Source organism: Rhinoderma darwinii, chromosome 7, assembly GCF_050947455.1.
Source record: "Rhinoderma darwinii isolate aRhiDar2 chromosome 7, aRhiDar2.hap1, whole genome shotgun sequence".
Classification (NCBI taxonomy): domain Eukaryota; kingdom Metazoa; phylum Chordata; class Amphibia; order Anura; family Rhinodermatidae; genus Rhinoderma; species Rhinoderma darwinii.
Window position 1 is genome coordinate 26,843,808 of NC_134693.1, and position 144,179 is coordinate 26,987,986.

Genomic DNA, 144,179 nt, shown 5'->3' on the forward strand with positions numbered 1-144,179 from the left:
TTTCCATTCCTTCAACTGGGTTGGGACCCTATTCTGAGCACCGGAGAAAAACTAGTGCTATCTGAACATCTCCACAAGGGCCTAATAGTGTTTTATTTTTCTTGCACCTTTAGCCTATGTTCACACGGAGTATTTTGCCGAGTTTTTTGACGCGGAAACCGCGTCGCAAAACTCGGCAAAAACGGCCCGAGAACGTCTCCCATTGATTTCAATGGGAGGCGTCGGCGTCTTTTTGCCGCGAGCAGTAAAACTGCCTCGCGGGAAAAAGAAGCGACATGCCCTATCTTCGGGCGCTTCTGCCTCTGACCTCCCATTGACTTCAATGGGAGGCAGAGAAAGCGTATTTTGCGCTGTTTTATTCCCGCGGCGCTCAATGGCCACGGGCGAAAAACGGCGCGAAAATCGGCGTGCAGGGAGAGGAAAATCTGTCTCAAAGTTCCAAACGGAATTTTGAGGCAGATATTCCTCCCTCAAAATACTCCGTGTGAACATAGCCTTACAGGGGAAAATAAGTTTTAATTTCTCTTTGGTTGGTGCTCTGCCCTTTCTATAGAGGGCTGAACACCTCTCATGTTTATACGTAGTAATTTTATCAAGACAGCAGGAAACTCTTGTAGCAATAATCGTGGGATTGACTTGCAAAGTCTGCAGAGAAACACTTGGGTGAGGAGGGAATTCTTTACAGCCTCTCCCTGTCTAAACTCCTCCCAAGCTACAGGTGACTCAAACCAGACATACAAGTATACAGATCAGGTAAGACAAGAGGAACGTTGCCCTACTGACCATGGAGGAAGAACCTGGCATGGACATAGAAACGCTCATAGATGAGTTTGAATATATTCCTGGTCATTTCCACTTGGAGATGAACCTCAACTTTGAGTCCTGCACTCCTGCGCACCTCAGGAGAAGAGACATTAAACTGAAGCGAGAGGCTCTTCAGTTCCAGCTAGAGTTTGATTCAAGTTTCCAGCACTTCGGAATCTGGAATTTATTGGGTGTTTTTTCCTTCTACCTGGATGAGGTTGACAAAGCCAAGGAGATTTTTATTAACATTTGCAACCAGGACCCAAATAATTTAAATGCTTGGGCCAACTTGGCTTGCGTATATGACAGGCTGAATATGGAAGAAGAGACCACCCAATGTACAGATAAGATATCTCATCTTATGGATCTGGATAAAGATGGGGACAGTAATGAGCCGAGACTTATGGCGGCGCACTGCCTGGCAGAACAGGGGTACGCTCACGTATTTGATGTGGGCCAGACAACCGAGGAAGACAACATGGAGAAACTGATATCAGGAATAAGTCTTTATGATAAAGCCGTGGTCTATGGGAAACACAAGGTCAGTTTAACGACAGGAAATACAGTAGCTTCACCTGGGTAACCCGCAGGTCAGGCATGTGCTATCTGCTTATTAGGGGGGCCATTAACATAAAGATTTTGGGGAAAATGTATTAACTATTCTATGCTAGTTTTATGGCAAATGGCACAAAAGTCACAATTTGTAGTAATTATTTCAACTTTTGTGCCGTTTTCGCCACTCGTGACACCTTTCTCAAAATAAATTGGCGTATCTTATAGTGCAAATCTACTCTAGGTCATAGCTGCCATAGATTTGACTGTGGCGCATGGACGGCCAGAGATGCACCTAATTTATTTAGATGTATAAAACGCCAGTCTTAATAAATTTCCCCTTTGTCTTTCCCATGCTGAATTGTAATTATAATTAGTTGTGTTAATAATGACGTTTAACTAATTGTCTTGCTATAAGATAGCGATCTACCAAAAAACCTCACAGTGAGCACTGCAGTCACAGAGAAAACAACATGCTTTCTTTGACATTTCCACTTTCAAAGTCATTTCCGCAATCCAGTGGTGGGACAAACCTTCTCGGTGCCAAAGTGCAAATCCCACCACCAATGTCTCTCAAGTTCAGCATGATCAATGTCGGATGAAAAATAGTTATTTTAATTGCCCCATGTCCCCCCTCCTCACCAATTCCTAGTAATCTTATTTGTGATACATCCTCCACTCAAATCCCATCAACACATGTGCAATTCTCTTTAGTGGGGTCCACTGGCTCCTGTAGCTCATCTCTTGGCTCCGTCCTTCATCTCTCTCATATATTATACTGCATTATCAGCAGCTCCAATGCAGCAGTTGATTGGTTGTACAAATACATTTTAAGGTAGGGCATTGTTTTTTTTTGTTTATAAAAAACAAACCAACCCCTTCAATGGCACCCAAGGCAGCCAAATACCCCTTGTTCTGGCCCTTCCGCACGTTACATTCAATGATTGTGTCTAGTTTTAGTTATTACTGGCAGTACTGCAAAAAGATTTTTGATGCATTTTTCTTTTAAATTAGTTGACATGTACTCAGGATACCATTGAGGGAGCCATTTTTGGGCTAGACTAAGGCCGGGCTCACACCTGAATTGGTGTTTTCCGTCGTTCTCATCCAGCATGGCGTTATGCCACAATTTTATTCTTTCCAGGCTAATAGGGTAATATTGGTGAGGCTGTTATAAATGCGGTCACGGACGACTGCCGCTCAACCCCGGCGAACGGCCGTGACCGCAACTTCCCTGCTGTCTGCCGGCGTCTCCCTCCTCGGGGACGCCAGCTGGCACAGCCTCCCCGTCCTCGGCCTTCCTAAAAGTTCCCTACCCTATCCCCAGTGTACTCGGGACTATAAAAAGGGCTCCGCCCTCTCACCCCTTGCCTGAGCGTTGTTAGTAATCCCATGTTAGTCTTTACAAATGGTCCCTTAGTGTTGTCCTGTTCCCGTTGTTTCCCGTGCCCTGCTACCTGTATCCCGTGCCAAGTTATTGTTCCTAAGCCTGTTCTGTGATTGGAGTCATATTCTGCTACACCCGTTGTCTACCGCCACGTCTGGCGCAACCTGATGCACCTACTACCATCCGTGCCAGAGCCCCTGCCACCATCTGGACTATTTCAGGTACCCTTGTGCTACGAACCTGTATAGACTCTTGCATAAACTGTGACTTGGCCAGCTGCCTCTCCGCTATGGAGGAGCGGCATAGTGGGTCCACATACCCCGTGATCGTGAGGGAGGCGTGCGATGTTAGCCGGTATTGATGATGTTGCTCCTGCGTCGGTCAGTCTGGAGTGCAGTCGTTTCTTTGGTAAGTTTTGAAAATAACTCGCAGCAGGAAGTTGTTCCGGCTTACTTAAAGGGGTTTTCTCATCAGCGACATTTATGACATATCCACGGGATATCTCATAAATGTCAGATAGATGCGGGTCCCAACTCTGGGATCCTCACCTATCTCTAGAACGGGGCCCCCTAAACCCAGTTCTACCTCTGTGTTCCTGCTGATTTCTGACCGTGAAGAAGAAAACAGTGTAACTCGCTGAGCTGCGCTGTTTCCATAACTCCCATAGTAGTGAATGGCAGTTATGGAACCACCGCAGCATGCGAGCTACGCTGTTTCTGTAACTACTATCCAGTTCTATGGGACTCAGCGAGCTACGTTGTTTCCTTCTTTATCGTCGGAAATCACACACTTCAACACAAAGAGGTAGAACAGTGTTTAAGGGGCCCCGTTCTAGAGATAGGTGCAGGTCGCACCTCTAGGTTCCAGATCTATCGGACATTTATGACATATCCTGTGGATATATCAGAAATGTCCTTGATGGGAAAAAACAACAACTTTAAGTCACTTGGAATTCACTTTGAAAAAGTAGGGCGCCAAGGAGGGAATGACACGGCGGCAGCGGCAGTCAGAGTGAGGTCGGGGCATGCTGTGATGGGAGTGGGCCAGTCCAGTAACCTGACCTCACATTACTGACTCAGGTCAGGTGACCGGACTGGTCCACTCTTGGGCCGGTAGGCACCGACCTCACTCAGACCGCCGCCGCCATACTTGGCTCCCTTCTCCTGCTCCTAAATGTGAGTGAGTAGGACGGACGGAGCCATGGAGGGAATGATGCAGCAGCGGTCAGAGTGAGGTCAGGGTGTGCTGTGGCAGGAGTGCAAGTGGCCTGACGTGAGGTCCGGTGACTTGACTGTTCCGGTCCGGTAGTGGACCAGTCCAGTCACCTGACCTCACGTCACTGACTGAAGTCAGATGATCGGACTGATCCACTCTTGGGCATGCGCACACCAACCTCACTCAAACCGCCGCTGATGGAGCCAAGTAGCGAATGACGCGGCGGCAGCGTAGTCTGACTAAGGCCAGGCCGGACCAAATGATCCCGTGGGCTTTATACGGCCCGTGGGTCAGACGTTCCTCACCCATGCTGCAAAGGGTGGTACAATAGCTCTGTTGCTTGATGGGGCCCCTCTGCCATATAAGTAGAGAAGAGCAGTATTATAAATGGTATGTTATGGTTGGGGGGGCACAGATATAAATTTTGCACTAGGGCACAACAACATCAAGCTACACCTCTGATCTTGTAGAAATATAGTGGTCTACTGTGATGGGCACAGTTCTGCATTTCTAGGTGCTACAACAAACCAGATGTTTCCCCCTTTCTAAATAATTGTATATATAGAGTAGCAATATGATTATTATATACCTAGGGACACCCTTCAGGGTGGGTAGCTCGTCACTAATGCAAAAGGAAGCAAATGGTGACACTGTGTCGATAGAAATATTAATAGAACGACAATCATTTTAATAGAATGATTGTCATAGCCGGCAAAAATCTTACATCCATCAGTGTACCAATATTGTGTTGGCCGTGATCAATACAAATTTGTTGGTCCTTATTAATAATAATAATCATTATGTCTATGGTAATGAATCAATGGTGGAATTCTGCTTTATCTGTTGGAAGGAACGCTTATTATACATCCAATATCCCGTGGGGAACTACAGAAACTTTTACTAGTGGGATAGAGGAATGTTTATGGATTTTGCACCAAATACATTTTTAACAATATTAGGACAAACCTGTAGCCTTACCCATTATCTTAGGGTAGGAAAACACACAGCGTGTTCAGGGTGGATATGCTGGGTCAAGCTGCACAGCGTATCCACCCTGGGCCCTGCAGGGAATGCCGTCTGATAAACCGCACCACATTGTGGTGTGGTTTTTCGGGCGGAATTTCCGCTGTGGAAAGCAAAAGTGGAAAAAAATAAAATAAAGCATTTATACTTACCCCCTCCCTCTCTTCTGTGCATAGTCCGACCTCCTAAGATGACGTTACAGGCCATGTGATCGCTGCAGCCTGCAACTTCATCTTGCCGAAAATGTCGTCTTGCCGCAAATGTCACAACACACACCACTTTGTGTCGGGTTTAAGCACCCCATTGAATTCAATGGGGAAGACCCGCGACATAAGCAGCAATTCTGCAACTAAATTTACATGCTGCGGCTGAAAAAAAAAAAAACGCACCGATGGTCAATTCATTTTTCCGCTGTGTGGGGATGAGATTTGTTCAAGTCTCAACCACACTGCTGCTATTGTATTACGCTGCGGATTTTCCGGAATGAAATCCGTTTCGGAAAATCCGCAGTGTTTACGTTGTGTGTGTTCCTTCGCTTAAGAAGATTTTCTTGGGTTGTCTGACTTAGAAAACCAATTTTCAGATACACCATGATTTAAATAATACAGACTACATAGTGGTTAAAAAAAGAGTGTCTCTCTCTCTGGAGGACCTGTCATATCCGTGGATGGATGTAGACAGCCCATTATTTCAATGGGTAAAATGTAATACTTAATTTCCCCTGCAGTAGTGCTGCAGGGGAATCAAGACCTTGCTGCCAGGTTCCTCTACAGACTACAGCTAATTTATAGGTTTTTTAGCATCAGGACATCTTGTGACCAGTTTTTGGTTGGTAGACCTTAGCAAAAAGGGATTGTACATAGTAGACAACCAATTGTAGATAACTGTGGTCAACTATATGGTTGCAAAGCTTTAAGGCCTGATGTTGTAAATCATTATAACTTCATGTAAATTCTATTGACCTTGAACGTTATCTATAGCAAACTTTTCTGCTTTGCTGACAGAAACCAAGTTCTTATTGACTATATATACTTTATTACTGCAGCTCATGTGAAACAATAGGTCTATTATAGTATTGTGTATTCCTTTCAACAAAAACAATAGGATCATTATAGGCCATGTAATCTGAACATGAACCTCAATGACCTTTGCAGTTCTCAATGATACTGAAAATGTAGCTATTTGCTACAAGTGATCGGAAAGCCTGCACTGACCAATCTTGCCACTGAGCTGGGTGGTCATAGTGGACGTTAAAGGGGTTATCTGCTTAGAAACCCATTACCAAATACCATATTAGGGAAATTCTGAGTTAATAAGAGGGGGATCTCCTATTCAGGGCCCTCGTGTATTAGCCAAAGTGGAGAATGGCTACACAGAGTGACTTTCTTCCCAGGACCCAGCATTACATGGAGAAATATGTAATGCTTAATTTCTCCTGTGGTGGCACTGCAGAGGAATTAAATACTTGCTACCTAGTTCCTGCACAGGTTGCAGCCGATCGCTGGGGGTTCCACCAGCGGGACGACTTATCAGCTTGTTGTCGGGGGACCGTTTTAACAAAAAGGATTGACTAAAGTGGACAACAACTTTAATGTTTTTCGACTGTGTCCTTCCCAAGGAGTAGGATGGGCTAAACATAAAAAGGTGTCGGTTAAAACATGCACATTGGGGGTCAGCAATGTATGTATGTTTACTGCTATAGGGAAAGTCAAAGTCGGGGATAGGAGGCTGCCAGACACATCTTCACTGCTTATCTCTAGAGGAACAAAAGATTGGCCAAACTCTTGTTGGGCTGTCCCTATACACATTATTGTATGGTCAGGTTTAGGTGCTACAGCATGGGCTAGACGAAGACTTCCTTTTACAGATGTTGCTTGACTTTGGAGTAGCACGGCTAATGCCCTTTACACATCCACATGCAACACTTTTGCAACCTTGGCATGACTCACAAAGGTCATGCAACCAGCGTAATCCCATAAAAGTGAATGGGGACCAAGGAAGTTAGACGACTATTCAGCAATTTTTTTTCATTCGCTTCTATCGTAAAGTGGCTCAACAAATGTGACAAATCTAATTTGATCCGCATCATGTTATTTAAGCTGCGTAGCACATCTCTGCCTGTGATCACTGGCCTACCTCTAAGAGGCGACTGCATATTTGAGGACTCGGAAATAAAAAGTTCAGATATTGATGTAGCTGGTTTTAGCAGTAGAATGAAAGGTGTGTATTTTTATTATCAGTCCAGATCAGAGTTTCAATCCCTGACCCAGCGTCAGTTAGTTGTTGTTTTTTTTATCGTGTATTTTATGATTGAGGAAATCTCCTGTGTGAAACTTCTGCCATTCCTGGCGTACATGCTTAAATAAAGGAGTGTCCCTGGGCAAATAGTGCTCATGCAAATCAGCTTGTGCGCTATACTGTGTCATATAAGTCAGCACGGAACATTGTTTAACCAATTGTTTCTTCATCCACAATTTCCCTAAAGTCCATCATGAATTTGTAGCTCCATATGAAAAAACAACCATAAAATGTACATCAAAGAGGATCTGTCACCTCTCCTGACATGTCTGTTTTAGTAAATACTTGTATTCTCCCATTAAATCAAAATTCTGGAGCATCTTTTCTTAGAACTTTGCATTCTGCCGTTCCCCTGTTATTCCTCCTAGAAATGTATGAATACATTGACAACTAGGTGTTACCATTACCTTTGTCAAAGGAGTGTGCTAATTAATTCAAAAAATTCTGCGCTAATTAATTTAGTAAAATATTGTTATAGGGACTAAAGCTCTGTTTTTCTCATACTGTGTTCCAAATCTCCTGCATAGATAGTTAAATGATAGAATTCTGACTGATGGCGCTGCCACTAGAGGGAGCCTATTTTATACTATGTTATTATTGAGTTCAATGTATAAACAGTATGCAGTAAGCTCCTAAGCTCCCTCTAGTGGTGGTTGCAGCTCTGACTCAAAATATATATTTTTTAAATTAATAAACACAGAATTTTGGACCTATTTATATTTTTTAAAAAACACTGCTCAAGGCTGGACATTTACTTTAAGGCTAGACTACGTAGTGATATTACGTCACCTGCAAAGCCAAGTAAAATTGTGATTGTGCTGCAACTTCAATGTCTGAAAAAAGTTGTAAGCTATAGGGTCCTATTTTTAACAATGGTCACAAGGTTTTCTTCCCATAGGGAACTATTGAATTTGCATTGCGTCTGTGATTTTGCCGTAAAGTAGCCTACACTTTCTTGATGCAAAGGACGTAAAATTGCATAAAATTAAATATTTTAAACATTGACTAGAGCTGTTTTTGTGATCTGATATGTTATGTATGGAGTATATATGTATGTTAATATTTAATGCCTTCTTGTATAGATCTCCATAGAAGAGAAAATAAGCTGGTTTTTCACAATGGCGTCTCTCTGTATGAGGTATGTCTTCATCACGATTCTGGTTTCACCACACATTGATTAGTTATAGTCCCCTTTGTCGAACCAATAATAGTTACTGACACATTAGTCAGGACCAGGCACAATTCACCCATTTCAGGATAGGAGAATGTGGCTTTTCCCTTGTCTGGCATGAGGAGACCCATTCGCTCTTTAGTTATTCACAATATACATCAGTCATCCAGTTGAACATGAATGGTTATTACACTGTTCACCTTCTGTATGTAATATTCTATAAATATAATAACTGGTTGCTAGTGTTTTCTAATATAGTAATTGTGTAGAAGTCCAGCCTATGGTTATGTCAGTGTTAATGCAGTCTAACCCAATGGACATATATCTAGTCCCTCCATCTAGTGAGAGGATGATGAATTAAAATGGAAAACATTAGTCAACCACTAGGGCCCCTTTTACACGGGTCAATTATCGGACAAACGAGCGTTCACAGAACGCTTGTTCTCGATCATTGACCTGTGTAAACGGGGCAACGATCAGCCGATGAAAGAGCAAATGCTTGTTCAACGGCTCATCCTATCGTTTCTGCAGCAGAACATATTATCGTTGTTGGCAGCACATCTCCCTGTGTAAACAGGGAGACGTCCTTTCGACATGATAGGAATGTATGGGGATGAGTGATCGTTGTAATGAGCGCATGTCCCCATACATTACTGATGATTGCTCCTTGGTAAAGGAGCAACTGAGCACTGATCAAAAAGCTGTCTATTTGATCGGCGCTTATTGTTACAGCAAAAATTGGGACTCTAAAGGCCCTTTTATACCGGCTGATAAGCAACCGGTGTAGCGATCACCGATCAACGAGACATCGTTGATCAGCGCTTCCTTGCTCCTGTTACACGGAGCTATGGATGGGAACGAGCGGTGGTTACTACGATCGCTCGTCCCCATCCATTATTATCTTCTCAGCAGCACGTCTCCCTGTTTACACATAATCTTTTACTTTTTTAAAACGATACGATCAGCAGATGATCGAGGGTTTGTTCGTTCATCTGCTGATTGTTCCTGTTTACACAGGACGATTATCCGCAACGAGAGTTATATTAATGCTCATCTGACCGATAATCATCCTGTGTAAAACCCCCTTAAGGCTAGGACTCCACTTGCACGGTTATCTCACTGATGCGATCTCATGAAATTGCTTATGTACATATAATGTTTGCGTTTTTCTTGTGAATATCCGGCCTTGTGACCCACATTGAATAGTAGTGGCACCAGCAACTTTAGCCTTGGCTGTCAGGTTTAGGAACATGGAGGCCAGGACCCAACACACAGGATTTTTAGGCTTAATTCACACGATACGTATTACGTATAGTTTTGCCGCGCATATTTGCGTGCGGCAAATTCGCAGCGTAATATAGTACTAGCTTAGTCAATGAGATTCCAGGAAATCTGATGTACATGCTACAGTATTTTTTGGCACATAAATTGACCTGCGGTGCGTGTTTTAAAATCCGCAGCAAGTCAATTTATCTTGCCTTTTCACTTGCGAATTGTAGCTGCCTAATACTAAGGAAAAACGCACCAAAACTCGCAGCATAAAAACGCACCGATTTACGCATCAAAACGTAAAAACTGCGCCAAAAAATGCATCGAAAAACACTTGATCTGGTGCGATTTTCCTGTGTTTTGGTGCGTATTTTCCGCAGCAAAATACACGTGTGCATGTAGCCTTAGGGTGGAGAGTAACCACAAAAGCGGGACTTGGAGCTCCTGGGCCCCAGTGCAAAATCTCAATGCAAAATGTAACAGAACCCCCCCACCTACCACATGCCATTTATAATACTGGTGTCCTCTTTTGTGGCTGAGGGGCCTTGGGGCCCCCCTCACACACCTGAGGCGGTTGCGGCTGCTGCCTCTGCACCCCCCATAGCTTCGTCCTATCAGATGTTTTTGTTTTTTTTAGCAATGTATTAGCTGGTTGACACCATGTATACTTACACTTCACAGCAACCGACACCTTGTCCTTACAAGCTATAACATTGCTATTACAACACAATTGGTTGTTTGAAATCCAGGAATAATATATAATTTTCTTCCTGTGATTACAGGTTAGATGAAATATTAATAAAAAAGGAAAATGTAGAAAAAAAACGTCTGCTGTTTTATAACAAAACGCTAAAGCTGCTGCGGGAAGCTTCAAAGTCGTCCAACAATCATTACAAAGGTAGTGTATGCTGTGTTACAATAGGCAGGGTGTGTTTTATTACAGGCTCAGTTTACAAATCCTTTGTTGCATTAAGTTATTTGACGTTACAGTTTGTATCGATAATAAAAGACTTTGCGCTAATATGACACTTTTAGTCTTGTTTTCTGATATTAGAACGGAAACTTTTTGATATATAGTTTATAATCTGTATTGAGTTGAGTGACTTTGTTAATAAATTGCATTACTTATCCTGTACTGACTGAGTTACAGCCTGTAGTACACTCCAGAGCTGTATTTACAATTCTGCTGATCATATTTGGAAACTGACAATAAGCTTGTTGTAAAATATACCCCTAAGGCCCCATACACACGAACGTGCTTTTGCGGCCGCAATTCCCCCGAAAATCCACTGGAGAATTGTGGCCCCATTAATTTCTATGGGGTCATACACACGACCGTGGTTTTCACGGTTCGTGCATGGCCCAGGAGCCTGGACCGCAGAAAGAACGGACATGCCTTATTACGGCCGTGTTCTGTGGTCCAGGCTCATTGAAAATAATGGCCGCGGCCATGTGCACGGCCCGAATTGCAGGCGGCTCGCGGCTGACACTCCGCTGCCAGCCGACGCGAAAATCACGGCCGTGCACATGGCTACGGTCGCGTGCATGAGGCCAAACAGTTTAGCTGAGCTCCTATCATGCAGATTACTGCACAAAACTGGTGGACACTTCCCAGAATGCAAATCACCAGAGCAAGATCTGTGCAGACATTGAGTTGGCAAGGACTATTGGGAGATTTCAGTTCTGAAGCCTGCAGAAGTGTGAATGCAGCTCTGGGTTATAAATATAGGCTCTAACTCAGGATCTATGCATTTACAAAATTAATCATTAATAAAATGGTCTAATTTACATAAACCACACCCTTGTGAGGTCTAATTCCTGGAACAGTCCAAAGAAAAATGGGACTGTTGGCAGGTATGGTAGTCCCATTGACCAAAACTAAAATATACTGTATATAGGGTTTGGATGCCAACAATCTCAGATATGCAAAATACCTTTCCTCCTAATAGAACAAAACTGTCTCTCTAGAGCCACTTATAAGTGTCTGACCTTTTTAAAAGGCCTTGAAACATGACTTGGGTTATCACTCAATCCAGAGACAACACCGATGTGTAGCTAGTGCAGTTTCAGAGTTGTTTGTTCCTTGTCAGGCCCTGAATCATGGGTCGGCATTGACTTACAGGGTAGCCGCCTATAGGTGGCACATAAAGAGACAGTTTTCTTCCCCCTGTGAAGAGCTCTTTTGAATACTTTTTCCTCATAAAGCATTGCCCTAGAGCAGGGACCTCACTAGAGAGTTCTTGGCCCCATTTCAACCTTTTGAATGGGCCTCCCTAAGCATGTAAACCCCCCAGTTCAGACCCCTGACCTCTAAATTAAATCCCAGATTAGACACCACTCCTCATCTCTTGTCTTCAGGATTTGGCACACAAGGCCCCCATGCCACATGAGGCCCAAGCACACAAGGTCTGTATGCCACGCAGCACAAAACATCATCATCTTGTATGTACAGACCTTCTGTGCTGCAGTCTGATTTGGCAGGGGGCACGGAAAAAGGTGCATTGACGGGCGGGAAGAGCCATCAACTGGATCGAGGATCCAGTTGAATGCTGCGTTTGCCCAGGGATCCAGACGTGCAGCCTCTTTAGGCCTGATCATTACGCCAATGCCCTACAGAGTCCCTACCAGCTAGATCTCCAAGAAACAATCTTAGGTGAAATGTTGACGGCTTTCTCTTCAGAAAGAATGATCAGTGTTTACTTAGCAAGCAAAGGAGGATCCATGTTCTTTCACAGATGACTGGCACAGGTAAATGATAGGATTAAGGTCACACAAACACACAGAGTACCGGCAGCTTACAACTTTCCCATTCTTAAAGTGAACATAACTCAACGCAAGTGTTTTCTGACGTGGAGATAACCAACTTTGCAATGTAGTTGTTGTTTGGTGGCAGAGATTGATAGATGGTGACAATGCCCAACTGTATGATGTATGTCATCTGCAGAAACATTACAGGTCATAGGACGTGGCTGGACATCCATTATGCAATGTCATGGCTTTCTTATTAACTCTTTCACTGGTTGTATCCATTCCCCCCATAAAATGAGTAGTTCTTAGAAAATATGTCATATGAAGTCGATTCGTGTCCTTTCTCACGTATGTTATTACCTATCTTATAGCTTTGTCCTGGTGCTACATTGGGATGATACTGGAAAAACAACACTCGTTTTCTACCACACCAATGGGAATTCATGACTATGGATTCTCAGGAACAGACCCTTTGGACTGCTTTGGCACGGTTCGTCCAGCAAAATCCTGTTTTCTAGATGCTTATATGATTACTATTTGTGTGGTACAAGTTGTATGTGATTCCTAAGCTGTTTAATACCAGGGACATCCTATGCAAAGTAGAGTAGAATGTTAGGATTATACTGTAGTAGACATGCTCACGTCTGTATGTAAACACCTTTTTAACATAACAACCTATAAAATTTTGCATGTGTACAAAATTTTCCTCTGCTGAGCATAATGTTTGTTAAAGCAGTTGCCCACTTTGAATAATCCCTTTTATGTTTGAAAAGCCCCCCAACAATAAGCGAACAACAAGGTGTCTCCCTGCCAGAACCCCCACAGATAAGCTGTGATCTGCAGGGGAAGATGGCAGCAAGTGTTCAAATCCGCTGCAGCACCACCACAGGAGAAATTAAGTATTACACGGTGCCTAATTAAATCAAATGGGCTGTCTATGTAATGCACGTACATGCTACTTTTTGTAGCTGCTCTCCACTTTGGCTAATAAATGAGGGTCCTGAATACTGGAACCCCTGTATTAATGGAAATACTAGCGCAGATGTGAACAGAGCCTTAATCGCATACCTTTTTGAAGGTTTCTTCAAACCAAAGTAAGCCGATCGGCACTAAAAGAAAGTAAGTTCCTTACCATTCCCTTCCCTTTCTTTGATATAATCTCCGTTTTAGACAGGTAATCACATGGTGTGAATTAACCCTGAAAAATGTTTTTATTCTGTTGGGAACCATGTAGACATACAGGACCATAGCAGAAGTAGCAGTCACACCCGACTCCTGGTATCAGAGGGGCCCAAAGGCCCCTCAACCACATAAGACACCATTTTTATACATGGCACATGGTGGGTAGGGAAACTGTTGTCTTGAGGACCAGGAGCTTCATATTATGCCTCTGTAGATACTAATATGCTAATAACTTGTCTTTCTTTGTCACAAACAGGGTATAGAAATAGCAAAAGGCGACCCTCTGATCCTAAACCGTCTGGCCAAAATATTTCATTTCTTGGGAAAGCAAGAAATGGCTACTGGAATCTGTAACATGGCCCTAAGTGCTCTTCCAGACCCCAAGCTGAACTGGCAGGCTTACTGCACGCGCTCCCAGGTAATAACATATTTAATATTTTTCTACTGGAGTTTTTTGTCACTTGGTATTTTGCTACTTTTGCACTGTATTGTTTCTTATTGAATATCTTAATTTTTTACATTTGCTTTTGTTTAGATTTTTACCAGGATGTACGTGCGGGACTTGGAGCGGGCCAAGTTAGGGTTAGGAGGATTGCCCGATAGAAATCATCTTACCAATGCCAAATCTGACCTGGAAAGTATTATAGATGTATACCCCTGCCTTAAAACATATCTGGAAATGGGGCAAGTGAGTACTGATAAACCATGATTGATGTATGTACATACAGTCCTTGTTGTCCGGTACATGGAAAAACTCCACCAAACCTGGAGTTTGGGGTGCTGATTACTGCTCTCGGGTGCTTTCGAATGGTATACGAAGACAGTCCGTGCCACAAAAACACTCAATAGCACTTACTGGAGTAGAGCCGGTGGCAATGTGTGGGTTTTTTAAATCTATATCGATTCCCTACATATTCCAACATGCCCAATCCCAACATCAGGCATGAGGTGACTATCAGCATGTCCTCATATACATTAGATTAGTGGTTCCAAACCTTACTACTATGCGGAAACACCCTCTCTGGGAACCCCAAGTTCAATCCCTACCTCACAGGAGCTTTGGTGAAGTGTAATTTATTTTATATTTTGGCTAAGATTTGTTGACAGCCCCAAGCCAAGTATCTACGAGCAGGCTGAAATCAGTTTGCTATCTCTACTGTAAAAGTGACCGCTCTTGTTGGTGCTGTCTTCTGGAAGGACCTCTGACTCCAAAGAACCCCTGACATTCCAGGGAACCCTTGTTGGAAAACAGTGCATTAGGGTGTATGTATGATTTAAAGGGGTGTCTCATGAGGACAACCCATGTCCACATATGGACGTCACGTCAGAGCAGATCCAGCTCTGGTGGACCTGGCATATCCATACATTGTCTGCCATAGATTTGAAGCAACTGCAAGGGAAATGTATTACCAGATGGTTATTCAATCCCCTGACAATAACAGCTAATCGCCGAGAGTTAGACCGACCGCGATCAGGCCAGCTTCTATTTAAGGCCTAGATCATATTGCATTTTTTTGCTCTACTTTTAGCTTGTACATTGGGAAAGCTCCCGACATATAAGGACAGTGATGTTAGCAGCTTCCCAATGCCGGAGTCCCCGGCAAGAACATCGGAAGTGCTATGCCTGCAGAATTTGGCTCTGGGGAAGCTCCTGACATCCCTCTCCATATATAGACAGTGAAATCACAGTCTATATATGGACATTGTGGTCAGGAGCTCCTCCGGGCACAGCGCTTCAGGTAGCACTCTGCCCGCGGGGGTCGTGGAGACGTTTATAGGCATACAGTGGGATACATTGCAGCCCCTTGACGTATACCTCCGACAATCTGCAAAAACACGACGTCAACTAGGATGAAGAAGGAGTTGTCTTCGTGAGACAACACCTTTAAGTCTATACTTTATGCTTCTGCTTTTGACTAAACAAAAATGCATGCAAAATCTGCACCACAATTTCTATAGAATCCGTTCTAGATCCATTTCCATTCACTTCTGTATAACGCAGTGTTTATGATGTGGTAGTGTTAAAGCTTCCTGTCGTGCCTCTACTGCCCCATGTGCCCACACCCTAATACTCATTAGTACCAACCATTGTTCTTACAACCACTGTTTATCTTCATCTAAGGTCTGCTATTACATGGGTGTGGACGCTGTGCAGGAGCTCATGTTAATCGATGAAGATTCCATAAATCATGCTTTAGTTTGCATTGCCAAAGCCATGGAGTACGACCTGGGTAATACCCTGCCTGAACTGCAGCTACTAAAGGGAAAGTGCCTAAGAGTTAAAGGTGAGGAACGGAATGCAATTGAGTGTTTCAAGCAAGCCATAGAGCTGGAGAATAAAGGTTCTCTGGCCACGGAGACCTTCAGACACTTAATGGAAGTATTACTCAGCCTCTATGGTCAAACTAAAATGGATGCCGAGACGCTGATCCAGGAGGTGGAAGTGTGGGTAAAAGAAGCTCAGAAGAAATATGAAGAAGAAAGTGTAAGTCAAGAGTTGCAGACGGTATGCAGAAATAACACAACGGACATTGTCAATCTATCTAAAGCAATGATTGCGGCCGGTAAAATGGACTTGGTAAAGCTTTTATTTCAGTCTATGATGGTAGGCAGCAAGAAACCCAGAATGAAACTTAGCAGCCGCTCATCTTCCTTCTAATTTTTTGGCATCATTCATGCCACGTCACGATACAGAAAGACTTGTGAAGTTATTGGCAACTACATCGATATGGGGTTTGTAGGTTCTTCCCATGTTGATGTGGATTTTCTCAACACATTTGTTCCCTCCTATGTTCCCAAAACACGAAGATGCATACACATAATGTGATTAGCATAGCAACCCCTTAAAGATTTAAAGGTGACAACCAGTATGGCCGCACTTCCTTGTCACGACTGCAAAAATGGCCACTAAAATTCTATTAAAAAATGTGCTAATATCTCTGTAAGTAAAAGAAACCTAATGATCAAACTTTGGCTGCCGCTCTAACTTCTGATTTACTAATATATGGCAATGTGAATGCTTTGGGTAAAAATTTGCTTAAGGGTATGTTCACACAGGGCGGATACGGTAAGTAAAAGTACACAGCGTACCCGCCCTAGTCCTCGCAGGGGATTCCGGGTGAAAAACGGCCCCAAATTTTGCAGAAAACCAGCAGGTAAAAAAAAAAAAAAAAGCCTATACTTACCCGTAGTCATCCCTCTGATGTCCTGTAGCCCGGCCTCCTGGCATCCCATGTGACCATGGCAGCCTGTCATTGGCTGCAGGAGTCACATGGGATGAAACATCATCCTTGGTGGCTGGGCTGGACGCAGAGAGATCTGGGTAAATATAATCCCTTTTTCTGAGTTGCGATTTTTGCGGTGGAATCGCAACTTTAGCGCCACAAAAAAACGCAACATCTGCTGTTTGTTTATCTCCCTAATGAATTGAATAGGGAATATCCACTACAGAAAAGCAGCGATTCTGAAGAATAACTTGACAAGCTGCGGATCATAAAAATCTGCACCGCAAGAAAATGTATGAACTGTTTTTCGGCGTATTTTTTTTACGCAGCGTGTGAATGAGCTTTGTTCAAATCTCATCCACTCTCCTGCTAATGTATTAGGCTCCGTTTCATTGGACTAATATTGCTAAGATTTTTTCGTTTCTGAACGACTATTAATAATTGGCCAATGTAAATGATCAAAACTGTTAAAACTATGGTTTATTCTTCATCTCAATCTATTGTACGTGCATAAAAAAGTCACTTTAGGCAGCAGTATCCGTCAATGTAAACGTTGCTTATAACACAGCTCCGTAGGGAGCACCATACAGCGGCACACAGGGCGCCAAAGGGACTGAGCGTGCCTCCGTCTACACAGCTCTCCAGTATATATGAGGCCAAAACCAGATTTGACACAAACACATAGGCAATATTAAAAAGAAAAAATTAAGGCCACAACCTGTGATTTATTTACAGAAACTTTATTTTTTTTACATATAATGGACTATTGTGCCAATTGCGGAGTATCCAGTTGCTTTGGTCATTATAATGTTCTTTCAAGTATTTGTATTCACTTTTTCATGTGAAAATAAACGGAAAATACAGTGATTTAATAAAAAAATGTAAAACCGTAAGAATGATTGTGAATGTGATAATGTGTATTTCAGAATTACGACATTGGTCTGAAAGTCAATGGTGGATCACACACTTTACTAGTGTGATCTTCCCAAATATATCTGAAATATCATTTTGACTGGATTGCCCGAGTTGGTCTACGTAGAGATTTCTTCCAGCCTCAACAATAGTTAATAAACTTGTAGAATCAATGTAAAGCCTCATGCACACGGTCATGCTCGTAATCACGGTCCGCGATTACGGGCACGGTCGGATGCATTTTTTGCCTGTGCGCCCATACAAAGTATTGGAGCACAGTCTGTAAAAAACAAAAGATAGGACATGTCCTATCTTTTGCGGAAGCGTTCTACGACCAGGACACCTTCCCGTAAGTATATGGAAAGGTGACCGTGGCTAATAGAAATGAATGGGTCCGTAATTACGAACGAGTTGTACGGTCGTGTGCATGGGGCCTGATGCAGTGAAATAGACATTACAAACAAGGGGCATTATGATGTATTGATAGGGACATCACAATCAAGAGCCCTTTGGGGTCGTTTCATAAGTTCTACTTCTTCTGGATCGTTTCTGTTGCGATACCACATCGGACCAAGTAAAAATTGACAAGAAACCAATGACAAAGTTCTTCATCTGCTTCTGGAAACACTGTGTACCTGGACCAGGATATTTTATTTCAGTTTTTTGCTCCACTCCTATGTGTTGCCCTTGACCGAAGTCGGAATCCAAAAAGCCGAGAACGACGTCAAAATCCTGAGGTGCTTTTCTGGGCAACTGGTCTATCTGGCAGCTAGTACGATAGTCCACCATACTCATCACCACAGCAGCACAGAGGACGGCCATCTTTCTCTTTTGTACAGGGGCGCATTACATGACAACATCTCAGAAGTGGCCAAGTGGCTGGCATCATCTCTCTTTGTATTTGTGCACATCTCATAAGGCCCTTTTACACTGGGCGATTATCGGGCAGACAAGCGTTCATAGAACGCTCATTGCCAATATTTGCCCTGTGTAAACAGGGCAGCGATCAGCAGATGAATGAGCGAACACTCGTTCATCTGCTGATCGTATCGTTTTATAAAAGTAAAATATATATCGTTGTCGGCAGCACATCTCCCTGGGATGTGCGGCCGACATGATAATAATGTATGGGGATGAGCGATCGCAGTAACGACCACTCGTCCCCATACATAGCTAGGATAGGAGCAAACGAGCGCCGATCAACGACCTGTCTCGTTGATAGGCGTGCGTTGCACCTACGTAAATTTCTCTGGATATCTCAGAGGGGGTGGGGGGACCCTCTAGGTGACTACATGGCAGAGAAATTAGCTCCATGAAAGATAATATGGCTAACAGGAGGCTGAAGGAACAAGTTTGGAGCACACATGGCCTAAAAGGGAAAGACCGTGCCCAGTTCCCGCACATAAACATTCATCAGGAGTGCAGTCACGTTTTTCAGTTCACCGAAGAATCACTGGTAATTTTATTAAAACCAAAGCAACATCAGACTTAAAGGCTATGTACAATTTTAAAGGCAACTTTTTTTTTTTATAAATCTATTTTTTATTTGATTTTGAACAACTTTTTAATTCGTTTTTATTTAAAAAAAATAAATATATACTTTTTGAGAAACCGCTTCTATGTATCCCGTATACATAGAGGCTGTTATCTTGCTGTCAAAACCGAATCCGTCAGGTGTCAACAGGACTGACTGCTTCTGCATGTTTCGGATACAGCTCTTATCGATTACACCTAAGTTTGTGAGCCTAGATGTGATCGATAACAGTTGGATCCGACCAAAGCCGTCAGTCCTGCTGACCTGACAGATTCGGCTTTGATAGCAAAATACAGCTTCTATGTATACAGGATACATAGAAGCTGTATCTAAAAATAAGTTACTTAAAATGAATTTAAAAGTTGTTCAAAATCAAATGTAACATTGATTTATTTTAAAAAAAACATTGCCCTTAAAAATGTAATATAGCCTTTAAGTTTCCCAATGCTTCCTATCCCCCTGTGGGTTTACTTATATTCACCAGGGCCAGGCTTAGTTTAGTTCACCACTTATGGAACTTGCCAGAACATGTAGGTGCTTGAGATACAGAAATGAGGTTGTGAGCCCCACTGAGGACCGATTCTAAGATCAGCACCACAAGATATCAATCCTACTTCCCTGCCATATGATCCACTCCCATTTTTGTCAAGAAATATACAGATACAACACAGTCTGAAAATACGGCTGCATGAGCACATTCATCATTGGTTTTCAAGCTGTAAAATCTGGAATGATAAAACTGCAGACACAGCGCTATCAAATATTTGAGCGTATGTTTATTGTCTAATAAAAATAAATATGGAGAATATGAAATACATTTTGTAGGGAAAATAAGACATAGTATCGCTCTAAGAGCATAAAGGGGGCCAGATTATGCAAAGAGTGCTTAAAAGGGTTGTCCTGTCTAGAAATCCCATTTTCAAATACCTTATAAAGGAATCCAGATATAAAGCGACCCTCTGGTCCCGCAACATTATAAATATGAAAGTGTATATGGAGTTATATTATCTGGTGCCCTCCAGTTGCGCCCATCTGCTGTGGATCTGCCATTTTGGGGTCCCCTCAGAGCTCTCCCCTCTTAGACTACGAGTCGGGGACACTCCCACTGTTCTCGGATTGACCCGAACTGCTCACGTGTGCAGTTCTGGTCAATCCGAGAACAGAACGAGTGTCTTAGACTCAGTCTGAGAAGCTCTAAGGATATTTTCGGACAGCACAGAGGGGACCCCAAAGCGGCGCATCCACGGTAGAGTGGTGCAACCGGAGGGCACCAGGTAATATTACTCCATATACTCCATCAAATTTATAATTTTGTCCTGGGACCGGAGGGTTGCTTTAACAGAGGGGAAACCCACATTCAGAATCCTCATCTATTAGAGCAGAGAGTGACAACAAAGAGCGTTTCCATTTCCCTGGAGGAGCCAACAAGTTCATACATTTCAATGGGAATTGTGCAATGCTTTACTTCCCCTGTGGGGGTGCTGTAGAGATATTGAACATGTGCTGCCGGGTTCCCCCACAGTTTACAACTGATAGATTCAGCGTGCAGTCAATTATACAGCTTATACAATTGTTTTACACATGTAATTACAAAATCTTCTAGATTACCCGAACGTCTTGTACAAATCTTAACACTCCTTCTTTCGAAAGAAATTGCACTTCACCAGTTCTGTGATTCCGCAATTCAAACAACGGGGGGCTCTCTAAAGCTTTTTTACCAATTACAATAACATAAGGATAACCCATCATGTGAGCTTCCTTAACCCTTTTTCCGATAGTTAAGTGATCTCTATCATCTAAAACGGCCTCATTACTCATATGAGGAATTGTGCATATAGCGTCATATAGTTCTTCTGAGAATGATGATGCAGCCATTTCCTTGCTCCCCTTTTTAGGGGGAATGAGACACATTTGGTATGGGGCGATCAGACTTGGCCAGTGAATATCCTCCTCAGTAGAGAGAACTTCTATAGATGCTGCCAACAGCCTCGAAACGCCAATGCCATAGCAACCCATTTCTGCCACGACAGGTTTGTTCTGGACATCATGACATACGGCATTAAAAACATGGGAGTACTTGGTCCCGAGGTAGAATGTGTGTCCTATCTCAATGCCCTTGCTTTCTGCCAATTCTCCTTTACAGCTAGGACAATTCTTCTCATCTGGGTGCAAAGTCTCCACATTGGCAGCAAAATCACAGCTGCCACACACCAACAGTTTGTCCTCACCAATACCGGCAGGGAGGTGAAACTCATGTGACATTTTCCCCCCTATATTACCTGTATCTGCTTGGACTTTCACGTGCTTCAGGCCAAGGGTGCGGAATATGTTAGAGTAGGCATCGCACACATTGTTATACGTTTGATAGGCAGCTTCCTCCGTTATATCAAAAGTGTACATGTCTTTCATGTAAAACTCCCTGCCACGCAGCAAACCAAAGCAGGGCCGCTTTTCATCTCTGAATTTCCGTGTGATCTGGTAGAGCAGAAGAGGAAGCTGCTTGTAGCTGATGCCACCTTCTGTGCCAACCAAATTAGTAACAGACTCTTCATGTGTAGGCCCCAAGCAGTATTCCTGATTGTGTCTGTCCATCAAACAGAGCAGTTCTTTTCCCACTAAATCCCAGCGTCCACTTTGCCTCCACAAAGCTGCTGAGCAAAGTGTGGCCATGTCAATTTTCTGCCCTCCAATCTCTTGCATATCCCGGTCAATTAGTCGAATGAGCTTCTCCATTGAGCGCACAGTATGGGGAAGATAGTGGAAACATCCAGGACTGGTGGGCCGGATTAATCCCGCTTTAAACATAAGTCTCTGACTCTTGCTGGAGGGCTCATTGGATTTGGCTTGAATTTCTGGAGTGTTTTCCTTCCATAGATTTCCTGGTTGGTAAATCCTGGACAGCAGGTGGCGTTTAAATCTGGAGGTATCATTGTAATGAGCTCTGCTGGCCACTAGATGGGGTACTGATGATCTCAGCAGCCGCCTCATCACAAACGCTGTTAAATACAAAATCACGAGGTCATTACCCCATTATAACAATCATGTATTACAGGGGTCAGCAACCTTCGGCACTTCAGATGTTACGAAACTACAACTCCCAGCATAGGAGCCAAAAGCTTCATTATTTCAGCAAACGGCTGTCAGGGCATGCTGAGAATTGTAGTTTCACAACAGCTGGAGAGCCGAAGGTTGCTGACCCCTGTATGAAATTTTAAAAAATCAGCGCCTCTCTTGTCTACAGGCTGTGTCTCGAATTGCAACTCAGCCCTGAATAGTTGTTGAAGAGTCAGATTCACCTCAGAACCCCACAAACACTTGCCCAATTTAGCCTTAAAGCATACCTCCCAACCATCCCAGATTCAGCGGGACAGTCACAGATTCCTCAGGACACAGATACAGTTGAACCCGATTCCGAAGCAGGGAACCCTTAGCTCCCTGCTTTAAAATTAGTTCAGAGCGGAGGAGCAGAGGGAGCTTCTCCGCTCGCAGAGGAATCCTCAGGCACAGTGCTACCATATATGGACATTAACGTCAGGGGCGCCTCCTGGAGTGGAATCCCCAGCAGAGTCGGCAACGGGGATTCCGCTAATAGCCACTGACGTCAGTGTCCATATATGGACAGTAACATCAGGGCTTCCCTCTAGGAGCGGAATCCCCAACCTATGCTCTGGCTGGGGATTCTGCTCCTAGAGGGAGTCCCAATGGCGCGATCTACAGGGGGATTGGGGCTATCTTCAAGGGGGTGTGGCACTATCTTCTTGGACACTGTGGCACTATATAGGGGCGCTATCTACAGGGGACACCTGTGCTATCTACATGGGCACTGTGTCACTATCTACACGGTCACTGCTACTCGGGAAACTAAGGGGCATTATACTGTATAAGAGCAGCTAGGGGGCATACTGTATGGGGGCAGCTATGGGGGCATTATGCTGCACTGCATGCGGCAGCTACAGGGAATTATGCTGTATGGGCGAATTTGTTTGGGCATCATACTGCATGGGAGAATCTGTGTTGGCTTTATACTGTATGGGGGCATCTATGGGGCATTATACTGTATGGTGGCGGCTATGGGGGCATTATACTGTATGGTGGCGGCTATGGGGGCATTATACTGCATGGTGGCGGATATGGGGGCATTATACTGCATGGTGGCGGCTATGGGGGCATTATACTGCATGGTGGCGGCTACGGGGGCATTATACTGTATGGTGGTGGTATTATACTGCATGGGGGCAGCTATAGGAGCATGATACTATGTGGGGGCTGCTATTTGGTACTATACTGTGTGGGAGGCACTACGGGAGCATGATACTGAGTGGGCTGAATCGGGTGTGTATCGGCGGGGATTGGGTGGGATTAGAGGCGTGGCTTCAAATAAAAATATTTGCCGCTGCGCACGCCACATCGTTTGTCCCTTTTTGGGATACTTGAAAGCTGGGAGGTATGCTTAAATGGAAAACGTGTATAGGAAGGCTTTAGATTTGGTGGTCCTATAAAGGCAACCGGTCAACATGGAAGGCCGCCTTTAGATTAGAGCTTTTGCGTTAAACCAAATTCCTGATAATACATAACCCTTAACATTTCTCATGATCGGGGGTGGTCCCAGGGGTGGGGCCCCCAGAAAACATAAAATGATCACCTATCCTGTGTATTGGTGATCATTTATGATTTTGGGAATACCCCTTTAAAATAGTCCATTGAAAGGAATGACCCATTGTACATAGTGGTCAGCTGCGACCTGTCAGTCACGTGATCAGTAGCCATAAGTGGCCGCATAACTCTATGTCCCCACATTCCCTGCACCAGTCACACTTACCGTACACTATACTTTTCAACGGTATAAATCCAAGGGTAAACGAACCCGGAAGACACACACCGGAAACATGTGGGGGAATGGAAAGCACGGTGCACACCAAGAAACACGTGAGAACCATAGAGTAAACCGGAAGTGTGTGCAAGACGGGAGGGCCACTCAGAGCATGCTGGAGGACTAGACACAAGTGGAGGCAGCTTACGTACAAGGTAGGCTTCCTGGGAAAGTTATCACACTGAGAAGCGGCTCGTAGTTATAACGCGTTCAGGAAAATCAGTGCCCGTCACATGGAGGGGAACTACACGTACCAGCATGTCACCCCTCCGGTTTGCAGCCTGTCTGTGACTTGTAGTGCTACAGTTGGGGGAGAACAGAGTTTACTGACAGTACAATTTCCATTTCTTCCAAGTGTATTTGTTATGGACCCAGCTCCTTCTTTCCTCTTATGTCTGCATTATACATTTATTGTATCTGCTAGTTAAAGGGGTGCCCCATGACAACTTTTTCCTGCTCCCCATCCTATAACCGGTCAATAAATCGTCACTGTTAATGCACAGGGTGAAATCCGTAACAAAACCACCACGCAACATATCCTTAATGGGGTTTTCCCATAATCGATGTTTATCACCTATCCACAGGATAGGGGATAAATACTGAATCGGTGGGGGTTCAACCGCTGGAACCCGCACGAGAATGGGCTTGCCTCGCCATTCCTAAGAGCTCCATAGGAATGATGCTTTAGTTTGCATTCTCGGCCGCAACATTTCTATGGGGCTCCTAGGTACGGCAAGGTAAGCCCGTTCTCGAGATGGGTGAGGGTTCCTATATGAAGTCATAGCATGATGGGATACGCCATCGCTTCCTCATTGGTGGGTGTCCAACTGCTAGGAACCCTAACAATCCTTAAAGGGGTTGTCTGAGATGCATGAAATTTATAAATGTAAATACATTTGTAATATACTTACATTTTCCAAAGTGGCCCCGTTTCCAGATCCTGCCGTGGGGAACTTGACTGGTGACGTCACTCTCTGCACTGGCTCTGCCGCTTTGTTGATCTTGAATTCTTTTCCATGTATACGACATGTCACTTGTCACGTGGTGTATATCGGCTTGTTCTGCTTCACAGCCCGTAACGCGCATGTGCTGTCACTGCTGTTCTCGCGGTCCCTGCTGTTCTCGAGATAACAGCAGGGGCCGCGCATGCGCGTTACAACAGAACAAGCCGATATACACCACGTCACAAGTGACGTGTCGTATACCCGGCAAAGAATTCAAGATCAACAAAGCGGCAACACTCGTTCATCGGCTGATCGTGTCGCTTATGCAGCAGAAAATATTATCGTTGTCGGCAGAACATCTCCCTGTGTAAACAAGATGGTAATGCATGGGGACGAATGATCCTAGTAACCGTCACTCGTTCCCATACATAGCTCCTTGTGAAGGAAGCAAACGAGTACCGATCAATGAGCTGTCTCGTTGATCGGCGCTCGTTTACACGGCCCATCTGCATCGGCTGAGTGTACTGTAAGGGTTCCATACTGAGTAGTGTTAGGTTCAGATTACTGGTTATGAGTAGAAAAGTCGATTGTTAGTTTTTGTATACCTGATAATATGATAAGGATCCACAGTTATGACTATTTATCTGTTTCATTTATAGAAACAAATCAATACAAATTGAACTTGGGGGAAAAAAAACACAGCGAGTGTAATAAATTCCTCCAGATCTTCTTTATTCGGGCAATGTGTCCGTGAATATTTATTCCTTTTGTGTTTTATAAGCAACCGAAATAAATAAAAAGATAAAAGATTGAGGTTGTTGTGTTTTAGAGCAGATCCTACGCTGTCATGGATCCGAAGCAGCCAGAGGAAGATGAGGTCATGGACCAGTTTATGGAAAAATTCCAAACACAGAAGTACGAAGGAGCATTAAAGGAGGAGAATTGGGAGGAGGTAAGAATCTGCCTGGTAGGAAATTGTATCATATACCACGAAAGAAACCAGTGTCTCAAATACAAACAAACTGCATGTGCGATCCCGGCCGTAATAAAATGACTGCAACATCCATGGGCTCTCACAAAGTACACACCTACATTTCCACTGAAGCCTCTGCGCATGCATAGATGCCCGTACAGAGTGACAGACCATGGACAGTACAGTCATTTGTTTCCACTGTGAAGGTGGCCATACACTTTAGTATCTGTCTACCGAATGCTCGTTCCGCCAATAGCTAATTCTCCCGACCTCACCATACACGTGCATGCTGTGTTTAGCCGAGCGTGGGGAGACGGTAAAAAGCCGCTGCCAGACACCTATGGTGTCTGCTCATTTTTCTTGAATACAAAGAATCGGGGATGTTGAAATTCAACATGCTCATAGCCTTTTTTTCTCCGAAGTCAGTCTGTTGTGTATGGCCGCCTTTTACTCACCGTGATAACTGAGGGACTACAGTCGAGGTCTCTTCAGTCAAGTGACTGATAATGTGAACTAATAGCATGCACACGTCATAAGGGGAGTGGTCCTAGTCAAGTGAGGCCTCGTTCAAATCTGCGTTGGAGGCTCCATCAGGGACCTCTGTCGCAGATCTGTCTGACCTTACCAGAAACCATAGCGGAAAGTGTTCTGTCTGCTGCCGGTGGTGTCTGATGGAGCAGAACTACGGAAAGCTGAACACAGGTGTCAACCCAGCCTTAGGTTATGTTCACACGGACTGTTTTAAGACGTTTTTTGGGCCGTAAACGACCCGAAAAACGGCTGGAAAATCGGAAGCAGAACGCCTACAAACATCTGCCCATTGATTTCAATGGAAAAAGCGGCGTTCTGGTCCAATGGGGCGTTTTTTTACACGGCCGTTTTTCAAAACGGCCACGTAAAAAACCGCCCCGTCGGAACAGAACGCCGTTTTCCCCATTGAAATCAATGGACAGCTGTTTGGAGGTGTTCTGCTTCTGACTTTTCGGCCGGTTATGGCCCGAAAAACGGCCGACTATAAGCCGTGTGAACATAACCTCATACTTTTCCCTACAGAAGGGCCGTGTGTAACTTGGTAACAATATCTGTCTTCCATAAGTGATCCAGCTATAGTACATTCTTGCAATAAAGTACATGTTATATGACCCTGTGTGTGTGTGTGTTTTCCTTTGCTGTAACATACTTTTTCGTATTACACCTTAGGAGTTTGACAAGATTCCCATGTTTATGAAGAAAGCTCCAAAGGAAATTGACCCGGAGAAAACCCCAGAACTGGCCTGCCTACAGTCTATGCTCTTTGACAGTGATTGCTCCCCTGAAGGTATAATAATCACTGATCATTAGCCGAATAAAAAATGCATACAACTTTCTATTACACTTTGTGCTTTAATTCCCCACCATTTCCAAGATCACTGTTTGCTGTCAGTGAATTAGAACATTCTTATTTACATCCAGAGGCTGTGGATTCTGCTCCTGTCCAGCCATCTTTGAGTATATATTTTTGCAGCGTCCTCCAAATGCTGACAGGCCTTTTTTTATTAGTTCTCATTCACTGCTAAATAAGTTTACAAGTTTCAACCCATAGACTCGTTTAGAAGACAGACGATGAAACAGTAAAATATAAGAGATATTAATCAACTTTTAAGGGAATGTATTATAAGTTAATGGGGTTGTATGAGATCAGAAATACATAACTGCTTTCTTCCAGAAACAGCGCCACTTTTGTACATGGGCTGTGTCTAGTATTGCAGCTCATCCCCATTCCCGTAAATAACGCTAAGTTGGAATACCAAACAGCCTGTGGACTAGAGTGGCGCTGTTTATGGAAGAAAGCTCCAATGATTATCAAGTCTCCTACAACCGCTTTAACATTGATTATAACTCATGAGACGAGGAGAGATGCTCTTCAATCCAAGTCTGCCTGTCACGTAACACAATGTAATTGCTCAATGCTTATGGTCTGTTAACAGAACATGCCAAATCCTACAAAGAAGAGGGAAATGACTACTTTAAAGAAAAGGATTACAAGAAAGCCATTACTGCTTATACAGAGGGCATCAAGAAGAATTGCAAGGATGCAGAGCTGAACGCAGTGCTGTACACGAACAGGGCAGCGGCTCAGTTTTATTTAGGTGGGTGCACGTTACTGCGTATTAATGGAAGTTTGTTAACGTTTTTCTCGTTCTCCCAAATGTATATTTTAATTCAAATGAAAACAAGATATTCTCATAATAAGTAACATGGCTGCTTTCTCCCCAAAACCGCACCACGCCTGTTCATGGTTTGTCTGGTATTGCAGCTCATCTCTGTTGAATTTGAGCCGCAATAACACCCACAATGAGTGGACAGGTGTGATGCTGTTTCTGGATGAAAGCCGCCGTCTTTTTCTAATACTGGACAACCCCCTCAATGGTAAATCCAATGGGTTTTGCCATAAAAGTCTTTGGCTTTGACTACTATCTTGTGGATTTAGGTTATAACACCGTTTGTGATTTGAAACCCCTAAATAATTTATTCTGCTCCTAGGCAACTATCGTTCCTCTCTTAATGATACAATTGCTGCAAGAAAGCAGAAGCCAGACCACTTAAAGGCAGTGATTCGAGGTAACGTGCATTATGTATTCTGGAAATTAGCGTTTTTGGATGCAGATCATACTAACCATCATCTTAATCATCATTGTCATTTACTTTTCTTTTGGAGAATGTTTGTTTCTTTAGTTTGTGGCAATTTATTAGGTAGGTGATTGAGATTTATCAGTTGAAATTTACTCGAGTCTTAAGGTTGCCATAGGTGCTCAGTTAACAAGTCAAGTACAATCGATAACCAGAGCTTGTACTTATTTGTGCTTCTCTGATCAGACCATTGGGGGAGAGCTCCTGCTGCAGCCAGTTGCCTCACAGCCAGAGACGGGTCTGATGGAAACTCCCTTTTTCCTGTTTTAGGTGCTCAGTGCTATATGGAAATAAAGAACTACTTGGATGCATTGAAGTGGTGCGATGAAGGTTTACAGATCAGTCCGACTGAAAAGAAACTTTTGGAAATGAGGGCGAAAGCAGATAAACTTCATGTAAGGAAAACCCTGGCTGGTCTTACTGCTGGGCTGTTATGTACATGGTTATCAAATATCTATACAAATAAGAATGTGTCCCAATATATAGAATTTAATTCTTTCAAGTGAATGTGAAGCTTCTTCTTGTATCATTTCGGAGTTTGATCACTTCTCTTCTGTTCACAAAGGTCCTCAGACTTTTTTTTAGAGCCACATTCATACAATAGATGGTGGGTGAGCCTCACTAGGTATTAAAAGGGAAAAAGCCTATTCGTGATATGTGCCATCGATATTGCTTTTGCCAGTTAATTACCATTAATATGGATTTTAGACCCTGGTGCCAAGTTGTAGTATTGCTATGACCTCCCTGGTGCCGCTAGTACACAATACTCAGCCACTACCAACATCTGAGGAGCCACATGCAGGATGCCTGTGAGACACTGGTTGTGAAACACAACTTTAGGGAATATATTGGCATTAGAAGTGAGCAAGCAGATCTACCAGGGAGTGGATCACCACAGATAAATCTATTTGCCATCTCCACAATACTTTCAGATCTGTACTGCAATGTATACTAATGGTGGGCAGATCACAAATCTTATGGAAAATCCCGGGGGGGTTTATTCGCTCATTTCCAAATGGTATTTTGAAACTTGCCGTATACTTTTATTCTTAAAGGGGTATTACAGGCTTTAGCATTTTTCACCTATCCACTGGAAACAGCTGAGTATTGTATGGATGATCTAGAATAAAATGCTTTTTCTTGTACAGAGAGCTGCAGAGCGAGATGCCAGGAAGTTGAGACAGGTGGAAAAAAAGAAGCAGGTAGAAAAGGGCTCTCTTCTCCGTGCAATTAAGGCAAGTATATCAGACCAGATGTACGGCAGATGATGGGTTGATGTCTTAAAGTGAGGCCTTATTCACACGAGCGTGTCCGTTTTGCGTGCGTAAAAAAAAAAATGCAGCGTTTTTCCTGCAATGTAGTTCCATGTGGCATCCGTCTATGGCGCGCGTCCGTGTTTTTTACGCGCGTATGTCAGCCATATGTCACGCAATTTTTTTCGTCAGCAAAAAAAACTGCAGAAGGTGTTTTATTTTCTCCTCATCATTTCTTTAGCAACTGGTGCGTGAAAAACACGGACAGCACACGGATGACGTCCGTGTGCTGTCTGTGATATTCACACACCCATTGACTTTAATGAGTGCGTGATACACAAGTATAGGACATGCAGTGAGTTTCTTGCTGCGTGAAAAACACTCAATGGCCCCATTGAACTGCATAGGTCCGTGTGACGTGAAATACGCTCGTCCTCTAGTAATTGAGTTGTTCCCAGAGGCTGAAACATGCAGACATTAGAGGGGGGGGGGGTGAGCTACTTGATCACTTTACTCTTCTCTTATCCTTAACTTAGTGTTCCATGTACTGATCACATTATTGAACCTTTATTACAGGATCGAGGTATAACATTACTTGAACAAAGTAACAAGGAAGAAGATGACGAAGAGGAGACATCGGGAATGTTGCAGAATGGGATCTCCAGCTCTGAAAATGTAACTGGAGCACAAGTCTCTCTAGATGAGAATGGCCGACTTCGTTGGCCTGTGCTGTTCTTCTACCCAGAACACAGCCAGACAGACTTCATCTCTGCGTTTCATGAAGACTCCAGGTAGATGCCTTTTTAGTATTACAGGTCGGGTTGACTAATAAAAAAAAATAATAAAGAGGTCAAAATACATCAATGTGTCAGGGATCTGCAGGACAAGCTTTTGGATATTGAAATGAATTGCTGGTTATTTTAAGAACATTCCTGAGATTAAAGGGAAGTTCTAAAATTATATGAATGAATTGGGGGAATTTAAAGAGACTCCTCAGATTGAACTGGCATATATTACGGATATAACACCATTAAATGTGACAACATATCGGACTTGCAGCAAGTGGCTCACACAATCAATACCAGGTTTTTGAAATTGGGGGTTCTGATGTGAAATAGACTGCCTGCTCATCATATTCCTGCGTTTTATTATATCTTTTTTATTTTTTATTTTAGGTTTATAGATCATCTGAATGAAATGTTCTCACAGGATTTGCCCCCATGGGATACAGACAGAAAATACTTGTCTCACAATCTAGAGGTCAGTATTGTCAAGATAGTCAATCCACCAGTTACTTCTGTAGTTGACTAGTGGTGATTACTTCACTCTCATATAAAGGTTTAATAATAATATATAGTGAGGTTTAGAATCTACAGGGATGTGAAAACCCGATATCAAAGTCTAAAAAAGGTTTGGTTGCAATTATTACTGATAAAGGGGTTGAATAGTTAAGGTTTCCCCATTCAGGAAGCTCATCTATGAGTATCTCTTGCTTAGGGGACTCAACATATTCATTCCACAGACTCCATAGTTTTCTTTTGGAACTGTGTAATGCTTCACTTTCCCTGTGGTGGCGCTGCAGGGGAATTAAGCACTTGTTGCAAGGTTCTATCGCAGTTTACAGCTGATCGCTGGAGGCTTTAGCAGTGGGGAACACTCCGTGATCAGCTTATCATCAGGGGACACTTCTACCAAAAAGGAATTGTCCAAAGTGGAAATTATTAAACTAATAGATGTGTGGGGGGAATGCTCTGGATCTCCCTCCATTAGCTAAAGCTGAGGGACATGCATATCCAGCACAACTTGCAACACTGGGGACTACATGTACATCCATTAGTGTTGTTGTTCTCTTCGATATGTTTGCTTCTGGAAATAGGGATCCACGATCGTCCTCATTTAATAAAATACATGGTTAAGCTTTTTATTTTTGGTCTAATGCAGTGGTCTCCATCCTCTGGCTCTCCAGCTGTTGCAAAACCACAACTCCCAGCTAGCCCTGATTGCCGAATGCTGTCAGGGCATGCTGGGAGTTGTAGTTTGGAGACCACTGGTCTAATGTATATTGCCCCATTGACAGAAAAGATTTGCTTCCTGCAGTCTATTTATCTGTGCTTAATCTCTTGCCTGGTTTTGCAGATGTTCTTTGAGGATGAAAAATCTCAGTCGTTTTACCAGGTGAATCCAGGCAGCACATTACTCCAGGTCATGAAGCACAGCAGGTGAGAGAAAAAAACATATTTTATTTGGGATGGGATGATGTGCGTTATTGTTTAACAATGGAAAGTTGTTCACAAGCTATAATACACTTCTATATCTGTAAGTAAGTATGCTATTCCTGCAGATCTGATTTGAACTGACTTAAGTTAACCATTGATATACTGTAACAATTTACCTTTTTGTCTTTACTTAGGTTTTGTGTGAAATCCGGGACGCCATCCTTACTCATTTTTGTGAAGCAATCCCCTTTCTGCAAAAAGTTTTTTTCTGACAAAAAAGTTCACAGGATGCGTTGATATGTTAATGACATAAGAACTTTGCACTTTGTCACGGCAAGCGAACAGTTAAATATGCTGCAGTCTCTTTGTATATTGTCATAGGAGGCCTCGGCAGGATATTTCCTCCTATCTCTGCATTGTTACAATTCGTGGAAGAATCACCAAACCTGAAGCATGCATTAAAATCACCACAAAACCGCAGTAGTAGATAGTGCTGATTGCCGTGGGTCCGGCTTCTGTAAACCCCAGTGTTGACAGGTGTGGCCAGCCATACATTTGTAGTATTACATGACGGCCATTCAAATGGGCCGGGTCAGCCAGAGTGAGACCCCTCTGCTTTGGCTTATAGAGTAAGGGTAGGGATGGTTTTTGTGCCAATAATGTGTGACTCGGCGCATTGTCATGATGGAGGATCCACGTTTTGGCAATGTCAGTGGGCATTCGCAAACTCCAAAAAAGTCTGTCCCGATATAGAGTAGCATTGGTAATGGTCACATTTTCATCGGTTCTTGACGTTGAAGGTCGCCGTGAGCGCTGTTCATCCTCAACGGCTTCCTTTCCATCCTTGCAGGCCTTGTGCCGTCTGAAAACTTGGTCTGATGACAGCAGCTTCCCCATATGCGGTCTTCAGCATCTCTAAAGTGTCGGTTTTTCAAGTTTCACGCAGAATTTTATTGCGTAACGCTGCTCGATGCGCCTCTGCGTTTTCGTCCGTCACGAGAGTCTAAAACAAGGGTGCGCATTTGTAACGTACCGACGCTTCGAAAAGGCTCATGCTTCACTGGGAATGTTCTGCCCGTATAATTGAGATACAACCTCCATCTCCACTTTCCTCACGCAGCCCTCGTGGGGAGCGTAAAAAATAAATAAAAATAACGCATTACTTCTGGGACGCACCTCGTATGAGCAGAAAATCAACAAAAACAGATTGTGGGTTTCTTTTACATAATGAGGATTATTTGTCCGTGCCAGCTGAACAATGCAGCACATATATAGTTTGTGAGGTTGAATAAGAGTAAGTCATAGCCCTGTCCCTATTTACTAATATCATTGATTAGTAATATGATCTCATTTACACCCCATACAATTCTCTGGTTGGCTTTGAATGCCTTTGACAAAAGAGATTTTGCCAGACCATTATTATACAGCAGCAAAGGAAAGGTATTCTACTCCTCAACCTACACGAAACATATACCTGCAGACTTTTACAGCTGGTGAGCGTTTGTTTTGGGTGTTTTCTCAAGAAGCCCGTCCATTAAGTTGAAAAAGTGGATGGCACTTGACCGATCAGTCTTACGTCGGATTATATGTATAAACGATCATCCCAGAAACATTTATTGTACAGTCCTAACGTGTACTAACATTTCAAAAAGGTGATGTAGAAAAGTGGTTGGCCAATATGACCGACCGTCATTGTGACTTTTTTATCTAAGATGTTTAGAGATCCCTGTTTCTGAGATCAGGTGGAGTTAGACCAAGTGTTAGGGTATGTGCACACACACTAATTACGTCCGTATTTGACGGACGTATTTCGGCCGCAGGTACCGGACTGAACACAGTGCAGGGAGCCGGGCTCCTAGCATCATAGTTATGTACGATTCTAGGAGTCCCTGCCTCTCCGTGGAACTACTGTCCCGTACTGAAAACATGATTACAGTACGGGACAGTTGTCCTGCAGCGAGGCAGGGACTCCTAGCGTCGTACATAACTATGATGCTAGGAGCCCGGCTCCCTGCACTGTGTTCGGTCCGGCACTTGCGGCCGAAATACGTCCGTAATTAGTGTGCGTGCACATACCCTTATTGTGCAGGCCATTAAAGTAAGTATTTCTTTCGAGATCAACACACTTATCATCATTGGTACCCTGGACCCATATGCAAAGGCTCTTACAACAATAAGAGACTGCTTTTCTATAGAAAATCCTTCCCGAGCGTGCAAATGTTTATATGTCCTCACTGCATATGTATGTATTTATTAATTTTTTTAAAGTGCTATGATCCGTAATGAGAAAAGCAATTGAAACAGAACACAGTAAAACGTTTGAACCAATTGTTTTAAGTACCTTAGACATAAAGATTATCATTAGGAATTGTTTTTTACTTTGGGATTGTTAATTATTATACTTGCATAGGAGGAGGTGGTTTTTGGCAGCACCGCCTCCTATCAGTGTCTTGATGTAAAGGCCATCCGGTCCTCCTCCAGCCACAAGAAATGGCCTTAAAGATCCCCAACATATTTTTGGAGGGAAATAATATCCTGTAAGAACCAGTTACACTTGACCATTTACATGGTAAATGACATAAACATACTAAATCCAATTTTACATTAATAAACCGTTCCCCCTTATTGAGTATATTTTGGCAGTAACCAGTTACAATGTTATAGAGCAGTCCCAGCCTATACCTCATGAGTTCTCTAGATGTCAAGTTTGCATAATCGATACGGAAGGACCACAGTTTATCAAATTTACTAATCGCTCCCCTCTTCATATAAGTCCCCCTTCTCCAACAGCAAATTTATTTTATTAATACATTCCTGTATGGTCGGGGCATTCTCATCTCTTCAATTTAGTTCTATTCATTGCTGCACAGTGTACAGCATGCGGCCTACCACCACTTTTTCTGGTTCATTAAGTCTTCTATATAGTCCAGTATACAACCAGATGGGAAAAGGTTTAATTATATCCACCACTCCCTTCCAAAATTCCTCTAAATTTGGACAGATCAACATCATATATAGACTACCCTTCTCAAAACACCTCGCCAATGAACAGCCTTAATAGGACCGATATTTCCTTCCCATCTTCCTTTACTATGTATGGGATATTTCATCAAAATAACATCTAGATCCATTTCAATATCTATAAGATTGGTCTGAGGTGGCCATTATACACTGATATTTCAAGTAAATAGAAGAAGAGCTGCAGTAACCCAGCACCACCTCTGCAGTGTACAGAGTCATCTGCTTCCGGTTCCGAACACTTTATAACTCCCGGTGTTGGAGGCAGCTGGAACAGCTGATCGGTGCAGGGTCTAGGCGTCGGACCCCCACCGATGATATACTGATGACCTTACCTACCCATCAGAATAAAAAAAACGTTGCGTGCCCAGACAACCCCTTTGAGATACTCCTTATTGTGAACCAATTGACCACAGACTACGTTATGGCACGTTTACACATCTGTATCTTGCGGTCTCTGTTATATATTTTTATGTTTTGCCAAAAACTGCAGTGGATCCCATGAAAGGAAAGTATAAAAATCCTACTTCTCTCTGTATGTGGTTTATCAAATTCGTATATTTTCTTTTGTGTTGTACTTTTAAAATCCCTAAAACAAAAAATTATTCCTCTTCCAAAATTTTTTATGGCAGGGGGACATGTACAAGCTGTAATGACCCTCAGTTTGTTATTAACAATGTTAACAGAGTTACTGAGCTGTGATTTTGCTTAGTCAGAAACTTGTGTAAAACCTGTGAAATTGGATATGTCGTGGGGATAAAAAGGAACCCATCTGTTGGGTGTCCTAAGGTTAGGTGTAATAATACTTATTGAAACTTGCTTAGTAGATATGATCCTTAGACCGGAACTCAAGCTATTGTCATTAATAGCTTTGGATTCCTTTCCTCTTGCGTGAAAGTATTTCAGCGGCACAAGTGCAGAGTTCTAGCAGTGCGTCACGTAATTTGAGCCGGAAAAAAAGGGGTATCTGGGGCCTTCTCTGTAACGTGAGAAGACGTCGTCTTACTAAAAAAAAGGCAGAACCGCTTTTGTGGGCTCGGATAAATGATGTGGAGCTGAGAAGAGGCCACTCACAACTAGGGGGAGCAGAAGCACTCGCCAGTCTCGGAGGAGTTTAAGGGCCATCTTCTATGTTCCAGTTGGTTACACTTGTTGACAACTTTGGGGTGACAGGATGAAGCGCTGCTCGTTGTCTGACCTGAGGACTGTAGCTGGTGTCTGTGTATTTCTGGGGGTATGTGTCGCCATTGCTGCACTCTGTCTGACGCTTGGACAACCTCTGAAAAAAGGTATGAAATCGGCCGCCCTGTTGGGTAACCTGTCAAATAATTGTCTCATGACATGTCAGGTCTAATCTAAACCGAATGTCATCAAGTTGTTTAATTTTGCTAAAAAAAAAATAGACGGAAAGTTTTACAACCAATCAGACAAGTGATGTATTTTCATTAATATCCTTTGTGATATGATACTAGAATCTGAGCACAAATCTGTAGAACTGAAAGTTTACATTGTCCATATGGGAAATTTTTTGTAAACTGACTGAAAAATGTTGAAATTTATCCAAAAAGTTTCTGAACAATTAAACAGATTTCCATAGCACTATTCCACTAGTATATATGCGTACTTAGGAATATGTTCCTAGAAGGCTGTATGGCTTGCAGTTAAAATCGTAATAATATGGCTTATACATTTTTTTTTCCCCGTTTTAGTCCGGTGTTTTGGTCTATTCACACAACTATATTTTTGGGCCATGTGATTGCATCATTAAAATGTTAGTTATTAATTTTTCCTGATTTAGTTTTACATCTCAAGCCATATTACGGATCTGTGTTTCCGGATTCCATATGAACCGACACACACAGGTTTCTTCTTATCGATTCATACGGAACCATTACATGCCATATTATGCAGTTCTTCCCCCCCCCCCCTAAATGTATTGCTTCTAGAGGACAATACTATGTTTATCAGTTGTGGCACACAATGTACCTACTAGTTTGTAATACAGATCATAGTGGCTCCGGGGGCTACTGTACAGGGCTTCGTCATGTGAATGAGCTCTATGTAAAATTATAGGTTTGCACTATTTTCCGTTTTACAAGACGAGCTGTTGCAGGGATCATGTAAACTTAGTGGATCTGGAAAAATCTATCAAATAGTTCATAGAAGAGAAATGTAGTTAACAAAGATTAAATGCAAAGTTGGCCAACATTCATATCATGTCTATTCTGGTGCATTTATATGGAACTACCGATGCCATAGAGCGCCGCATGTAATTCTGTACACTCGGGCATATTAAAAATATCATTTTTTCTTATTGATATAGTTAACTTTAAAAGAAAATATAATAGAAAAAATATTGTCAAATAAAAATTGGGGGGGCATTTTTTTTTTCATTTTTTTTTATAAGAGGATTCTTTTCAAATGTCTATCTCCTGATTTTTTTTTCACTACAATTATGACCCATCCTGTACATCTGAATTACTCATATAGGGGAAGAGTAAAATAGATTATGGCTCAAAATACCAAGAAAAGACATCTCTGTGGGGGGACTGTGCATATTTGTCAAGAAAAGATACCATCCCAACAGGCATGAAAAAGTATTTTAAATCATAGCCAATAGTAATAGGCCTGTGTCTGGTCAGGTTAGTGCATTATCAATTCCCTTTTAAAGTGCTCTCTTTTTGAGTGGAAGCAATTTGGGTAACAGAGCAATTGCCCTCCCATCCTATAAGCGGCCTAGAGGTGCTGTTCATAGCAGTCTGTATTCTCTGAATGCAGTGAGCAGAGAAAAGTTGAGATGGGCTGACAGCAAGTGTATACAGGCTGCTCTAAATGGTGGCCCAAGCAGAGTAGAATCCCTCTCCTGCTTTATTAAAAGTGTTTTTCTATTAAAGATCCTAACATGGCTGTTTTAGTATATTCCCCTTGAAATAATTCTGGAGCATCTTTTCTTATAACCCTACGTTGTGCCTTTCCTCTGTTATTCCTCCTAGAAATAAATTGACAACTGTGTGTTACAAGTTGGGGGTGTGTCCCTACACAGACTGACAATGTCCAATCAGTGCTGACAGTGAGACTGTAGGGACACACCCGTTTTGACAAAGGGAATGGTAACACCCAGTTGTCAATATATTCATTAATTTCTAGGATGAATAACAGAGGAACGGCACCGCCCAGAGTTCTAAGAAAATTGTTATTTCACAAGAAATAAAAGTATTTACTATAAAAGAAATGTGAGGTCCTCTTTAACTCTCATTCAGCAGTTTCTGTATCTTCCATAGACTTTAATGTACAGTGGCCATGGCCAGCTCTCTGCCAGTAATAGGTTTCGCTGAGTGTAGTCCAAGTGGGAAGACTGCACTGACCATATTGATCTGTTCTATACAAAACTGTGAAAAATGTTTAGGCGGTTCTGGAAAAATGCTGCAAAGTAAGAATGCTTTCAAAAATAGAAGTGTTCGTTTTTTGTTTTTTTTAATCAATTAACGAAATGCAAAATGAATGAACTGAAGAGAAATCTAAATCCTATCAATATTTGGTGTGACCACCTATTGCCTTCAAAACAGCATCAATTCTTCTAGGTCCACTTGCACAAAGACATGGATTTTGTAGGATTCTAGTCAGGTGTATGATTAACCAATTATACCAAGTAGGTGATAATGATCATCATTTTCATATGTAGGTTAAAACACAGTCATGAACTGTAACAGAAACAGCTGTGTAGAAGGCTTAAAACTGGGTGATGAACAGCCAAACTCTGCTACCAAGGTGAGGTTGCAGAAGACAGTTTCAAGTCACAAGTCCACCATGGCAAGACTGAGCACAGCAACAAGACACAAGGTAGTTCTCCTTCATCAGCAAGGTCTCTCCTGGGCAAAGATTTCAAAGCAGACTGGGGTTTCAAGATGTGATGTTCAAGCTCTTTTGAAGAAGCACAAAGAAACAGGCAACGTTGAGGACTGTAGACGCAGTGGTCGGCCAAGGAAACTTTGTGCAACAGACCCCTGATCTCAACATTATAGAGTCTGCCTGGGATCACATGAAGAGACAGAAGGATTTGAGGAAGCCTCCATCCACAGAGTTAGTTCTCCAAGATATTTGGGACAACCTCCCTGCCGAGTTCCTTCAAAAACTGTGTGCAAGTGTACTTAGAATTGATTTTATTTTAAAGACAAAGGGTGGTTACACCAAATATTGGTTTTAGATTTCTGTTCATTCACTTTGCATTTTGTTAATTGATAAAAAAAAAATATTAACACTTCTATTTTTGAAAGCATTCTTACTTTGAAGAATTTTTCCACAACTGCCTGAAGCTTTTGCACAGTACTGTGTCTGCAGTGGGACAAGCCATTTATTTGAATGGTTCTCAATTGTAGTGATAAGTATTTTTTAGGTTCCCCTTCTTCTGGAGGGTTGGTTGGTTGGTTGGTTGGTTGGTTGTTTAAATGATTGATTGACAGAAGAGACAAGGAAAAAAATTTGTAAAATCTTTTTTTACTCCTGTAAATCCCATCTGTCCTTATTACCAAACATGATACTGTTCGCTTTAGATTCAAAGGCTGAATTTCACACTGGAGGAGATATGTTGGACTATCTTTTATCACAAGGAGAAATTGCTACTCGCGATGGACTACTTGTCACCTGGTATCATGCAGCAAACAGCAAGAGTCAGATGCAGGAAGCGCTAAACAGTAAAGATTTCTTCGATTACTTATATTGTTTATTAAACTAATCAGAACTGTGTTGAGTATATACAGTCACATTTTATTTAATCCAGCATTAATAAGGACCTGATGGGTACTGAACTGTCATGTATTCCGAATTACAAGATACTTCTAGGAGAGTACATCCTACCTGCTTGTAAAGTAGAGCATCTCCTGGGGAAAAAACAAACCCCAAATCCTAACAATATATGCTACCATTTTAAATCTGAAGCGTTTCAATTAGTCAGAGGGGACTAAAGTAAATATTTCGATTCCCTATGAAATAATAGTGGAGCATCTTTTTAGAGAACTCTGCATTGTTATTCCTCTGTTATCCTTCCTGGAAATATATGAATAAGTTGACATTACCATTTCACTTGTCAATGCGGAGTGTCCCTACACAGTCTGACACAATCAGCACTGATTGGACATCGCCTGTCTGTAAGGACACCCCCACAACTGTTGACACCCAGATGTCAATTTATTTATGTTTCTAGGAGGAATAAAAGAGGAACTTTCTGAAAGTGGTCACATAGGAGGATAATGCGTGACATGAACGTTGTACAGTTTATTCTTTTCTCCAGGTTTCACTGTAACAGAATAACAATGGGAACCGCAGCAAAAAATAAAAAGTTGTTGAAAGGCGATTGAGGAAAGGTCATCATTGGGATGTTATATAATATATGCTTATCCTGCTATGGATCAGGTGACCTAGTTTTGCCTTTCCATTAATTTTAACCCTTCAATTACATTAGCCTTTAACAGGTGTCTTAGATACTATTGTAAACCCCAGTGCACTGTAGTTCATGTGCATCGAGCTCTTTATCTTGTCCACAAGAGAATTTATTGGGCATGAAATCTCCATTGTAATCTGCGGTAATATGATCCTTCGTTGCACACACGCAGTTCTGTCCTGCAGAAAACATTCATCGCCTCCATGATATTCTACTGTTGAATCTTAACGGAGCAAAAAAAATAAAATAATAAAATAAAACAATAATATATATATACTGTATTTCTATAAGACAGTGTTTATATTTCTACATTTCAACTAAATCAGTAAAGATTAAAGGCTGAGGGTGTACTTACATTTAAAGGATATGTTCAGCTCTGCTTTTCACAATTTATATGTAGATATACAGTATTCTACATAAAATGTTTAGAAACTTTGTAAATACATTGCTTTATTTAACATCTACTGATCCGGAGTTACAACCTGTATTTCTAGGCCAGAGCTGCAGTGAATGGTGCAGAGCTGCAATACCACACACAACCTGAGGTCAAGTGTGGTGTTGCTTTTGGAAGAGCGCAGCTATGTTTTTCTAATCCTGGACAACACCTTTAAGTTATCTAGGAATGCAGGGAGATTTCTACTGTGAAGTCTGCAGAATTGTGAATGCAGCTCTGGACTATAATATAGGGTGTCACTCAAAATCAGTACCAGATAAATGATGTTATTTGTAGTGTTTAAAGGGAAACCAAACATATAAAAAACTTTTGACATGTCATAATGACATGTCAGAAATTTTGATTGGTGGGGGTCCGAGCAATGAGACCTCCACCGATTGCTAAAACTAAATGGCAGAAGCGCTCGGGTGAGCACTGTGCCACTTTGTTACCGAGGAAAGCCGAGCGAGCGGAGAACAAATCTATAGACTTTCTATTGAGCCCATATACCACTTTAAGGAAAGCCGATCCGAAAACGAAGCCGTACAGTGCTCACCTGAGCGCTTCTGCAGCTTTGTTTTAGCGACAGGTGGGGTCTCCGTTCACGGACACGATGACATGTCCAAAGGTTTTTCGTAAGTTTACTTACACATTAAAGGATTATTACATGACTGTATGTGTTCACAGGTGGTATCATGATCTTAGAAGCAGATGTCAATGTGGAAGGACATGCAACCCCAAATGAGACAAATATTCCGATTATGGCTCATCCACCTGCTGTATATAGTGACAACACCCTACAAGAATGGCTGGATAGCGTCCTTCATTCTTCAAAAGGTACTAATAAATTCTTTCTACAAAAAGATCATATAAAAAGCTTCCGGAGTTAACCTAGGGTTTCCATAATACAAGTTGTTGAATCAGGTAGAGGTAAAATACAGTGCAAACTGTTTAATATAATACTGATGTATGTGTTGCAGGGTTAAAGAAAGATCTTATTAGAGTGTAATATATTTGCATTTATTAAATAAGAGCGAGAAGTGCACTCAGAGCATTATACTTCATGACAGATATTACATTAAAGGGGTTGTCCATTTTTTTAAATTCCTTTTTGTTAGGAGGGTTTTCTGATGCTACGCTGAACAATGGGTGTCCCACTGCAGGGATCCCTAGTGATTATATGCAATCTGTGGGAAACCTGGAAGAAAGTGTTCAAATTCTCTGCAGTGCCACCACAGGCTAAATTAAGCATTACACAGTGCTTGAATAGGCTGTCTATATAATGCACATACATGCTGGGTCTAGAGCGACCGACGTTCTCTGTAGCAGCTCTCCGCTGATGGTAATTGATGGTGGTCCCAAATTACTAATATGCCCTGATAAAGTATTTGTAAAAAAGGTTTCCTAAATGTTCAGTAAATGATTGTGTCTTTAAACCAATGGGGTTGTATGAAATTTTAAAAACATGGCTGCTTTCTTCCAGAAAAAAACGCAACTCTTGTCCATTGGCTGTGTCTAGTATTACAGCTTTACCCTAGTCACTTGAATGGGGCAGAGCGGCCATATGACAGACAGCCCATGGGCGTGAGTGGCGCTGTTTCTACAAGAAAGAAATCGTGTTTTTATAGTTTCACATCCTCTTCAACTTTAGGGTATGTTCAAACGGACTATTTTCGGCCATTTTTCGGGTCAAAAACAGCCAAAAAAACGGAAGCAGAACTCCTCCAAACATCTGCCCATTGATTTTGATGGAAAAACTGCGTTCTGCTCCGACGGGCCGGTTGGAAAAACGGGCGCGTAAAAAAACGGCCGCGAAAAAGAAGTGCATGTCACTTCTTGAGACGTTTTTGGAGCCGTTTTTCATTGACTATAGAAAAACAGCTCCAAAAACGGCCGTGAAAAACGCAGCGAAAAACACAAGTTGCTTAAAAAACTTCTGAAAATCAGTAGCTGTTTTCCCTTGAAAACAGCTCCGTATTTTCAGGCGTTTTTGGTTAAGCGTGTGAACAAAGCCTTAGTCGACCAAAGGCAAAGATATCAAATATCACAGAAAAAAACCCTAGATGGACATTTGGACATCATTGAAGTGAATGGAAGAATTTAGCTGTTTTTGCAAAATACAAACCCATTTTTTTTCTCCGATAAACTCCCTTTAATTTTTATCTAAAGGAATATGAGCTAATGGAGGAGATAATATCAGAGAATAAGGAGATTGCTGCGTAGGACACACATGACTCCACCAAAAACACTCAAAAAAACATTACTGCAAATAAATTTACTATCCAATTTTGTATATTTATTTACAGTAATGTGTTTTTGGTGGAGTCATGTGTCTTCTACACAGGGATCTCCTTATCCTCTGTGCATATGCCAAGAAGCAGCCATTATACCTCTCAGAAGAATATAATGGAAGTGTAAGCAGTCATTGAAACTGTTGGGTTCCAGCGTCCATATTAAGACCCACTTTTTATGTTGTTGTCTTATACATATCTATTTTATCTGTTTCCTGTGTAGGTATCAAGTTGGACTTCAAAAGTATCAAAGCTGTTGGGCCATCACTTGACATATTACTTGCGAAGTCTTCCCAGAGACCCATTAACCGTCCCGTATGGCTAAATGCAGATATCGTGGCTGGTCCCAACGTCAATCATGAAATAGGAGTAAATGCAACACAGTTAGTATCTGGTGATATATTTTTAATAATCTTTGTGGTAATATTGTCTGTCATAGCAGATACAAGAACTTAAAGGGGTTCTCCAGTCCGAAGAAATTGATGGCCTATCCTCAGGATAGCCCCATCAATATCTCATCGGTCAGGATCCGACTCCCAGCACCCCTGTAAATCAGTTGTTTTGAAGGTGCCACAGCGCTTCTACGTGCGCTGCTTCCCCTTAATTTCTTTACTGTTCACCCTGTGAATCGCCGACACACTTGTAGAAGCGGGTCACAGGATTACAGCCTTCTTCCATTGAAAATGAGTAAAAGAGGCTGAAATACTGTGAACCGCCACTACTAGTGTGTCAGCGATTCACAGAGTGAGCAGTAAAGGAAAAAAGGGGAAGCAGTGCTCGTACGAGCGCTGCGGGCCCTTCAAAACAGATCGTCAGGGGTGCCAGGAGTCAGACCCCGACAGATGAGATATCGATGGCCTTTCCTGAGGATAGGCCATCAATTTCTTTGGACTGGAAAACCTCTTTAAGGCCATGTTCACACAACATATTTTCAGGTGTATTTCAGAGCATACAACCCTCGTATTACGGTACAAAATACACTTGAAATACGCCTGCAAACAGATTCCTATTGATTTCAATGGAAAATACACTGTAGTTCATATGAGGCGTATTGTAAAAATACGCTCCATATAAAAGAAGGGACGTTTCTCATTGACACTTAAAAAACCGCTTTGAAAATACGCCTGAAAAACGCTTCAATATATAATTGAATATCAGCTCCATAAACGCCTGGATTCAGATGCTTTTCTCTCATGAAATTAGCCCTGTGTTTTTCAGCCTGAACATATGGCATGTGAACATGGCCTACACGGGACGTATGTGATTTAAAAACATAGCTCATTTTTTTTTGTGCAGAAACAGCACCACTTCTGTCAATGGGCAGTAACTGATTTTGCAAATTCAAATGAATGGGGCTGAGCTGCAATACCAGGCACAACCCATGGACAAGAGTGGTGCTGTTACTAGTAAAAAAACAGCTATGTTTTTCTATTCTCATACAAACTTGTATGTGCTATGCCAGATATCTTCTTTATCTAATCTTAATCACTTTAACTGAAGTTTATAAATTAACTAACTGAAATCTCTTTTTGTAGATTCCTAAACCTAATCCAAGAGAGGTTCCCAGACATCACCATCTCTCCAGGCTGGGTGACATTATACTTACCGCCTATCATCACCAATAGAACTTACACAAGAGAAATGATTGTGAAGATGTACAATCTAGTGAAAGATTTGCCCCAAAAAATTACTTTCCCAGCTCGGGGTGTTCTGACCCGCTCAGCATGGGAGCATTTCTACTGGCTCCTAAAGCAATCTGACCGGTAAGAACCCCCATATATTGAGGCAGACATAGAAAGGGAGGTGTCCTGTTTTTTCGCTCATCGAAACTAAACAATACAAAGAGCGGATTCATTGTCCACTATTAGTCACATTGAGGTCTTTCTACTGAAAATCTGTGATTCATTGAGCCCTTTGGTTACATAAACTAGGGGACATTTGCTTTAAAGGGTTGGCATTATCAAAATTCAAGGGCCACTGCTACTTTGACCCTGCTGCGTAGCATGTTAGTATACATATCTCCCAGAGAGCTATATTCTATATTATTATAGAGGTGACACACTTTGGCGACAGGTTGGCAAATATGGATTATTTTTGGGGTCAGAAAGTGTGGATGGGCTCCGGATATTGGGAATTGGAGTGCCCTTTTTGGGGCAATCCTCCAGCATTTGTAATTTAGGGATGTTTGTGGTGGCTCAAAGAGAAGGTTGTAACAGGGAGAGTTGCTTTATCTTGTGCCCTTGTCCCAAAAAGATCTTATTATATTCCCTAAAAAATTGTGAGAAATGTGAAGGTACTAATTAAAGGGTTATTATGGTTTTAGAAAATAAAGGTAATTATTTGTATAACAAAACGTTATACAATTTTCCAATATACTTTCTGTATCAATTTCTCATGTATTTCAAGACCTCTGATTGCTGTCATTCAGTGTTTACTTCCTGGGGATAAAAATATGTCCTGGTCATGGGATGATCAGACAGGTGCTCGGCTCATTGAAATACACAGCTCTGATAAATGCAACGAGCCATGCACCGGTATCTCCAGCACATGACCATGACACATTTTTATCCCCAGGATGTAAACAATAAATGTTCCTATTAAGCAAGCTGAGATCTTGAAAAAGAAGTGAGGAATTGATACGGAAAGTATTTTGAAAAATTGTATAACTTGTCCTAGGATGGCATTTCATTTTTATTTCAGGGCCAGAATTTTTTTTATCCCGACAACAAAATGGTTTATTTAGTGGGTGTGTATAATGTTCCTTCTCAGCAAGCTGTGATCACATTGCACTGTATATGAGTTACACATCTGTGCTCGGTGATATCAGTGTGTTCTATTATCTGCACAGGTACAGCCTCACCTTATGGCAGGGGAGTTCAGACCCGCTACAACTGGACGACCTTTTGTTCATCCGAGATAACAGTCGCCCTGAGGAGATCTATTATGATATTTATGATCCTTTGCTATCAGAATTTAAGCAAATAGCTTGTAAGTAATCAGTCCAGTATGTAAAGTGACAAGATTAACCACTTCACGTGCCCGGCAGCTCATATATGTTCAGAATTGCGCCAGGGTGCCCTGTTGTTTTGGTTGACCAGGGATATAGTAACACTCAGTTACCAATTTATTCATAAAATTCTAGGAGGAATAACAGAGGAACGGCACAATGCAGTTATAAGAAAAAAATGCTCCAGAATTTTTATTTAATAGGAAATACAAGTATCGACTTAAATATACATCTCTGGAGAGGTGGCAGGTCCCCTTTAATCATTTGTTTTGTGACCTCTTGCCCATCCCCATACATTGCAATGTCTGGCATTGTCTTCTACGTTGATAGGCTGAGATCTGACTTGATTCCTGATTCAGATGATCTATTATGTGTTTTTTGCTCATCTAGTGGCCTGTACAAGTTTACAAACCTCTGCGCAGCGCCCGCATCCTATAGATATTCGCCAGCTCCAGCATTGTGTTCAGTCCATGTTTTTGTTGTTCCACTCTCTGAAAACCTGCAATAATCGAGTGTTTCACTCACAATCATTCCACATTTAATGTCTGTGAGAATATATTCCTACGTTGTGGCTCCTCTCTTTTTGTATATATAGCAAGTGTAGGTACTGCCTTTATAGTATGCGTGCGCTGACCGCTGTTGTCTCTGTGAGCATTGCCTACAGCTTAAATTTGGTTAACAGCATAGCCGACAGTGACATGTACGTGATTCTGACGTGTATTTCTTTTCTTAGTAAATCCAATCAGAAAGAAACTCTTCTATTCCGGGGGCAATCTTCAGATGTACTTTCACCTTGATGATGATGATGGAATTTCGGTGAAATGGTTTGATGCTGAGGAAAATGTCTCCACTGTACAGAATCTTTTAGCAAGTAAGAGAAGTATCTCATGGAGTAGTACAATATCCAGATTGACCCCCTCAGCTGTAATATCAATATTCTAATAGGAACTAAAGGCTGTAGTGTTGCCCGGGTCATGAAATAAGTTGATTATTGCAACATATTAATGTCTGTTATTAGCTGGTACATGTCCGTAAACAAGCTCCTGTCCATTAGGCTAGCAGAAAGAAGCTTGCTGAAGAAAAAAAAATTCAAGCCCTTTCAGGGTTTTTCTTTAAAGAGGAACTGTCACCTCTCCTAACATGTCCGTTTTAGTAAATACTTGTGTTCAGCGGTGGATTAAGTAGACCATAGGGCCTAGGCTGTTACCCAAACTTAGCCGCCCCCCTTCTCCACCACGCCGTAACCATTGTTAACACTACCTTTTTATGCAAGCATTAACAAATGGCTGCTACGATTACCCTTGTCAAAGGGCTGTGCCCCTCATTGCTGACAGTATCACACTGTGCAGGGACACATCCTCCTGACAAGGGGAATGGTAACGCCCATTTGTCTATCAGTCCTGGACTGCACAAAGACTTTTTGTGAAATACAAAGATTTCATATAACAGACATGTCAAGAGAGGTGACAGACCCTCTATAAATCCAGTGACTCACAGGTGACGTCTTCTCAGATTCTAGTAGTTTTTTTCCTCTTCTCCATCTGGTCTAGACCTCAGGACAACCTCTCCCGGCCACGACCAATTTCTGCAGAATTTGCCACTCAGATGTGTTAAGCTCCTCACTTTTTCAACATTTCCACACCTATAAACGAAGATAAAATTCTCATGGTGTCCACTCTGTGCCCCTAAATATAATAACCATACACTGCACCACTGAATAAAATAGTACTATTCACTGTGCCCTTAAATATAATTGAGTCAAACACTGTAAAGTAAAGCACCACATACGCAGTGCCCTCTGTAGATAGCACCACAGGCAGCCCCCCGTATAGATCGTATCACGCGCACATCCCCCTGTAGATAGTGCCACACAGCCCTCCCTATCGATAACGCCACACACACACACACCCTGTAGATTGTGCCACACAGACCCCCCTGGAGATAACACCACACAGCCACCCCTGTGCAGGGGTGTGTCCCTGCACAGTGTGGCACTGTCCAATCCGTGCCGGCAGTGCTAGACTGTGTAGGGACATGCCACTTTGACAAAGGGAATGGTAACACCAAGTTGTCAATTTATTCATACATTTCCAGGAGGAATATCAGAGGAGCGGCTCAATGCAGAGCTCTAAGAAAAGATGCTCCACCTTTGCTATTCCATGTGGAATACGAGTATTTACTAAAACAGCATGTCCGCAGAGCTAACATATCCTCTAACCCCCAAACGATTATCGTACAAACTTTTGTATAATCGTTCGAATGTAAGAGATAATCGCCACATGCAATAATCAAACAACAAATCGTTGGGTTTCTGTGCATCGGCCACATCTACCGGAGTGAAAGATTATAATTCATCGCCACCACATCCCCCTCGTCTAATCAGAAATCCTCCAGTTATTAGCAGTTCAGAGATGGTGTGTGTGAACAAGCAACGATCGTAGTAATGACTGAACAGTGTAAATCTTTAGCGATTATTGTGCGTGACAATTTTTCTAACGGAAACGGCTCACTAAATCATCACTTGTCACTCTAGAAAGAATATCTGCCTAATAGGACCCGTAAGTGTAGATTGAAATCTAGCTGCCTAACAAAAACATACAGCAAGATGCTCCACCTAATAACTGCCCCATCTAATGGGTTCATACGAATATTGGCTGATACCTAAAAAACGTATCGTTCTAAAATCTGTGATCAGTAAATAAGGAGCGCACATGCTACCTCCCCTAGCCCTTTGACCAACCCCCACCCAACAGTAAATACACCACACATCATCTTTGGAAAAAACATTGGCTATCAGCCCATTTTATTACAACAATGTACAGTGAGGGAGCACGACCAATCACAACACCACTCTCTATGAGCACGCCTGCCCCTGGCTCCTCCTACTGTAAGACTGACCATGCCCATCTGCACTCGGTCGGTCCTCCGGGCAGCCACAAGCGACCCTGCTGACCTTCGTAGCTACCCGGGCCATGATCTTACCTGGAACCTGCCATACGGCTCGCGTTCCCCCACTAACAAGGTCGCCCTGCCGTACGGCTCGTGGCTTGCTCGCTGTGGCCAACCAAATCAATCCGCCCTTCTTAGTGCATGTAGTGTTTTGATCCGCCTTACACAATATTGCAACACTTAACCTAACATTTCAACAGGGAGGGAGGGTGGGTATCCTTGCTCTCCAACAAAGAACTGGCCAGCCCCTTACCTGGCCAGCCCTTATCTACCCCTATCCACCCACCCACTTTACCTGACTGACCAATCGTTCGGCCGAAGTGGCCCCTTTTTCACCCCAGGTGGGCTACCTGCCCAACCCACCTCAACCATTCGGCCGCAGCCATTTTAACCTTAATGGTGGCTAAGGGACACGCATAATGTCCCTTATGCCTCCTTGCTCAGACTTGGCCCCGAGCTCGTCGTTCCTTATACTGACAATTTTTTTCCCTCTGTTTCTCTCTGCTATAGGTAGTTTTGGAATGCTCACTCTTCAAGTAGAAGTCCAAACAAAAAGTTCTCTTACCCCAATGGTGATCTTTGCCAAGTCATCCGCAGCTGTTCCACTGGAAGAACTTGTAAAATTGATCACTGTTAATGTTAATCCATGGGGAATTTTCCTTAAACCAAAAGACCATGTCTCCCTCAACGAGACACTCCATGTCCTGAAGCGACTCAATGACCAGAAACTTCTATATCTTCCAGTCTGGATTGGCATGGATGTGTCTTATGAGAGTTTCAGTACTCCTGGGTATATCTATGGAAAAGATTTCTTTAGTAGCATCAGTGCCATTTTCTCGGCTGTAACAGTTGCCCCTGGTTGGCCCAAAGAACAGTTGGATACGGGTTACAAGGAGCTGATGGTGCAGGATATGCTTAAACTTTGCAAAGGAGTCTGGCAGGAGGTTTCGTTCCAGCTACAGGCAGTTTCCTTGGGTAAGATCTGGCTGAATACGTTGAATCTGATTAAGGTCTCCCCCATGTATACTCTTACTGTGGAACACACCACGGAGCAAGGAGAATTCATGGATGGATACCATGGACTGATGGCCATCAGAACCCACACACAAAATAGTGTCTATTACAAACTACCACCAGATTATCGGCAATCACTCATGACAAGTATCTACAGCACGTAGAGTGAAATCTCTCATTGACCCTCACCATCACACTGGGACCAACTTGAATCAGATAAACCTCTTTGGTTAATTTAATTACAAATAACTTCCAACATCCAGTAGTTGATGATGAGGGTACTTATTTTTAGGTCTGTTCTCCATCAATACTTTGTTGAAGTTCTATACTGGACTGCGGGGTGATTATGGTATGACAGGTTGGCATGCACTGAAGCTCCTGGCTGGATTTAAAGGCAAAAAGGTGGCCATAGACATTAGGGGGAATTTTACACGTAGTGTAAATACTGCAGATTTTCCGCAACAGATTTTGTTGCGGAAAATCTGCAGCATAATACAGTAGCAGCCGAGTGGAGGAGATTTGAAGAAACCTCATCCACAAGAAGCGTAAACGTTTTGTGGAAAAAACGTTGGGAAATTGACCTGCGGTGCGGTTTTTAAAAAAAATCCGCAACATGTCGATTGCGCAAATACAATCGCTGCTTATTTATTGCGGGATATCCCCCTTGAATTCAATGGGGAGTTAAATCCCGCAATAAATAGATGTTTCGTTTTTTGCGGCGGAAATGCAGCGATTCCGCCACAAAAAAACGCAAATCAGAAAAAAAAAGTGTTTGAACTTACCCAGAATTCGGTGTTTCTTCGTCCAGGCCGGCCTCCTGGGAGAACGTTTCTCCCATGTGACTGTTGGAATTGAACATGCCCGATCCCTTGTTCCCACAAGGGATAAGCTGCTGATAATTACGTCAGGTAGTATCTTATTCTCCTCTCCCTATTATATATAGATATAAGCATGCATGCTCGGATGAGACTTCATGTTTATTCGGAAATAAAGTTATTTCATGTGTATGGCCAACTTAAAGGGGTTTTGCAGCCACTAGTTTAGGGAGAAGGTCCCGTGTTACCGGACATTGCATTTGGAAATATTGGCAAGTATGTTTATAAAATGGGTCTATGAAAAATATAGTTATCCAAATGCTGTCATCTTAATGCATTCATTTACAAATATATACAATAAAATTTGTCTTAGTCCTAAAATGATTGACTTCTTACAATACCCTGTGCAATGCGAATATCGTAAGTCTAAATATTCCCATTTTCTGGAAACAAGCAAAAGATGATATTTTGTGCTGAACTCATCAAGAAAATATATTGTGTATTCTGTTTTGTATTGATTTTTTAGGCTTTTTGTTTGTATTTTTTCACAGTGTGATCAGGTGACCAGTTCCTTTTAGATCATTAGATTCCTGTACAAAGAAAGTCATTAAAAAAAAGGTTAATCTGATAGAGATGAAGAATTACCTAATGGATTATTTTACTTTCCTTTAAAAGGTATAATTATTTAAATATTTAGGGAATTCTGAGTTAACCCCTTAACGACCAGGCATATTTTGGCCTTAATGATTAAGCTATTATTCGTTTTTTCATCGCCGCATTCCAAGAGTCATAAGTTTATTTTTCCGCAAATATAGCCGTATGAGGACATGATTTTTGCGGGACGAGTTATATTTTTCAATAGCACCATTTTTGGATGCATACATTATATTGATTTAACTTTCAGAAACTTTTTTTTTTGGGAGGGAATTGTAAAAAACAACAAACAGCTATTCCAGCATTGTTTTTCACGTTTTAATTTTCCACCGTTCACTATGCAGCGTATATAACATGGTTACCTTTATTCCATGGGTTCGTACGATTATGGGGATACCAAATATGTAAAGTTTTTTTATATTTTACTACTTTTGCACAATAAAAACCCTTTAGAAAAAAAAAAAAAAAAAAATGTTTTTGCATCGCCACATTCCAAGAGTCCTAACTTTATTCTTCTGTCGATATGGCCATACGTGGGCTTGTTGTAGGTTTAGTTTTTATTGGTACTATTTTGGGGACTTATGGATTAACTTATTTTTTGGGGGAGAATGGGGAAAAAAGGAATTCTGCCGTTGTTTTTTTCGGACACCGTTTACCCAGTTTAACTAATGTATTAACGTCATTGTTCAAGTCCATACGATCGCGGCAAAACCATATATGTGTATTTTTTTTTATACTTTTACTAAATAACTTTTATGGAAGTGATTTTATTTTTACTGTAATCTTATTTTTTTTGTCCTTTTTTCATAAACTTAAAAATAAATTAAAAACAGTTAAAGTCCCACTAGGGGTCTTCACAATACGATCTTCTAAACACAGATATAATGCTTTGGTATAGTTAGTATACTAAAGCATTATTGCCTGTCAGTGTAAAACCGACAGGCAATCTTAGGCATTGCCTAATAAGCACTCACGGATGACAGATCCTGGGGGCCTTTCTTAGAACCCCAGCTCCCATGGTAACCCATCGGTGCCCCACGATTGCATCACAGGTGTGCTTATGTGGTAACAGAGGGACCTCCCTCTTTGTCAAACTCTTTAGATGCTGCGGTCGGTATTGACCGAGGAATCTAAGGAGTTAGGCCTTATTCACATGGACGTGTCCGTTTTGCGCGCGCAAAAAATGCTGTGTTTTGCGTGCGCAAAAGGTCCGTGTGTCATCAGCATATGGTGCGCGGCTGCGTGATTTTCGCGCAGCCGGCATCATTATGACACTCTGGTTTTATGTTTACAAACAGAAAAGCACGTGGTGCTTTTCTGTTTTCATTCATTGCTTTTACTACTGTTGCGCGAATCACGCGCGGCACCCGGGAGTGCTTCCGTGTGCCGAGCGCGATATGAACGCACCTATTGACTTCAATGGGTGCGTGCTGCGCGAAACACGGGCAAGTATAGGACATGTCATGAGTTTCACGCAGCGCACATATGCTGCGTGAAATTCACTGACAGTCTGAACGGCCCCATTCATTAACATAGATACGTTAGACGCGCGTGAAAATCACGCACGTACGTATAACATGTTCGTGTGAATAAGGCCTTAAACTGACATAATTGGAGTTCTCTCCAATTGCGGCAGGACTCTGGCTGTGTATAACCGCCACTGATATCGTGGCTGTGTTCCTGCCGCTAATCTCCTGGGTACAGTGACCGTATCCACGAGATGCGAGTGATGGATATATTCGTCACAATGCGGAAACTAGCACCTGTTTGTGACGGACATATGTCACTCTGTTAAGGGGTTAATAGAGTGGGGTCCCACGTTCACGGCCCCCCATCTATCAGCTAGAGAGGAGTGTGGCGCAGCTACAAAAAGCATCTCTTGCTCTGGAGGACTTGGCATCCCATTGATTTTTAATGAGAACTGAACATTTCCTCTGTGGTGGCGCTGCAGAGATTACAGCTGATTGCTGGAGGTCTCCGCAGCAGGACACCCTGTGATCATCTTATTGTGTGGGGTTGTCGGGGGAATTGGCCAAAGCACTTTAACATGGTTCGCTCCTGACAGGTTAAAGAGGCTCAGCACCACATTATAAGTGCCCGATCTCCTACATAAGGAGATCGGCGCTGTAATGTAGGTGACAGTAATGCTTTTTATTTTAAAAAACTATCTATTTTCACCACTTTATTAGCGATTTTAGATTTATGCTAATGAGTTGCTTAATGCCCAAGTGGGCGTATTTTTACTTTAGACCAAGTGGGCGTTGTACAGGAGTGTATGACGCTGACCAATCAGTGACCAATCAGCGTCATGCACTTCACTCCATTCATTTAGGCAGCGCATAGTGATCCGGTTAGATCACTATGTGCTGTCTTATACTAAGGCCTCATTTACACGAGCGTATTATACGCGCGTGCGACGCGCGTGCTTTTCACGCGTGTCGTACGCACCTATAATAGTCTATGGGGCTGTTTAGACGATGCGTGTATTTTGCGCTGCGTGAGTGCGTTGCGTAAAACTCACGACATGTTCTATATTCTTGCGTTTTTCACGCAACACGCACCCATTGACTTCAATGGGTGCGTGAAAACAACGCATGCCACACGGACGGTCCTGCGTTGCATGCGCGAAAAACACGCAAGAGCTGTTATGTCCATTCTAATTAGTCTATAAAGCTACACAAAGCTTCTCCAAACCAGGAAGTGCCTGCCTTTCAAGTGCGAGGGGGCAAGTCTAGCCAGTGCCAGGAGAGTTGTCTGCGGATATTTTGGAGTGTTTCACAGCCACATACTACAGCCATGCCGCGCGGGATGGATGTGGAGCGCCTCATACTTTTTGTCCAGGAGCATCCAGCGATATGGGATAACAGATGTGAGGAGTATCACAACAGGACGGTGAAGGAGGACGCATGGGAGTTGGTGGCCAAAAACCTCTTTGGGCAAGAGTGGGAGACAGGCCGAACCCGTGACCGCACTCGGTTGGGTGAGTACCTGGCATTTTCTGTCAATGCCTGTCATGCCTATCGAAAACCTGGGCCCTGTATGTGTATTGCGCACATGAGCACGAGAAACTTTGGTGGAGCAGGTGCTTCCCCACGTCCCACCGCATTGCCATTGCAGGGCCCTTCATTTTGTAGTGAGAGGTGATAGTTCTGATGGCGTGTTTTGTTTTTGTTACATACACCAGTCCAAGATATCAAGACACGGTGGCGGAGCTGCCGTGATCAATTCAGGCGAGAGATGGGTGACAAGGGACGCAGCGGAGATGGGGCATCTCGCAAACGGCCCTACATTTATACGAAACAGCTGATGTTCCTGAAGGACATCATGGATATGCGCACGTAAGCATTTATGTCGTTGCATGAGTGTACTGTGTGTTTGGCCAGGTCCTGTCTGTCAACGTGTTATTGTGGGCATTGTTAGATTTTGTACTCATAATTTTTTGCCTCCTTGTAGAACCACCGACAATTTGGAGGATACAGCAGAGGACACTGACGTGGGGGAGTCTGTGGCCGAAGCCCCTGCTCCCAATATCCTGCCACCCAGCCCCGAGCCGACACCCCAGGAGCCCGCACCAGGCCAGTCCGAACGGCCGGTTGGCTCTCCAGCCCAGGAGCGGCCCGTGCGAGCCCGCAGTCAGCGTGTTCGTGCCCCACAGCCCTCCACATCTGCCCAGGTGGATACGGGGGTACTGGACTATTTGAGGCGAGCCGCAGAGGAGGATGGCAATGATGCCTTTGGCCGCAGCATTGTGCCCCTCCTACGCCTGGTGCCGATGGACCTTATGGGCCGTCTGCAGGCGTCGATCGTCACATTGATCGACGCTTGCAGACCGCCACACAATCCCCATCCGTGTTTCACGGCAATAGAGCAGTGGCGAAATACTTACATGCCGCCACCCACGGCCCAGGTGCCTGGCCAATTTCACCCTGTTCCCCAGATGGCCCGTCCGCATCCATACATGCGCCCTATGGCTCCCCACTTCGCAGGGCCCACATTCCAGCCACCACATCAGCACCACTATGCTGGCCAGGAACAACCTACCCAGCTCCAGGTCCAGCATAGTGGTGCTGAAATGCAGGCATATGCCTCCCCAGCCCAACTATACCAACACCTCTGAGTGTGTTGGTGCCAATATATTTGGACGGCACTGTTGTGTGTGGTGCAGGCCTGGCCACGTATATTGTGGGATCATGTTTTTATTTTGGATTTCGTTACACCATGTTGGTGTCTAATTTTTTGGCCACAAATTTTGGGATTGGTCCGAATCCCTAAATAAAAAAAAAAAACGTTAATGGTTTGATTTCGTTTTATTATTCATTTAGACCACCCAACAGAAGGTTTGCCACACATTTCCTTAGCCTACACTCTCACACACTTCTGGCCTTTTGGACCAATGCATGGACATGTGATATGAGGTTTTAGTTAATCTCTCGTGGTTTGACATGGCTTGAAAGGGATTGCAAAGTTTAGGTCCTGCCATGGGCCCTGAAGCAAAATAAGTACACTTGCAATTGGACTTCCCTAACTGGAGTCCGCACAACAGGATATATGGGCAAAGTAAGTCGGCAACTGTGTAAAGTCCTGCTCAAACCCCGAGAGATATAAGCTCGCAACCCGCGTCAAGGGTCCTCATGTTTTGCGAGTCCCTACCCCAACCCCAACACACAAAAGAAACAAAACAAAAAATGCCCACATCTCAGGTGGGTAGTGAAGCGTCAAAAGAACATTCACCCCTTCACAGGTCATCAGCCCCCCACGGTGCTGGTCCAGATGGGCACTCAAAATATGCCGCCAAAGTATCACGAACTCGAAGGCCGGAGGAGACAGATCGCCCGAGAGGAATCACCGGGACATTGTCAGTGGTGTCTGCGTGTGTTATGATATAGTCAGCATCAAAGTTTGCATCATTAATGCGGCAGAAGTTATGCAGAACTACACCCGCTTGGATAACACGTGTGACATTATGCATGGACAATTGCATTGTTGACAGAAAGACACGCCACCTGTTCGACATAATGCCAAAGGCACATTCGACACATCGCCGAGCTCTGCCCAGGCGGAGATTGAACATGCGCCTACGGTCATCCAAGCCCCTTCTTGCAAAGGGACGCATGACTTGCCTTGTGAGTGCAAACCCCTCATCTGCCACGATTACATACGGGATTGGGGGCCCGCTGGAGCCTGGGAGGATGGAGGGTTCCGGCAACCCCAGTCGCCTATTCACGAGTCGCTTCCCCATTCTTGATGTACGGAATATGCGGGCATCTGCCGAGCTTCCATACGAGCCAATGTCAACAATAGTGAAACAATAATTAGTGTCCGCCAAGGCTAACAATACCATCGAAAAATACTGCTTGTAGTTATAGTATTGCGAGCCACTGCGTGGGGGCTTTCTCACACGAATGTGTTTGCCGTCAAGGGCACCAATGCAATTTGGAAATTCAGTAGCTCTAAGAAATCCCTCTGATATACTTAGCCACTGTTCTGTCGTGGGCTGAGGCATGACCGTGCTCTTTAAACTCTGCCACAACACGACACAGGTGGATGTGACAATGAACGAAATGGTGGTCACTCCCAAAAGAAATTCAAAATGCAACGAATGATAACTATTGCCTGTGGCCAGAAATCTAGAAAATAAAGAGAAAGAAAAAGAAAGGAAGAACACGTTAGTGGGGGGCTGGTAAAGCAGACAGCGGCATGGACTAAGTTATAGCAGCTTCATACATACCTCAAGGTCACAAGCAGACGTTCCTCGGGCGAAATGCAGCGTCTCATGTTCGTATTCTGGAAGGTGAGACCAGAGCGAGTTTGCTCAAGCAGAAGGTCAAATGTGGCCACAGACATGCGGCAGAAGGATCGAAATTTGTCGGGATGCCGGCGTAAGTCCTCAAACAGGGTATGGAAATGCCCTTTTATTGTACGTTGGGCCACAAGTGGATGAACCCAAATGCGACTTCTTCCAGGCGTGTGGTGCTGCAGCATGTGTCGGCGCTGGCCAAACCGACGTGAGATCATCCAGAGAAGAAGCACACGCGCCAGTGCTGGCGAAGCCATAATAGTTGGGTGTCAAAGCGATTCCAATTTGAAGGGAAAAACAAACACTGTGGTTTCTGCAGAGGCGGAAATAACCTTGCAAACAGATTTCTACCAGCAAGCAGGGGTTGGGCCAGCTGGCCTATTTGTAGGCGGGCGTCCCACTAATCCCCTCTGCGTTTTTTCCGCGCGATGCAAACGCTAGTCGTGCGCGCGTTTAAAACGCAACAAGGCTGCGTATACGCAGTGCATACGCCATACAAACGCGCGCAAAACGCAGCGTTTTTTGCGCGCGCAAAACGCACACGCTCGTGTAAATGAGGCCTAACACATTAACAATACTGAAGTGTTTAGACAGTGAATAGAGATTCCACGGGATGTTTATTCACAATCTCTGCACTTCGTTACTCTGTCTGTGGTAGTTACAGCAGAGGAAGCGTAATCTCGCGAAATGACACGGTAAATGACAGGTTACAGCGAGATTACGCTTTGCTCTGCTGTAACTACCACAAAAACAGTAACGAAGTGCACAGATTGTGAATAGACATCCCGTGGAATCTAAAATCGCTAATAAAGTGGTGAAAATAGATCGTTTTATTAAATAAAAAGCATTACTGTCCCCTACATTATAGCGCCGATCTCCTTATATAGGAGATAGGGCACTTATAATTTGGTGACAGAGCCTCTTTAAAGCCGTTCACCTGTAACCATTGTCATTCTCAAAGTTCATTTATCCAGAGCGGTAATAGCAACATATACAGTAAAATACAACACATGACATATATAATGTTATGTCACTTTAATATGCATCTACATGAAAAAACACACACTGCATGCTCAAACATTGACCGAGTATTTCATACCATGATTTCATGCAATATCTCAACAACAGTCAAAATCCCATTAATATCACAAAAAACAAAAAAAGTGCTTAATGTGCAAAGTATCTAGTTGAACTTGAGAACGTCAGACAGTTGTGATAAACTTTTGCTGTCCATCTGTCCTTAAGCTGCACTCCTCATCTAACGCCATTCCTGGCTTATGATTTAGGCTGCAGTCTGACGGATGATGGACATATTGTGTACTCAATCTAAGAATGGGTCTATCACGGCACTATACGCTTTGCAGCTGCTCAGAGTCCTTTGTATTCTCAATAAGAAATTCCTCGCAGGCTTGGTAAGTGTTGGCGAAATCTGATGATAGTCCAGCGATGTTGGTAGTTACACGTGAGACAATTCCTGGGGTGAACTGATTGTAATAGGAGATCTGTAGAAAAAATAATTGGAATATTATATTAAATATTATTTTATAACTCGGATCGGGGGCCAGGACTATTTGAGCCGGATAATTCAAATGGTAGCCCTGAGTAGCATCAAGGTGGACAGGGAGATATCAAGCGTTTCACAGCTGGTTGGAAGATCTGAAACCATTTTTCCGATTTCCCCAGGTAAAGCTTAACCCCTTAATGACGCAGCCAATTTTAGTTTTTTCATTTTTGTTCTTTTCTCCCTGCCTTCCAAAAGCCATAACTCTTATTTTTTCGTTGACATAGCTGTATGAGTGCTTGTTTTTTTGCGAGACAACTTGTAGTTTTTCATGGCACCATTGACACCGTATAACGTACTAGGAAACAAAAAAAAAATTTGTGGGGTGAAATGAGCAAAAAAAAAAAAAACTGCGATACCGCCATTTTAGGTTTTTACGGCCTTAAGCGTGCGGTCAAAACAACGTGAACTTAAAAAAAAAAAATGCTTTGTGTGGCCATATTCTGAGTCGTAACTTTTTCATTTTTCTGTCGATTGAGCAGGTACCATTTTTTATGTACATGCAACTTTTTGATCACTTTTTATTCCATTTTTTGCAGCAGCTAAGGTGACCAAAAATGTGTAATTCGGGCATTTTTAATTGGCTTTTCTTTTTTACGGCATTCACCATGCGGGTTAAATAACTTTATATTGTAGTAGTTTGGACTTCAACAGATGCAGCGATACTAGTTATATAAACTTTTTTTTAACATTACTTTAGGGGAAGAATAAAAAAAGGGAAAATATTGTTTTTTGTATATTAAAAAAAATGTCAAAAAGTTTTTTTTAAAGTCCTCCTATGGAACTTGTACCAGCAATTGCTTGCACACGAATGTATTAAGCCCTGCCTCTAGCACTAAGATTGCAGACCTGGGGGCCTTAATTAGGCCCCCAGGCTGCACCACCCAACCCTGTCGCTGGGGGGACGACGGGCTGTTGAAGGGGGCCGCCCCCTCTTTTTAACGCCTTAGATGCTGTGGTTGCCATTGACCGCTGCATCTAAGGGGTTAAACTGGTGGAATCAAAGTGATCTGTGATTCCATGCAATGAGGTGTTGGCTGTATTACACAACCGACACCTGCTCCATACTTCCCCTTAACGGCTACCATGCATGTCAGTTAGGGGTTAAAATCAAGCTTCAGTGGAGCCAAAACACAACAGGGGGTATAGAGTAGGAAGATATCTCACCAACTATGGATGTCAGCGTGATATCTTGATCGTGTGACTGGCTTAACTCCAAGTTGAAACTCTCAAATGGGTGATAATTTATCAACTATCACTAAATACATGGTTAAAATTACAGCCGACAACAGTTTATGGGGCCCGGCGACTGAAGAGGCAACTCAGGTGCAGGAACAACATTACTTGGAGAAAAACAAGGTAGTGACTTATCTGCCACTTTTATGTAGATTCTCCACCTGATATCTGACACTACTTGACGATGGTCAAGAACCTGAAACACTGCCATAGAGACTTTGCATTTCATTTGACAGTAAAAGCAAAGTAAAATAATGTGTCAGCATGTTTTCCCTTCTGCGGTGACCGATGTAATAAAATTAGTGACATACATAAGAGAACAAATAGCTTAGCTCAAAATAATGCCACGTTTTGCCACCCAGGACAGAAGCGACTGGATGTTCGTTTATCCCTCCATGCCATTTCCATGACCCTTAGGGCCTGTTCACATCAGCGTCGAGCTTCAGTTCATCGGATCAGTTAGTCCTTTCCGTCGGAGGAACCGATGAACGGAGAGCCGAACAGACACCATAACTTCCATTTGCATTACCATCGACTTCAATGGTAATGCTTCCGTTGCAGTTGGTTTCGGTTTGTTTCCGTTCCGTAAAGTTTCCGGTTTTTCTCGGAAACAATAGTGTAGTCGACTAAGCTTTGGTTTCAGTTAAAAAAAGGAAACATTACAGAACAGAAGCCAACTGCATTGAAATCAATGGTAATGCAAACGGAAGCTATGGTTTCCGTTCATCAGTTCCTCCGACAGAAAGGTCGAACAGAACCAATGAACGGAAGCCCAACGCTGATGTGAGCAAGCACTTACCCCCATTCTCCATCCACTCTGGTGAAGGGAGTTCTCCAAGGTTCCCCTGATGCAATAGCAAAGGAGATGGGATAAACCTAGGCTAGGCTCCCTCCTATGTTATATATGCCCCTTTGGAAGAACAAAAAAAAAAACACTTTTTGGGCCAATCGTATGGCACATGGTATGCAAAACGTAACCAAAGAGGGGCATTGATAACCTGCAAATCTATAAGCAGACTACAGGTTGTTTTTTTATAGTCTGCGGATATCACGATATAATGATTTTCTTTTTGAGCAATTCTCTTATATATTCATTTAGGTTCAACAAAGGTAAAACCCTAGCTGTCACTAACCAGAGGCGTAACATGAAGCTCCTGGGTTCTAATGCAAAATCTGTAAGCGGATCCCCCCCGACTATCATTTGTTATTCTTAGCATTTCTGCCATTGGGCCACCTCAGGCACCAGGGCCAGGGTACGACTTTAACCTCTGCACCGGTTAGTGCCCCTGGCACTAACATTACTAAATCCTATCTACCCAAATAGTGCTCCCTGATCGCTCGTACAGGCAGGAATACTATAAACAATACCTTTGTCATAGGTCCTTCTGACCAGATACAGAATCCGGAGCATAGAGTTTCTCCTCTGGTGTAATCGTGACATGGGGGATGTGCAGGGAGGGAAACAGAGCGAAATGCCACGACATAAGGGTCTCTGTAAAAGAAAATATGCGGTGATTGTACAATATTGTGGGATCTACTGTAGTAAGGTAAGTGGTTTAAAATCCAAACTCTCTTTCCTCACCCAACATCACAGGGTGGTCGCCGAGAAGCCAGGATGATGAAATCTTGAAGTTTGCCTTCTGCGCTACTCACGGTGCTGACTACATGATAAATAGCATCGTCTTCATTCACTTGTTGCAAGAGCTGGCATTCCCTACAGAGAGAACATAGTATATAAAGACGCAGGAGAAGATCACAAATATTATATATTTATCGTGTTTCTGCTCTCACTTGTAATAACTGTCCCATTCAGTGCGACGGCTCAGATCAGAAAGCAGGTTAAAGGTTTGTCTTGCATCAATGGACACTTTCATTGCAACCTTGAAGGACAGAAATTTTCCATCCTCCAGCGTGTACAGCTGAACCTGTGTGGAGGAGAGGACTGGACGGTTATACAATATGTCACTGAAGCAGCACACAAGCCGCATGCATTATGTTCTAAGTTCTTATTATTCTGGGAATGTCCCTATTTATTTTTATTTTTTTAAATAAATAAAAAAGAAAATATTTTTATAGATATAAATAACAATAAAGACATTATAATGTAACAAAGTGTAACATAAGTTGTGATACGCACTGTATCCTCTGTATGGTCAAATATTCACAACATTTTATGAAAAGTTTGTCACATTTATAAAGTAATAAGTAATGTTATATCGCTAGGATATGCTTTCGCTTTATGATCGGTGGGGGTCCATCTTCTTCGACACTCACCGATCCTGAGATTCTTCTTCTTTTTTTTTTTTTTTTTCTGTACAGCGGCCCCTCAGCTGGGAGCATCAATGTGCCGAAAAACTCAAAAGAGGGCGCAGGGCTAAATCTGCACTATGGCCCCTTGATTCTCATTATCAGTCAGACCCCCACAAATCATCAAGTAATGGCGTATCATAGCAAAATATCACTTTATAAGATAGGGATCACTCAAGACAATAAAATGTCGTAAATTTAAATGTATATCTGTATGTAAGCTGGTTTTACAGTGATGATGGCTGTGTGATCTCCCTGCACAGGACAGTGACATAACAAGACTAAGTAACTTTGGAGCAGAGCTGTCAATCATACTGTAATCCCGCTCGCGTTCATCTGTTTAGCTGTGTAAACAATGAAGACAACCTGGTCAATCGGGTCAGAACAACATTTTTTTTTCCTGTTCTTTCAAATGAACATTTGCGCTTCTTTTACTACAGTATGGCAAAATACAACATCATTTTATAGAAAAAGAATGACAAATATGGGTTAATCCTCATAAGAGCAAGCGGGCAGAATCCCTACTGTCCCATCCTTAAAGGGGTTGTCCGCTACCAGACAATTCATGAACTATCCACCAGGCAGGTCATCAGTATAACATCGGTGCAGGTCCGACGACCGGGCCCCGAACCAATCAGCTGCTCCGGCTGTCTGCGGGCACCGGATGTTATTGCACAGTATGCAATGTACAGAGCCGGAAACAGTTGGCTCCGTATATTGCATAGTGGCCGAACTGCAGCTCTGCTCCTATTCACTAGAATTGGAGCAGAATTGCAGTACTGCAGCTCAGCCGCTATTCTGTGACCAGAGCTATTTGCTTCCAGCATGTACGTCCGGTGTCCGGAGGCAGCCGTAGCTGTAGATCGGTGTGGGGTCCCGGTGTCAGACCTGCACCGATCATATACTGATGACCTGTTCGGTGGATAGGTTATCAGTTGTCTGGTAGTGGACAACCCCTTTAAAGGAGTAAGTTTGTTTTTGTGAATATGTAATGGTTTGTCTATAAGGTGGAATCGTGACACTACACACGCTCTGAGGAGGTGGTTCATGGGCCACGGTAAAGATACCACAGGCTTAACAATAGGGTTGCTCGTCGGTGGGAGGATACAACCTGTGCAGCAGGTCCCTGGTTTGGTTGGGCATGGGTAGTCACGAAGGCTAGTCTGGGCAGCCAACGGCTATTTTGGGGATGGGGGCAGCTGTGTGCAGGCGTGTGCAGCTAGCCCTCTAGATAAAAAAAAACATTAACATCTAGTACCTTATTAATTTCTGAGGCCAGGACCCAGTCAGTCTTAGACACCAACATTTTCAAGGCAGAAACATTGTTGTAGCTGAGGTAAACCTGTGTTGGGCAGATAACCATTGAAGTAAAAGTAGTCATTACACAAAGCATTACATAGCTTACAGTATAATAAGGTCCTCAAATCAGGCCTATAATCCATGTCTACATGGTCAGGACAGATCAGTTTACACTGAAAGAGTCTACCCTTTTATCAACAGAGAACTGCAATATTACTCAGTCTGGCCCACTGAAATCACCCAGCGGCCGAATGGAGAATATGGGGTCATGCAGGGATCCTAGTTGGGTGCAATTCTTCTATAATTTGCCATTAAATACATATGCGAAACTTGAGATTGGGGCTGTCCCTTGTGCACCAATACATGATGCCCCTGAGCTTCATATGGTACATACACCATGCAAGTAGTAAACTCAGTGCGGGTTTCCTTGATCTGAAGAACCTACAATGTAATCAGATACCATGACACAAATACAAGTAATGGGTGAAATGTTAAGAATTGGTTTTAATTATAAAAGAACTAATACATGGGAAGATGCAGATGCCAGGTCAATAGGTTTTTATGGCGGAGGATCCTTTACTTCCTCAAACAAAACCGACAGAATGAAACAGGAGGAAGACCCGCTGAGCCGTGTAATTTACATAAGGTTTCATTACAACTTTAGACTATGCTAAAAAATTATCCAGAAACTTGGGCATAGCTATAGGGAGTGCAGAGGTAGAAATCGCATAAGGGCACTGCTGTCTGAGGAAGCCCAAAGGCTTTTCTGCCCTATTAGAAGACACCAGATTTCTAAATGGCAGGTGGGGGGGGGGCCCTGTTGCAGATTTCACATTGGGGCCCAAGACCTTCAAGTTCCACATCGGTCCATACATTTCATTTGGTACTCATACATTGACAGACAGGAAACATTTGATCCTAGTAAATTACCTGATTACATGGGTCCCATGGGACTGACAGAGGCACCTCTGACTGTTTAAGGGAGGTGACATATTTCCTATTAACGCAAAGAAAACGGTGTCACTATGGTAAAGAAGTACATGTGAACATAGTAAAACTATTTTATTATTATACTTTTCCCACAAAAACTAGTAGAAGGATTATTCTGTTCATACATGACCACATTTTAGGGCCTGATGCAACGACTGGGCAGAGAATTGGGACGTGTAGAGGGAAGATAAATATCACTTAAAATGAGTGGAAGTGCTTGATAAAGGACAGAACATTTTTCCAACATTTTTAAGGTGAGACAAACTACCGAGATTACAACATCAAGGGACCCCAGGGTATACATACTATATTGAAAGCCCAGGCTGCTGGGCTTTAGGGCCTGGTAAAAGAGGCCCAGATCACAATAGCTTCCTCTCCGTATGCCATGGGCAGTGTGTGCCCCCTAAAGTTCATGTTCTCTATAAAGGTTACAATGAGTTAAAACGCAAATATATGCCACTGTCCCTATACTGGACAAAAACTGATTGGCTGTAGGCTGATGGGCCACTTCTCTACTTTTTCCTTGCACCAGTTTTGATAAATCTCCCCTATATCTTATTATTTAGAACAGAATACATAGCAACGAGTCTTGATATTGCTTTACCGGTCCAGTCTAATTTTCCTACGAGCAATTGCTTCACGATACCGCCTTTCTCCATCCTATAAAGAAAGAAAAAAGTTCATATAAACACAACATAAAAGTCTTCTAAATAAACTGCAAAAAAAGTCAGCGACATTATTAAGTGGAATTAAATGATCTACGGAAAAAAAAAAATACTTGTGAAAATGAAATATACATTTTGTTTATGGATTGCAGGATGAGAAAATATAAAAATAACAAATCAAGAACTCAGGGGATAAGAGGTGCGATGGTCTTAACATGTTTGCAGCAAAAAACAGCAGTAATGGTATATGTAAACATAGTTTTATGTTGAGATTGCAGATTAATCATGGAACCGCGGGGAGAATCACTTACCCCTGGCTCAGGTTTGATGTGAGGAAGAATACATGGGTGATTGTTTTCATCGAGAACCACGAAAGTCATGAAAGCGCTGTTTATATGTCTTCGGGGTACACTGACATCGTGGGAAAATGCCTCTGCGCAGACCCCAACCTCCATACTGCAACACAAAGATGATTCCACAATGACACTATCACAGTGACCATAGATATTCTACAATAGTAATCCTTGTAGTTCTACACCAGCTGGAAAGTCACACGTTTCATGATGCTGCAATATTGAAAAATTTAACTTGTTATTTTACATACAGTGTTTGCCGACTTTATAGCCCCCTAATTAGAAGGTTTGGGGCGCTGTCCAGTAAGTGCTATTGCACCCACTAGAATAGTAGATGTTCTAATAGAGTCCCTCATTTAAACGGGTTCTAACTAAGGACTTGATAAGTCCCAGGAACCAGGTCACGATTACGCCTACAAAAGTGCTATTAGTATTAGTCATTTTTTAAGGTTGCTTTCTATGGAAGATCTTGTTACCTGGCTAACAGAAAAATCTAGTTTCTCCATCACTGTTCTCATTTTAGAGTATTTTTTTTTATATTGGTGAATGTTACTCGGAGTAATTTAATAACCGTTCTACGCCAGTTATCTGGCATAGAAAAGTTGCAATGGGCCCAAAAGTCACCATTTGCAGTTAAAATTTAGACTTTTGGGCATTTTACGCCGCCCTCACCACTTTTGAAAAAAAAGAGCTTAATAAGAGGGAAGGGGCCACAGCGGCCGACAGATTTACTATCATTTAAGTAAGAGCCTGAGAGTACCCGGTGGGGAAAAGCGAAGCAGCAAACATACACATTTTTTATTTTATGTCCAATCTAGAGGGGAAAGGGGGAAGCAGTCAAACTCCCTACGGCCAGCCGAAAGATGTGTAACATTTATTAGGAGTCATTTGCCTCCTAATAAATGTGTTGTATCTTACTCCAGTGATCTGTTTATGAAGTCTGGCGTATGAAACGTCAGTCTTTATAAACTTCCCATAAAATTACAATTCTGGAGCATCTTTTCTTAGAACTCTATGTTGTACCGTTCTTCCCTTATTCCTCCTGGAAATGTATGAATTAATTGACAATTGGGCGTTACCATTCTCCTTGTCAATAAGGTATGTCCCAACACAATCTGACACTGTAATCAATGATTGGAGAATGAGTATGTAGGGACACGCCCCATTGACAAGGGCAATGGTAACTGCCAGTTGTCAATTTGTTCATACATTTCCAGGAGGAATAACAGAGAGACGACACAACACGGAGTTCTAAGTAAAGATGCATAAGATGCTCCATTTGTAAGACTCAAATCCGCGAAAACAAATCACTAATCTGTAATCTTCAGTTCACAAAAGAGATATGAAAATGGAGGAAAAATGTGATAGTAAAGCAATTAAATCAATTATCTCAATAGTATCTCAGTATACATGTGATAATAGGTTGAGAAAACACTCAACATAGCCTAGAACCAATATATATGTTATTACGGTTCTTCAGATGTATCTGATATTCAAAAGCGGCACAATAAACCCATAAATGTTCTCTTCTCCACAGCTTTATCTTTAGCAAATGACCTTGGTCTTTGCACAAGCTTCAGGTGTAAAAGGCAAATCTACTGCAAGACAAAGTTCACCCGCAGTCTCCACAGTTTATGTCAAGGGCAAAATAATCCAATAAATTCCAGGTCAAAAGAAAAAATAATTAATTGTAACCCATTTTGGAAACTTCAAATCCACATTACATGGACATTATACAGTTGACGCCAAAAATCATGTGACAAATTACACAACCTGAGCTATGACTCACGCCTGGTTTATGCTGAAATTTCAGCTGGTCTATTTTGTTGTCAATTTAAATACCGGCGGATCAGGTTCCATAATGTTTTGTTTGTGATGGACAAGAGAGAGTGGTTCTTCAGGTTTTAGAGAAGAATATATCTAATTGTATAGCTATTGTGGACATGACAATCATGAGAGAATGCTCTTATAATTGCATATAGGCACCAGCAATGTGGAACGCTTAACAAGGCGGCCTTGATGTTACAAAATTATAAATTAAATATACACATTATATATATATATATATATATATACACACACACACACACACTGTAACAAATATACACACACATACCCAGATACATACAGTACTTTCACACACATACAATACACACTGTGACACGTACACATATAATACACACTGTCACCCACATACCCTCAGTATATATATATATATATATATATATATATATATATATATATATATATATATATATAAAAAAAAAAGAGACAGCACTCCAAGGTAGTGGATGAAAAAATGTGATGTGTTTTAATCACCCCACGGGCAGGCAACGTTTCGATCCAACTCAATAGGTAAATTTTTGTCTAATATATATACACACATACACACACACACACACACACACACATATATATTCACACTCCCATGTATACACTGACATACTTTCCTTCTCTGATAGATTTCTTTCATGGTTACTAGGACACAGGGTAGTGGGCACAGCAGGACAGGACTGCTCCAGCCAGCAGTGATTTGGAAATGTTGGAGCCAGGTTACAGAGGAGTGCGGAACATGATGGCCACACACACTGCCACTAGACTAACAGGAGCGACATCCCATAAAGGCAGAACATCCAAAAAGATGCCATGACCAACGAACGTGAAGTGCCGTTCTAGCCAACTCAACCTAATGGCTGGCTGTACAAACATTCCTGGTATTTGTTGTGCAAGTCATGCTAATCGAGAGGGGGTCCAGCAATGGCTACAGTATTGTCTATTGATGATTACATGTTCTGTTAGAAATATGTTGTTTTTTTTTTATCATTAATAAGATAAGATGTACATATATCCACAGGATATGCCATAAATGTCCCCGGAACCCTGTTTAGCCAGGTGAAATGGACACCAGCTTTCTTTGCACACATGCGTTTAGACCTCTTCATTCACTCTTCGGCACCTCACCTGGTGGAAATAGAGGGAACCCCTATTCTCCTGATCAATGAGGGTTTCAGAGGTGGGTCACCCACCTATCAGACATTTATGGTGCTTTATATCCTCCATCTAAGGACATGTCTGTAGACGATTATCTTTGTATGTTGACATGTATTAGATATTTAGAAAGCTCTCTACCATTGCTGGACTGTCGGTTGCCAAAATGTGAGAATTTTATTGTATATTATAGAGCAGGCTAGCCGCTTGAAATGAGTACATCATGTTACTAACCTGTCTTTAAAGGCATTGTTGACGATGGCCTTTAGGATCAACCGGTCCCCGACTTGTGAAGGTCCCCGAAAATGGAACATTTCAATTACCTTTAAAGTTGGGTGAGCATGACAAAGCCGGCTGTGTAAATCAGAAAAGCAATTTATTACCAAGAGAGCAAAATGATAAAAACTAGTACTTGATGGATTACATAATTTAGGAGTGTCTATCATACATTCATGTGGCCAATCATATAGAATCTATCAAGGTCTTGCATATATGTAGAATATTCAATCCATATCTGGTTGCAATGTACCATCATCTTAAATTTCTGGATTGTCAAAGTGGACAGAGGGTGGAGTTTACTTTCCGAATCCACAACATAATATTTAGAAGGTCAATTAACCCCTTCCCTCTTTAGCCACTTTTGACCTTCCTGACCGGGCCTCATTTTTCAAATCTGACATGTGTCACTTTATGTGGTAATAACTCCGGAATGCTTTCACCTATCCAAACGATTCTGAGATTGTTTTCTCGTGACACATTGGACTTTAAGTTACTGGCAAAATTTGCTCGATATGTTCAGTATTTAATTGTGAAAAACACCAACATTTAGCGAAAAATTGCAAAAATTTGCATTTTTCCCAATTTAAATGTATCTGCTTGTAAGACAGGCAGTTATACCACACAAAATTGTTGCTAATTAACATCCCCCATATGTCTACTTTAGATTGGCATCGTTTTTTGAACATCCTTTTATTTTTCTATGACCTCACAAGGCTTAGAACTTTAGCAGCAATTTCTCACATTTTCAAGAAAATTTCAAAAGGCCATTTTTACAGGGGCCAGTTCAGTTGTGAAGTGGCTTTGAGGGCCTTATATATTAGAAACCCCCAAAAAGTCACCCCATTTTAAAAACTTCACCCCTCAAAGTATTCAAAACAGCATTTAGAAAATGTCTTAACCCTTTACACATGTCACAGGAATTAAAGCAAAGTAGAGGTGAAATTTACAAATTTCATATTTTTTTGCAGAAATAAATTTTTAGTACAATTTTTTTTATAACACAGAAGTTTTTACCAGAGAAATGCAACTCAATATTTGTTGCCCAGTTTCTGCAATTTTAGGAAATATCCAACATGTGGCCCTAGTGCGCTACTGGACTGAAGCACCGGCCTCAGAAGCAAAGAAACACCTAGTGGATTTTGGGGCCTTATTTTTGTTAGAATAAATTTTAGGCACCATGTCAGGTTTGAAGGGCTCTTGCAGTGCCAAAACAGTCAAAATCCCCCAAAAGTGACCCCATCTGGGAAACTACACCCATTGAGGAAATTATCTAGGGGTACAGTGAGCATTTTGACCGCACAGTTTTTTTACAGAAATTATTGGAAGTAGGCCGTGAAAATTAAAATCAGGTTTAAATGTAGGTTTAGCGATTTTTTTTCTCATTTCCACAAGGACTAAAGGTGAAAAAGCACCGTAAAATTTGTAAAGCAATTTCTCCCGAGTAAAACAATACCCCACATGTGGTAATAAACGGTTGTTTGGAGACACGGCAGGGCTGAGAAGGGAAAGAGCGCTATTTGGCTTTTGGAGCTCAAGTTTAGCAGGAATGGTTTGCGGAGGCCATGTCACATTTACAAAGCCCCTGAGGGGACAAAACAGTGGAAACCCCCCACAAGTGACCCCATTTTGGAAACTACACCCATTGAGGAAATTATCTAGGGGTATAGTGAGCGATTTGACTCCACAGGTTTTTTGCAGAAATTATTGGAAGTAGGCCCTGAAAATAAAAATCAACATTTTTTCAAAGAAAATGTAGGTTTAGCTTATTTTTACTCATTTCCACAAGGACTGAAGGAGAAAAAGCACCACAAAATTTGTAAAGCAATTTCTCCCGAGTAAAACAATGCCCCACATGTGGTAATAAACGGCTGTTTGGAGACATGGCTTGGCTTAGAAGGGAAAGAGCGCTATTTGGCTTTTTGAGATCACATTGAGCAGGAATGGTTTGCGGAGGACATGTCACATTTGCAAAGCCCCTGAGGGGAAAAAACAATGAAAACGCCCAAGTGACACCATTTAGGAAACTACACCTCTTGAGGAATTCATCTAGGGGCGTAGTGAGCATTTTGACCCCACAGATGTTTCATAGAATTTATTAGAATTGGGCAGTGAAAATAAAAACAATCCTTTTTCTTCAATAAGACGTAGCTTTAGCGCAAATTTTTTCATTTTCGCAACAAATAAAGGAAAAAAAAAGAACCCAACATTTGTAAAGCAATTTCTACGTGGTCATAATCTGCTGTTTGGGCACACGGCAGGGCTCAGAAGGGAAGGACCGCCATTTGGAGTGCAGATGTTGCTGGATTGGTTTCTGGGCGCCTGTGGGCCCAAAACAGTGGAAACCCCCCAGAAGTGACCCAATTTTGGAAACTACACCCCTCAATGCATTTACCTAGGGGTGTAGTGAGCATGTTAACCCTGCAGGTGTTTTGTAGAAATTAGTGTGAACTCGATGTTGCAGAGTGAAAATGGGATTTTTTCCACAGATATGTGGACAATATGTGGTGCCCGGCTTGTGCCACCATAACAAGACAGCTCTCTAATTATTATGCTGGGTTTTCTGGTTTTAGAAACACCCTACATGTGGCCCTAATCTCTTGCCTGGACAGTCGACCAGGCTCAGGAGTGAAAGCGTACCATGTCAAATTGAGGCCTAATTTGGCGATTTACAAAGTATTGGTTCACAACTGCAGAGGCTCAGATGTGAAATAATAAAAATAAACCCCTGAGAAGTGACCCTATTATGGAAACTGCACCCCTCAAGGCATTTATTAAGGGGTGTAGTGAGCATTTTCACCCCACAGGTCTTTTCCATAAATGAATGCGCTGTGGATGGTGCAAATTAAAAATTTATATTTTTCCCTAGATATGCCATTCAGTGGCAAATATGTCATGCCAAGCTTATGCCACTGGAGACACACACCCCAAAAATTGCTAAAAGGGTTCTCCCGGGTATGACGGTGCCATATATGTGGAAGGAAACTGCTGTTTGCGGACGCTGTAGGGTTCAGATGGGAGGAAACGCCATTTGGCTTTTGGAGCGTGGATTTTGCTTGGTAGTAGTTTTGTTTGGAGTCTTACTGGTGTTTCCGTTTATAATGTGGGGGTACATGTAAGCCGGGCGGAGTATATAAGGGGCATAGTCAGGTGGTATAATAATGGGGTAAAAAAAAACAATAAAATGATCCATAGATGTGTGTTACGCTGTGAAGCAATCCTTTCCGCACAGGCCGGTGTCGCACTGATAAATGGTGTAATTTCTTATCCCCCTTTTGGTCCACACTCCGCACCTTTGTAGTTTGGGGAATTTTGCTAGGAAGTGTTGTCCTGGTATAATACGGGCACCGTCGCTTCCAGCGGATATGTTTGGGCCCTCCCTTTCCTGGTTCCCTAATTTTAGGTCCTTGATAAATCGCCTCTTCAAACAGAAGAAATGTTCCCCTCGGGCACAACTGCATATTTTTTTATTTCCTGACTTATTGGAGCCTTAACTAATTTTATTTTTCATAGACGTAGCGGTATGAGGGCTGGTTTGTTGCGGGACGAGCTGTAGTTATTATTGGTACCATTTTGGGGTACATGCAACTTTTTGATCACCTTTTATCCTATTTTTTGGGATGCCAGGTAAACAAAAAAACGCAATTCTGGCACAGCTTTTTTTGTTTTTTTTTATACAGCGTTCACCACGCGTTATAAACTACATGTTAACTTTATTCTGCGGGTGAGTACGATTCCGGCGATACCTAATTTATAGCACTTTTTTATGTTTTACAACTTTTTGCACAATAAAATTACTTTTGTAAAAAGAATGTATTTTTTCTGTCGCCAAGTTGTGAGAACCATAACTTTTTAATTTTTTTGTCGACGGAGGTGTATGAGGGCTTGTTTTTTGCGGGACGAGCTATAGTTTTTCTAGGCACCATTTTTGGATACATGCGACTTTTTGATCACTTTTTATTCTAACATTTGTAGGGCAAAGTGACTAAAAAACAGAAACCCTGGTAACGTTTTTTAAGTTTTTTTTACGCTGTTCACCGCGTGCAATAAATAATATAATATTTTGATACCTCAGGTCGTTACGGTCGCGGCGATACCAAATACATATGGTTTATTATTATTTTTCAATAATAAAGTACTTGATAAGAGTAAAAGGGGGATTGTGTTTTATTTGATTACTTGAAACTTTTATTGTTTTCAAACTTTCATTATTTGCACTTTTTTATACTTTTTTTACACTTTTTCTCAAGTCCCACTAGGGGACTTGAAGGTCCAACGGTCAGATTTATTTTTTTCTAATACATTGCACTACCTATGTAGTGCAATGTATTAGATCTGTCAGTCATTCACTGACAGCAAGCCGATTAGGCTTTGCCTCCCGGCGGGGCCTAAATCGGCTTCCGTAATGGCAGAGCAGGAGACCATTGTGTCTCCTGTTGCCATAACAGCAGTCGCCAGTCCTGATTGCCTGTCAGGGCTGGCGATCTGCTAGTAACCGCTACGATGCAGCAATCGCTTTCGATTGCTGCATCGAAGGGGTTAATGGCAGGGATCGGAGCTAGCTCCGGTTCCTGCCGTTACAGGTGGATGTCAGCTGTACAGTACAGCTGACTTCCACCGCTGATGACGCCGGATCAGCTCCTGACCCGGCGCCATCTTGCCGGCAGCTACGGAAGCCGATCAGGCTCCGCCGCCGGGCGGATCTTGACCGGCTTCGGTGCTAGGCAGACCGGGAGGCCAGTATTAGGCCTCCGGTTGCCATTGCAGCCACCGGAACCCCGGCAATTTCATTACTGGGGTTCCGATGAGCTGCGTTAATGGCGGGGATCGAAGCTAATTTCGGTCCCCGCCGTTACAGCCGGATGTCAGCTGTAAGATACAGCTGAGATCCGGTGATGATGGGACCGGCTCAGCTTCTGAGCCGGTCCCAAACATTCGGCGTACATGTACGGCAAGATGCGGGAAGTCAATGCTTTCCATGACGTACATGTACGGCAAATGTCGGGAAGGGGTTAAAACATTACTTTTACTTATTTATTCCGCTTATCGCCATTATGTACTTCACAATACACAAAGCAGAATCTTACGGCATTTTGAAAATAACATAACACAGTGGAGACGCCGGTGCGGCTGTTCCTTCATTATTTTATGATCTATGAATATGGAGATCACTTCTTTGGGTAGCACTGTGTCCCAGGTATTGGAGTTTTCTTGTACTGCGCCGTTCAATAAATTTTGTTAATTGAAATAGAATATAAGTCCCTGGTTAATACAAACCTGGCAGCTATTGTGGCAATATTCTCCATCCAGGCCATTATCTGCCCACCAAACGTATTGCTTTGATGGTTGGCATGTGGAGGAAGCACCAGTTCAACACTCTCCACAAGAGTCTTCTGAGCAAGTACTTCTCCATTCATCCCTCCTTCTCGACTCCTTTCTTCAGTACATATATTAAAAACATAATACTTTAAAAAAGTATTGTATACATATGCATATTACACTTTATAAGCTTCTGCCTGCTCTGTTATGTTTTCAGAACCATTAATTATTTAAGGGGCATCTTATATTTCCGTAGATAACCACAAACACGTGGCGGTTATGCTGGCCACACAACGAAAAGTCAATATAGCAGCCTTAAATTTATGACTTATTCGTAATAAAGGAGGAAACATGGACCGTACATCCACAATATACACATTGATGTATAGCTACTAAGCCCAAAAAGTTTTCCATGTTTTCTTCTTTATTATGAATATATTATACAGTCTGTTTTTCCAATTTTTTTGTTTTATTTGCTTTTCTTGGTACCAGCAATCCACACATTTGACCCAGGTGATTTAAATTAAGAAATGACCTCATAGGTGTTTCTGCTCTTGTGATCTCAGGTGGCCACTAGGGGCGCATGTAAAGGTGAGCTCATTCTATCTGTTCACATATTGTGGTGCATTGTGGTTGTATCTGTTCTTGTGGGGGATGTGACCTAGAGCCAATGTGACTTGGCCTGGCAGCATGGGTGCTTTTGGGCCTCTGGGTTGTTTCCTCTGCAGGTGTGATGTAGGGGATGCCGCCATGCGGTGCTGCAAATAATAGAGTAGGAACCAACTTTAAAGTGGTCGCCGTAAAGTGGCAAGTGGGCTTCTACAATTTGTTCAAAATTTTAACAAAGAACCACGTTTATAATTATTTTATTTTTTTTTACGAAAATTCGGTCCAGGTTTCCTTCTTTATTACGTATATATTAAACTTTTGACTGCCTACATGAATCATAGATTGTAAGCTCCTTTGAGCAGGGTCCTCACTCCTCTTGTTTGAATTGTTAATTCGTTTTGTCACTGTGTAATGTCTGATATTGTCTGTACATGTTCCCTCTGAATTGTAAAGTACTGCGGAATATGTTGGCACTTTATAAATAAAGACTATTATTATTTTGAACAGATTCACCCTAAAAAGTTGTTTTTTTTAGGAAGGCGGACATGCTCATTTTAATGCATGATCAGGGCTGGGGTGACGGGTAGGTGGAGTAGGCGGCCTTCTAGGGCATCTTAAGGGGGGCACAATCTTTGCCTTTCTAAGAATTATTTGCATGACCCATTGGGGAAGGCGGACATAGGGCAATTAAACAAATGATTATCTATCCGACAGCCATCATGATGATCTTCAGAAATTGACATGGGGCGTACTAAGTCCCCTGCCTTGGGCATCAAAAGATATGCACAATCAATTGTCATCGGTCGGGAAGTCCAAGAACAGCCAACAATCTCCAACAAACAAAAACTGTGGAAATAGTCTGTCTATGGGACTGTAATGCGTACCATCCTGCTGGGTACTCCGGGTTAACAGGTCCTTTATATTATCAGTATGGACTAATCTCATACGACGTCTTTCAGCAGCAATACTGTGCTCCAGGTTCTCTTCTTCAGTGACTGGTGTCAGTGGTTTGAGCTTTACCTGCAGACATTTAACAAATCAAAGAAGAAGGATATTTGGCTAGAACCGAGCGAAGACTCTTGCATGGAGAATCAAACAATAGAAGTCATTTTTAATAATCGTAATTATTATTATAATTAATATGAAGCTTATTATTAATCTTACTTTTTTATTGCCTTGTGGTTGTGCAACAAAAGTTGCAAATGCCTGACAGACTTTCCACTCTTTTCCATTACACAAGTCTTCTGAGGTGACATGGATCCCAACCTAAAGAGAGAATAACATTGAATGACATAGTAGCTAAAGGGAACCTGTCACCAGCATTTCACCTATTAAACCAGCAATACCTGGTGGTAGTGGGTGAAAATTTATTTTTATGTAACCTATAATTATCTTCTAAGTTGCCTCTGTACCTTTAGTATTCAGTTTTTTTATTGTTCCTGTGCCGTATGCTAATGGGCATAAAAGAGTCATATCTTTATTCCTCAAACCTTTCCGAGTTAACAAAAGCCCAAATTACAGCTCCTCGCCTCCCCCAGCACACATGAAATCCTGCACTTGCGCAGCGAAGTCTTATTCTGATGCAGGCACACAACGGGACGCCATAGTGGTACATGTGCAGTAACTAGATTTGGGGCACGGACGAAGCAGGGAAGGGTGTTAGACCATACATGACGGGTGCATGCGCGCTATCTCAGACAAGATTTGGCCATTCAGCACAAGCCAGTTTTCGGCGGTTGTCGGGCATAAGAACAACGACGAACGAGACTGCCGGATTAATACCATAAAAGGTGCAAAATCTTTGCAGACCGTTATTTACAGTCAGAGGAGGCGTTTATGAGGGGGGATAACGGCAATACATTTTTGACAGCAGCGGCCAGCGAGGGGTGAGTAGAGTTCTAATGCTGGTGACAGGTTCCCTTTAAGGCATACGTTTCAGTGGAGGCAGAACATTTAACCTTGTGGCCCCCTGGAGAGTGGGCCCATTACAGGTTGGTCTTGTAGACAAAGAAGTGGAAAATTTACTTGAGTCATGAAAATGGGAATGGGGCACCAAGACCTCCTGTGGCGGGTGGTTAGGAGTGTGGTGATGTCAAGCAGCACTGGAAAACAAACAATTTTTATCTTTGCTATGGCATTCCCGTCCTCCATGTACGCCGCTGGTTGAACATATACTAAGCATCCAAGATACCTTACTAAGAATGTCAAGAATGGGTAAGAAATGACTAAACCCCTATAATAAGAACTTGTGGAGTTTGGACCGGCAAGTCTTTGCTTTGTAAGAACAGCAAATTAGTATCTTTTAGCTGGTATGCACTTGTTTTATTACTTTTATATATAGTAAGAATTACATTTAAAAAAAAAAAAACCTAACATGAGGGGGGGCCAGATTTGCCATTAAAGAGGCTCTGTCACCAGATTTTGCAACCCCTATCTGCTATTGCAGCAGATCGGCGCTGCAATGTAGATTACAGTAACGTTTTTATTTTTAAAAAACGAGCATTTTTGGCCAAGTTATGACCATTTTTGTATTTATGCAAATGAGGCTTGCAAAAGTCCAAGTGGGTGTGTTTAAAAGTAAAAGTCCAAGTGGGCGTGTATTGTGTATTGTGTGCGTACATCGGGGCGTTTTTACTACTTTTACTAGCTGGGCGTTCTGACGAGAAGTATCATCCACTTCTCTTCAGAACGCCCAGCTTCTGGCAGTGCAGACACACAGCGTGTTCGAGAGATCACGCTGTGACGTCACTCACAGGTCCTGCATCGTGTCGGACGAGCGAGGACACATCGGCACCAGAGGCTACATTTGATTCTGCAGCAGCATCGGCGTTTTCAGGTAAGTAGCTACATCGACTTACCTGCAAACGCTGATGCTGCTGCAGAATCAACTGTAGCCTCTGGTGCCGATGTGTCCTCACTCGTCCGACACGATGCAGGACCTGTGAGTGACGTCACAGATCTGCACTGCCAGAAGCTGGGCGTTCTGAAGAGAAGTGGATGATACTTCTCGTCAGAACGCCCAGCTAGTAAAAGTAGTAAACACGCCCCGATGTACGCACATAATACACGCCCACTTGGACTTTTACTTTTAAACACGCCCAGTTGTACTTTTGCAAGCCTCATTTGCATAAATACAAAAATGGTCATAACTTGGCCAAAAATGCTCGTTTTTTAAAAATAAAAACGTTACTGTAATCTACATTGCAGCGCCGATCTGCTGCAATAGCATATAGGGGCTGCAAAATCTGGTGACAGAGCCTCTTTAAGTAACAAAAGGCGATTCCTAGGGCGTCCCTATAAATAGTTACGGTTGCACTTTAGACAATATTATAGGTGAGGCACAAGGAGTTGGTGTAGAAGCCCCATTCAATACCTTAGTAAATGGGATACTTATGTTAAAAAAAATGTGTAACAAACCTCACATTGAATTAATCAGAATCGACACAAACCTCCATACTGGAATTAAAGGCCCGGTTCACTTTTGTCTTCAAATTAACAACTTGTCCCACACTGGAAACCAAAAAGAAAGTAGTGATAAATGAAAATATTAAATTACTTGTCTGCATGTGGCAGCTGATTTTCAATCATTTCATACCCCTATCATCCATCTTATAAGTCAGACCACAGTGGTAAATTCCCTAAAGCTCAGTTAAGCGCACATGAGGAGAGGGAATAAGCCGCTGAGCAGGTAATCTCCTGTGGGAACAAAGGATCGAGCATGTTAGAATCCAACATGCCTGATCCTTCTTTCCCCTGACATCTGCCATTGGAAAGGGTCGGGACACCCCCATATACATTAGATAGTCGACCGGTCACTCCAAAATCGGCAGGTTTGGACGACTTTCATCTTATGTGTATGGGCACCCTTAGTTTACACCCAATTATGGTCTTTCTGGAGTTCCTCTTTTTTGGTGGTTCCTTGCCGCAAAATCTGGACTAGATGCATCTAGTTGATAATATATCACATGTCCACTGTGTGTAGTAATCTGGTGCTGTTGTGTTTATTACGGATACTATGGCTGGAGTTGTCCTTTTATCAAGTCCATCATGCACAAGGTAGAGTTTGCGTTAGTCAGAATAATAGACAGAGTTGGAAAATATTATCGCAATGCTTTACAAAATTCATAGTTTTACTATATACAATATTTGAATGCCAGTACCTAATTGTATGCTCAAAATAGATGTCATCCATGGAGGCAGTGACACACGGGCAGCCTGCATGCCTCTCGGCTGTAAAAGAGGAATAGAAAGGTAAACCTTTATAACGTATCAAAAATGTAAGGGTTGATGTAAATATTCTTATAATCGACAGAATTGACTCCATCCCACATTATTTATTGATAGTAATTATTAAGACACACTAGGGAGAAGAACCAAACTAAAGAGGCTTATTATTACCCGGTCTATAACACATTGTGACGGACTGTGGGGGCATTGCATATCGTTATACATACTTTCTTTGACTATGGGGCCCATCTCGCTATCATTATGTTGACACCATTGAGGTCACTGACTGTAAAGGCACTCAAGCCAAAATTGTGGGGGCATTGTGACTGTCCCTGAGTGTGAGGGCACTCTGGCTGTCATTATGCTGACACCATGCCTGTCATTGACCGTAGAAGCACTCTGGCTGTTATTATGGGGTTTCTCTGGCAGTCATTGACCGTAGAAGCACTCTGGCTGTTATTATGGGGTTTCTCTGGCTGTAAATGACTGTACGGGCCCACTGGCTGTCATTGACCGTAGAAGCATTCTGGCTGTCATTATGGGGACACTCTGGCTGTCATTGACTGTAGGTACACTCTTGCTGTCAGTATGGTGTCACTATGGCTGTTCTTTAAGGGATACTCTGGCTGTCACTGACTGTACGGACATTCTGGCTGTCATTGACCGTAGAAGCTTTTGGCTGTAATTATGGGGACACTCTGGCTGTCACTGACTGTGGGGACACTGGCTATCATTATGGGGACACTCTGGCTATTATGAGAATACTCTGGCTGTCACTGACAACAGAGACACTCTGGCTGTCATTATGGGGACACTCTGGCTGTCATTATAGCAGTATGACTGGAAAATTATGGGTGCAGGGTTTATATCTAATTACCTTTCTTTTTCAGGCCATTTCTCAATGGGCAAGTATAGTATAAGATGTTATTATAAGATGTGAGTTATCACCCATGAGATCATGACAGCATCATATAGCACATATAACCTGGATACGATGCTCACCAGTCGGTTGCACACTCATTCTCACCTGACAAGCAGGCCGCCGTGTCTATCCATTTCAGCAGCTGTCCAGTACTGAGTTGACCACGGTGGTTGGCGTGACATGGGAGCACCATCTGACTCATACGCACCTCTGTGGGGTTTCGTACATCTCCATTGCTACTCGCCATGGCACGATCAGAAAACTGTGACCTGAAAAACAAATAATAACGCAATGCTGTGGTCTACAAAAATGTTAATGTATTTTTAATATGTCAGGGATATTCCCAGAGCAACTCACAAGATTAGAAATGAAAGAAGTGGTCTGAATGATTGTTGAGGGAAATTGCTCCATAGAGAGACACTGATGCTGCACCATTTAAACTACACTGGGCAATTATCGGACAGACAATCGTTCATAGGCAGCGATCAGCAGATGAACGAGCAAACGCTCGTCCATCTGCTGATCGTATAGTTTTAAAAACTGAAATCTTATCCTTGCCAGCAGCACATCTCCCTGTGTAAACATGGAGACGCGCTGCCGACATGATAATAATGTATGGGGACGAACGACCGGAGTAACGAGCGCTGGTCCCCATCCACAGTTCCTTGTGACTGGAGCAAACGAGCTACATTCACACGAGCATGACAGATTTACGTGCGTAAATCTGTCTGTGTGCGTTGCGTTTTGCATCAGTGTGCTTTACATGTGTTTTTCACGCACTCGCAAGCACTTTTTTTTCTCAATGTAGTTGATGCGTAAAAAAACGGACAGCATCCGTGTGCTGTCCGTGGTTTCCACGCACTCTTTGACTTCAATGGGCGGCTAGGTGCGTGAAAACGCAGCAATACAGGACATGCAGTGAGTTTCACACAACGGACATTCGCTGCGTGAAAACTCACGTATGTGTGAATGACTCCATTGAAATCAATGGGACCGTGTGCACAGCACACGGACGAGATTAACGCTCGTGTGAATGAGCCCTTAGGCTACATACAGTTCTTAAGAGCAAATGTCATAGTCCTACTACTTGTGTATTTTTTTTTATTCACTTCATGTCTACACAAGTGTATTCCTATGGACAACGGATGTCACAATACAAAATGTCTGTATGTATCCCCAGCCTATAGCATATGACTGTATACAGCCGATCCCCATAGATACATCAACACTATACATAGAAAGATATTGCATTTGGGCCGACATCATTTTTCTGAAGCCTACGCAGCAATGCTTCCATTATGTCCACATGTCAAAAAAAAATTGATGCTTCAGAGTCGTACTCCATGCAACGAATTTATCTCGTTTTATACCACATTTCGTATTAGAAAAGTGGTGCATAATAACACCAGGTCCTACATTCGCGGTATTTAAACATTGGCACCATATTCATCAACAGGGTAAAACCGTGATAAAGTAGCATTAATCTATGTATAGGGTTAACATTGCTACTCTAGCCAACTTTTAAGTCATTAGAATAATGTATATTATACCACTTTTATGTATAAAGCCACGTATAGCAATAACTAATTATACCTACACAAAGTAAGTGCTGCTTCTATACAGTAGTGCAGTGACAGGCGTGAGTATCAGAGGGACACACAGCAGATACACACAGCTGAGAGGAGTTACATAACATACTGGACAAGTTATATAAAGTGTGCACAGAGCCGGATAGACATAGCGGAGAGGTAGTGAGAGGGTTAACGGCAACAAAACAGATGTATATATAAAAAAAGGAGACTTTACTATGACATGAGCCAGGGTCCTTCCACCTGCTGCCTGTCCCCAGACGAAGGCATAGTATCTGTGTCCCTCCCCTCACTATGCTCCGCCAAGACTTCCTCAATCCAGCAGCACAGGCGTGGAGCAAGCCTTAAACTGGCAGCACCCGGCTGTAATAAAGAATACACCGGATCTGCAGGTTCTCTATGTCTTTGGCGCATAAAAAGTTGCTATTCGTGCGCCAAATTCCCAGCAACCAGACCAGTACAAGGCGACTTCTGCTCTATATAAGGACCATATATATATATATATATATATATATATATATATAATATATCCAGGCTGCACTATTACTTCTCTTGGGTCCATCCCAGGGCTAAAAATTAGTCCATTGTGTAGCCAGTACTTCCATAAAGACACAACCTTGCAATTTAATATACGAAAACACATGTATTCAGTGACTTCTAGAACTTGTGGTTCTGCGGACATTGCCACTTTAAATTGTGTTGTGCATGTGGGAGGAAGACTCTGCTGGAGAAGAGAGGAATTCTGGGAAACTTTTTTTTGCAGTGATTTGGGGCAATTATGTGTCAGATGGGAAGCTGCAGAGGAGAACTAGTCCGTGCAATGTCATGTCAGGAATTATTATGTGTGTTGTGGGTACAATGCTGCAACTTGTCGCTCTGATCTGTGTTCTTCCTCTGAGCCGGAGGTTACCAGAGGGCAGGATTTAGTATTCACTATAGACTTGCCTCTGCCAGTCAAGAAACTCCTTTGGATTCCCTGATTAGGCATAGTTTTGGCTGTTGCCTAGCAACAAGTCCATTCATTAGAAGTGACCAATCTGGATCTGTACATTCTTGTCTAGGCTGGAGTGGTCACAGGTTTTTAAGGGTATAGTTACATGAGTTGTTTTTTTTTCACAATGTTCGTCACGGTTTTTGTTATTTTTACGAAAATGGAGATGTGAAAAATGGCAGAAATTTTTTTGCCCTGAGTTTTTACAATTGCGGCAAAGCTGGGGGACAAAACGTGTTATGTATGTACATCACAAATTTATCACACAAACTGCACTACAAATTTGTTATCATGGCCCACATATATCAATATTAGCTTGTTCTGTGTCATTTGTTGAAAAAAAATGTAACTATATTTTAGCAACAAATGAATGTAATGTTGCACACTGTTAAGTTTGTTGCATTTTTTATTCTAAATGTTGTTTCGCTTTTTCGTTTAGTTTTGCGGCTTAGATTTTAGGCTAACCTGCTGATAACATGGCAGTTGCAACTTTTTATGTCTAAAAGGTGACTCCGCCCATAATCACACCCACTTGGCTAACATAAAAGTGGTATCTGCAGAACCTGTCTCCATCATTTCACCTATTGAACTCTCCTCACCCTTCGCTGGCCGCTGCTGTCAAAAGTTCATTCACGTTATCCACTCTTCAAAACTCCTCCTCTGACCGTAAATAACGGTCTGCAAACATTTTGCGCCTTTTATAGTAATAATCCGGCAGTCTTGTTCGTTCCACTTTTTATGCTCGCCCTCCGTCGAAAACTGGCCCGCCCTGAATGCCGAAATCTCATCTGAGATAGCACGCATGCGCCCATCATATATGGTCCAACACCCTTCCCTGCTCCGTCCGGACCTCAAATCTAGTTACTGCACCTGCGCCGCTATGGTGCCCTCTTGTGCGTAGGCACCAGGATAGGACTTAGCTGCGCAAGGACAGGATTTTATGTGTGCTGGGGGGGGGGGGACATGAGGTGCTGTCAATCAAAAGTAAAGAGGCGGGGTTAACCCGAAAAGGCTTGAGGAATGAAGGTATGACTTTTATGCTCATTAGCATACGGCACGGGAACACTAAAAAACTGAATACTAGAGTTAGGGCTTATTCAGACTAACATGATATACGCGCGTCGCACGGACCTATATTAGTCTATGGGGCCGTGCAGACAGTTCCATGATTTTTACACAGCGTGAGTCCGCTGCGTAAAACTCACGACATGTCCGTTCTTTGTGCGTATTTCGCGCATCACGCACCCATTGAAGTCAATGGGTGCGTGAAAATCACACGCACCACACGGAAGCACTTCCGTGGGACGCGGGTGATTCGCGCAACAGCAGTTAAAAGTATGAATGAAAACAGAAAAGCACCACGTGCTTTTCTGTTTACAAACATACAAACGGAGTGTCATAATGATGGCGGCTGCGCGAAACACACGCAGCCGCGCATCATATGGTGATGCCACACGGAGATGTCAAGTGTCTTTTGTGCACGCAAAACGTCGCGTTTTTTTGCGCGCGCAAAACGCACACGCTCGTGTGAATCCGGCCTTACAGAGCTACTTAGAAGATATAACTATAGGTTACATAAAAATGATTTTTCACCCACTACCACCAGATATTGCTGGTTTAATAGGTGAAATCCTGGTGACAGGTTCCCTTTAAAGGGGTTGTCTGGGCACAGGGCGGCTGTTCATACTGATGACCAATCCACAGGATCCGCCATTATTTCGACTACAAAGTGGTGCACGGAGCTTCATACATGTGGACCATGTGTTGGATCTCGTGTGCTATATATTTATGATCCATTTGCACAAGAATGTAAAGATTTTTACATCTACCTCATAAATTATAAATGTGTGGTGAAAAGTGTATGTAGGAAACAAATTTATTAAAATGGCGCACGTGCATAAATAAAGTTGTAGCAACATTGTCACTACCTTTAAAGGGGCATTGTCATCTTGGACATTTATGTCATATCCACGGGATATGCCATAAGTGTCTGATAGATGTGGATCCCACCTGGCGGGGGCCCTTCCTAGTCCTGCTGTCGCTGCTCTCCGGCCATTGAGTTACACGATTGTCGGGAGTAGAGAAACAGCTGACCTACGCTGTTTCGTAACGCCCATATAAGTAAATGGGAGTTACGGAAACAATATAGCACAGGGAGCTTGGCTCTTTCCATACTCCCGGCTAGCTCGTAGCTCAGTGGCTGGAGAGCCATGCTACACTGTTTCTGTAACTCCTATTCACTTCTATGGTAGTTATGGAAACAGCGTGGCTAAGAGAATTTGGATTTTTCCGTACTCCTGGCCACCTCGTAATTCAGTGGCCGGAGACCAGCGTCAGCGGGACAAGGTAGGGTAGGGCTCAGGGGGCCCTGCTATAGATAGGTGTGGGCCCTAAAGATGGGACTCGCATCTATCGGACACTTATGGCATATCCTGTGGATATGCCATAAATATCCAGGATGGGAATACACCTAACTTAGACACTGGCTAGATATACACAATTCTTTTTATACATGTGGACCAATGACTCCCAGGCGGAGGATTATGCTAAGTTCATTTTACAGGACAAGAATTAAAGGAACAATACAAGTGAATATAATTAACAATTTTGCAGATTACATAAGCCACTGTCATTGGAACAGATTCACCCGTTAGGCATCAAGAACAGTTGTCTCAAATATGTAATGGAGAATCTATAAACCTAAATGCAATAATCACTTACAGATAGGACGAGAATAAAGGCAAAAAGAGAGAAGAGAAAAATAAATAAATGGGAGGGACATCAGATGAAACAGCCAGAGTGGTGTGAGATTTGTGCTAGTTTGGTAAAGTGAGCCACAAGAATGCAAAGGTCATCTAGGTAGGTGGGTATTCGAGACATAATTCACGAAGAATATCTCTGTAGGAGTCCAAACTTTGGAATTCCATCCACTGATACCACGTGTGGTATAATTTGTCATGCGAATCTGTGAGGGAAGATGTTAAATACTCCATGTGCATAAGATCATTGACCCTAGAAATCCAGAAGAACAAGGAAGGAGGTCAAGTTTGTTTCCATTTTAACGGAATACAATAATGGGCCGCCATCACTAACAAGTGAAGCAGCGAGCGTTGGTATATCTTGATAGGAATATCACAGTGATGGAGAAGGAAGAGAGCCAGATCCAAGGTGATGCCAGTATTCCTGACCTCGCGGATCACTCTCTTAACTACATCCCAGTATGATGTTAAAAGATTGCAGGACCAAAAAGTGTGGAGGAGGGTCCCATTCTCCGCGCTGCATCTCCAACAAAGGGGAGATACTGTTGGAAAGATGATGTGCAAGTGTTCCGGTACTCTATGCCATTGAGATAGAAGTTTGTAGCTAGCTTCTTGATAGCGAGAGCTGATAGAAGTCTTGTGGGCCAGTGTAAGAATATGTGTTTGTTGAGCGGAGAAAGAGAAATGTTCAAGTCCGATTCCCATTGTGATAGATTCTTAGGAGGAGGTAGACTGGGAAGGTTTTGAAGAAAAGTATAAATCACCGATAAGGTGTGTTGCAGTGGCGTAACTACGGCTGTAGCAGCCTGAGCGGCTGCTACGGGGCCCGTGACATGAGGGGACCTGTGCCGCCCGCTGACACGCCCCCCCCGTATGCCCAGTGGCGCCACTAGCAGCCGTTATGGCTGCTACAGCGGTAGCGACAGCCACCCCCTCTTGCAGTAATTGTACCTGCGTCTATAGCACGCAGGTACAAATACATGAATTAGCGCTGAATGGCCGGGCACGTTCTGTGCCCATCTATTCAGTGCCTTACATTCAGCGCCTTCATTATGCCCCGCCAATCAGCGCCTTCCAACAACGCTAGCAAGGGCGATGACGTCATCGTGCCACTTCCGTGGGCAATTTGTTCTGGCCTGCCAATCAGCACCTTTCAATGACGCGCCGCTTGCGTCGTTCGGCTCCAGCAGACCTGCTCAAAAGATGGCAAATCTGCATTGCCACCGGACGGCGTGGGAACGGGATCATATGTGTATGTAAAGTTTTGTTTTTTTTCCACTAAAACTGTGAGTGGCATTATCTACAGGGGGATCTATATGTGGGGATGTGGAGCACTATATACAGGGGGAGCTATATGTAGGGCACTATCTACAGGGGTGCGCTATATGTGGGACACTATATACAGGGGTGGGCTATATGTAGAGCACTATCTATAGGGGCAGCTATTTGTGGGGCACTATCTATAGGGGTGGGCTATATGTGAGACACTATATACTGGGGTGGGTTACCTGTGGGGCACTATCTACAGGGGGCTATATGTAGGGCACTGTCTACAGGGGTGGGCTATATGTGGGACAGTATATACAGGGGGTGCTATATGCGAGGCACTATCTACAGAGGTGGGCTATATGTGGGACACTATATACAGAGCTGGGTTACCTGTGGGGCACTATCTACAGGGGGGCTATATGTAGGGCACTGTCTACAGAGGTGGGCTATATGTGAGGCACTATCTACAGAGGTGGGCTATATGGAGCACTATCTATAGGGGAAGCTATATGTAGGGCAGTATAGTGGCTCAGTAGTTAGTACTATTGCCTTGAAGCTCTGGAGTCCATATGTGGGCACTATCTACAGAGGGCTGTATGTGGGGCACTATTTACAGAGGCTCTATGGGGGTTACTATCTACAGGGGGAGCTATGGGGGCACTATCTACAGGGGGCACAGTGTGTGTGGGACACAGTGTATGGTACTATTATAATCATGGACACAGTGTATGGCGCTATTATAGTTAGGGGTGTAGTGTATGGCGCAATTATATTTAGAGGTGTTGAGAATTTTACCTTTGTTTATAGGTGCAGAAATGTTTTAAAAGTGAGAAGCTGAAGACATCTGAGCTGAAAACTGCAGAAATGGGTCGTGGCCGGGAGAAATCCATCATAGAGGTCTGGACCGGAGGGAGAAGAAAAGAGAAAAAGAACTAGAATCTGAGACGTCACCGGTGAGTCACTTAATGTAAATGTTTATTCTGCCTCTAAGCAATACTGTAGTCACTGTATTATCTGCAGCGGGATGATGGTGGTATGATTTTTTTTTTTGTGAAACAGCATCTCCCGGTATATCCTTACCTTTGTTCGTGCCATGCTGGGAGCTGTAGTTTTACGCCGTACAAACCTATACGGCAGGGGTTGCACTAAATTGAGCTGTATATGTTATGGTGTTGTATATATGTACTGATCTTGGTTCTGATGCTGTATTTAGGTACTGAGCTTGGTTCTGGGACTGTATTTATGTATTGAGCTTGGTTCTGGTGCTGTATTTATGTACTGAGCTTGGTTATGGGGATGTATATCTGTACTGAGCTTTGTTCTGGTGCTGTATTTATGTACTGATCTTGGTTCTGGTATTGTATATACGTACTGACCTTGGCTCTGGTATTGTATATATGTACTGAGATTGGTTTTAGTGCTGTATTTATGTACTGAGGTTTGTTCTGGTGCTGTATATATGTATTGAGCTTGTCTCTCGTGCCGTGTATATGTATGAACTTGGTTCTAGCGCTGTATTTAGGTACTGAGCTTGTTTCTGTTGCTGTATAGATGTACTGAGCTTGGTTCTGCTGCTGTAATTATATAGGATATATTTATAATAACAAAATTGCAGGACAGATGGAATGGTTTTCAATTCATTGTATATTTAATGGAAACGTGTCTGGTAGTTTTAACCTCTTGAACAGCCACCACGCGGTAATATATAACCTCTTGAACAGCCACCACGCGGTAATATATAACCTGACAATATTTCCAAATGTATGTTTTTTTCAGATGCAGCAAAATCTATAAAATCAACTTTAAAAACGACGCACACTGTATGCTAATTACTCATTACAGGGTCATGGGGTGGTGCAGCTATCCTGAAGAGTCACATAGTCCTGCTTCCAAACCCACCTTTCCATGTTTGATTGACATCCCCCTGGTTGATACAACTTTCTCGGATGCGCCATTGCCTTGTACTACCCAGGGGGGCTGTGTGGCACTATATACAAGGGGGGCTGTGTGGCACTATACACATGGGGGAGCTGTGTGGCACTATACACATGGGGGAGCTGTGTGGCACTATATACAAGTGGCTGTGTGGCACTACTAAGGAGGGCTTTGTGGCACTATCTACTAGGGGGGCTGTATGGCACTATTTACAAGGGGGGGGGCTGTGGCTATCTACAGGGGGCTGTGTGTGGTGCAATCTACAGGGGTTTGTGTGTGGCACTATCTACTAAGGGGGAGGGGGTTGTGTGGCACTATCTACTAAGGGGGCTGTGTGGCACTATATACAAGGGAGGGGGGCTGTGTGGCACTATATACATGGGGAGCTGTATGGTGCTATATACAGGGGGCTTTATGGCTATATCTACAGGGGGGGCTGTATGGCACGATCTACAAGGGGGAAGTGGGGGCGCTATGTACAAGTGGGGCGTGACACTGTTTACAGGCGGGGCTGTATAGCACTGTCTACATGGGGCTGTATGGCACAATATACAGGAGGCACTATCTATAAGGGTGGCTGCGTGTGGCACCTGGGGGGGCCCAGCCAAGAGTTTGCTATGGGGCCCAGTCTTTCCTAGTGACGCCCCTGGTGTGTTGGGTCAGGCCGGACCCCATGCACAGTTCCACTAGAGAAGTTTTAGAGTCTTGATATACAGAAGGAGGTGAAATGGAGGTACAAATATGTCTTAGTTGAAGAGTTCTCCAATGACCTAAGGTGTTATGGTCAGAGATCAGAGACAAGTGAGAAGGAGAGAGCCATTCCGAGCTTTTTAGGAAATGAAATGCCCTGAACCTTCCTGACGTTATCCATGTCCGGAAAACTGAATCCTCTAGACTAGGAGGAAAGAGCAGATTACCTAAAATGGGGTACATGCTAGGTTCTTACTTGTGTTCTTTTGGGTGCAACATGATGCGTTTTTTTATGTCTCGCTACAAAAATGAATTCCAACATTACAGATATAACGATAGATTTAGACATTCTGGTGTGGTTACGTAAAACCAATGCGTCTTTGCTGCAATTTTGTAAAACCATTGCGTTTTATTATCACGCATAAGTGCAAATTGAGGAAAAAACATCAAACAATTGGCACATGTGAGCCCTTTGTCTGAACAGTGAAGTAACTCTGAGGTTACCATAGGGCAGAATTTTGTATTCACGGCAGACTTGTCCCTCCCAACCTCAGACAGTCAGTTAAGAACATGGTATCAATGAGGCAATAATCTGGACACTGCTATGAGGATGTGTAGACAAAATCAGATGAGGTCTGGGGTGCTCATAGGTCGGACTCCCACATGGCGCCATTGTTCATTTTGGGGTGTTTTTTCCCCGCTTACCGTCCAGATAGCTGTGGGTGAATAGCAAATTAGGATTTTCCGTTAACGCACTGTTATTTTCACGCACTGGTATTCTTAGTTTTTACTAGATAAGGAGTTTTTTTTTATTAAATTAGGCTCTAGAAAACTCATTTTTTTTTTATACCCATTGACTTTAATGGGGGGAAAAAACACAACAGGACAAGTTATGGAGAAAGACAATTTTTATTGGAGTGGTCTGATCTTGTGTGACTGAAGTATTCTCTGGGAATTTTTAGATATTATAGACTCTGCAAGTTATAATATGGCTCTACCCATCCTCTGAGTAGTGCAGAGCCGATATACGGGCCCTTATTGTATCATCGTATGCCTCTGATTTCATACAGAGAAGTACAGAGGATTTTTCTGTTGGATTTCGTATGAATTAGGCAGAAAATAAATCCATGTCATTCTACATCAGGTTGCAGTATGTAAAGATATATTCACTCCTAGAAGCAATGTCCCTCCGCATGCCTCTGGATTAAATAAGAAGAATATGACAGGAGCCATATGGCCTCCGTGTACTACCGTATAAATGGGTCTGATGACCCGGATTTACAGCGCATTATAGGATTTTTTGCAACCGTATTACGCTCGTGTGAAACTAGCAATGCGCTGGCCATACACATAAAATAAAAGTTGGACGACATGTCCAATTTCGACCATTTCGGCCAGCGATCATTTTAAAAATAATTCACTAACAATCGTTCGCGATGTATGACAGCAGACTTCTGTGTGTGGTGCAGTAAACCATTACCCACCCATTTCTTTTTCAACGCAGAGGGGGCATTTTGTACCTCTATCCCTCCATCTCTTATTTATGTGCTTATGTTATTTGGTGGATCCCCCCACATCTCGTTGCTATACATCTCCAGACAAAGGGGAAAAGAGCAGGGTGTGTTCTGCACACAGGCCCCCCCCCCAGATGCTGTTTCCATTGTTGAGGTCATGAGGACCAGTGGTGGGATCATCTAGTATGACATCACAGGAAGCAAATATGTCTTTACCCCACCCCATAGGGTTGCATGTCATATGTACTAACCCCTTACATTACAATCAACTGGTTATATTCTGTGATAGATAGATAGATAGATAGATAGATAGATAGATAGATAGATAGATAGATAGATAGATAGATAGATAGATAGATAGATAGATAGATAGATAGATAGATAGATAGATAGATAGATAGATAGATAGATGATAGATAGATAGATAGATATGTGATGAATTAGATAGATAGATAGATAGATAGATAGATAGATAGATAGATAGATAGATAGATAGATAGATAGATAGATAGATAGATAGATGATAGATAGATAGATAGATAGATAGATAGATAGATAGATAGATAGATAGATAGATAGATAGATAGATATGTGATGAATTAGATAGATAGATAGATAGATAGATAGATAGATAGATAGATAGATAGATAGATAGATAGATAGATAGATAGATAGATAGATAGATAGATAGATAGATAGATAGATAGATGATAGATAGATAGATAGAGAGAGAGAGAGAGAGAGAGAGAGAGAGAGAGAGAGAGAGAGATAGATAGATAGATAGATAGATAGATAGATAGATAGATAGATAGATAGATGATAGATAGATAGATAGATAGATAGATAGATAGATAGATAGATAGATAGATAGATAGAGAGAGAGAGAGAGATAGATAGATAGACAGATTCTTACAGTCCTTGTAAAGGGTTGTGGTCTGCAAAAAGGGTCGTGGCTTATGTTACAACATTTTGCGCAGTGTAGACGACTTCTAAAATTGGCAAGTATGATTAATGATCTGGTGTTCACAGCATTGATCAAACACAATCCTTTGGAAAGCGGACCTAGCTTAAGACGTCTGCAGTATTAATGTTTGCAAGGGGAGTCCAAAGGTGCGCCTGCAAATATTTGCATTACCAAAATATTTAATTTGGCCGATTTTTCCCGTGGAGACATGCCAGCTCGGCACCGAAATGAAATTACGTTCAAATATATATCACTAGCGTAATCTAGTGGTGGAAATGGGTTACTGCATATGTGATACTTTTCTTTTTTTATCAAGTAATCTAAGGCATTGTTCACACTAGTTTTTTGCCAGGCAGAAAAAATCTGCCTCAAAATTCTTTCAGGATATTTCGAGGCAGATCTTTTATATGACGTTTCTTTAAGCTTTTTTTGACGCGTCTTTGGTTTACGCGTTATTTTTTTTCTTTAAATGAATCAAACGCAAAAAGCGCGCCAAGAAACGCATAAAATAAGTGCCGCGTTTTTTTCTTTGCCTCCCATTGATTTCTATGGAGGTTCAGAGGCGGAAACTGCTCCATATCTTGGGCATGCGTTTTTTGGGGTTTTTTTTCCACATGTGGTCAAAAACCGCCCAAAATCAGCGCCAAAAATTTCTGTGTGAACGGAGCTTGCTAAGCAAATTCAGTGCCTGTGAGCAGGTATTTTGCTATGGGGTGTTCTTTGTAAGTAGTAAACTTTTTTTTTTTTTTGTAGTAACAAAATAATTTTGTAAACAAATGCCAGATCTGAGTCAGATTACTGTCACAAATTATTTTCTATTTCACAAAATAACATTATATATTTAAAAATAGTGGTCTGTGCCCCAAAATAGTAATGTGTCACAATAGCATTGTCAAGTGGTTGCTTGAAAATTTTATTCTGTACTACAAAATGATATTCTGTGTCACAAAATGGTAAACTGTGTCATATAGTAAATGTACTACTATTGGATGTATCTATTAGGGTATGTTCACACGCAGTAGCAAAATACGTCTGAAATTACGGAGCTGTTTTCGCCTGAATTTTACGGACGTTATTGGAGCTGTTTTTCAATGGAGTCAATGAAAAACGGCTCCAAAAATGTCCCAAGAAGTGACATGCACTTCTTTGACACGGGCGTCTTTTTACGCGCCGTCTTTTGACAGCGACGCGTAAAATTACACATCGTGGGAACAGAACACCATAAAAACCCATTGAAAGCAATGGGCAGATGTTTGTAGGCGTAATGGAGCCGTTTTTTCAGGCGTAATTCGAGGCGTAAAACGCCCGAATTACGTCTGAAAACAGTGCGTGTGAACATACCCTTACCATAAGGCCCTGTTCACACTGAGATTTTTGCAGGCAGAAAATTCTGCCTCAAAATTGCGTTTGGAATTTTGAGGCAGATTTTGATCTGCCAGCACGCCATTTGCCGGGTTTTTCACTCGCACCCATTGAGCACCACGGGCAAAATACGCTTTCTCTGCCTCCCATTGATGTCAATGGGAGGTCAGAGACGTAAACGCCCAAAGATAGGGCAGGTCGCTTCTTTTTCCTGCGAGAGTTTTTTTCCGCTTGCGGGAAACAAAACGCCTCCGCCTCCCATTGAGATCAATGGGAGGCATTTTCGGGTGTTTTTTGGCGCGTTTCCAACACGGTTTCCGCGTCAAAAAACGTGTCAAAAAAACTCTGTGTGAACTGGGCCTAAGCCTGTCCTGTGCAGTTTTCAAGGCACACCATGATCCATATGTATATTGATCAGTACAGTGAGTATATTCAAAAGTTTATAATTTTTTATTATTTAGCCACACAAAGCTTTATGAATCGAAGAAGATATAAAGCTGAACCAGCCGCTGCAGTCTACAAGCAAAATTGGAAATGTTTTTGTACTTTTGGTATTTATCAGTGCGATTAGCAGATATATAAGGCCTGGTTTACAAGAGTGTGTGAGTTTTGCTCACGCAAAAAACGTGGCGTTTTGCGTGAGCAAAAGGCACTTAACAGCTCCGTGTGTCATCACCATATGATGCGCAGCCGCCATCATTATGACACTCCGTTTGGATGTTTGTAAACAGAAAAGCACGTGGTGCTTTTCTGTTTTCATTCATCCTTTTCAGTGCTGTTGCGCGAATCACGCGTGTCCCACGGAAGTGCTTCCGTGTGACATGCATGGTTTTCACGCACCCATTGACTTCAATGGGTGCGAGATGCGCGAACAACGCACAAATATAGGACATGTCGTGAGTTTTTCGCAGCGGACTCACGCTGCGCAAAACCCACGGACTGTCTGCACTGCCCCATAGACTAACATAGGTCCGTACAACCCACGTGAAAATCACGCGCATTGCACGGACGTAATACACGTTTGTGTAAACAAGCCCTAAGGCTGCATATGACTGGCCGTGAAATAATCTGCTGTGTAAGGCCCCATGGGGCACACGACCGTGCATTTGCGTCCGTTTACTATCCGCAATTGCAGATAGTATAGAGCACATTACATCCTGTGGGCCAATGCACACAACCTTGGTTTCCACGGTCTGTGCATTGGCCAGAGCACTGACCGCAAAAAAAAATAGGACATGTCATTTTACGGGCCACGTTTGCGGTCCGGGCTTACTAAAGTCAATGCACATCTTGTGTGTACACGGTCTGTGATTACAGACAGCCCACGGATGACACTCTTCAGGCCGGCTGTGACGTAATCATGGACCGCACACACCTCTCCGGTCGGGTGCATAAGGCCTAACTGATTCCTTGTAGACACTGAAGCGCCTAGGGAGAGTGTCAGGGACTGCAAGGGGTTAAGAAAGGATGGAACGGTTTAAAATAATGCCCAGGATCAGGATTGGTCAACAAGGGGTAAGAGGGGCGTGGTTAAGAAGATATAAGGCAGAGGTTTGGAGCAGGAAGCCCTCTTACCTTCAAGCTGCAGTGGAAGAAACACCTTTGCTGCTGCTGTGGAGTTTCAGAGCGTGGTCGTTAAGAAGATGGCAGAAGAACTGTTGCGGAAGGTGGCACAGCGGGTAGCGGCAGAAGGGCCTGCCTGGCTGGAATCCCTGTTGGAGGAAGGAGAGAGGCGAGGAGCGGAGCGGGGCACGGAACAGTCGGGAGCGGCTACCCGAGGTAGGCCGCAGCGCGTTACACGCCCTCCGGTTAGACTAAGTCCTAGCCCTGTTGCTATGAGGGGTGCTGTGACTGCTGCACAGTCATGCGGTGGTCCCAGCAGGTCCCCTAGGCCTATGTCGACGGGTGCTTCGTCGGTCGACATAGTGCCCCCCTCCCCCCCGTCCACTCGTCGCGCTGGCGTCCTTCCCCATGGCGGTAAGAGGGCGGCTGTTAAACCGGCACGGGCACGGTACAACCCGCCTCGAGCTGCTGATGCGGAGGCAGCGGCCGACTATCGTGACAGTGGGGTGAATATGGCGGACTCAGGCGACTGGTCCGACATGGTCGCTTACCATGCGGCATGTTCACAGGAGCTGGGACTTGCTTCTGGGGCCTGTGTGCAGCCGGGGTCGGCGCCATCTTTCCCCGTGCTGTTCTCTACGCAGCCAGAATTGGCGGCGGGGGGAACAGGGGCGGGACGTCCTGGCAGGCGCAGTGCAGCCAGGACACAAGATGGCGGCGCACGAAAAAAGAAGATGGCGGCGGGTGCGGGGAGGCGGACGGTGAGCAAGCAGCCCAGCCAGGGGGCGGGGGCTTCTGCGGTGCCTGTCGCTTCTCCACCCCGGTCCCCCCCGGGCCCCTGTCAGCACGGGTCAGGGGCAGGGGGGGAGTGTGCTAGGAAAGATAGGAGTGAGGGTGTTTTGGATGCTATTTGCCCTTCTCCTGCCTTGTCATCTTTCTCTCCTGCAGGTCCAAGAAGGGAGCGTTCCAGGCGAGGGAGGAAACGCCGGGCTGGTGGACATCGCCGGCACGGCCATCATGGAAGTCGCAGGTCAGGTGACAGGAAGAGGCGTGGTCGACGGTATTCCTCGTCTTCCAGCGATGGTTTCTCCTCCTCGTCTGCGACGACGTCCGCATCATCCGGATCATGGAGGAGGTCGTCGAGGAGATCCTCACGGCCGCAGAGACGCAGTCGACGCCGGGAGGTGCAGCGCTTGTCGGTGGATCAGGAGCAGCTGTCCCAGGTTGTACCTCCCGCCGGGCCGGTGGAGGAGGTGCAGGCCGTGGTTCCAGTGCCGCGGCAAGTGGCTGAAGGACCCTCTGGAGTCGGTGGGACCTCTGGGAGCGGTGAGTCGGCCTGCGGTGACGCATGGCTTAATAAACCTAATGCAGCGGGTGCGGATTTGATTTCTGTTTTAAAAGCCGTGGTGGCTGGGTTGAAAGTGAATGAGGGAACGTCGTGTCCCTCTGTGCCACCAGAGGGAGCTATGCCCCCGTCTGAGAAAGAGAATGCTTTAGCTAGTTTGACGTTTAGAGATTCATTGTTTTGTGGAGTCGCTCCTCTCGGGACTCATTTGTCAGCTGAGGTCAAGGACAAGATTTGGAGGAATGAATTTGTGGATATTTGGTCCTTGGTCTCGGTGGAGCAGGTGACTGTCGACAAGGAGCGGGGCTTTGAGAGAGGTTCGGATAGGAAAGCAAAAGTAGCGAAAACATTTGGCAACTGGGTACAGTGTTACGCTACACTGGCTCATGTTATTTGCCAACGCTATCCTGGGAAAGGGGCCGAGTTGTTTGTCTATTTTGACACAATTTTCAGCGCCCACAGGCTGCACGGTGGTGCGGCCTGGTGGCGATATGATGAAGAATTTCGGCGACGTTTGGCTTTGTCGCCTGATATTAGTTGGGCGACGAAGGCAACGGACGTGTGGTTGCAGCTTATTTTAGCGCAAGGGAGTAGGCAACAACGCCCCTTTCCCAGTGCGGCCGCAGCACCGGGCCCCGCCCCTGGAGTTGCGGCCGCTAGGCCCACAGGTGCCTGTTGGCTCTACAATGAGGGCCACTGTCGTTTCTTTGCCACGTGCAAATTTCGACATGAATGCTCCATCTGTGGGGGCGCTCATTCGGCGCTCCGGTGTTTCCGGAGAGGTAAGCAGCCGGTCAAGGCACCTCCTTCCGGCGCAGCGGAGAACGCCGGTGAACGTGCTCGAGATGGGCCCATGGTTAGAGCGGTACCACAGGAGGCGGGAAGCAGAGGTGCTCACTAACGGGTTTTCGTTTGGTTTTGAGATTCCTTTTGAATATTCTGCGACATTGTCATTGGCTGACAATTTGAAGTCGATCAATGAGAATGTGGGCATTGCGCGGTTAAAATTAGCTAAAGAAGTGGAATTAGGAAGAATGGCAGGTCCATTCAGTGAGCCGCCGTATACGAATCTGCGAGTTTCCCCCCTTGGTTTAGTTCCAAAGAAGGAACGAGGAAAGTTTAGGCTGATTCATCACCTTTCTTTTCCTTGCGGTGGTTCTGTTAATGACGGTATTTCTAGGGCGGAGGCGGCGGTTTCGTATACGTCTTTTGATGTTGCAGTAAGGCTGGTACAGGCGGCTGGACAGGGGGCGTTGTTAGCTAAATCTGATATTGAAGCGGCCTTTCGTTTGCTGCCGGTTCATCCGGAGTGTTTTCACCTGCTGGGTTGTTGTTTAGACAAAGGGTTTTACGTGGATATGTGCCTTCCTATGGGTTGTTCAATATCATGCAGTTACTTTGAGATGTTTGCGTCATTTTTAGAGTGGGTAGTTCGTTTGGAGTCTGGTTGTGACTCGGTCATTCATTATCTGGATGATTTTCTTTTTGTGGGCCCGGGGGGCTCTGGGTTGTGCAGCACGTTGCTGAGAGTGTTTCGACAGGTGATGTCGCGTTTCGGGGTACCTATTTCCGAGGATAAGACGGAAGGTCCTGTAACGGTTTTGTCATTTTTGGGTATCGAAATAGATAGCGAGCGGATGATTTTTCGGTTGCCGGATGATAAATTGGCAAGGCTAGTGACGCAGGTTGACCAGGTCATGGGGTTGAAAAAAGTGACGTTAAAACAGTTACAGTCGTTAATGGGATTGCTGGTGTTTGCTTGTCGTATAATTCCAATGGGTCGTGTTTTTTCTAGGCGTTTGTCTTTAGCCACTAGAGGTATCTCGAAGCCAAATCATTTTATCAGGGTAACCTCTTGTATGAGGAAGGATTTGTTTGTCTGGCATTCTTTTTTGAGTTCGTTTAACGGGAGGTCGGTGTGTCAGGACGCTGAGTTGTCTAATGTAGACTTGGAATTATTTACGGATGCAGCCGGAAGTGATGGTTTTGGAGCAATTTTGGGCCGAAGTTGGTGTAGATCCCCTTGGCCCTTGCATTGGAGTGATTTGGGAGTCTTACGTAATTTAACGCTATTGGAATTGTTTCCTATTATAGTTGCAATAGAGTTATGGGGTAGCGTGATGGTGAATAAGAGGATTGTATTTTGGACAGACAACATGGCGGTGGTGCATGCGGTGAACGGGTTGTCGTCTAGTTCGTTGCCGGTATTAGCTTTATTAAGACGGTTGGTTTTGAAGTGTTTGCGTTTGAATGTGTGGTTTCGTGCAAAACATGTTCCGGGTGTCAGTAATGTGATGGCTGATGCTTTGTCTCGTTCACAGATGTCCCGGTTTCGGGAATTGCACCCGGCAGCTTTGGCAGAAGGGGTGTCCCCCCCCCTTCACTTATGGGCCCTGGTCGAGGACAACTTATGAGACTGTTGAGGGGTTCGGTGGTACCGGCGACTTGGAAGAGTCATTGCAGAGCGTGGGATCGGTGGTTGGAGATTGCGGGGAATGACTTCCCATCACAGGAGGGGTGTCACCTGGACGTTACGATAGCAAGTTTGGTACAAATACGTCAGGAAGGGGGTAGTGCGGCCACGGCGAGCAAGTTTTTAGCAGGAGTGGCCTTTATGTTAAAATTGTGGGGATGCAGAGATGTTACAAAAGAATTTGTAGTTCGGCAGTCTTTAAAAGGGTGGAAAAAAGAGGCGTGTTCAAGGGACACGAGGCGGCCAGTATCTTTTTCACTTTTGGGTCGGCTTCTAGCCGTTTTATGTTTTGTGTGTCGGGATGAATATGAAGTGTCCTTGTTCGGCGCGGCGTTTTCGTTGGCTTTCTTTGCCGCTTTGCGAGTTAGTGAGCTGGTTCCGCACAGAGTAAGTGCGAGCGGTGGTCTTCTCGGATCGGATGTAGTAACGTTGGGAGATTCTCTCAGGGTCTGTGTGCGGAGGTCAAAGACTGATGTGGTAGGAAAGGGGGCTTGGCTGTCGATTGGGAGGATTGGGGGGCAGTATTGCCCGGTAAAATGGGTCCAGGAATTCGTGTTGGTCCGAGTGCCCGGGACGCAATTCTTGATCCATCAGGATGGATCCGCGATGTCGCGTTTTCAATTTGAGGCGATTTTTAAGGCCGGCTTGAAGTATCTAGGTTTGCCGCCGGGCGAGTTTGGTACACATTCATTTAGGATAGGTGCGGCAACTGAGGCGGATGCCTTGGGTTTGGATTCAGCGGCTATCATGAGTCTGGGTAGATGGCGCTCTAATAGCTATAAGTCATATGTGCGACCTGATCTGGTTTTAAAGATGGTGTAAGCTGGAAGTTTTCATAAGAAAGGTCGCCCCCTCCCCTTCCCCCCCCTCCCCTTCCCCCCCCCCCTGTTTTCCTTCCTGTTATATGGAGTGTTATGTTAACCCTGCCTGTAATTTTCATTTGACCGGAATGTAGCTTAATTTCTTTGTTAGGGTTGCGGCGCCCCCAAGTGTGGATCTTGGGGCATTCGTATGTGCATTGGGCAGCGGTTCGAGCGGGTCGAAGGCCATTAGGTCCGAATTTGGGCCTCGCACAGGCCGACGTCCATTGGAGAGGTGTCCGGGGATTACGGTGGGTGCAGTTACTGCCAGAAGTAGTGGCAGTTACAAGGCACACGTACGGACCTGTTGTCCTAATCATCCATGGGGGTGGAAATGATATCGGCCAAGTGAAAATGGCTGAGTTATTGTCAATTATACGAACTGATTTGGCGCGTTTTCGGGATCTGTTCGCCCGTTGCGTGATAGTTTGGTCCGAAATAGTGGCGCGCACGGTGTGGCGAGGAGCGAGGAATATGGCAGCTTTGGAGAGAGTGCGCAGGTTAATTAATGTGCGGGTGTCGCGGTTCATTCGCTCTATAGGGGGGATCGGGTTGCGACACCAATCCCTGGAGGGGGATAATGCAGATCTGCTGGCACCGGATGGAGTGCATCTGAATGATATCGGGCTCGATATCTTTTTATTGGATCTCTTGGATGGTGCCGAGAGAGGGCTGGCGTTGCTTGGTGGGGGTGGTCGGGGGACTGAGTAGGTTTCTCAGTTCCCCCTTCTTGGCGGAAAGTACGGCAGATGAAGACGGAGGTAGCACCCTACATGCCTGATGGAGACAGGGAGCATCGGCATTTCAGGAGGAGAGGAAATAAATAAATATATATATGTCTTCATGCCGATGGTTGTAAATAATAATAAAGCTGTGGCCACTTCCACATTTGCATAAAGAAGGTGTTGGTGTGTTAATTCAAAGAAGGATGGTTAAGGTCCTGGGCAGGTAAAGTGGATAATGGGTCCTTGCAGTCTTGTAGACACTGAAGCGCCTAGGGAGAGTGTCAGGGACTGCAAGGGGTTAAGAAAGGATGGAACGGTTTAAAATAATGCCCAGGTTCAGGATTGGTCAACAAGGGGTAAGAGGGGCGTGGTTAAGAAGATATAAGGCAGAGGTTTGGAGCAGGAAGCCCTCTTACCTTCAAGCTGCAGTGGAAGAAACACCTGCCCTCCCTCCCCTGGTGGTTTTGGTTTTGTTTTTTAATAAATTTTTTCTACGGTTATATTCTTGTTCTGGCGTTTTTCTGGTTTTTTCGTAGATGTCACAGCTGGCGGAAAGTACGGCAGATGAAGACGGAGGTAGCACCCTACATGCCTGATGGAGACAGGGAGCATCGGCATTTCAGGAGGAGAGGAAATAAATAAATATATATATGTCTTCATGCCGATGGTTGTAAATAATAATAAAGCTGTGGCCACTTCCACATTTGCATAAAGAAGGTGTTGGTGTGTTAATTCAAAGAAGGATGGTTAAGGTCCTGGGCAGGTAAAGTGGATAATGGGTCCTTGCAGTCTTGTTCACTATTCATGTAATAGTCATAGAATTTTCCAAGACAATCATCTACATGTCCTGACTTTTTAAAACAAAGTTAAACTAAGCGCATCTGTATTTATACAAAAAGAAAACCATCGTAGGGATAATGATTGAAGATATAAACATGCACATGATTGAACAAACTATCCATGTGATTGGTGGTACTGACGCGGTGTTGTGAATGGTGACAATTTCTGCATTAAACTGCTAAATATATTGGTGCTATAAAAGCAACATGGGAAAAAATTAAATAAAATTACCGTATATATCGGCGTACAAGACGACTTTCTACACCCTTAAAAAAATGTCAAAAGTGTGGGGTCGTCTTATATGCCGGATATTGTCGGATATTAGGGATGCACGTTGCAGCCGCACAGCTCAGTATAGTACACATGACTATGAGAGCGGGGCTGCGGCTGTGTAATTCAGCCACAGCCCCGCTCCTGAGTCCTGACATATGCGCGCGGGGTCAGCATCATGTGATGCGGCCGGCGCTGCACTAATGATCTGCGGCACTGAAGACAGAACATGGCGGGCGCGCTACAAAGCACCCCCATGTTGTCTTCAGTGCCTGAACTGCCGCTCATTAGTGCAGCGCCGGCCGCATCTCCTCATGCTGACCGCGCGCGCACTTCCTGTCAGGAGCGGGGCAATGGCTGTATTACACAGCCGCAGCCCCGCTCTATAACGCCGGAGATCAGAGAACCTCTCATCTCCGCCGTTATTCCCGTGAATGCTGCGATCACAGCTGACTGCAGCATTCAGGGGAAAGTGAGAAGGGGGGATGCCCCTGGATCGCGTCACACGGAATTCCTGTGACGCGATCGAGGGCCATACCATATATGGGCAGACAGCCCAGGGTCTATTGACGGACCCCAGGGCTGTCTGACCATATCTCTTGTTGTTAGGATATACCCAAGTATGTCCTAACAACTGCCTGTGTGCTATCCGTCCACAGGCTAATGTACTGGCACATATCTGATATATGTCAGTACATTAAAGTTTAAAAATAAAGTAAAAACAAAGTATGGTTACATTTTAAAAAAAATACACCTTCACCTTTTTTACAATAAACATTAAAATAAGTCTCAATACATAAAATACACACATTCAGTAATGGCGCGGACAACAATGTTTTTGCATCATTTATGATGTGTACGCTGTAAAAAAATGAAATAAACACGGCTTTCATTCACTTATTAATGTGAGGCGCGAGGTGCGATGAATTTACCCTCCATGTTCCTCACATTAATAGTAATTAACCCCATCATGTACCTCGCCTATCTGCGCATGCGCGAGTTCAAAGAGACAGAGTCCTGGGTCCTGCCGCCGATGGCCATAGTGAAGCGCTCCTGCACGAAATGGTGAGTATATCTTAAATTCTATATTTTAAGGGTAAAAGTTGGGGGTCGTCTTATACGCCCAGTCGTCTTATACGCCGACATATACGGTATTTATAATTGGTCCCCAGCTCAATAAACACAAAGGATAAAATTTTATGACATAACAGACCAAGATGGGTCACAGAATGTTATTTTGAGACACAGAATTAAATTTTGTTGCTTAGAATATCACTCAGTGACACAAAATGCAAATCTGCGATACGATCCTGTAGAAAATTTTTGGGCACATTGAAATATTTTGTGTCATATAATAGCACGATGTGACAAAATTTAGTTTCCATTTTGGGTTTAGTTTTGCTCCATTCATGTATTTTGTGTTTTCAAAATGCATTTTTTTTTTTTTTTTTTACTACAACCTATGAGAATCTCTTCGGTACATACAGTATAGTGAATTCATAATTTTACCATTTTAAGCCTGCTGAAAAGTTAAAGGGGTTTTCCAGTCCGTAAAAATTCATAGCCTATCCTCAGGATCGGCCATCAATATGTGATCGGTCGGGGGCCGACACCAGGCACCCCCGCCGATCAGCTGTTTTGAAGGAGCCACAGCGCTTGTATAAGCGCTGCTTTTTCTTCATTCCTTATCTGCTCGTACTGTGAATCGCTGACACACCTGTAGCAGTATTACAGCCTTCTCATATTGAAGTGAATACTGTAATACTGTGAACTGCTGCTACAGGTGTCACAGTGAGCAATTAGAAATGAAGGGTTAGCAGCGCTCGTACTAGCGCTGCCGCCACTTCAAAACGGCTGATCGGCAGGGGTGCCGGGAGTCGGAACCCAACCGATCACATATTGATGGCCTATCCTGATGATAGGCCATCAATTTTTAAGGATCGGTAAACCCCTTTAATGTAATTCCTGAAACTGTCTAATATACGCCCTGCTACAGTTTGGTCCCTAATCTGAGATCTCTGGGGCCACACTATATGAACATGTGTTTTTGTTTAAACGCATATATGCTGTGATATGTATGCAGTGCATCTATAGGAGGATTACTAGTATTTGGGCACTTTTTGATTGTATTATTTGGGCACTGTATGGTATTATTATTTGTGAACATTATCATTCTTGAAATGCTATAAATTTTCATCTTCTTGTGTAGGCTCTTTTTCTTTTTGTGTCACTTCGTTAAAAAAAACCATAGGGCTCCTAATTTTTTTTTATCCAGGGGCCTCCTCCTCTCTCCATGCGTGTGTAGTGTCTAATAATTGACAAAGGTTTATTACCTCTGGTACAATCTCTTCTCTACCTCCATTGTCTGCCTGTTTACTCCTCGTTGTCCACATACCTACAGAACATCATGTAATGCTCCTGGAAACCTCAAGATGGTAGCATGTCTTTTTCCGTTCAAATTTAAAAAAGCCCAAACCAGGAAATTTTATGTTGTATTCCTGAGCAATAACAAAAGAACCAATACTATCTAAGTATTTCTCCCCACAAACATGATTTTGTGAGAAGAACCCATTCCATTTATAACAGAAATGTCATGATTTATGTGTTGTAAATTCTTTCCTGAATATATTGGCGGCCATATATATATATATATATAAAACTGCATGGCTAGTACAAGACTTGAGATATTTATATGCGTCTAGTCACAAACTGAATTTTGGAGGGATCCTAGATCCCCACCACCCCGCTCCGGCCCCTGGCACCTCAAGACCTAATTTCAACGGTGAGTGTATTCCAGCCTGCCTAGTACTGAGTTAATTAATGTATAGTTTCCTAGAGAAATACATTTAACTATGTTTTATTATTAGACCGATATAATGTAGAAGAGATTATCGGGACCCCTCCCCGCCAAAATGCAGTAGCAGTTGGCCACAATAGGAAGCAAAGCAAAACAATAATTATCCTGCCTATAGGTTCAACGGAAGTGACTACTGATGACATCTTGACCAGCAAGACTATTCGCCCCTCCCCCCCCCCACTGGTTTACACTGGCCCATCCTTGTGTGTCTGCAGAGTATCTACAATCCAAAAGTGATTATTATGTTTAATGGGATAATTATTTTTCTATTCTCTATTTAAATCAATTTCACCTAGACAACCGATCCCTTCTTGGCACATTTATGAACTGGATAAAGTTGGCCAGATTCTAAATGTTCCCCGCTGTTAGATGACCATTTCAATTTTTTATTTGAATTCTTTCAATTTTTTGTTAGACAACATACATGCAAAAATATTGCAACAATGGGAATGTTTTTTCTATTTAAAAATTATTCAAATCGTGTAAAAACAAAGAACGTGATTCTACTGCCCCCAAATTTTGGACAACCTACGGCTTCGTTCACATCTGCGTCAGGGCTCCGTTCCGTCGGAACGGAGCCCTGACTGACACAAACGGAAACCATGGATTTTCCTTTTACTAGAAATAAGGCTTCGTTCACATCTGCGTCAGGGCTCCGTCCCATCTGAGCTTTCCGTCGGAACGGAGCCCTAACTGATACAAACGCATAGGTTTTAGTTTCCATCACCATTGATTTCAATGGTGACGGATTCGGTGCCAATGGTTTCCATTTGTCTCCGTCGACTACGCTATTGATTCCGTCAAAACGACTGAACCCTTGCACAACGGAGACAAATGGAAACCATTGGCACCAGATCCGTCACCATTCAAATCAATGGTGATGGAAACGAAAACCTATGCGTTTGTATCAGTTAGGGCTCCGTTCCGACGGAAAGCTCAGATGGGACGGAGCCCTGACGCAGATGTGAACGAAGCCTTATTTCTAGTAAAAGGTCCCTGATCATGGGGCGTCCTGTAAAATTTTATATTATACAATGCCTATTGTAATCAATCTATGTAATATGTGGATGTCCCATGTCCGTCTGAGCTACAACTGGCTAGTAAATGAGGGGGGCCCAAACTAAAGCTGCCCAAACACACTAGATAAATGTCAGAGGATCCTGCTTGCAATCTAATGTGTATGGAGGTCTCCTGACTGTCCCCCGATGGCAGCGGGGGAAACTAGGACCATTATGTTGGATTCCAACATGCTGAATCCTATGTTCTGCTGGGAGATAAGCGGAGCCAGACACCGCTTATCTCCCTCTCTGCTATATAATAAACAAATATACTTTTTTTATACATTGGATTGTCTATTATTAGTCTTGTCTACGGCCGGCTCAGGGTATAACATGTACACGCCTTGGACATCCTTATAGAAAGAAAAAGGTTTCTGTTTTCACAGCTAATTTACACCCGCCAGTGTGTGTTAATGTCTGGTACATGACCACAGAAGAGAATAGGGCAGGGACTGTTAGCACAGCCACACGTGGAGCACACACAGGGGGTGGGGGGAGAGCATACAAGCTGTATAATGTTACAGGAGCAGCAGGAGGAGGAGGAGGAGAGGAGGGGGGAGATGTGTCCTCCTGGGATCCTGCTCTCAATCTCCTTCCTGGTGATGGGGGAGCTTGCAGCGTCACACACACTCCTCCACCAATCAGAGATAAGCTGTGGCAGTTTCAAGGCGCCCTCGCTAGCTCTGGAGTCAGTGAGACAAGTGTGTGACACAGTAACAGCTGGCGTCATGGTGACACTGCGAGGTGCTCAGCACCCATCTATATTCACTACAGCCATGAGGCAACATCTGTCGTCACAGGACACACTTCCTCGCACCTCCAGCGTATACACTCAGGGCAGGGAAGAAATAACATACTGTGCTACAAGAAAACATTTCGGCTTCTTGCTGCGACTGAGATTACGTTTATTTAAAGCTGGACATACACAAGACAATTTGCCCCCAATCCGGCTGACGTGTGGTTATTTTTTTTCCTATGGAGTTGCTGATGCATTGTAACGATCGCAACGATATAATTAAAATTTAAAGAAACAAAGCTAACCATAGATTTACCCCCAGGTGACAATACCGCATGTAAACACAACATTTTGTGGCTCTGTTCTACACCATAAGGCTATGTTCACATGCCAAATTTTGCTTGGCGGTTCCTGCTGCAAAATCCACCGCAGAATTATTCTTGCCGTTGTCAAGTAAATTCCTACAATTTCAAAGATCAGGCAGGACGCTTCTTTTTTACGCTTGCTGAAAGAAGCGTCCACCTTCCATTGAAATAAATGGGAGGCGGAATTCGCTGCAGAGTCTGCCGCAAAAATTCCACTATTTGAACAGGGCTTTACCGTTACACATAGTTATAGTCTTATGCCTGTTGCCCACGACCATTTTTTCACGTCATTCGAGTGGCACTCGATAGTTTTCACGGACACATTCACTTTAGCGGGTGAATCGGATCTGTGAAAACGGACTCCACTTTCCAATCCGTGGAAAGATGTCCTATCTTTTCACGGATCACTGACGGGACCTGGCCGGCACACACGGTCGTGCGCATGAGGTATTAATACCATAGACGTAGTAATTATTGTGATTATGGTAAAATCACCAGTACCTTGCCTGTACATTGTGGGGCTCACAATAAAGGGAGTATGTACCATAAAGGAAGCCACTGAATATAAGGGGTCAAGGTTGGCTGCATCCCTTATTTCTATGGGTGGTGAGAACCACCATGGGATCCCGTCTCCACAGGACCTGCAACATTAGCAAACAAGGATATGAGGAATTAATGCTAGGATCATGGATTAAGTCCTCCTGACGCAGTTGGTTAGGGGTATGTTGGTTAACCATTTTAATCTTTGTTATGAGGCTCTGTCACCCAGGGGCGTAGCTAAAGGCTCATGGGCCCCGATGCAAAAGTTCTTATTGGGCCCCCCCCCCGCAAACTCCTCATGGCCGACGGTCCGCAGTTCTCAGCTGCATCGCTGGGTCTCCTAAGTGACCCAACAATGCAGCACTAGCAGCGAGGGGTGTCACTAAGGCTGGGTTCACACACACTATTTACGAACGTAATTCGGGCGTTTTAGCATTGAATTACGTCCGAAAATGCGGCTCAAAAGCGTCGGCACACATCTGCCCATTCATTTGAATGGGTCTTACGATGTTCTGTGCCGATGGTCATTTTTTTTACGCGCCGCTGTCAAAAGGCGGTGCGTAAAAAAGACGCCCGCGTCAAAGACGTGCCTGTCACTTCTTCAGACGTAAATGGAGCCGTTTTCCATGGACTCCATGGAAAAACAGCTCCAATTACGTCCGTAATGGGCGCAGCGAAAGACGCCTGCACATGCCTTTACGGCTGAAATTACGGTGCTGTTTTCTCCTGAAAACAGCACCGTCATTTCAGCCGTAATGGACGCTGCCGTGTGAACAGACCCTCAGGGCTTAAAATGTCAGGGGAAATAGCCCCAATACATATGTGTCCGCCCAAAAAAAAATGTGTGTATAGGAGACAGCATAGCATATCTATAGCACTACGACCCTATAAACTATGGATAGGATTAGATACATTGGCTCAGCAGTCAGTATCACACATGATAGGATTAGATACAGTGGCTGAGCAGACAGTATCACACATGATAGGATTAGATACAGTGGCTGAGCAGACAGTATCACACATGATAGGATTAGATACAGTGGCTGAGCAGGCAGTATCACACATGATAGGATTAGATGCAGTGGCCCAGCAGACAGTATCACACATGATGGAATTAGGTACAATGACTCCATGGAAAAACAGCTCCAATTACGTCCGTAATGGGCGCAGCGAAAGACGCCTGCACATGCCTTTACGGCTGAAATTACGGTGCTGTTTTCTCCTGAAAACAGCACCGTCATTTCAGCCGTAATGGACGCTGCCGTGTGAACAGACCCTCAGGGCTTAAAATGTCAGGGGAAATAGCCCCAATACATATGTGTCCGCCCAAAAAAAAATGTGTGTATAGGAGACAGCATAGCATATCTATAGCACTACGACCCTATAAACTATGGATAGGATTAGATACATTGGCTCAGCAGACAGTACCACACATGATAGGATTAGATACAGTGGCTCAGAAGGCAGTATCACACATGATAGGATTAGATACAGTGGCTCAGCAGACAGTATCACACATGATAGGATTAGGCTGGGTTCACACGACCTATTTTCAGACGTAAACGAGGCGTATTATGCCTCGTTTTACGTCTGAAAATAGGGCTACAATACGTCGGCAAACATCTGCCCATTCATTTGAATGGGTTTGCCGACGTACTGTGCAGACGACCTGTAATTTACGCGTCGTCGTTTGACAGCTGTCAAACTACCATGCGTAAATTGACTGCCTCAGCAAAGAAGTGCAGGACACTTCTTTGCAACGTAATTTGAGCCGTTCTTCATTGAAATCAATGAAGAACAGCTCAAGATTTACGAGCGTCACAGACGCCTCGCATATTACGAGGAGGAGCTTTTACGTCTGAAACGAGGCAGCTGTTTTCTCCTGAAAACAGTCTGTCTTTTCAGACGTAAAAGCCTCTCATCGTGTGCACATACCCTAAGATACATATGATAGGATTAGATACAGTGGCTGAGCAGACAGTATCACACATGATCGGATTAGATACAGTGGCTTGGAAGGCAGTATCACACATGATAGGATTAGAGACAGCGGCTCAGCAGACAGTATCACACATGATTGGATTAGATATAGGGCCCAGCAGACAGTATCACACATGATAGGATTAGATACAGTGGCTCAGCAGACAGTATCACACGATTGGATTAGATATAGGGCCCAGCAGACAGTATCACACATGATAGGATTAGATACAGTGGCTCAGCAGACAGTATCACACATGATAGGATTAGATATAGGGCCCAGCAGACAGTATCACACATGATACGATTAGATACAGGGCCCAGCAGACAGTATCACACATGATTGGATTAGATACAGGGCTCAGCTCGCTGACATTGCAGCTCCAGCGCTGGACCCAGGAAAGGTAAGAATAATAATTTTGCTTCTTTATGTGTTACTGATTATTTTTGTGGGTTTGTGTTTTTTTACAGGTTCGGTTGTTGGACTTCGGATACGAGGACTTCAATGACGGCGTTTTTTTATTCTCAATAAAATGGTTAATGAGGGTTGTGTTTTTTTATTTCAATAAAATATTTTTTCTATGTGCTTGTATCTTTTTAAACTTTATTATCACCGCCTTAGTAATGGCCGCTGGCTGATTGACAACCTCCATTACTAAGGCGAGGCTTAATGTCAGCAGGTGCAAAGGCCAAAACTAACCCCCATTATTACCCCGGTACCCACCGCCACCAGGGATGCTGGGAAGAGCCGGGTACGAACCAGTACCCGTCCATCTGTAGTGACGGGCAGGCACCGGAGTGGCCGCAGGCTGGTAGTATTAGGCTGGGGAAGGCCAAAAACAGTGGCCCTTCCCACCCTGGTAATGCTGCCTGATGCTGCTGTGTTGTATCTGGCTGGTTATGAAAATTGGGGGGGACCCCACATCGTTCTTTCCATTATTATATATTAATTTTTTTTAAATGACGTGGGGTCCCCCCCATTTTTCATAACCAGCCAGATACAATAAAGCAGCAGCAGCCTAGCATTACCAGGGTGGGAAGGGACACTGCATCTGGCCTTTCCCCTCCTGATAATACCAGCCTGCGGCCACCCCAGTGGCCAACCATCAATACAGATGGTCAGGTACTGGATCGTACCCGGCTCTTCCCAGCACCCCTGGTGGCGGTGGGTACCGGGGTAATAAAGGGGGTTAGTGTTAGCCTCTGCACCGGCTAACACTAAGCCCCACCTTAGCAATGGATACTGTCAATCAGCCGGCGGCCATTACTAAGGCGGTAGTAATATAGTTTAAAAAAAACCACAAAGACATAGAAAAAAGATTTTATTGAAATAAAAAAAACCCACACAACCCTCATTAACCATTTTATTGATAATAAAAAAAAAGCCGTCATCGAAGTAGTCCTGGAATCCGCCGTAGTCCAACGACCGAACCTGTAAGAAAACACACAAAAAAAACGATTAGTAACACATGTGTTAGGCTTAGATACAGGGCCCATGTGTGATACTGTCTGTGGGACCCTGTATCTAAGCCTACCACAACGTAGGCTTAGATACAGGGTCCAGTAGACATTAATCTTATACAGTATAAGATTACTGTGTGCTGGACCCTGTATCTAAACCTACAGTGTGGTACGCTTAGATACAGGGCCCATCAGACAGGATCACACATGGGCCATGTTCCTAAGCCTACCGTGTGATTGGCTTAGATACAGGGCCCAGCAGACAGCATCACACAATCTGTGATCCTGTCTCATGGGCCCCCTAAGCCTGCTACATCGTAGGCTTAGGGGTTGTGCAGTCCCTAAACATTGATGGCCTATCCTCAGGATAGGCCATCAATAGCTGATGTGTTTCCCGGGACCCGCCAATCAGCTGTTTTGAAGGGGCCGCAGCACTCGTACGAGAGCTGCTTCCCCTTCATTTCACTACTCGCTCACACTGTGAATCGCCGACACCGATTCACAGTGTGACCGGAATGAAGGGGAGCAGCTCTCGTACGAGTGCTGCGGCCCCTTCAAAACAGCTGATTGGCGGGTCCCGGGAGTCAGACCCCGCCAGTCAGGGCTAATCTTACCTTCCTCTTCAGCCGCGGCGGTAGTTGTCGTCTCGATGCTGTGCGCAGCGCATAGCGCTGTGACGTCATGCGCTGCGCACAGCGCTGACGTCAGGACCTCCGCTGCGATCCGGAACCAGGAAGGTAAGTACAGTCTGTTACTGTAGTAACAGGGGCCCGCGGCCCGAGTTACTATAGTAACTTTTTATTGATGTGGTGCGGGGGGCTGTGGGCCCGATCGCAATTGCGACCGCTGCGACCCCTATAGCTACGCCAGTGCTGTCACCTCTTCGGATGCCCCGCTAACAAATCTAATTTTCCTATTTTCAGAATATGCTACAGTTAATTTCATGTGAATTTATTGTGATTTTTGAAATGATGGAAGAATTTGGAGTAACTGGAAGAAACCACCATATCTCCCTAGTCACACTCTAATCTTATTGGTGGTCAGTTCGAATTTCTCCGATTTAACAGAGCTCCACGCAACATTTTCTAAGTAGTGATCATGCTGTAAAAGGCTCACAGGACATATTTACAGTATAATCCCATGAAGCTCCATAAAGGTGGTGATTCACTTTAATTATTAATTGAGGAAATAGTGAGGGTCCCTCCCTTGAGACCCCGTACTGATGTCTGTACTAATCATATCCCGGCACTCAGCAAAGCTTTGGGAACCTTTTGGCTTTGCTGTTGTTTTCTCTATAATTAGAATAACTCGCCAGAGTCTATTTGAATTGATGAGTTAGGACCAACCATCTATCGGAAACCATATTACGGTGCTGACTATATGGCGGCACATGGAGGGCCTACATCTCCATAATACGGCACCATACAGACTCTGGGGAAGATTTATCAAAGCTGTTTAAAATAAAAAAAAAATCCTTGTTGCCCATAGCAACCAATGAAAGTTCAGTTTACATATTTTAAACCGGTCTTAGGAAATGAAAGCTGCACTGTGATTGGTTGCTATGGGCAACAGGGCCAGTTTTTCTCTCAGACAGTTTTGATAAATCTGCCCCAGGACTAAGCCATGCAGATTGTGCAGTTTAATATAAATGAATGCCCTACAATATTACACAGTGAATGGCTCCTACTAAACACAGAAACATTATAAGAGCTGTCATGTGGCACAGGCTATAAATTACACAAACCTCTGAAATCGAAGTCCCATCTTTTGAACTCCATGTTGCAGACAGAGGGGGAAAGTTAAAAAAACTTTCTACGCCAGTTTGCTGGCGTAGAAATGTCGCAGACAGCCCAAAAGTGCCATTTTTTAAAAATAAATAATGGGTGGAACTTAGCGGTAAGCGGCATGTCCACCCATGGCCCAACGCATATACTACAATTTACACCAGAATCTGGCAGAAATTATAGCAGAAATCTACACTAGCTCCTGGCTGGTGTATGTTTCGTTTAGTGGCGCACTGACAGCCGAAGATAGGAAAAATGGATTAAGAGGCATGGGCCTCTTAATAAGTTTGTTGCATCTTACAGTCTTAATTAAGGATGGCGCAGTCTTAATACATCTCCCCCATAGTACTTCTTATAATAAGTTCCTAATAAAGATGTACATACATGTTTTATTGTTTTTAAGCTTCTCATCAGATTTTAATAAGGTCTCTTGCACATGTAAATTCTTTATACAGAGGGGATCTATATTGCGCTCTCCGTGTGCTACTGTGTTGTGCCTCTATGACTCAGGCCATAGACCTTTAGGAGGCATCATATTATTCACTAGAACTATAAAGTATGGGAGAAAGGTTCATAAAATCATGTCCTATTTTTTAAGGATGCTTTCTACGGGAAGGTATCCGTGGGCCATAGAAATTAATGGAACCGTATTTGGATCCGCAATTACGGTCCGTAATTGCGGACCAAAATTACGATCGTGTGCATGGGGCATTACAGAGCGATACAGATCATGAATACGGACATATGCATGAGACCCTTATGTGTATGTGCTGACCCCAATATTCCTGCTAGAATATTATCCTCTTAGTTATTTTTAGGATAGGACAGACCTATAATGGGCCAGGTTGCACTTCAGATTTGGTTATTATATGACCAGTTGACCACTATCAGTTTTATTTTTTACAAAAATAAAGACCTTTTTAGGAAACTTTTTCCGTTATTTTCCTGACAGGATCCGATATCTGGCCATGAAAAATATAGTGACCACAGGTCCACATTGTAAGATATCTGTAACAATTGGAATGCTTACCCTCATGTAGAATTGTTGGGATCGTTGAAAAAAATATTATTCAGCACTGACAGAGAAATATCTAAAAAAGTAATAAATCACTTACAACCGTTAGAACTAATTTCTGGCTATATCCATAACACTCGTCGAGTTTGTATGGAGTTTGTATGGAGTTTGTATGGAGCAGCACCACGCATCCATACAAACTCCTCCTCACTGTGGTTGTGCGGGTCAGGAAGAGTAAAGGTCTCAAGTTCAGCAGTTTTCGGTGGGGGGGGGGGTCCCAGTGATCAAACGCTCATCACCTATTACATAGATAAGGGGCACAATATGGCATGGGTTAGACTGATAGGGATTCTATGGGAAAGGGGATGTGGGTTGTAGTCTACATTGTTCTAAATTTTCAGTCATTAATGTTGACAGTGGGGTAATTTGGGGCAGTAAACTCGAATTCTGTGTTAACAGAGGCGGTCTCATCAATTAATCACAGAAAAGAGAGTGGCTATAAAGAGTGTCTTACACCCTGGAGGACCTGGCCCGTCCATACATAACACAAACTCCATGTAATGCTTAATTTCCCCTGTGGTGGTGCTGCAGAGAAATTGAACACTTGCCTCCCAGGTTCCTCCACAGATTACACCTGATTGCTGGGGGTCCCAGCAGTGGGACTCCCTGTGATCAGCATTTTGTTGGAGGACTCTTCTACCAAAAAAAGGAATTCTCCAAAGTGGACAACCCCTTCAACTCTGTACCAGGTTTTGCAAGCCCAACATGTGATGAGTGCTGTCCAGTCATTTCTAGACTTATCTAATACTTACTATCCTGATTTTTTCTTACTGACAAATTAAGATGTCACTAGATCTTATGGCAATGAACTATAATTATATTAACAGAACTGGACAAAACCAGAAATTGGAGGACAGTATTGTGTAATAGCTGCTTTGGATCAGTTTAGTGAACACAAGTACAGTGTTTTGTTATTTACACTATGCACACAAATCTTTCCAGAGTGGAACATTCGTTTTCCTCTACATCACGGAGAGTATTGTATTACGTGTACCTGCACCGACGGGAAGCTTGCTCTAATTTGCTGACTGCCGGGACACGAACCTGCTATACTGCCTCTCCTCCTGGGGTTGTGATTGGCCAGGTATTCATTATATGTCATTAAATGCTAATGCAAGGCTGGAGGGGCAGAACCAGAGGTGTCTTCCTATGTAGTAGAGGGGCCTTCCTATGTAGTAGAGGGGCCTTCCTATGTAGTAGAGGGGCCTATGCGCCCCCAAGGCAGCAGGGCCGGATGTCACTGCTACCTCTGCACCTCGATAGCTGTGCACCTTGGCAGAGCATGCTCTTAGCAGAATGAACCCATCAGAAATGTCAGGAATAGTACTACTATTAATGGTGGTGGGGGGAGCATTTTTCTCATAATAGGGTTTTGTGGGTCAATTTACACATTGTGATTGTAGTGGTCCAGTAAAAAAGCAATATATTTATTTCTAAAACTTTGGTTATATAATAGGCACCATCAGCCCCACTATTTTAACACTTTATAGGAATATTGCCACTGCTTATTTTAGGGGCCGTATGAGGGGTAGGCAAAGTCACCGGTCGCCTAGGGCGCCTATGAGGGGGCGCAATATATAGAATATATATAGATATTTTAAAAAACACTCCATGTTTCCCCGTATAGAAAAGGGGTTAGTGGGAAAAGGTGCAACAGGGAATAATTAAATGAATGATTGTTCATCTGATAACGATCATGTTGTCAGGGACTGAGGGTGCTGAGGCGCATTCTGAAACCACTGCTTGAGCTTGTCCTGGCCCTGGCTTGTCTCATTACATTTTGTACATCATATATAATAGGTGTATGGCAGGATGTAGTTTACAGTCAGAAGCCGTCTACAGTAAGTTTGTCAGTAAATTACAGTAACAGCTTTTGCTCATAGAAATGTCTGACTCATGGCTTATTTTTTCTAAGTGTATCTCTTTCCCAACATAACCTTACATTATTAGACAATATGCAAACAGCTGCCCACTTCCCTGAAACGGTGTGACTACATGGAACCATTGTTAATAATCTCAGATCAATAGACTGTGACACAAGGGCTCAGACATTTTCGATCACATCTGCATTTTTTTTTTGGCTATTTATGAACAATAGAGCTGAAAGAAGTCCAAATAGTGTGAGGTGGCACAAAATAAATTCTCAAGCCCATTATCATGTCTATAGAGCAACAGCGTCATATGTGGTTAAACATTATTGCAAGGTAACCTCCAAGCTGGATTCATGAGCCTTAGAAGAGTTGTATATGTTTAGGTCAGGGCTGTTGTCAGCTCCTATGCAGATGCAACGGCCCTTTGGGCATCAGAGGGCCATGATGATCTAGGTAAACATGTTCTATACTTGTCAAGGTTGGAGTAGACAAGAGGTCCACTGTGGCTGTCCCCCAAAAACCCACATACACCGTGTTCCAAATTATTCTGCACATTGGATTTAAGGGCAGATTCAGACGAACGTTGCGTTTTTGCGCGCGCAAAAACCATTTGACAGCTGCGTGTGTCATCCGTGTATGATGCGCGGCTGCGTCATTTTCGCGCAGCCGCCATCATAGAGATGAGGCTAGTCGACGCCCGCCACTGTCCAAGGTGCTGAAAGAGCTAACTGATCGGCAGTAACTCTTTCAGCACCCTCGACAGTGAATGGCGAACACAATATACATCAACCTGTTTAAAATTAAGAAAAAGTTCGTACTTACCGAGAACTTCCCTCCCGGCCGTTGCCTTGGTGACGCGTCCTTGGTGACGCGCCTCTCTTGACATCGGGCCCCACCTCCCTGGATGACGCGGCAGTCCATGTGACCGCTGCAGCCTGTGCTTGGCCTGTGATTGGCTGGAGCTGTCACTTGGACTGAATTGTCATCCCGGGAGGTCAGACTGGAGGAAGAAGCCGGGAGTTATCGGTAAGTCAGAACTTCGTTTTTTTTTTACAGGTTCATGTATATTGGGATCGGAAGTCACTGTCCATGGTGCTGAAACAGTTTAACTCTTTCAGCACCCTGGACAGTGACTATCTCCTGACGTCGCGTACCGGAAATTTTTTTGCCGGGTTCGGCCAAAACGAGTTTGGCCGAACCCGGTGAAGTTCGGTTCGGTTGTCCGGCTTCGCTCATCTAAAAAGACACTCCGTTTGGAAACAGAAAAGCACGTGGTGCTTTTCTGTTTACATTCATCCTTTTGACAGCTGGTGCGCTGTTTCAGTCGGTTCGCACGGAAGTGCTTCCGTGCGACCTGCGTGGTTTTCACGCAACCATTGACTTCAATGGGTGCGTGATGCGCGAAATACGCGGAGATATTGAACATGTCACGTTTTCTGCGCAGCTGACAAACGCTGCGCAAAAAGCACGGACTGTCTGTACTGCCCCATAGACTTGTATTGGTCTGTGCGTGGCGCGTGAAAACCACGCGGCCCGCACGGACCGAATACACGTTCGTGTGAATCCCCCCTAAGTGTCATAAACATTTAATTATTAGTTTTTCAATAAAACTCATGGATGGTATTGTGTCTGAGGGATCTTTGGATCATTGTAATCAATCTCAGACACCTGTGATAATTCGTTTTCCAGGTGTGCCCAATCAAAGGAAAACTACTTAAGAAGGACGTTCCACATTATTAAACAGGCCACAGGTTTCAAGCAATATGGGAAAGAAAAAGGATCTCTCTGCTGCCGAAAAAGCGTGAAATAGTGCAATACCTTGGACAAGGTATGAAAACATTGGATATTTCAAGAAAACTTAAGCGTGATCATCGTACTGTGAAAAGATTTGTGGCCGATTCAGAGCACAGACGGGTTCGTTCAGATAAAGGCATAATAAGGAAGGTTTCTGCCAGACAAATTAATAGGATTAGGAGAGCAGCTGCTAAAATGCCATTGCAAAGCAGAAAACAGGTATTTGAAGCCGCTGGTGCCTCTGGAGTCCCGCGAACCTCAAGGTGTAGGATCCTCCAGAGGTTTGCAAGTGTGCATAAAGCTATTATTTGGCCACCCCTAAACAATGCTCACAAGCAGAAACGGTTGCAGTGGGCTCAGAAATACATGAAGACTAATTTTCAAACCGTGTTGTTTACTGATGAGTGCCGTGCAACCCTGGATGGTCCAGATGGATGGAGAAGTGGATGGTTGGTGAATGGCCACCATGTCCCAACAAGGCTGCAACGTCAGCAAGGAGGTGGCGGAGTCATGTTTTGGGCTGGAATCATGGGGAGAGAGCTGGTAGGCCCCTTTAGGGTCTCTGACGGTGTGAAAATGACCTCTGCAAAGTACGTAGAGTTTATGACTGACCACTTTCTTCCGTGGTACAAAAAGAAGGACCGTGCCTTCCGTAGCAAAATTATCTTCATGCATGACAATGCACCATCTCATGCTGCAAAGAATACCTCGGTGTCATTGGCTGCTATGGGCATAAAAGGAGAGAAACTCATGGTGTGGCCCCCATGTTCCCCTGACCTCAACCCTATTGAGAACCTTTGGAGCATCCTCAAGCAAAATATCTATGAGGGTGGGAGGCAGTTCACATCAAAACAGAAGCTCTGGGAGGCTATTCTGACATCCTGCAAAGATATTTAAGCAGAAACTGTCCAAATACTCACAAATTCAATGGATGCAAGAATTGTGAAGGTGATATCAAAGAAGGGGTCCTATGTTAACATGTAACTTGGCCTGTTAAGTGTTTTTTTGATTGAAAGAGCTTTTGATTTCTGTAAATATGACCTCCTGATGCTGCAAATTCAACAAATGACCATTTTAGTTCTCTTTACAACCTTTAAAATGTCTTGATCTCTGTTGTGCATAATAATTTGAAACCGTGCATTTTGAGTTTTTTACTTCTAAAACAAAATCTGTTATCATTAGAAGATTTGTTCAATAAAATTTGCATTATACTCCAACGGTTCATGGCTTGAAGATTATACTGACTGTCATTTGCATCGACTATTTAGGAAAATCAGCGAAAAATAACATTTGCATAATAATTTGGAATGCGGTGTATTTCTGCGTTTTATACAATTGCTTCATATATAAATTCACAAAAGTTAAAATGGTATAAATTGGTTATGTTAAATGAAGGTAAGAATGGAAAATGTGTATGTCCAGTTGTCTTATAACCATTCACATTCCTCTTTCAACACTACTAGGATTCTTCTTGAGAAAATGTACCCCTCGATTAGCCATAGAGAAAGCTTATGTAGTTCCATTGCCCCCCATAGGGACACTTATAGAAGGTAGAACGTTACCAGTATTTTTCGTCCCATCTGAATCCCAACTACCATTCTGCCTAAAGAATTACGTCCCAGCCGCACTGTAAAGAGTATATACAACATTTCCAGTTGATGCTTATGCATCTTCTGTGTTCATTATGAATTTGATTACAATCCAAGCCACAAACAAAATCTTTTTAACTGGCAATAAACATTAATGTAGTGAACTGCAACCTGTGGCTTTTAATCTATTGTGAAACTAAAACCCCCAGGAATGTCAAGGTATGCTGGGATTTGTAGTTTCGCAAAATCATTATGCATGTATTTTGGTGAACTTTCTGAGCCGGACAGTTTGCAGTTGCCTCCAACCTGTGGCTCCACCAGATGTTGCAAATTACAACTCCTGTGGTGGCTGTAAGAACATGCTGGGAGTTTTAAGGAAAGTCGACCTGCTTATGAACAAATGGTGGTTTAGGTGACCACTCCCAAGTACATTAACCATTGAAATTTGTATATGGCTTGTTCCGCATTAAAAAGGGCAAAAGTTCACACAAAAATATAAATAATGATTTTCACTAATGATTGACACATATCTGGGGCAAAGATTCAGTTTGCTGCCCTAGCCATATGTCTAAATACACTGGCCAAGGCAGAAGGACTTGTTGGCGCTCTCCCTAGAACCCAGCACCAGGGGCCCCGTCAGCCACACTCATGTGCCCATGGCCAGTCTGATGTTACAAATAAATAGATCTGACCTCACTACTCTATTTTTAACAGATATTTGATGGGTGTCTCCCCCAATAAATATTTGAATCGGTAGACCAGAGAATCGGTGAGGTTCTGCCAGACACCATAAAGTTTGTTAAAAAAAAAACAACAACTAAATACACAATAATATTAAGTGTAAAAATTAGAGAGAACTTACATACAAAGGTCTATACACACTGATCATTGGAATAGATGGACACAACACAATTTCATAAATCTACCACACATTATTTTTATTTTCTACTGATAATTTTGTTTCAACTTTGCAAAATGTCAATTTAATTTAATCTTCCCCGTAACTGTATTTCCTCTGCCTTCCTCTGGGATCCTAATAAGGGTATAACTGTGGTTGGCAGCTAGATAAGTGAGTTATAAGTCCGAGAGACTCGTCAGTCATTCTGTCAGGTAGGGAGCAAAGAACAGTCAAAGTGTATACAAAAAGGTGCTGAATCACATAACATAATAGTAGAAGAAACCTTTAAACCTCATTATTGTTTCTATGGTCAGATCTACACACTATATGGGCATGACCTGGCGATAATTGTTGCTAATGATTATAATTAACCTGATATGCTAAAAATGTTGTCTTCAGACAGGATAAGTAGTGGTAATGGCAATGTGTAAACAGGAGTCTTTTTTAGTAGCTAGTATAGGAATGGCCGGCTTCCCAACGTCCAACTACATTTCATATTGTAAAAGAAGATCTGCATCCTATAAAGACATGAGGGTTCCCCACTTTACTGAAGGGAAATAGGGGGTTTCGTAATGGGATTAAGTAGCAAGGAAAGGTAGAATAGTCTATTGTGAGGAAAACAGTGAGGGGTGGACTGGAGGAAAAAAGGAGGTCTGCTGATTGGAGGTCTAACTAGAGGCATTTATAAGGAGAACATTTTAGGGACAGTTAAGGCCCTATTACACCGGCCGATGCAGCGAGTGCCGATCAACAAGACATCATTGATCGGCACTTGCTTGCTCCTGTCACACGGAGCTATGGATGGGGACGAGCGGTCGTTACTCCCATCGCTCATCCCCATACATTATTATCATGTCCGCAGTGCATCTTCCTGTTTACACAGGAAGATGTGCTGCTGATAACGATAATATTTTACTTCTTTAAAATGATAAGATCGGCAGATGATCGAGCGTTTGCTCGTTCATCTGCTGATCGCTGCCCTGTTTACACAGGACAATTATCTGCAATGAGCATTCTATCAATGCTTGTCTGCCTGATAATCGCCCAGTGTAAAAACCCCCTTTAGGGACTTTTCTTTCCAATACAATTCCCACCCTCACTAACTAATTGTTATAGAAAGTTTGGTTTTAGACCTTCAATGGCTCTAAGGCTGAATTGCGGCACTCCACACAAACATAAAAACAGTGGTTTATAGGCCACAATGAGCAAACCACAGGCTGTGCTGCACGGTTGCTCGTCAGTGGCGGGTCATAGGCTGTGCCTTAAGTCAATTCAGACAGGTCTATCTATCCTATATCCATACTCTTGGCACCATCGTCAATTTTCTATCGATCCTATTTTTAAACAGATATAATTAAAACTTGGAAAAAGTTTATTTTTAATTACAACAGCGCTGGATCTACCATTTCTTCTTTATACAATCAACTAGTCGTGTGCCGTCACGAAGACCCGTGCGCAAGGACCACAAAACAAAAGTCCATACAAAAGGTGAGCTGGAGGCATCTTTCTTTTTGTTGATTCAATTCAGACAGGCTTTGGTAGCTATAAGGGTTGGTCAGACAACCAACGGCTACCTGGCCGTGGTTGCTGGTCCTAAAGGTGGAAAGTCAATGTAGGCAGGCTCCACTGCGATAGTGTAGGACAAACCAGTCAAATTCAGGCCTGCAGTACTCCAAAATTTGATGTCACAGGATAGAAAATTGGTCATCTTGGACTTCCAAATGCCGAGCCTTTGATTCCCTTGGAGATAAGTGGAACCAAGAGGTGTCTGGTAGCAAGCCAACCCTATCATCGTATTGGAATAAACATGCATGCTTGGCCGATCCAAGTGTGCATGTTTATGGAGAACTCAACTGACAGCTATCTAATGTGTATGGCCAGCTTAACGTCCAGTATCCCACTCCTTGATTTCTTCAGTAGGAAAGTCTTGTATTGAAGAACCATTTTTTGCCCATGCCATATGTATTCATTTCATTAGTAGCTCACTGTGTACCATGTAGAATAGCTCGTGAGGTAGCTACAGAAACGTCTGAATTATAATGTTCATTTGAAATTGTAATTTTTATCTAGTAATATTTTAGAATCACCAGATGCACCTACTCCTAGTTTCAAATCATAATCTGCTGAATGTTAAAACTTTACATATCATATCGTTACTTTTTCTCTTCGTCCTGTGCTTTTGACGGCAAGAATAGATTTTGTCTATGCCGTTATAAACAACGAAACCGGACGGAAACCTGATGCACTTCATTATTAATCAGTGGGAAGCATTAGTAAATAGATTTGTCACATTGGTCTTGACTCGGTTAGGAATAGAAGCCATGACGGTTGTGTGAACAGAACCTTTCGAGATCTGTAAATCTTAATTCACTTTTAAAAGTATCAAGTCAATAAATTATGCAAGTAAGGAAACTATCATTTTCTAAACACTCAATTATAGCAATGCAATAAATCAATTTCAAATAAATATATATGAGAATGAGCATAAGGCTTCGTTCACATCTGCGTCAGGGCTCCGTCCATGGGTTCCGTCTGAGCTTTCTGTCAGTGGAACCCATGAACGGAAACCTGATTGAAACAAACGGAAACCGTGGGTTTCCGTTTGCATCACCATTGATTTCAATGGTGACGGATCCGGTGCAAATGGTTTCCGTTTGTCACCAATATTTAAGGGTTCCGTCCTTTTGATGGAATGAATAGCGCAATCGACCACGGTATTGATTCCGTCAAAACGACGGAACCCTTAAACAACGGTGACAAACGGAAACCATTTGCACTGGATCCATCACTATTGAAATCATGGTTTCTGTTTGTTTTAGTCAGGGTTCCGTTCATGGGTTCCCTGGATGGAACCCGTGAGCAGAGCCCTGACGTAGATGTGAATGAAGCCTTAGTGTTAAGAATAATTTTTAAATTATAATTTGGCCATTTAATCGTGCAAACGATCAAACCATCTACATGCCATACTCAACTTGCAGATCAGGAGAAAGCGGAAAATACATAAGTGTTTTTTTACATATTTTAAGTGTCGAATGATCGGCCAAATTTCATGCCATACGCGCATAGTTCCAGTTGATGACCAGTCAGAGGGAATCCAACATAACCGATCACTTTTTTGGTAAACAATGGCAATTCCCGAACAGCCAAGCATTCGTATTTATTTCAGTGGGGAGAGGGAAATAAGCCGGTGCCTTACACTTCTAGCAGCATATCTCCTTAAAGAATAAGGGATCAGGCATGTTGAAATCCAACATGCCAGAGAATTCTTCCATCTGCCATTAAGGACAGTTGGGAGATCCGCATACATATGAGATTATCATCCGATCCTGGCGAAGTTGGCAGGTATGGCTAATTTTAATCTCAAGTGTCTGGCCAGCTTTAGAAACATTGAGAAACACTGGTCTTCAACAATTTTTGGACGACAAAAAAATTTTGGGATGTGTTTTATGATTATGATACTCCATTACCTGCTTCAAGCAAAATAAATTATTTAAAGGAAACCGTCATGTGATGTGCATGTAATCCTGTAAATTCACAAAACCCAAAAATACATTCCAGAATTCTCCTGGAAGTAGATCCATAGGTTACATTGATACGTCAATTGACCACAAAATATGCAAAAGTGCTCGTAATAAACCCCCCAGCAATCCAAAATTCCGCCTCTGGTTCAGTATGTTTTAAAGGGACCATGCTGTTTTTCCTGCCCTTGGCTAGACAGTCCATCAGGATGTTTCCTGATGCAAAGAAAAAGAAACTTTGTCACTGTCTGACATGAAAGGGAGACTCTCTATGTGATATCATTACTGGAGTCATAAATAACAAAGGGATGCTGTGCCATGACCCTCAGGTGACCTGACATTTTCATTGGAAAGTGGTGGTCCGGGAACCCCATTTGAATAAAATAATAACTTTTCACGCGTTTTCAGTGATGTCACTATAAATGGCTTGTTTAATATAATCTTATCAGCTGCATTTTGCACTGCGGAGAGCGGTGAGAAATGTTGGACGTGTCTCCTAAAGGGTTTACATCAAGGGTGAAGAAACCATTAGCATTAGTCATCACACAACAAAAGTTGCAAAACTCAGAGAACCAGTTACATGAACAATCTATTCATAGAACGTAGAGATATTTCACAGCTCATATATACCCATGAAGAACACGTCATATAAAAGGGCTACTAACTCGAACATACCAGTTAAAGATGAGTTGTCACCTATCCTGACATGTCTATTTTAGTAATTGCTTGTAATCCCCTTAAAATAACAATGCTGGATCATCTTTTCTTAGAACTCTACGTTGTGCCATTACTCTGGTATTCCTCCTAGAAATTTATGTATGAATTGATAACTGGGTGTTACTAGTTGGGGGGGGGGGGGTGTCTAACACTGACCAATCACTGCTAACAGAGTCAGAGTGGGTAGGGATGCACCCAATTGACAAGGGGAATAGTAACACCCAGTTGTCAATTCTTTCATACATTTCTAGGAGGAAGAACAGAGGAAGGGCACAACATAGATTTTTAAGAAAAGGTGCTCCAGAATTTCCTGGGAAACACAATTATTTACTAAATAAAAAAACATAACATTACTATAGGGGTGCGCAGGTTGCAGCTGCACACCGGCCTTGTTTTTTGCCCAATGCCCCCTCTACCACATAGGAGAACACCAGAACTATAAGGGTATATTCACATGTCAGATTTTCAACAAAAAATTCCTTCCATGCAACCGAATGGGGTTGTTTTTGAAGCATGCACATGGATTTCTGCACGCTGCATTCAGTTGACAGTCTCAGCAATTTCTGCAATAAATTTGCTTTGTGTGAATATACCCTAAATGGCGCATGGTGGTTGTGGGGGCCCTAGTACAGATTTTGCACCTATTCCTAGGATTTTTAACATCTAGTTTTGCCATTGAGCATGGAGATCCGGCAGTGTCTCTACATACAGGGTCTGTTGCTAAGTATGATCTTCATCAAATTTGGGACTCTACAAAGCAAACCACCATTAATAGGGTTGTCCCATTTGGATTTTCACTAAGCCCATTTTCACTTTAGGGCCATATGATCATCGTAGAGAGGTCCCTTCTCAGAAGCCCACTCCATTATCCAATAAAGAGCGCCTTATGTCCTGGAGGATTTGAAGTGCCTTTGTATGACATGGTTGCCCATTCATTCTTCTCCCAGCAATGTCAGCTGATCGTCGGGGGATTTTGCAGCAGGACATGCAGCGATCATCTGGAATACTTACTAATGAATAATTACTACTTACTTATAAATAATTGCTATTTGAAACTAACGAAATATAAAAGAGCTATCGTTAAAATAAAATGTAACCAAACACTTCAGATTGCAAGACCGTATAGAGCTCATCATGTAGCCTGAGTCATGACAACCTATTACTCCTTTATTTGTAATACACAAACATGGGAGGAAAAGAAGAAGACACCCTGCTAAGCTCAATATCTATAAATACCCGGTAAGTGAAATTTTGCAAAAAAGAAGGGAGGCACAGATCCTATTGTGCCAATAGCTGCTGTATTAAAAAGTGTTAGTCCTAACCTTGGTATTGACTAAATAATACTAAATTCATAGGCCATGCAGCAAAGCTCCCAACCATCCTTGAATCTTGAGTCGTGCACATGAACCATACCAAAAACATGGTCAGCTAAGTCTTCATGCATGACACATGCTTAAGATACCAGACCCCAGACTCCACCAGCACCCAGAGGGTCACCCCGGTCACTCACAGACACTTAGCAGCCTAACCTCTCAAAGTTGCTAACCGCCTGTACATTTTTGGACCGTCTGCAAAAATAGGGTGTTTTTCTCCGCTGTACTTGACGTCCTGCAAAAAAAACAAAACACCATCTATTATTTTATCGATTCAAAGTTTCCAAGCCAAGCCACCTATGCTTAGGCCTGTTTCCCACGTAGCGTAAATGCTGTGGAATTTCAGCAACCGAATTGTGTGCGAAAATTCTGCAGCATTTACAGTAGCAGCAAAGTGGATGAGATTTTTAAAATCTCATGCCAACGGTGTAGAAAAAAAAGCAGCGTAAACGTTAATAAATTGACATGCGGTGCGGAATTAAATTTCGCAGAAGGTAAATTTATGCTGCATTTTTGTTGATTTTCTGTTGCGGGTTTTCCTTATTGAATTCAATGGGGATGCAAAACCCACAACAGAAAGCCAAGTGTTGCGACTTTTGCAGTGTAATCGCAGCGATTACACCCCAAAAATCGCAACTCCAAAAAAAAAAAACATACTTACCCAGAACGTCCTCCTTCTTCCTGCAGTCCGGCCTGCTGGTATGACGTTTCATCCCATGTGACCGCAGCAGCCAATCACAGGCTGTAGCGTCACATGGCCTGCAACGTCTTTGTAGGAGGCTGCAGCAGACATCAAAGGAGGGAGGGGATAAGTATGAGCGCTTTTTTTACGCAGCAGAAATTCTGTCCGAGAAACCACAACCCAATGTGGTGTGATTTTTCGGACAGAAGGTGCTGCGGGTTCCAGGTCGGATACGCTGTATGTTTTTTACACAACGTATCCGACCAGAGGGAACCCAGCCTTAGAGAGCGGGATGTATCGCTAGGGGAGAGATCATTTCATGGTCAGATGCACTGTGCATATAACGGGAGACCTCCCTGAGTCCCGTCTCCTATCCATCTGCGTGACTGTTTCCCGCTACCACAACAGCAACCAGACAGGGGACTCCTTTTCCGCTACACTGAAGTGACCTATAAGTCAGTGTGAGGCACAGGACATCAGTAAGGCATCTGATCTGCTAGGGAGGAACTAAACTACAAGGAAACACACTAAAGTTTAGGGTCTGAATTAATTTTGGGGACTGAAGTCTAAAATAATTTTGGAGTCTTGAATAAATTTTGGGGTCTGATAAAGGGGTCATGTGCACTACTTGTGACCCAAAGGCTTTATGTTGAAGGTGTGACCTAGGTAAAGGGACGGGGCATGTGTCTGTGAAAAATGTTGGTCCGTCCGTGATTTTGGCTCAAGTGCCAAGACATAACTGAAGAGGAGGTTGGAAACCTTCTGCTGATCCTATCATATAGACTTGCAGGGAGGAGTCTGTATTATGGGCAATTAAAGGAGAACCCCGTGCAGGAGAATAACCTACTCTTCCAAGAAGTCTCCCCTTTTTCTAGGAGTCTCCTAGGCATTCCATGAGAATAGGCAATACTGCACCAAATGGAGCCCATATCCGTTGTCAACTTTTATTTCCTAGGTTCTATATTGCAGGGGACACGTGCACTAATATAAGTAACATGATACGGTGCCTTCATGATTATCTCTAGAGTCCTCGGTTTGAATCCGACTAAGTGCAACATCTGCGTGGAGTTTGAATGTTCTCCTCAGGTTTGCGTAGGTTTCCTCCGAGTACTACTGTTTCCTCCCATACTCCAAAAAAAAAAACCATATAGATATTATATGTTTAGATCGTGAGCCCCACTGTGGAGAGTGAGTGATGACAGCTTCTGTACAGGGCTTTGGAATATATTGGCGCTATATAAGCAGCATAAATAAATGTTCTGCACATACTCGTGACGCAGCAATTATGAGTGGAATTGCTCTTTAGTTCTCAATAGGAAGAATATTGCAATCCGCTAATAAATATGATTTTTTTATTAGGACTTATCTCATGGAAAAAATGTGATAATTCTCCGTTCTGTTCATGAGGACTAGAGACAGCGTCTCCTAGAAAGTCTCATATTGGCACGGTTTTAAAAGCTGTCTATTGAGAAGGATTTTCCTGGAAGCGCATAGAATGCGGATAAAATATTTGTTTCCATTCCAGCACAAACTGTGCTCTAAAATTCACACTGAGGCAGCAGCAGCTGTGATATATACTGCGTGAGAGCCTCTTCTAACTAATAGGATGAAAACCAAGAGTCTAACAGGATGGAGAATACCTACGGCAGATTATACTGCTTTACCTCCTCTTACACCACAGGTCACTGACAGCTCGAACAGTGATAGGATAGAATTGAAGCTTTTTTTTTTATATAGATTCTTTAAAAAATGTATTTTCTAGATTTTTATATTTTCTACTGTCTAAATATTTAGAGACTGTTGTGTCATATCATTTTAATGTGATCTCATCTATGCTCAAAATCAAATCAAATTTTAATGTCAGCCAGAAAGTAGCTACCAAAATTATTTTTAGCAGCCACACAGCTATTTTGTTTTGTCACCGAGTCACCCACACAGATATGGAGTTCCTGTCCCCCCTACCTATGTTTTTTGGTGGCTATTTCTGTTAGGTTTAAGGCCTTATTCACATTTGCATATTTTGGTCAGTATCAGTGTTTGGAAGCCAAAATCAGGAGTGGGTCCCAAACGCAGCAGAGGTGCAAATCTTTCCATTATCGATTTTCTTTATGTTCCTCTGCTAGTTTTAGCTTCTAAATACTAATGCAAAATACTGAAAACTAGATATTTCTTTGAGGAAGCTGAACCACATAGGGAAAGCTTCAGGGACTGCAGGGAAGAGGAGGAGGAGGAGTGAGAAAGTGAAAAAATGCCCAGGAGCGTGATTGGGTAAGAAGTTAAGGGAGGTGTGGCTTTGTTTACACACAATATAAAAGAGCACAGGGCCAGCGTCACCACCCGGCAAACCCGGGCAAGTGGGGGGGCCCACTCGGCCGTCGGGTGCAGACGCTGCCGCCGTTAAGGCATCACTGTCCATATATGGACAGTGATGTAAGGAGGAGAGGGGTCCCAGGCAGAGCGCTAGCGTCTCTGCTCCGGGACTCCGTCTCTGGGAAAGCCCCTGACATCGCTGTCCATATATGGACAGTGAATATGGACAGCGATGCCCGGACCAGAGCAGTGTCCCAGCCTGACCGCGCTGGTCCCGCCTCAAACCAAGCCTGCGTCCGCAGATTCAGTTGGATTGACTGTTTCGTGAGCACCTCGGGACAGGCAGGCGCGATGTAGTGACGTCACTACATCGCGACTGTCTGCGACGAGTCACTCACAGCACAGTGCAGAGGAGGAGAAGGATCCTCCACATGTCGTGGGAACGGGGGTAGGTAAGTAATTATGTTGTTATTTTTCTATTAGGTACATATGGGGGCATTATACTAGGTATGGGACGGGGTCCTCTTGTAGCTGCTGAAGGGGCATTATACTGTATGGGGGCATTATACTGTATGGGACAGCTGTGGGGGGCATTATACTGTATGTGGCATTATACTGTATGTGACAGCTATGGGGGCATTATATTGTATGGGGCAGCTATGGGGGGCATTATGCTGTATGGTGCAGCTATGGGGTGCATTATACTGTATGGGACAGCAATGGGGGGCATTATACCGTATGGTGCAGCTATGGGCAGCATACGGTATGAGGCAGCTATGGGGGGCATTATACTGTATAGTGCAGCTATGAGGGGCATTATACTGTATGGTGCAGCTATAAGGGGCATTATAGGGTATGGGCAGATATGGGGGGCATTATACTGTATGGTGCAGCTATGGGGGCATTATACTGTTTAGTGCAGCTATGGGGGGCATTATACTGTATGTTGCAGCTATGGGGGGCATTATACGGTATGGGGCAGCTATGGGGGGCATTATACGGTATGGGGCAGCATTCATGGGGTCTGTTGGGTAAGGCAGCTGGGCATAGGCGTGCAAAGGAGTCTGGTGGTGTTGGGTAGGGAGGCCTAAGCTGAATTCTTGCACCAGGGCCCATGAGCCTTTAGCTACGCCACTCCCAGGCAGAGTGCTAGTAGTGCTCTGCCTGGGACTATGGATCTGGGGTTGCCCCTGACAACACGGTCCATATATAGTCAGTGACGTCAGGAGCTGTGTGGCACTACCTGGGAGGGGGCTGAGTGGCACTACCTGGGAAGGGGCTGTGTGGCACTAACATCTACAGAGGGCACTAAATTTATTGGGGTACAAACTGGGGGCCTAACTTCTATATGGGGGCATAAACAGGGCCTAATGTCTATATAGGGGCACAAAGTGACGATTTTTGGCATTTTACTGCCGCCGTGAGTTTCCCCGCAGGGGGTCCCACTAAGTCTGTGTCACTCAAGGGCCCACATAAACCTGGAGCCGGCCCTGAAAGAGCAGATATGGAAAATACTAGAAATATTGCACGAGTTAGAAAATTTGGGAGGTTATAAAAGTAATAGCACTAAAACCGAGGTACTACTGCTGGATAAACATATGGATGTTGGCTGGAACCGAGAAATCGGACTGAATATTGTAAAAGAGAAGATTAAATATTTAGGGATCTACATTGGGAGTGATATACACGATATTTATAGGTAGAATTTTGTGTCGGTATTGGATTATTCTAGGAGGCAACTTATTATTTGGAAGGATTTGCCACTATCCTTATACGGTAGGAAGAACCTAATTAAAATGGTGATCTTTCGTAGACTTGTATCAGCTCCAAATGATCCCACTCCTACTGAAGCACAACGATATAAATAAAATTAACAAAGCCTTCCAGAAATTTATGTGGAGAGATAATATGGCATATAATATTGCATGTATTGCAAGATATGCTATAGAGTAGATAAATGATAACAACAAATTTGTTAATTCTAAAATTGAAAAACAACTAACAACATCAAACTCCTTGCGGGTATACCTCCATCAATCTTCTGGGGTGGGCCTTTTGAGGACAGGATCTTCGGTCTTGCTGAGAGACTCTAGAATAGTATGGAGAATGTTGAGAAAAAGCTTTGACTTACCCTATAGTTTGTCAGGGTTGCTGACCATAAGGGAATATTTACAATCTAAAGGATATTTGAATAACATAGGCTGGACAAGTAGATGGTCTCAAAAAGGTATATGCAGAATCTCGGATTTGATAGACGAAGAAAATAGAGAACTTAAGACCTTTTGCCAAAAAAAAGAACAATTTGGTCTGGATCAAGTTTTTTTATGCAATACACCGTGTTCAAAATTATTATGCACATTGGATTTAAGTGTCATAAACATTTAATTATTAGTTTTTCAATGAAACTCATGGATGGTATTGTGTCTTAGGGCTCTCTGAATCATTGTAATCAATCTCAGACACCTGTGATAATTCGTTTGCCAGTTGTGCCCAATCAAAGGAAAACTACTTAAGAAGGACGTTCCACATTATTAAGCAGGCCACAGGTTTCAAGCAATATGGGAAAGAAAAAGGATCTCTCTGCTGCCGAAAAGCGTAAAATAGTGCAATACCTTGGACAAGGTATGAAAACATTGGATATTTCAAGAAAACTTAAGCGTGATCAAACGTACTGTGAAAAGATTTGTGGCTGATTCAGAGCACAGACGGTTCATTCAGATACAGGCATAATGAGGAAGGTTTCTACCAGACAAATTAATAGGATTAGGAGAGCAGCTGCTAAAATTCCATTGCAAAGCAGCAAACAGGTATTTGAAGCCGCTGGTGCCTCTGGAGTCCCGCGAACCTCAAGGTGTAGGATCCTCCAGAGGTTTGCAAGTGTGCATAAAGCTATTATTCGGCCACCCCTAAACAATGCTCACAAGCAGAAACGGTTGCAGTGGGCTCAGAAATACATGAAGACTAATTTTCAAACCGTGTTGTTTAGTGATGAGTGCCGTGCAACCCTGGATGGTCCAGATGGATGGAGTAGTGGATGGTTGGTGAATGGCCACCATGTCCCAACAAGGCTGCAACGTCAGCAAGGAGGTGGCGGAGTCATGTTTTGTGCTGGAATCATGGGGAGAGAGCTGGTAGGCCCCTTTAGGGTCCCTGACGGTGTGAAAATGACCTCTGCAAAGTACGTAGAGTTTATGACTGACCACTTTCTTCCGTGGTACAAAAAGAAGAACCGTGCCTTCCGTAGCAAAATTATCTTCATGCATGACAATGCACCATCTCATGCTGCAAAGTATACCTCTGTGTCATTGGCTGCTATGGGCATAAAAGGAGAGAAACTCATGGTGTGGCCCCCATGTTCCCCTGACCTCAACCCTATTGAGAACCTTTGGAGCATCCTCAAGCAAAATATCTGAGGGTGGGAGGCAGTTCACATCAAAACAGAAGCTCTGGGAGGCTATTCTGACATCCTGCAAAGATATTCAAGCAGAAACTGTCCAAATACTCACAAATTCAATGGATGCAAGAATTGTGAAGGTGATATCAAAGAAGGGGTCCTATGTTAACATGTAACTTGGCCTGTTAAGTTGTTTTTTTATTGAAAGAGCTTTTGATTTCTGTAAATATGACCTCCTGATGCTGCAAATTCAACAAATGACCATTTTAGTTCTCTTTACAACCTTTAAAATGTTTTGATCTCTGTTGTGCATAATAATTTGAAACCGTTCATTTTGAGTTTTTTACTTCTAAAAAAAAATCTGCTATCATTAGAAGATTTGTTCAATAAAATTCGCCTTATACTCCAATGGTTGATGGCTTGAAGATTATACTGACTGTCATTTTCATCGACTACTTAGGAAAATCAGCGAAAAATAACATTTGCATAATAATTTGGAACGCGGTGTATATCCAAATATGCTAGATAATAAAAAAGCAAGGAGATTTGAAAAAACTTTTGGATACTAAACAAAAAGAATTTAGCGACATTATGAGAGGCATGCAGAGAAGTCAATCAATCGCATTTGTTAGAAAAAAGATGCTGGTTAAGGAGAATAGGAAAGGTATAAAAAATATAATAAAAAAATGGAAAAGGGATTTGGATACACAGATTTCGGAGGAAGAAATAGAAGAACGTTTGATAAAGGGATTGGCTCAGGTTAGGAGGGTAACATCATCTGAAAACTGAAGAGAGATGCAGTGGAAGGTAGGGGACAGGCTTTACAAAGCATTTAATCTACCTTATCAAAATTATATACCTAACTACACACGACAATGCCCAAAATGTGGGGAGATCAATGCAGGATTGGTCCACAGAAAAATACATGAGATTTATACTAAGTAAAGAGGTAAAATTGGACGAATTGATGCGTCTGATACAATTCAACTCGGGTGAAAAAGACAGCAATCTTTTACACCTAATGATACTTTCAACAAAAAAAGTTATTTTAACAGAATGGGTATCTGTAGCGTCCATGGCCGTGGGCCGTCGGGTTTAATCACCTCCCGACGCCCGCAGCCATGGATCCGTGAGCGCTGGTCCCCATCTCCTTCCTAGGAGAAGCCAGCGCCCACTTCCGCTCCGTTCTGCTGTGTCCCGTAGGAAATCGTCATCATCATCAACTGCCATGATTTCCTGGTCTATAAGAAGGCCCCAGGCCTTCTGATCCTTGCCTGAGCGTTGTTAGTCTATCCCAGTCTGTCTTGCAAATGGTCCCTTAGTGTTTCCCCGTTCCAGTTGTTACCCGTGCCCCATTACCCGTTCCTGTATCCCGTATTGTTCTTGTTCCTGTGCCTACCAGTGTTGAAGTCGTGTCTACTGCACCTGCTGTCATTTGCCACGTCCAGTGTCATTTGCCACGTCCAGTGTCTTCTGCCACGTCTAGTGTCTTCTGCCACGTCTAGTGTCTTCTGCCACAAACAGTGTCTTCTGCCACAAACAGTGTCTTCTGCCACAAACAGTGTCTTCTGCTACATCGGATACTGCCCGCCACGTCTGGCGCTACCTGCCGCACCGGCCTCCATCCGTGCTGAAGCCACAGCCACCGTCTGTACTAGTTCAGGTACCCAAGCATTGCTATCTGCTATTGACTTTCGTGTAGACGGTGACCTGGTCAGCTACCTCCCCGCTACGGCGGAGCGGCCTAGTGGGTCCACATACCTTGTGACCGTGACAGTATCAATGCATATTCCATCATTCTTACAGGTTAAGAGATTATGGAAGAAAATATTATATTGGCAATGGATTGATAAAAACAAATCAAAAAGAGAGAACAATCCGGGTGGATGGAAAGAAAATGGGAGCCAATTGTTAACAGAATACTATCCAGAGTAGAATTTAAAGAGATGTATATAAGCTACAATAGAAAAAAATAAAAAAAGGAAGGAAAAAGGATAGGTACGGACTACGGATAGATGGGGGGGGGGGGAGATATAGGGTATATGGGTAAAGTATACTAGGAACAATTTTTTGTGAATATAAATGTGTGCATATATAAAATTCCACCTGTGAGTGGATAATGTTTTTATACAGATGGAAAATCTATATAATCTATATTTTTATTTAAAAAAAAAAAAAAAAAGGGGAGGTGGGGATTTAGGGGAGAGTTTAAGGGTATAGCCCTCCCTTACCTTTTGCTGCAGCGTGAAGTAACACCTCTCCATGTGGTGAGGAGAATTTTCTTTCTTTAATCTTCTGTCTCTTTCATCTGGTTCAGCATGGCTGATGACCTTCTTTAACAAGTGGCCCGGCAGGTGGCGGCTGAAGGTACTACCTGGCTGGAGGATCTGCTGTGAGAAAGGAGGGTGAAGTGGACGCAATAGCTCCTGGAGATGCTGGCACAGTGACTAGTGGTAGGCCTCATCGCGTCACCCCCCCCCCCATGCGCAGGATTCGGAGAAGGCGAGGATGTCCGCCATCAGCCACAGCTGTGTAGTCCACTACAAGTGTATCCTTGATCATGTGTTCAGTTTGGTTCTGGCCTGCAACGGCGGGGTCAGAGCGGGGATGTTTCTACTGCAAGTTACAAGGGGAATCCACGTGATGCTGGTCACTTGTCTGCCTTGTCCCTTTTCTCTTTTGCAGGTTGTGGAAAAAGCACGCAGAGGAGAGGGAGGAAACGCAGTTCCGGAGGTGGTCGTAGGCACGATCATCGTAGAAGGCGACACGGCAGAAGTGGCCGTTCTCAGAGGCGGAGATCCCCCTCGTCATCCTCGGCAAAGCATCCCTCCTCTTCTTTCTCACCGACAGCATCATCTTTGTATTCAATGCCGCGGGCGTCCAGCTGTGCTGTTGAAGGGAGGAACCACAGACGGCATCGCGTTGACTCACGGCGTGCTTCGAATGACCTGGGCGGGTCGTCCCAAGGCGGGTCTTCAGCTCGTGCTCTGGGCGGTGAGCAGTCCTTGGTTCCGGCGGCGCCAGTGGCAGAAGCAGCGACCTCAGGAGTGGCGGGGACCCCTGCGCTCAGTGAGTCTTCATGCGTTGACGCATGGCTTTCAAAACCTCTAATGTCTGGTAATGGCTTGGTGTCTGTGTTGAAAGCAGTGGTGGCCGGGTTGGAGAAAAGTGAGGGTGCTCCGCTGTTTTGTGGGGTTGCTCCGCTCGGAACTCATCTGTCTGCTGAGGTTAAGGATAAGATTGGTAAGAACGAATTTGTTAATATATAGTCCTTGATCTCAGTGGAACAGGTGATGGTGGACAAGGAGCACACTTTTGAGAAAGGTTCGGATAAAAAGGTGTTAGTTTCCAAAACTTTTGGCAATTGGCTCCAGGGTTTTTATGACCCTGGTGCATATAGTGTGTCAGCAACACCCGGAGAAGTTTGCAGAGTTATTCGTATACTTCGATACCATCTTTAGCTCCCACAGACTGCACGGAGGTGTGGCGTGGTGGCGCTACAACGAAGAAGTTAGTCGCCGGTTGGCTTGGTCGCCTAAGATTGGCTGGGCGTCAAAGGCAACGGACGTATAGTTGCAGTTGATTTTAGCATAGAGTGGTAAACAGGTTAGACCCTTTCCCAGCGGGGCCGCGGGTTCAGGAGCAGCTCCAAGGACCGTTGCCGCACGCCCTACAGGAGCCTGTTGGCTCTATAACGAGGCACATTGCAGGTTCTTTGCAATCTGCACGTTTCGTCACAAATGCTCCATTTGCGGGGGCGCTCACGCGGCACTTCGATGCTTCAGCAGGGGAAAACAGCATGGGAAAGGTGCCCCCGCCGGCACAGCAGAGAACGCCGGTGAGCGTCCTCGTGATGGGACGATGGTAAGAGTGGTACCACAGGAGACAGGAGGCCGAGGCCCTCGCTAATGGTTTTAGCGTGGGTTTCGTTATTCCTTTTGAAGAGTCGTTCGTTATGCTGTTGTCGGATAATTTAAAATCTGCTAGGGATAGCATTGAAGTGGTTAGGCAAAAATTGTCAAAAGAAGTTGAGTTGGGTAGGGTAGCTGGCCCCTTCGAGGAGCCTTCTTACTCAAACTTGAGGGTCTCCCCAAAAAAGGTAGTGCTAAGTTTAGGATGATTCACCATCTATCATTTCCTCGTGGGGGCTCGGTCAATGACGGGATATCAAAAGAGGAGGCGGCGGTGTCATACACGTCGTTTGATGTAGAGGTGAGCCTAGTTCGGAGCGCAGGTCCCGGAGCGCTATTGGCAAAATCCAACATAGAATCTACCTTTCGTTTATTGCTGGTCCACCCGGACTGTTTTCATTTACTAGGTTGTTGCCTGGATGGGCTGTTTTATGTTGATATGTGTCTCCCGATTGGTTGTTCTATTTCCTGCTGTTATTTCAAGTTTGCTTCATTTTTAGAATGGGTAGTGCGTCTTGAGACAGGCGTGTCTTCCATCATACATTATTTGAACGATTTCCTTTTTGTAGGTCCACGTGCTTCTGGAGTTTGTGCTATGTTGTTATGCGCGTTTAGGAAGATCATGTTGCGTTTTGGCGTTCCAGTGTCCGAGGAAAAGACTGAGGGCCCAGTTATGGTTTTGTCCTTCCTAGGTATGGAGATAGACACGCGGGAAATGGTATTTAGACTTAGACGAGAAACTTATGTGTTTGGTGTCGCAGGTTGATCAGGTAGCGAAGTCAAAAAAGGTAACCCTTAGGCAGTTACAGTCTCTCTTGGGTCTTTTAGTCTTTGCTTGTCGAATTATACCTATGGGTAGGGTGTTCTCTTGGCGGTTGTCCTTGGCTACGAAGGGCGTCCTGAAACCTGATAATTTCATTAGGGTGTCTAAGAGCATGCGGGAAGATCTCATTGTATGGCGCTCTTTCTTATATTCGTTTAATGGTCGTGCAGTTTGTCAGGACAGTGAGGTTTCCAATGTAGATTTTCAATTGTTTACCGATGCTTCGGGCAGCTGGGGTTTTGGAGCGGTCTTTGGTAAGCGATGGTGCAGTGCACCCTGGCCAGCGGCGTGGTGGTCCCTCGAGTTGACCAAGAACATCACTATGTTGGAGCTTTTCCCTATTGTAGTTGCACTGGAGTTATGGGGTGCAGATATAGCTAACAAACGCATTTGTTTTTGGACTGATACTGCAGTAGTCCAGGCAGTTAATAGTTTGTCTTCCAGCTCTTCGCCCGTGTTAGCACTTCTCCGTCGTTTAGTTCTGAAATGTTTGCGCCTCAACGTGTGGTTTCGTGCTAGGCATGTACCCGGTGTCGACAAGAAATTAGCTGATGCTTTATCTCGTTCACAGATGTTGGTTTTTCGGGATTTGCTTTCGGGGGCGGTGTGGGAGGGGGGGTTTTTCCCCCCTCATTTGTGGGCCCTGGTCGAGAACAACTTGTGAGCCTGTTGGAAGGTTCGGTAGTTTCGTCTACTTGGAAAAGCCATTGTCGGGCTTGGTTTAAGTGGTTAGAATTCGCAGGCGGCGTATTCCCGAGCAATCCAAGTAAGCATCTCAACATCACTCTGGATTTACTGGTCCATTTGAGGAAGGTGGGTAGTAGCGCGTCAGTGGCAAACAAATTTTTGGTAGGGGTAGCCTTTATGTTGAAACTGTGGTGTGCTCGTGATGTCACTAAGGAGTTCGCCAAACATTGAGGGGTTGGAAAAGGGAACATGTCTCACATGACACGCAGCGGCCCGTGTCTTTTGAATTGCTGGTGAGAATCGTGGGCAGCTTGGGAGTTGTTTGTAAGGATGAGTATGAACGGTGTTTATTTAAGACAGCTTTCATACTGGCATTTTTCTGTGCTTTTCGAATTAGTGAGTTGGTCACCACTAGTGTTAATAAAGGCGACTGGGCATTGTAAAGAGAAGTGTATGACGCTGACCAATCAGTGTCATACACTTATCTCCATTCATTTTTAGCAGTAGTCGCAACACAGCGTGATCTCGCGAGATCACGCTGTGCAGTCACATACTCCTATATTAACTTTACCGAAGTGTCTTGGGAGTGAATAGACATCATCTCCAGCCAGGATGCGGTGTCCATTCATCACTCCCGACACTTCTGTAAAGTTTCTGTGAATGACAGCACACGTGATCTCGCGAGATCACGCTGTGTTGCGACTACTGCTAAAAATGAATGGAGATAAGTGTATGACACTGATTGGTCAGCGTCATACACTTCTCTTTACAATGCTCAGTCGCCTTTATTAACACTAGTGGTGACCAACTCACTAATTCGAAAAGCACAGAAAAATGCCAGTATGAAAGCTGTCTGCTAAAAATGAATGGAGAGAAGTGTATGATGCTGATTGGTCAGAGTCATACACTCCTCTGTACAACGCCCAGTTGGTAAAAAGTAAAAACACGCCCAGTTGTCTATTAAGAAAGTAATTAGCATAAATCTAAAGTTGTACATAACTTGCTCAAAATTGATAATTTTTCAAAATAAAAACCATTGCTGTTATCTACATTACAGCGCCGATCAGATTATGTAGGAGACAGGGCACTTATAATCTGGTGACAGAGCCTCTTTAAGCTATAGAGAGTATGGGTTTAGGAATCATAAATGTATGGACTTTGCATGCAGTCTTGAGGAAGCTGAACTGCATAGGGAAAGCTTCAGGGACTGCAGGGAAGAGGAGGAGGAAGAATGAGAAAGTTTGGGTAAGAAGTTAAGGGGGGTGTGGCTATAGGGGATATAGGGGAGAGTTCAAGGGCATAGCCCTCCCTTACCTTCTGCTGCAGCGTGAAGTAACACCCTCCCTGGTTTGGTTTGGAGATACTGTGGTTTTCCGGATATGTTCCATGGTATGGTTGTTTCGGTTTTCGTTTCTTTTATTGCAGATGTCACAGCTGGCGGAGTGTTGGTCTAGAAGGCGGGTTAGGACACCCTACATGCTCGCTGCTGGATAGCAGACGGGGCGTATCAGGAAATAAAGAAAGAGACAAGAGTTGAGAAATATGCCTTCAGGCCAAGTGTTTACCAAATTAATTGTTTATGTTTAATAAAGCTGTGGCCATTCCCAGAATTTACCATAAAGTAGTGTCCTGGTCTTTAGTTAAGTTAAGTTAGAGTATGGACTTAGGAATCATAAAAGTACGGACTTTGCATGCAGTCTCAAATATATCCATTATGTTGGCTCCGTATTCTGTCCGTGTGGAACAAGTGCATAACACAGAGTCCGTATGTATATATCTATATGTACATACACAGTTTAACCATAAGGGTATGTGCACACGATAGCAGGCATTTACGTCTGAAAAGACAGACTGTTTTCAGGAGAAAACAGCTGCCTCGTTTCAGACGTAATTGCTCCTCCTCGCATTTTGCGAGGCTTCTCTGACAGCCGTAAATTTTGAGCTGCTCTTCATTGAGTTCAATGAAGAACGGCTCAAATTACGTCTGAAAGAAGTGTCCTGCACTTCTTTTGACGAGGTTGTATTTTTACGCGTCGTCGTTTGACAGCTGTCAAACGACGACGCGTAAATGACAGGTTGTCTGCACAGTACGTCGGCAAACCCATTCAAATGAATGGGCAGATGTTTGCCGACGTATTGTAGCCCTATTTTCAGACGTAAAACGAGGCATAATACGCCTCGTTTACGTCTGAAAATAGGTCGTGTGAACCCAGCCTGACATTAAAACCACTGACAGTCAGGGTATGTGCACACGATAGCAGGCATTTACGTGTGAAAAGACTGACTGTTTTCAAGAGAAAACAGCTGCCTCGTTTCACACGTAAATGCTCCTCCTCGTAATATACGAGGCGTCTGTGACGCTCGTAAATCTTGAGATGTGCTTCATTGAGTTCAATGAAGAACGGCTCAAGTTACGTTGCAAAGAAGTGCCCTGCACTTCTTTGCCGAGGCAGTCAATTTACGCGTCGTCGTTTGACAGCTGTCAAATGACGAAGCGTAAATTACAGGTCGTCTGCACAGTACGTCGGCAAACCCATTCAAATGAATGGGCAGATGTTTGCCGACGTATTGTAGCCCTATTTTCAGACGTAAAACGAGGCATTATACGCCTCGTTTACGCCTGAAAATAGGTCGTGTGAACCAAGCCTCAAAGTGAATAACATTGATTATTTATTTCCAATGGCGCCTGTCAATGGGTGGGATATATTAGGCAGCAAGTGAACAGTCAGTTCTTGAAGTTGATGTGGTGGAAGCAGGAAAAATGGAAAAGTGTAAGGATCTGGGTGACTTTGACAAAAGCCAAAACGGACGGTCTTGTGGGGTGGAACTGGTATACAGTGGTTAGTAGCTAGTGAAAGTGGGCCAAGGAAGAACATCAAGGAAGCAAGTCTGGTCATATCGCACAGAAGGGCTACTGTAGCACAAATTGCTAAAACAATTATTGCTGGCTATGATAAAAAGTTGTCAGAACACACAGTACATCGCATGCTATATAAAGGGCTGCGTAGCCATAGACCAGTCAGAGTGCCCATGCTGACCTCTGTCCACCACTGATAGCACCTACCATGGGCACGTGAGCATCAGAACTGGACCATGGAGAAATAGAAGGTGGCCTGGTCTGATGGATAACTTTTTCATCATGTGGATGCCCGGGTGAGTGTGCATTGCTTATCTGAGGAAGAGATGGCACCAGGATGCACTATAGGAAGAGAAGAAGCTGGCGGAGATCTCAATCTGATCGAGCATCAGTGGGATGTGCTAGAAAAACAAGTCCGATCCATGCAGGCTCCACCTCGCAACTTATCTGCAACTAACGTCTTCGTGCTAGATACTACAGGACATCTTTACAGGTGTAGTCGTGGAGACCATGTCTTGACGGGTCAGAGCTGTTTTGGCAGAATGAAAGGGACCTACACAAGGGGGTTCGAAAGGTATGACTATACGATATATATATATATATATATATATATATATATACACACACACACACACACACACGTAGCTTCTAGGAAAGCTGGGTTAGGGCTCGTGCTCACAGGTGTATTATGGCTCCATGCCTGAGCCATAGGTTTAAGCGGGTTGTCTTATTTAGAAAATGGCTGTCCATTTGCCCTATTAGAAACAAATATAACTAAATAACAATTCAATGGAATGCTTAATCAATATGTGACCCTTTGCAACTGATTGTTCATTGCTTCAGTGTATCTAAAATAAAAAATTAGGCGACTTTGCAAATAGTCTTGATAAAAAAAATATCTACCGTTTTGTGTCTTCAGCACCTATGCAGATCTATGTGTCTCCATGGTTCCAGACTATAAACAAACCGTGTGTAGCCTGATCCTGCAGTTATACTTCCTTCTATGTACCCTACTTCTTGCTAACATACATTCAATATGCATCATCCTCATTCTGCACAATCACATTGTGCCAAAGTTGTCAGATAACCCTTCTTTTTTTTTTTCTAAGCCCATCTAAACATTTATTTTAGGGCCTTTCATTGATGGTCGCTACTGTACTTGACATTCTGTTAAAGATCTTGCTTGCCTAGTACCATCCCATCTATCCATGACCCTGACCTCTGGCTTTTTGATCTTGCGTCAGAGCTATTGATCCGTTCTGGCCTATCCCCAGACACATCTGAGCCTCAACACCTGTCAGGATTTACCTGTTATTGGTAGTTGCTAAAATGGAGAATTTGTATTTACCCCACTAATGACGCCAGATCAGGTGGTTGGGGCAGCGGATCCCCACCCCCATCCCCACTATTTAATATCCACATACCCTAAGGCCGGATTCATACCGGGAGCCGGGCTTCTAGCATCATAGTTATGTATGATGCTAGAAGTCTCTGCCTCCCTGCAGGAATACTGTCCCGTACTGAAAACATCATTACAGTACAGGACAGTCTTCACACGGAGAGGCAGTGACTCCTAGCATAATACATAACTATGATGCTAGAAGCCCGGCTCCCTGAACTGTGGTCGGTCCGGGAAATACGGCCAACACATGGTCCGTATATCACGGACCGAACACGGATGTCTGAATAAAGCCTTATAGTGCATATGGCAAAAGTTGTCCTAATGGGACCACCCCCTTAGGCCCCATGCACACGACCGTGCCCGTACAGTGATTACAGGCATGGCCGGCCACGGACAGTCACCCGCATTTGCGCACCGTGCTCCCATTAAGTATGTAAATAAGTATGTCAAATAAAAAAATAGGACCCGTCCTATTTTTTACGGAAGGTTTCAATGGCACGGACAACTTCCCATAAATATACGGGAAGGTGTCCGACGCCCACAGAAATAAATGGGCCCGTAATTACGGACCATAATTACGGATGAAATCTACGGACGTGTGCAAAACGGCCACTTGGTCAAAAAGTAAAACACGCCCAGTGTCCATTGAGAAACTCATTAGCATAAAGCTAATATGGGTCATAACTTCGTAAAAAATTATCGTTTTTCTAAATAAAAAACACTGCTGTAATCTACATTACAGCGCCGATCACATCATGTACAATATAGGCCACTTATAATCTGGTGACAGAGCCGCTTTAAGTACCTAATGTTATGTAATGCAACTGTATTTGTATTAGGAGAAAAGGTTATTTTCCATAGAGTACTATATATTTTGTACAGACGGGACTCTGTGAAAGCACATTAGCATCAGAGGTCAGTTGTGGTGTGCGGCCCCTTTAAAAAATAAAAATGGGAGGAGCTTAGTCTTTAAAAATAATAAAGAGGTTTTTTTATAGTGACAGTTGCTGAGTGATGGAGGAGAGAGACAGAAAGAGTGATGTGTGTGGGATAAGCAGGAGAAGGAGAAAGAAGTCAGTACAAAATGGGTGGATTTGCCGAGCGTGAGCCGCTAGATTGGATAGCTGGGCAGGGCAAAAGCTGCCAGTTGAGATTGCCGGGTATGGCGCAAGCTGCCAAGTGACTGATCCACCAAAAAGACTTTGTATTGCTAGGCTGAATGGCGTATCGCTAGCTCAGCACTTCATATGACAACAAACATCCCCTGCACCACAAGTTTAACTTAAGACTGAACCATTAGCCAACTCGATGTTCCGTTCTCACCAGTTATATCAGAAATCGCCAAGTATAGCGCCTATTTATTAGTGGAACCGTCAAGCTTATGTACCAAATATTATAACCGTGAAGACTGTGCCTCTCTTGGAGTAAAGTTCTGTTCAGTATCTTATATCTGTGTCGTCTGATGTTGTTGCTGGGTAATTTTCCCTCCGGGACAATAACCATCCTAAACCCCCTCCCACCTGTTACCAGGGCCGGCCTTTGGGTTGTGAGGACTGTGCCATCGCACAGGGCGCTACACTCCAGAAGGTGGAAGATGGTGTTGTCTGGTAGAGCAGAGAAGGAGCGCCCGGGCAGAAAGGCAGCTGCAAAATCGCTGGGCCCTCCTTCTCTGCTCTCGGTGTCACTACTGCTGTAGCAGCCATAGCGGCTATGGTGTCCGCTGGATGAGGTGGTCCGTGCCATCCGCCGGGACGGGGCCCCCCCCATGCCTGGTGGTGGCGCCAGCAGCCGCTATAGCTGCTACATCGGTAGCGACACCACATTCAATAGTATCTGCGTCCTTAGGACACAGATACTATTAAACACTATGGCAGAACAGGGAGGTATCTCCCAGCTCTGCCATTTACTAGGATACAGGCCGACATCACTGGATCACGCCGGCCTACACAAGGATCCAGTCAGCGTTGTAAAGCAGCTCCATTCATCGCGGGAACAGAGCCTGGGTAAGTATAACGTTTTTGTTTAATTTGTTAAGGGGGCACTGTCTACAAGTGGGTGGTGGCATATCTCCCAACCGTCCCGGATTCAGCGGGACAGTTCCGGATTCCGGGCGGTGTCCCGCTGTGCCGGGCGGCTGGGGGTATGTCCTGTTTTCAACTGTATCTGCGTCCTCAGGAACCATCAGCTACCTGCTTCAGAATTAGTTCAGAGCGGAGGAGCAGAGGGAGCTCCTCCGCTCGCCGAGGACTTCCAGGGCACATTGCTGTGCTCGGGGAAGCCCTTGACGTCACTGTCCACATATGGACAGTGACGTCAGTGGCTACGGATTGAGCGGAATCCTCGTTGCCAATGATATGGACGGGGAATCTGCTCCTAGAGGAAACCCCTGAGGTCACTGTCCATATATGGACATTGATGTCAGGGGCTCCTCCTGGAGCGGAATCCCCGGCCAGATTCGACAAGAATTCCGCTCAAGGAGTAGCCACTGATGTCTCTGTCCATATATGGACAGTGACATCAGGTCTTCCCTCTAGGAGCGGAATCCCCAGCCTATGCTCTGGCTGGGGATTCCGCTCTTAGAGAGAGTCCCAATGGCGCTATCTACAGGGGGTGGCGCTATCTTCAAGGGGGGGTTTGGCACTATCAACATGGACACTGTGGCACTATATAGGGGCACCATCTACATGGGCACTGTGGCAGTATCTACAAGGGCACTGGCACTTTATATGTGGGCACTAGCACTAGGGGCAGCTTTGGGGGCATTATACTGTATAAGGACAACTAGTGGGGCATTTTACTGTGTGGGGGCATCTGTGTGGGCATTATACTGTATGGGGCAGCTATGGGGGCATTGTGCTGCATGGGGTCAGTTATGGGGCATTATGCTGTATGGGGGAATTTGTTTGGGCATTATACTGCATGGGGGCATCTGTGTG

The 144,179-nt window shown here is 43.5% G+C and overlaps 5 protein-coding genes and 1 long non-coding RNA gene across 7 annotated transcripts; 3 read left to right on the forward strand and 3 right to left on the reverse strand.

Annotated features, from left to right (window-relative positions):
• Positions 1-784: 784 nt before the first annotated feature.
• TTC22 (tetratricopeptide repeat domain 22) lies at positions 785-17,720 on the forward strand. Its single transcript, XM_075832143.1, has 7 exons — positions 785-1,345; positions 8,362-8,417; positions 10,502-10,617; positions 12,839-12,957; positions 13,906-14,067; positions 14,185-14,337; positions 15,772-17,720. The coding sequence occupies exons 1-7, from the start codon at positions 785-787 to the stop codon at positions 16,306-16,308; spliced, it is 1,704 nt and encodes a 567-aa protein (XP_075688258.1). The 3' UTR covers positions 16,309-17,720.
• A 2,001-nt stretch (positions 17,721-19,721) lies between these two features.
• Positions 19,722-24,209, reverse strand: PARS2 (prolyl-tRNA synthetase 2, mitochondrial). Its single transcript, XM_075832144.1, has 2 exons — positions 24,139-24,209; positions 19,722-22,315 (listed from the first exon to the last, which is right to left on the reverse strand). The coding sequence occupies exon 2, from the start codon at positions 22,305-22,307 to the stop codon at positions 20,919-20,921; it is 1,389 nt and encodes a 462-aa protein (XP_075688259.1). The 5' UTR covers positions 22,308-22,315; positions 24,139-24,209; the 3' UTR covers positions 19,722-20,918.
• Positions 24,210-24,407: 198 nt separating this feature from the next.
• On the forward strand, positions 24,408-32,725 carry TTC4 (tetratricopeptide repeat domain 4). The gene is made up of 11 exons (XM_075832145.1): positions 24,408-24,521; positions 25,963-26,085; positions 27,307-27,424; positions 28,074-28,235; positions 28,630-28,707; positions 29,047-29,171; positions 29,925-30,011; positions 30,606-30,820; positions 31,205-31,289; positions 32,166-32,248; positions 32,440-32,725. The coding sequence occupies exons 1-11, from the start codon at positions 24,423-24,425 to the stop codon at positions 32,540-32,542; spliced, it is 1,278 nt and encodes a 425-aa protein (XP_075688260.1). The 5' UTR covers positions 24,408-24,422; the 3' UTR covers positions 32,543-32,725.
• A 1,513-nt stretch (positions 32,726-34,238) lies between these two features.
• On the forward strand, positions 34,239-50,816 carry FAM151A (family with sequence similarity 151 member A). The gene is made up of 8 exons (XM_075832146.1): positions 34,239-36,552; positions 39,814-39,954; positions 41,821-41,970; positions 43,648-43,807; positions 44,960-45,187; positions 46,273-46,412; positions 47,165-47,302; positions 49,891-50,816. Exons 1-8 carry the CDS (start codon positions 36,438-36,440, stop codon positions 50,556-50,558), a joined length of 1,740 nt encoding a protein of 579 aa, XP_075688261.1. The 5' UTR covers positions 34,239-36,437; the 3' UTR covers positions 50,559-50,816.
• Positions 50,817-58,680: 7,864 nt separating this feature from the next.
• On the reverse strand, positions 58,681-95,593 carry ACOT11 (acyl-CoA thioesterase 11). 2 transcript variants are annotated; one of them, XM_075833015.1, is made up of 16 exons: positions 95,061-95,593; positions 80,518-80,681; positions 79,424-79,493; positions 78,713-78,773; positions 76,428-76,529; positions 76,148-76,283; positions 74,613-74,772; positions 69,294-69,413; positions 66,030-66,174; positions 65,658-65,713; positions 64,994-65,060; positions 64,023-64,106; positions 62,249-62,382; positions 62,040-62,171; positions 61,826-61,949; positions 58,681-59,162 (listed from the first exon to the last, which is right to left on the reverse strand). In XM_075833015.1, exons 2-16 carry the CDS (start codon positions 80,657-80,659, stop codon positions 59,010-59,012), a joined length of 1,686 nt encoding a protein of 561 aa, XP_075689130.1. In that variant the 5' UTR covers positions 80,660-80,681; positions 95,061-95,593; the 3' UTR covers positions 58,681-59,009. The 2 variants fall into 2 exon arrangements, with proteins under 2 accessions (XP_075689130.1, XP_075689129.1); XM_075833014.1 differs by lacking the exon at positions 95,061-95,593 and adding an exon at positions 82,219-82,300.
• A 29,077-nt stretch (positions 95,594-124,670) lies between these two features.
• LOC142657100 (uncharacterized) lies at positions 124,671-138,452 on the reverse strand. The gene is made up of 3 exons (XR_012849808.1): positions 138,299-138,452; positions 130,198-130,258; positions 124,671-125,412 (listed from the first exon to the last, which is right to left on the reverse strand). It is a non-coding gene; the product is annotated as an uncharacterized LOC142657100 (long non-coding RNA).
• Positions 138,453-144,179: the final 5,727 nt, after the last annotated feature.

What these genes read in the sequence shown, in the direction of transcription:
- TTC22 (XM_075832143.1), top strand. Translation starts at nt 785, where the DNA reads ATGGAGGAAGAACCTGGCATGGACATAGAAACGCTCATAGATGAGTTT. An exon ending in TGGTCTATGGGAAACACAAG is followed by an intron (nt 1,346 to 8,361) that starts GTCAGTTTAACG and finishes CTTCTTGTATAG; the next exon opens with ATCTCCATAGAAGAGAAAAT. An exon ending in CTTACTGCACGCGCTCCCAG is followed by an intron (nt 14,068 to 14,184) that starts GTAATAACATAT and finishes GCTTTTGTTTAG; the next exon opens with ATTTTTACCAGGATGTACGT.
- FAM151A (XM_075832146.1), top strand. Translation starts at nt 36,438, where the DNA reads ATGAAGCGCTGCTCGTTGTCTGACCTGAGGACTGTAGCTGGTGTCTGT. An exon ending in CTCCTAAAGCAATCTGACCG is followed by an intron (nt 45,188 to 46,272) that starts GTAAGAACCCCC and finishes TTATCTGCACAG; the next exon opens with GTACAGCCTCACCTTATGGC. An exon ending in AGAATTTAAGCAAATAGCTT is followed by an intron (nt 46,413 to 47,164) that starts GTAAGTAATCAG and finishes TTCTTTTCTTAG; the next exon opens with TAAATCCAATCAGAAAGAAA.
- ACOT11 (XM_075833015.1), bottom strand. Translation starts at nt 80,659, where the DNA reads ATGGCGAGTAGCAATGGAGATGTACGAAACCCCACAGAGGTGCGTATG. An exon ending in ACATCAAACCTGAGCCAGGG is followed by an intron (nt 65,714 to 66,029) that starts GTAAGTGATTCT and finishes CTTTCTTTATAG; the next exon opens with GATGGAGAAAGGCGGTATCG. An exon ending in GAATGGGACAGTTATTACAA is followed by an intron (nt 62,172 to 62,248) that starts GTGAGAGCAGAA and finishes TTCTCTCTGTAG; the next exon opens with GGAATGCCAGCTCTTGCAAC.
- TTC4 (XM_075832145.1), top strand. Translation starts at nt 24,423, where the DNA reads ATGGAGGGGAACTACACGTACCAGCATGTCACCCCTCCGGTTTGCAGC. An exon ending in GAGAACAGAGTTTACTGACA is followed by an intron (nt 24,522 to 25,962) that starts GTACAATTTCCA and finishes GTTGTGTTTTAG; the next exon opens with AGCAGATCCTACGCTGTCAT. An exon ending in CAGTGATTGCTCCCCTGAAG is followed by an intron (nt 27,425 to 28,073) that starts GTATAATAATCA and finishes GTCTGTTAACAG; the next exon opens with AACATGCCAAATCCTACAAA.
- PARS2 (XM_075832144.1), bottom strand. Translation starts at nt 22,307, where the DNA reads ATGAGGCGGCTGCTGAGATCATCAGTACCCCATCTAGTGGCCAGCAGA.